A 144179-nucleotide genomic window follows, 5' to 3' on the forward strand; every position below is an offset into this window, starting at 1 on the left:
CCAATCCAAGGACTAATTATACATCTTTGCATGTCAATAAGAAACGTATTTATATTTTAAAAACTAGTATGCATATGAACTGGCTGACACACTCACAGATAAACCACTTTCTGTTGACACATAGTCAAAAACACAATTTACTTAGACAGACTACTACATTTGAAAACCTCTGCCTACGAGACACGCCGACAGATCATGCAATATCTATTTTATACAAGTTACTGATATTAGAAGACACACAAACGCTGCCCACATATGCCAAAGCATGGGAAAAGGAATTACAACTTGACATTGAACTACAGGAATGGCTGACAACATTCCAGATCACAAAACAATCCTCAATCTCTACCAGAGTACAAGAATCAAGCTATAAGTTTTTATCAAGATGGTACCTTACCCCTGTTAGGCTAAAACAAATTTATAAAACTACTACAGGGAAGTGCTGGAGGGAATGTGGAGTTCAGGGCACATTGACACACATCTGGTGGGATTGCCCAGTTCTAGATCGATTTTGGACAGAAATACTTAAATACATTAGAATAGCAACGGGGAAAGCCTTGCAGAATGGTCCTAAGACTCTGCTATTCCTTTCACTACCCAGCCTTGAGAATAAAGCCGCTAACGCCCTTAGATTAGTCATGTTAAATGGGGCAAAGATGCTGATACCGAAACAATGGAAAAACAAAAATGGGCCGTCAGTTGAGGAATGGAAAAAACAGGTAGACACCTTATTGCATCTGGAAAGATACCACCACATGCAGAACAATACAATAGACACACACGAGAATATGCTAATGCAGTGGAGGGAATGTCAAAGACTTGACAGACCAAGGGTTTGACAACACCAAAATCTAATTCTATAGAGATTAGTAATCAAGATATACTGACGAGAGGGAAGTAACAAGGGGAAAAGCACATTGGTTACATTCAGTTAATATTGGAGTCTATCAGTAGAAAATAATCACACTAATTTGGCATGAACTAATGACAGTTTTGGTTGTTTATTAATGGTTTAAAGCATTGGATACTGTGCTGTTGGATATATTATATACTAACTGGGCGCAGACAGTCCTGCACAGGTTTATGGACATTGAAAAAAAAAAAAAAGTACAATATGGATGGACATTAGTAGTTAGATTTATAATAATCAAGGGGAAAAAAAAAAAAAGGTAAAAATGATGATGCTGACTTGTAAAGCAAACTGTGATGTTGATTTGTATGATATTTTTACAAGGGAGGGGTGAGAGGTATTGTCTTTCTCCCACCTTGGAAAACACGCTGTATCTTTGATTGATTTTCAATCTGAAAATTTAAAAAAAACAAAAAAAAACTAGTATGTGCTATATTGTTATCTATGAATGTCACGCTAGATAACATAATACTGTGATATATGAAATAGAATCCATTGTTGGTAATAAGGATATATTTCATTACAATCGGAGGATTATTAACTATTTAGCAAGCATTTTAAGTTACACGATTATGTACGACATTGCAATTTGAACTTCATTTTCAAATTTAATTTTAATCTTTTGATTTGTTTAGAGGTAATCTCAAGAGCAGAAAAATACGATGTGGTAACTGTTGATTGTTGACTACATATATATATATATATATATATATATATATATATATATATACCGATTGTCATTGGTTCACCTATGTGTTCATTTAGAAACCAGTAGTGCCCTGCTGCTCCTTAAACAAATGATACAAAGAGACTGAAGCAAATTCTAGAATTTATGGAAAGAAAATTAATTAAAAATCGTATGTTAGACATAAATGAGAAAATAGATTGTGTTTCATGTCCCTTTAAGGATTAACCACCTAAAATATAGATTTTAATAAATGACATGAATAAAGAGGACAAATAATATATTAATGACATTTATTTTATTATTATGTCATAAAACATAAAGAAATAAGATAATGTTACAAAAAGTCATATTGATAAATCAGCCCCATTGGAGCCATCTGACAAGGTGAAAGAGTGCATCACAGTCCTTGGAGGGAGTTGAAAAGGGCCAACACAGCCCCATTGGAGCCATCTGACAAGGTGCCATAGTGTATCACAGTCCTTGGAGGGAGTTGACAAGGGCCAACACAGCCCCATTGGAGCCATCTGACAAGGTGCCATAGTGTTTGACAGTCCTTGGAGGGAGTTAACAAGGGCCAAAACAGCCCCATTGGAGCCATCTGACAAGGTGCCAAAGTGAATCACAGTCCTTGGAAGGAGTAGACAAGGGTCAACACAGCCCCATTGGAGTCATCTGACAAGGTGCCATAGTGTATCACGGTCCTTGGAGGGAGTTAACAAGGGCCAACACAGCCCCATTGGAGCCACCTGACAAGGTGCCATAGTGTATCACAGTCCTTGGAGGGAGTTGACAAGGGCCAACACAGCCCCATTGGAGCCATCTGACAAAGTGCCATAGTGTATCACAGTTCTTGGAGGGAGTTGACAAGGGCCAACACAGCCCCATTGGAGCCATCTGACAAGGTGCCATAGTGTATCACAGTTCTTGGAGGGAGTTGACAAGGGCCAACACAGACCCATTGGAGCCATCTGAAAAGGTGCCATAGTGTATCACAGTCCTTGGAGGGAGTTGACAAGGGCCAAAACAGACCCATTGGAGCCATCTGACAAGGTGCCATAGTGTATCACAGTCCTTGGAGGGAGTTGACAAGGGCCAACACAGACCCATTGGAGCCATTTGACAAGGTGAAAAAGTGCAACAGGCACAACAAAAAAAAACAAAAAGGCCAAATGGCAACAATAAAAACAAAAAAACAAACAAAGTAACCTGTGGACGGAAGATTCGTATCTGCGCCCTCGGAGCATCTCCGGATCCTCCACTTATTGGGCATCAGCATCACCCTCATCGTCCTGTGCATTACCAGCTGCGGATTCATGCATTGACTCTAGACACAGAACGCGCTCTAGAGTCAAGCGCTGCACCCGCAGCTGGGTATGCATGGTGTCGTGCATCCTTCCCAGCAACACACTGTTCCTCAGCATGGTCTGCTCTATACGTGCTAGAGCCACTAGCATTAACCATGCTGAGTCACAACCTAAACAAAAATAAAGTATGAAAATTATTGTTCATTCAAGCACATAATAAAAAGAGAGCAAAGATACATTATAATAATAAAAAGACAAATCATTATTATAATTAAATATTCACTATATAATATTTACACATTACATATTTTCTTCATAGATAAACCATTAAAGGGACAGTTTACTCAAAAATGTTCTTCCCTTTAATTGTTTCACAATGATCCACTTTACCTGCTGGAGTATATTAAATTCTTTATAAGTATTTCCATTGTCCTTACATTGGCATCTGAAATAGTTTATTTAGCCTGTGGTATCCACACCTATCCTTAAATATTTTGGCCTCGAGGCCAAGCTGTGTAAACACAGCAAGCAGAAGAAATTACACTCCCAGTGGGTTATAGAAGAGATAAGGTAAGAAAAAGTTAATTTTCAATTGTTCTATCCAAGTATTGGTGATTGGTATATGGAGTGATATGAGATAAAGAAGCACTAATTGTAAACACATTAAGGGAAAAAACTATTTTATAGTATACTGTCCCTTTAAGATCTTAACACAAATCAAAACCCTCTCAATCTTGAAAAAAAAAGGGCAGTGATGACAAATTCAAAATATTACAATAATATGAGAATGGTACTGGCACTAGGACCCAGTGACCCTGGAAAAAAGACTGAGTTAAATGTAACAGTCCGGTGCTACCCCTAAAAAAAGGTTTAAACAATAAAAGTTAAGAGTAAAGGTTTAGGGTTTATTAAGCACTCTTTCCTAGTCTAAGTAGTAAGGAATTAAAAAATATCTTTTAATAATTAAAGGTAAAAATGAGGAAACAACCTCTATACAATAAATTAAACCCCACCAACCAAAATAACCAAGTGAGATAAAAAAGTGCATGTATTCACCCCCTGTTTCCTAGCTGATAGCTGCAGTTGTCGGCATCAGGTGCCAGAAGTGAAAAAACATGCAATAACACTAATAAAGTGCACAAACTATTTCGGCCCAAGTACTCGCCTTTTTCAATGTGAATAGTAACAAGCAGAAGCCCCAAATGCCACCCTTTTAAATACAGGCTTGCTGCCTGCTATTCACCAATCATGGTGCAGCATCCAGAGCCGCCGGCGCCGCTCATACGCTGTGTGTGGCTGTGGTGTGGGCGTGTGCTGAATTTGTGCATCACAATTGGAGGACACATCACATCACAGAAAACTAACGCATAGATTACGAGTTTTTGTCGGTAAGGCTGTGCGGTGCTAACGCTCCTTTTTTTCTTACCGCTCACTTAAGACAACGCTGGTATTACGAGTCTTCTGCAAGCCGGCGTTAGCCTCAGAAAAGTGAGCGTTGAGCAAAATTTAGCTCCACATCTCACCTCAATACCAGCGTTGCTTACGGTAGCGGTAAGCTGGCAAAACGTGCTTGTGCATGATTTCCCCATAGGAAACAATGGGGCTGAGCTGGCTGAAAAAAAACCTAACACCTGCAAAAAAGCAGTGTTCAGCTCCTAACGCAGCCCCATTGTTTCCTATGGGGAAATAAAAGTTATGTCTGCACCTAACACCCTAACATGAACCCCGAGTCTAAACACCCCTAATCTTACACTTATTAACCCCTAATCTGCCAACCCCGCAATCGCTGACACCTACATTATATTATTAACCCCTAATCTGCCGCTCCGGACACTGCCGCCACCTACATTATACTTATGAACTCCTAATCTACTGCCCCCAACATTGCCGACACCTACATTATATTTATTAACCCCTAATCTGCCCCCCCAACGTCGCCGCAACTATATTAAATTTATTAACCCCTAATCTTCCGACCCCAAAGTCGCCGCTACTATATTAAATTTATTAACCCCTAAACCTAAGTCTAACCCTAAGTCTAACCCCCCTAACTTAAATATAATTTTAATTAAACTAAATAAATTTAACATAATTAAATAAATTAATCCTATTTAAAACTAAATACTTACCGATAAAATAAAACCTAAGATAGCTACAATATAACTAATAGTTACATTGTAGCTAGTTTAAGATTTATTTTTATTTTACGGGCAACTTTGTATTTATTTTAACTAGGTACAATAGTTATTAAATAGTTATTAACTATTTAATAACTACCTAGCTAAAATAAGTACAAAATTACCTGTAAAATAAACCATAACTTAAGTTACAATTACACCTATTACTACACTATAATTAAACTAATTACCTAAACTACCTACAATTCATTACAATTAAATTAAATAAACTAAATTACGAAGAAAAAAAAGAATGACAAGAATTTGAAACTAATTACACCTAATCTAATCCCCCTAATAAAATAAAAAAGCCCCCCAAAATAATAAAATTCCCTACCCTATACTAAATTACAAATAGCCCTTAAAAGGGCCTTTTGCGGGGCATTGCCCCAAAGTAATCAGCTCTTTCACCTGTAAAAAAAAATACAATACCCCCCCAACATTAAAACCCACCACCCACACACCCAACCCTACTCTAAAACCCACCCAATCCCCCCTTAAAAAACCTAACACTACCCCCTTGAAGATCACCCTACCTTGAGCCGTCTTCACCCAGCCGGGCACAAGTGGTCCTCCAGAGGGTCCGAAGTCTTCATCCTATCCGGCCAGAAGAGGACATCCAGACCGGCAGAAGGCTTCATCCAGGCGGCATCTTCTATCTTCATCCTTCCAGAACGGAGCGGGTCCATCTTCAAGACATCCAACACGGAGCATCCTCTTCATCCAACGGCCGACGACTGAATGACTGGTCCTTTAAATGACGTCATCCAAGATGGCATCCCTTGAATTCCGATTGGCTGATAGAATCCTATCAGCCAATCGGAATTAAGGTTGGAAAAATCCTATTGGCTGATGCAATCAGCCAATAGCAATAGGATTGAGCTTGCATTCTATTGGCTGTTCCAATCAGTATCAGCCAATAGGATTTTTCATACCTTAATTCCAATTGGCGGAGGGACGCCATCTTGGATGACGTCATTTAAAGGACCAGTCATTCAGTCGTCGGCCGTCGGATGAAGAGGATGCTCCGCGTCGGATGTCTTGAAGATGGACCCACTCCGGAAGGATGAAGATAGAAGATGTCGCCTGGATGAAGCCTGGATGTCCTCTTCTGGCCGGATAGGATGAAGATTTCGGACCCTCTGGAGGACCACTTGTGCCCGGCTGGGTGAAGACGGCTCAGGGTAGGGTGATCTTCAAGGGGGTAGTGTTAGGTTTTTTTAAGGGGGGATTGGGTGGGTTTTAGAGTAGGGTTGGGTGTGTGGGTGGTGAGTTTTAATGTTGGGGGTATTGGGGTTTTTTTTACAGGTGAAAGAGCTGATTACTTTGGGGCAATGCCCCGCAAAAGGCCCTTTTTATTTGTAATTTAGTATAGGGTAGGGAATTTTATTATTTTGGGGGGCTTTTTTTATTTTATTAGGGGGATTAGATTAGGTGTAATTAGTTTAAAATTCTTGTAATTCTTTTTTTCTCTCTGTAATTTAGTGGGGGGGTTTTCCGTAATTTAGTTTATTTAATTTAATTGTAATTAATTGTAGGTAGTTTAGGTAATTAGTTTAATTATAGTGTAGTGTTAGGTGTAATTGTAACTTAGGTTAGGGTTTATTTTACAGGTAATTTTGTACTTATTTTAGCTAGGTAGTTATTAAATAGTTAATAACTATTTAATAACTATTGTACCTAGTTAAAATAAATACAAAGTTGCCTGTAAAATAAAAATAAATCCTAAGCTAGCTACAATGTAACTATTAGTTATATTGTAGCTATCTTAGGGTTTATTTTATCTGTAATTATTTAGTTTTAAATAGGATTAATTTATTTAATTATGTTACATTTATTTCATTTAATTTAAATTATATTTAAGTTAGGGGGGTTAGACTTAGGGTTAGACTTAGGTTTAGGGGTTAAAGGACCAGTCAACACATTAGATTTGCATAATCAACAAATGCAAGATAACAAGACAATGCAATAGCACTTAGTCTGAACTTCAAATGAGTAGTAGATTTTGTTATAACAAATTTCAAAGTTATGTATATTTCCACTCCCCTTGTACCATGTGATAGCAATCAGCCAATCACAAATGCATATACGTATAGTCTGTGAATTCTTGCACATGCTCAGTAGGATCTGGTGACTCAAAAATTGTAAATATAAAAGACTGTGCACATTTTTTTTAATGGAAGTAAATTGGAAAGTTGTTTATAATTACATGCTGAATCATGAAAATTTAATTTAACCTGAGTGTCCCTTTAATAAATTTAATATAGTAGCGGCGACGTTGGGGTCGGAAGATTAGAGGTTAATAAATATAGGTAGGTGTCGGCGATGTTAGGGACGGCAGATTAGGGGTTAATAAAATTTAACTAGTGTTTGCGAGGCGGGAGTGCAGCGGTTTAAGGGTTAATATATTTATTAAAGTGGCGACGATGTCCAGTCGGCAGATTAGGGGTTAAACATTTTAGTTAAGTGTTTCCGATGTGGGTGGGGGGGCTCGGTTTAGGGGTTAATAGGTAGTTTATGGGTGTTAGTGTACTTTTAGCACTTTAGTTAAGAGCTTTATGTTCCGGCGTTAGCCCATAAAACTCTTAACTACTGACTGTTAAATGCGGTAGGAGTCTGGACAGGAGAGGGTCTACCGCTCACTTTTTCAGGCGATCGTAATACCGGCGTTACGAAAATATCATTAAAAAGATAGGATACGCAATTGACGTAAGGGGATTTGCGGTAAGCTAAAATCGCGGAAAACAAGTGAGTGGTAGACCCTTTCCTGCCTGACTCATAATACCAGCGAGCGTTAAAAAGCAGTGTTGGGACCCCTCAACGCTGCTTTTTAAGGCTAACGCAAGACTCGTAATCTCGCCGATAGTGTGTAAACAGACTCTGACAAGATTAGTGTATAACAATACAGGGAAATCCTGGTTAGTAGTACTGTATATGTTCCTGAGTATTACACATATTTGTGCATTTGTTGCAATTGGAGGAAATGAATTACAGGGCACACAGTGATACTTCAGTATAAAACATACTGTTACTGACAGTGAACCCTCATATCATACATTTAGCTTGTCCTTGTCATTACACAGTGCACACAGTGATTGGCCACACCAACCCTCGCTGCACATAGAGATACTGCAGTATAGAACATTCTAGTATTAACAGAGAACCCTCATATCACACATGTAACTTATTATCATTACACAGTGTACACAGTGATTGTCTACACTAACTCTCACTGCACACAGTGATACTGCAGTATAGATCATTCTGTTAATGACAGAGAACCCTCTTATCACAAGATTAATGTATAACAATGCAGTAAAATCCTGGTTAGTAGTACTGTATGTATTCCTGAGTATTACACATATTTGTGCATTTGTTGCAATAGGAGGAAATGGGTTATAGTGCACACAGTGATACTGCAGTATAGAACATTCTGTTACTGACAGTGAACCCTCATATAACACATGTAACTTATTGTCATTACACAGTGTACACAGAGATTGTCTACACCAGAGCTTTCCAAACTTTTCATGTTGGTGACACACTTTTTAGACCTACATAATTTCGCGACACAGTAATTCAGTTGTACTAGCAAACAGGAGGTTAAACTAACCCTCGCTGCACACAGCGACACTGCAGTATAGATCATTCTGTCACTGACAGAGAACCCTCTTATCACACATGTAACTTGTAATTGTCGTTCCACACTGTACACAGTGATTGTTTACACTATCCCTTACTGCACACAGAAATACTGCAGTATGTAACATTTTATCACTGACAGAGAACCCTCATATCACACATGTGACCTGTTATTGTCAATAGACATTGTACACAGTGATTGTTTACACTAACCCTCGCTGCACACAGTGATACTTCAGTATAGAACATTCTGTAACCTGTTATTGTCAAAACACACTGTACAAAGTGTGCCATACTAAGTTCATATATACACTAGCCTCAATTATGATGTCAATAGGGGGTGGTATTGGGAGTGGATGATTATATAGCGATCATGATAATAACAGTGTAATCAATGCACACCCTCATCTTAAAATGTCAACCACACTACTCATAAATCAAAATTATTAGATGTGCAAATTGAATAATAAATCAGTATAGAAATTTATCTAGAATAGAATTCAGATATCAGGAATGGTAGTATCCCCCCACTGTACCGCAGTGGAAGGTTTATTCCGTAAAGATAAAATTAACCGATTATCTGATACTTAACATGGTATAGCTACCAACCATCCACTCAAGATAGAGCAAATATTTGTTAACCAGGATGGTGTACAAATAATTACAGAAAAACCCAAAAATAATTAGCTTCATTCATTCCATGAGGCATGATTGAATTTAATCTAAATATCCAATTGGTCTCCTTTTGGAACAGTATTTGTTTGCACCCACCGCCTCTAATACCGGGTTTCACTTGCTCCAAACCCCAACATGTAAAGGTTCCTGTGCCTCCTCCATGATTGGAGAGGAAATGTCTAGCCACACTAGTGATTTGTTTGCCTTTCTCCAAATCTCTACGGCATTACGGATATTACTTAGGTGTTCCGTCATGCGTTTACCCAATTTTCGAGTGGTCATCCCAACATAGAGATGTTCACATGAGCATGAGATGCAATAAATCACATTAGTGCTTTGGCAGTTAATATGTGTATTAATCCTCCATTTCTTGTGGAATCGATCAATCATAAATTTCTTAATCATGTGTTGACACACCTTACAGTTTCCACAAGGGACAGAACCCCTATATAGTGGTGTTTTTTTGCATTTCTATTGAAGTGGCTTGTAGTGAGATGGTCATTAAGGTTAGGTGCTCTTCTAAAGGTGAATGAGGGTTTTTCTGGTAACAAGGATGCTAGTTGTTCATCTCCCAGTAAAATATGCCAGTGTTTTCTTACAATATCTGACAATATATTACTTTGCTGATTATAGGTGGAGATAAACCTAAGTGTGTTAGTGGAACTACGTTGTTTAAGTCTCAATTAATCATCCCTGTCCTTCGCAAGGGCCTTGTTGTATGCCCTAGCCAATGATTTTTTTAGAGTACCCACGTAGTAAAAGTCTTTGTTTTAAATCAAATGCTGCCTTTTTAAATGACTCTAGTGTGGTACTGTTCCTTCTAATTCTTAGATATTCCCCATATGGGAGACCTCTAACAGTTGAGGGGTGATGAAAACTGGATGCGTGTAGGATGTTAGTGGCCGTTGATTTCCTATAAACATCAGTTTCAAGCTTATTGTCAACCTTTTAAATGGTTAAATCCAAGAATTGCACATTGCTTTCACTGGATGTGAATGTCAAAAAAAGGCCAAAAAGGTTATCATTGAGTGTTTGAATAAATTCCCCCGGTCCAGACCATATAAACACAATATCGTCTATATATCTGGACCAATGGGAGATGTATTGGGTGAAATTAGTAAGGGATTCATGAAATACTACCATTTCCTCCCACCAGTCCAGATATATATTTGTGTAGGTGGGGGCACATAAAGTGCCCATGGCAGTGCCACATATCTGTAAAAAGAATTTGTCATCAAATACAAAATAATTATGGGTTAAAACAAATTTAAGCAGTCTAGTAAGAAAATCCTTCGTTTCTACGTTTATCTCTGAGTTTTTCTCAAGAAAATAAGCAACTGCTTTACAACCCCATACTGTTTTTATACTCGTATAAAGCGACTCAACGTCGCAAGTTACCAACAACAAGTTAGGTGTAACAGATATATTCTGTATTTTGTTTAATATGTGCATGATATCCCTTGTATTTGAGGGGAGAGCTTCCACCATATACCTGAGTCTCGCATCCAAATAAATCAGTCTAGAAATTTATCTAGAATAGAATTCAGATATCAGGAATGGTAGTATCCCCCCACTGTACCGCAGTGGAAGGTTTATTCCGTAAAGATAAAATTAACCGATTATCTGATACTTAACATGGTATAGCTACCAACCATCCACTCAAGATAGAGCAAATATTTGTTAACCAGGATGGTGTACAAATAATTACAGAAAAACTAAAAATTATTAGCTTCATTCATTCCATGAGGCATGATTGAATTTAATCTAAATATCCAATTGGTCTCCTTTTGGAACAGTATTTGTTTGCACCCACCGCCTCTAATACCGGGTTTCACTTGCTCCAAACCCCAACATGTAAAGGTTCCTGTGCCTCCTCCATGATTGGAGAGGAAATGTCTAGCCACACTAGTGATTTGTTTGCCTTTCTCCAAATCTCTACGGCATTACGGATATTACTTAGGTGTTCCGTCATGCGTTTACCCAATTTTCGAGTGGTCATCCCAACATAGAGATGTTCACATGAGCATGAGATGCAATAAATCACATTAGTGCTTTGGCAGTTAATATGTGTATTAATCCTCCATTTCTTGTGGAATCGATCAATCATAAATTTCTTAATCATGTGTTGACACACCTTACAGTTTCCACAAGGGACAGAACCCCTATATAGTGGTGTTTTTTTGCATTTCTATTGAAGTGGCTTGTAGTGAGATGGTCATTAAGGTTAGGTGCTCTTCTAAAGGTGAATGAGGGTTTTTCTGGTAACAAGGATGCTAGTTGTTCATCTCCCAGTAAAATATGCCAGTGTTTTCTTACAATATCTGACAATATATTACTTTGCTGATTATAGGTGGAGATAAACCTAAGTGTGTTAGTGGAACTACGTTGTTTAAGTCTCAATTAATCATCCCTGTCCTTCGCAAGGGCCTTGTTGTATGCCCTAGCCAATGATTTTTTTAGAGTACCCACGTAGTAAAAGTCTTTGTTTTAAATCAAATGCTGCCTTTTTAAATGACTCTAGTGTGGTACTGTTCCTTCTAATTCTTAGATATTCCCCATATGGGAGACCTCTAACAGTTGAGGGGTGATGAAAACTGGATGCATGTAGGATGTTAGTGGCCGTTGATTTCCTATAAACATCAGTTTCAAGCTTATTGTCAACCTTTTAAATGGTTAAATCCAAGAATTGCACATTGCTTTCACTGGATGTGAATGTCAAAAAAAGGCCAAAAGGGTTATCATTGAGTGTTTGAATAAATTCCCCCGGTCCAGACCATATAAACACAATATCGTCTATATATCTGGACCAATGGGAGATGTATTGGGTGAAATTAGTAAGGGATTCATGAAATACTACCATTTCCTCCCACCAGTCCAGATATATATTTGTGTAGGTGGGGGCACATAAAGTGCCCATGGCAGTGCCACATATCTGTAAAAAGAATTTGTCATCAAATACAAAATAATTATGGGTTAAAACAAATTTAAGCAGTCTAGTAAGAAAATCCTTCGTTTCTACGTTTATCTCTGAGTTTTTCTCAAGAAAATAAGCAACTGCTTTACAACCCCATACTGTTTTTATACTCGTATAAAGCAACTCAACGTCGCAAGTTACCAACAACAAGTTAGGTGTAACAGATATATTCTGTATTTTGTTTAATATGTGCATGATATCCCTTGTATGTGAGGGGAGAGCTTCCACCATATACCTGAGTCTCGCATCCAAATAAATCAGTATAGAAATTTATCTAGAATAGAATTCAGATATCAGGAATGGTAGTATCCCCCCACTGTACCGCAGTGGAAGGTTCATTCCGTAAAGATAAAATTAACCGATTATCTGATACTTAACATGGTATAGCTACCAACCATCCACTCAAGATAGAGCAAATATTTGTTAACCAGGATGGTGTACAAATAATTACAGAAAAACCCAAAAATTATTAGCTTCATTCATTCCATGAGGCATGATTGAATTTAATCTAAATATCCAATTGGTCTCCTTTTGGAACAGTATTTGTTTGCACCCACCGCCTCTAATACCGGGTTTCACTTGCTCCAAACCCCAACATGTAAAGGTTCCTGTGCCTCCTCCATGATTGGAGAGGAAATGTCTAGCCACACTAGTGATTTGTTTGCCTTTCTCCAAATCTCTACGGCATTACGGATATTACTTAGGTGTTCCGTCATGCGTTTACCCAATTTTCGAGTGGTCATCCCAACATAGAGATGTTCACATGAGCATGAGATGCAATAAATCACATTAGTGCTTTGGCAGTTAATATGTGTATTAATCCTCCATTTCTTGTGGAATCGATCAATCATAAATTTCTTAATCATGTGTTGACACACCTTACAGTTTCCACAAGGGACAGAACCCCTATATAGTGGTGTTTTTTTGCATTTCTATTGAAGTGGCTTGTAGTGAGATGGTCATTAAGGTTAGGTGCTCTTCTAAAGGTGAATGAGGGTTTTTCTGGTAACAAGGATGCTAGTTGTTCATCTCCCAGTAAAATATGCCAATGTTTTCTTACAATATCTGACAATATATTACTTTGCTGATTATAGGTGGAGATAAACCTAAGTGTGTTAGTGGAACTACGTTGTTTAAGTCTCAATTAATCATCCCTGTCCTTCGCAAGGGCCTTGTTGTATGCCCTAGCCAATGATTTTTTTAGAGTACCCACGTAGTAAAAGTCTTTGTTTTAAATCAAATGCTGCCTTTTTAAATGACTCTAGTGTGGTACTGTTCCTTCTAATTCTTAGATATTCCCCATATGGGAGACCTCTAACAGTTGAGGGGTGATGAAAACTGGATGCGTGTAGGATGTTAGTGGCCGTTGATTTCCTATAAACATCAGTTTCAAGCTTATTGTCAACCTTTTAAATGGTTAAATCCAAGAATTGCACATTGCTTTCACTGGATGTGAATGTCAAAAAAAGGCCAAAAGGGTTATCATTGAGTGTTTGAATAAATTCCCCCGGTCCAGACCATATAAACACAATATCGTCTATATATCTGGACCAATGGGAGATGTATTGGGTGAAATTAGTAAGGGATTCATGAAATACTACCATTTCCTCCCACCAGCCCAGATATATATTTGCGTAGGTGGGGGCACATAAAGTGCCCATGGCAGTGCCACATATCTGTAAAAAGAATTTGTCATCAAATACAAAATAATTATGGGTTAAAACAAATTTAAGCAGTCTAGTAAGAAAATCCTTCGTTTCTACGTTTATCTCTGAGTTTTTCTCAAGAAAATAAGCAACTGCTTTACAACCCCATACTGTTTTTATACTCGTATAAAGAGACTCAACGTCGCAAGTTACCAACAACAAGTTAGGTGTAACAGATATATTCTGTATTTTGTTTAATATGTGCATGGTATCCCTTGTATGTGAGGGGAGAGCTTCCACCATATACCTGAGTCTCGCATCCAAATATCTGCTAGCCGTTTCCGTAAGAGACCCAATCCCAGACACGACTGGTCTCCCCGGTGGACATTGAATGTCCTTATGGATTTTGGGTAACAGATATAGGGTGGCAACCTTGGGATTTTTGACTTCGAGGAATTTATGTTCTTTTTTGTCAATGCAACCTTCTTTAAAAGCATATTTGATTAACTTATTATATTGTTCCAGAAACAGCTCAGTTGGATTCCCCAGTAGGCGTTTATAATTCTTAGTATTACTTAATTGTTTATTGGCTTCTGCAATATACATCGGTGTTGGCCATATCACAATGTTCCCTTGTCACTATTCTTAATTTGGACATCTGTCCACTCAGACATTTCCTTGAGAGCATCCACTTCCAATTTAGATAAATTGGTGGTTGGAATATTTTTGCAGTGTCTAATAGATAACATGTCATTGCAGACCAAATTTAAAAATGTGACAGTGTGGTGAAATATTATTGGGAGGAACAAAATGTGATTGTGTGTGCAGGATATCTTGCCAATTATCATCATTAGTCAAAGTTTCCCCTACTGGTTTAGAATCCCCCAGCAGAGTAATAAGGTCCTCTAATGCTATCAGGTCAGCTTGATTGAGTGAACCTATATCTGCACTATTTGAAAAATATTGTTTAAGTAACAATTTTCTGGCAAATAAATTAGTATCTTTAACGGCTTCAAATTTGTTGATTTGGTTGGTGGGTACAAATGACAATCCCTTATGGAGCACTGAGATGTGTGTATGAGTGAGTGTTTTATCTGATAGATTAATAATATTTAAGCCAGACTCTAGTGTTTCTTCCTGTTGTACTGGGCTCTCTGGCTGAATTGAACTTGACGCCTTGTGCAAGGTTTGCTTGCCTCTTCCCCTTCGAGTTCTACTCCTAAAGGGATACTTTCTTTGGTGATATGTGGTTTAATTTTATTTTTATTGCTTAATATAGATATAGGTGTTCTTTCTGTGCTTTCACTTTATAATACAGAATAGATATACAACATCTAAGCAATATCATTTCTATATTTGAAAATGTGGATGTTGATTTCACAAAACTGAAGATCGGAAACATTTAGATTAATCAAATAAAGAAAAGGTTTTTCCAAACTTTTTTGATTTAAAATATCAATTTATGTCTAATTATATCACTATAATGTCCCTTTAAGAAAGTATGTTATAATGTGGATTTGTAATGATACTTACATCTGTGGCTGGTAAGGACAATCCGACACCCAGGACAATGAAGGTGGGGACTGGGGTAAAAGTCTGGAGCGGGAGGGGAGGGGGGGGATGGGATTGGGCTGCCGCTCTGGGATAGCCCATACAGCTGGGTAGTCAGGGGCCTGGTGGGGGAGCTGTACGGGCGGCAATATGGGGAGAGCTGCGAGGGGGGGCAAAGGGACGTTTTTTGGGAGGGACAGGAGGAATGGGAAGGGCCGGGAGTGGTTTGGGGCTAGGAAGGGGCTTCTGACTGGGGAGGGGCTTCTGACATGGGAGGGGCTTCTGACTGGGGAGGGGCAGGAGGCTGATGCCCAGAAGTGGAAGGTCCATCTGAAATATATAAAAAAATAGACAGATATGATATCAATAAATATTATTATCTTGAAAGAAATAAAGATTCTACATTAGTTAAAGTCTGGATTCTTGTTCTCATAAAATATTGATACAAAGTCACAATGATGACTATGTTTTAAGTTATTGATTGATTGGAATCAAATATAATTACTTAGAAGATTTAATAGATCCTTTAAACTCAGAATGTTCACTGTTATTTTTCATGTAACATTTCATAAATAGATTACAAATCATATTTATCAAAGGCAACATTATGTGCTAATATTTATGATTTGATAATATATTTATCTTTTTTGAATTTTTCATGTATGCATTTGAGATTTAAATTTAATAGAGTTCTTTTTGACACATGCCTGTGGATTGATCTTAGAATATTCAACAATTGAATAATAAGGGAGTGTGTAATATTATGAAATGGAAATGGCCACTCCACCTAGCGTTTTAAACCATGTAAACACTGATTTACATATATATTTTGGTGATTGCCTTTGTAATCTTTAATGGTCTCATTTTAAGCTTGATGCTTCAATCAATTACTCTTCAGAATATATACACAGTAGATACTACCATTCATATTATTGATTAATAATATAATCTTCTCTATCTGATTCAAATTTCAGATTAATGTTGTGAATCTCTCTTTTACATTAGGATTAAATGTATGTCATCCCAATATTAATAGACACATTCATCAATGCATGCTTTAATTTTGTGGAATATTAATGTTTAATGGATTGAAATGGACAGTCTACAGATAAATATATTTTAAATATATTTACATCTTATACATCATGAAATTAAAACAAGGATTTTAAACATGATTATGTTTTATGTATACTTAGAAGTGGTTTACAATTTATAAACAATGATGACATAAGGATATGGTCTGCATCTAGCCACTCAGATGAATAGCAATGACTGGACAATCAGAAGATGATTATTGTGGTTTTGCATGGAATATGCATATGACATCATGATGCCATTAATGACAAATCATACATAAATTTAAGTAAAATACAAACATATGTTCATGCTGCATGATATAGAAAGGGGGGCAGTAGTGTATTGAAAAAATAATGGAATAATATATTTTAAAGTGCCAAAGCTGTAGACTTTCTTTTTCTTCAAGAGAATGATTTTTAAACAATAATACATGTTCGATACATGTTAGATATATTTGACATACCATCCGACTCCAAGGGAGCCACTTCCTCCTCCATCTCACATGTTAGATCAATCTCTGTAAAACATAACATGTTGTGTACACGTTAAAATCCGATATTCTGGGGGGTGGAGTTAGCCAGGCGTCTGAGCGGTCGCAAGAGAGCTCTGCTCATACAATATCTTTAATCTTTAATCAGACCTCTCAGTATCGTCCTAGATTTTCAAAAACGGTAGCTAATGACCCATAGATTGGTATGGAGGGGCTCAGTAAGAGAGAGAGGATTTGAAGAGCCTGACCGGAGCAGCTCCCTGTCACCAGCAGTACACACACGGTGTGTTTGCAGGGCGGCCATATTACAGTCCACGTGGAACTTGGTGCGAGTGTTAACTCAGACATACTGATAGTTCTGAGCTGACTGAGATCATGAGCCCAACTACTTTATCCACATTTAGCACCTTGGGGCTTGAGAAGCCAGCTTACGAACCGGAGTCCGATATTGGACATTGCCCCACAGCGAGAGACCCCATAGAGAGCTGGGAACATGACATGTTGCTCTCACTGGACCTCCACTACTGGGATCTTCGGCAACATTTTGATCGGCTTTTGTCAACTCTACAAGTGGCACTGATGAAACCAGAGGAGGCTCCCCTTATGCCATCCGACATGTTATGTGTCCCTGATATCCACGCTGCTGCAGTACAAGATGTACAGTGTGTTATGGGCGACAGCCTTACTCAAGATACCGCTGAAGCTGCCGTAACTCTTGAAAGTACCACTCATCCAGCTATGGAGCTATCTCAGACTTTGAGCATTACGATCCGGAATCAGTATGCATTGCGCTCTCATGAAGAAGAAGCATCGGATTTCCCAGACCGCATAACTACTGCTCCGTGTTCTATCCAGAAAACAGCACACTCCATCCCTCTGTGCAGAGAAGCAAGACCTACACAGCCTTCCTCAATAGCACAACGGAGCAGATCTCGACTCAGTGGACTTTCATCAAAGGAAACACCGCAAGCCCATGCAGATATCCAACTGAACTATTCCACATTTAACACCCAAAGAAGTGAATCAGCCCTACCAGCATTGACATACTGCAATTGTCGATTGGGTATAGGGTAAAGTGGAATGTACATCATTGTTAGTCGCTTGTCTTGTCTGGGGTTAAATCTTATGCAGAGACATGGTAGAGACTATACAAGCTAATTTGAAAAGTTATAACCTGAGTTATGGTTTCCTATTATTGTTAATATTACAATGTTAATCTGTTTATTCAGTGTATATCAACGCCCCTATCCTTCTAGTGTCAGTACATGGCTAGGAATTTAGTTGCAGCCTGCTAACTCTTGTTGTTCTCTTTAAGTCTGCATTGATAATTATATAACTCTTCTCTCCTTTATAGCACTGAGGCTGATGTCCTAATAAGTCAGTAATGTGATCTGTTTTAATACTCCATCCACTGGTAAATACGATGATATGCCTCCCCACCCAATACAAGCAAAGGTAGTGCTGTGAGTAGTCTGTGGTTTGGGGTTCATTCTCAAAATACATGTATTGTGTAACTGGGGCGTAGACTGCTGCTGTTCCTGGTTGCTGCTTATGCAAGGTTTAATGACTCAGAAGCTCATTTATAACGAAATAGGGCTCCCTATGTGTATTTACTAACCCTCATGTATATTTTGTGATATTTAATTATACACCATAGAACTGCTTAGTTAGCTGTGGCCTGTCTCCCTTCCAATGCTATTCACATACTCAAGCTAGGACTAACTTATACAACCCTTTGCTTTGTTCTTATGTATTTACGCTGTGTAGATTAGAATTATGGGTGCACTTGAAGACAGTCAAGGCTTACTCTAGTATTTTATTATAATGACTATGTCTGTTTCATCCGCTTCAGGCTCTGGGTTAAATGAGCTGTTCACATGTCTCACCTGATATATGTTTTAGGCTCTACACTTAGTGTGACTCTTTCAGATACCCACAAAGTTCACCCAGCTAATACAGTTGTTATTGTCGCTAGTTCTACACACCCTTATGATCATTGTCATTATTGTGTGTTAGTGTGTTGCTATATCTTTCTTAGGCCTAGATTTGGAGTTTTGTCGGTAACGACCCGCGTAGCTAACGCCGGCTTTTTTCTGGCCGCACCATAAAAATAACTCTGATATTGAGAGTCCACATAAAGGCTGTGTTAGGCTCCAAAAAAGGAGCGTAGAGCATTTTTAACGCAGCTTCAACTCTCGATACCAGAGTTGCTTACGCAAGCGGCCAGCCTCAAAAACGTGCTCGTGCACGATTCCCCCATAGAAAACAATGGGGCTGTTTGAGCTGAAAAAAAACCTAACACCTGCAAAAAAGCCGCGTTCAGCTCCTAACGCAGCCCCATTGTTTGCTATGCGGAAACACTTCCTACGTCTGCACCTAACACTCTAACATGTACCCCGAGTCTAAACACCCCTAACCTTACACTTATTAACCCCTAATCTGCCGCCCCCGCTATCGCTGACCCCTGCATATTATTATTAACCCCTAATCTGCCGCTCCGTAAACCGCCGCTACTTACATTATCCCTATGTACCCCTAATCTGCTGCCCTAACATCGCCGACCCCTATATTATATTTATTAACCCCTAATCTGCCCCCCTCAACGTCGCCTCCACCTGCCTACACTTATTAACCCCTAATCTGCCGACCGGACCGCACCGCTATTATTATAAAGTTATTAACCCCTAATCCGCCTCACTAACCCTATAATAAATAGTATTAAACCCTAATCTGCCCTCCCTAACATCGCCGACACCTAACTTCAAACATTAACCCCTAATCTGCCGAGCGGACCGCACCGCTATTCTAATAAATGTATTAACCCCTAAAGCTAAGTCTAACCCTAACACTAACAGCCCCCTAAATTAAATATAATTTAAATCTAACGAAATAAATTAACTCTTATTAAATAAATTATTCCTATTTAAAGCTAAATACTTACCTGTAAAATAAATCCTAATATAGCTACAATATAAATTATAATTATATTATAGCTATTTTAGGATTAATATTTATTTTACAGGTAACTTTGTATTTATTTTAACCAGGTACAATAGCTATTAAATAGTTAAGAACTATTTAATAGCTAAAATAGTTAAAATAATTACAAAATTACCTGTAAAATAAATCCTAACCTAAGTTACAATTAAACCTAACACTACACTAGCAATAAATTAATTAAATAAACTACCTACAATTACCTACAATTAACCTAACACTACACTATCAATAAATTAATTAAATACAATTACTACAAATAAATACAATTAAATAAACTTGCTAAAGTACAAAAAATAAAAAAGAACTAAGTTACAAAAAATAAAAAAATATTTACAAACATAAGAAAAATATTACAACAATTTTAAACAAATTACACCTACTCTAAGCCCCCTAATAAAATAAAGCCTCCCAAAATAAAAAAAATGCCCTACCCTATTCTAAATTACTAAAGTTCAAAGCTCTTTTACCTTACCAGCCCTGAACAGGGCCCTTTGCGGGGCATGCCCCAAGAAATACAGCTCTTTTGCCTGTAAAAAAAAACATACAATACCCAAGCCCCCCAACATTACAACCCACCACCCACATACCCCTAATCTAACCCAAACCCCCCTTAAATAAACCTAACACTAAGCCCCTGAAGATCTTCCTACCTTGTCTTCACCTCACCGGGTTCACCGATCTGTCCAGAAGAGCTCCTCCGATGTCCTGATCCAAGCCCAAGCGGGGGGCTGAAGAGGTCCATGATCCGGCTGAAGTCTTCATCCAAGCGGGGCAGAAGAGGTCTTCCATCCGATTGAAGTCTTCATCCAAGCGGGATCTTCTATGGTCATCCATCCGGAGTGGAGCGGCAGGATCCTGAAGACCTCCGACGCGGAACATCCATCCTGGCCGACGACTGAACGACGAATGACGGTTCCTTTAAATGACGTCATCCAAGATGGCGTCCCTCGAATTCCGATTGGCTGTTCCGATCAGCCAATAGAATGCGAGCTCAATCTGATTGGCTGATTGGATCAGCCAATCGGATTGAACTTGATTCTGATTGGCTGATTCCATCAGCCAATCAGAATATTCCTACCTTAATTCCGATTGGCTGATAGAATCCTATCAGACAATCGGAATTCGAGGGACGCCATCTTGGATGACGTCCCTTAAAGGAACCGTCATTCTTCAGTTGGACGTCGCCGGAAGAAGATGGGTCCGCGGTGGAGGTCTTCAGGATGGAGCCGGTCGTCATCGGATGAAGATCGAAGATGCCGCTTGGATCAAGATGGTTGCCGGTCCGGATCGCCTCTTCTTCCCGGATAGGATGAAGACTTTGGAGCCTCTTCTGGACCTCTTCAGCCACCGGATGATGGATCGCCAGCCCCCGCTTGGGTTGGATGAAGATTTTGGAGCCAGGACGGATCGGTGACACCTGGTGAGGTGAAGACAAGGTAGGATGATCTTCAGGGGCTTAGTCTTAGGTTTATTTAAGGGGGGTTTGGGTTAGATTAGGGGTATGTGGATGGTGGGTTGTAATGTTGGGGGGGGGTATTGTATGTTTTTTTTTACAGGCAAAAGAGCTGAACTTCTTGGGGCATGCCCCGCAAAGGGCCCTGTTCAGGGCTGGTAAGGTAAAAGAGCTTTGAACTTTAGTAATTTAGAATAGGGTAGGGCATTTTTTATTTTGGGGGTCTTTGTTATTTTATTAGGGGGCTTAGAGTAGGTGTAATTAGTTTAAAATTGTTGTAATATTTTTCTAATGTTTGTAAATATTTTTTTATTTTTTGTAACTTAGTTCTTTTTTCTTTTTTGTACTTTAGTTAGTTTATTTCATTGTAGTTATTTGTAGGAATTGTATTTAATTTATTTATTGATAGTGTAGTGTTAGGTTTAATTGTAGGTAATTGTAGGTATTTTATTTAATTAATTTAATGATAGTATAGTGTTTGGTTTAATTGTAACTTAGGTTAGGATTTATTTTACAGGTAATTTTGTAATTATTTTAACTAGGTAACTATTAAATAGTTCTTAACTATTTAATAGCTATTGTACATGGTTAACATAATTACAAAGTTGCCTGTAAAATAAATATTAATCCTAAAATAGCTATAATATAATTATAATTTATATTGTAGCTATATTAGGATTTATTTTACAGGTAAGTATTTAGCTTTAAATAGGAATAATTTATTTAATAAGAGATAATTAATTTCGTTAGATGTAAATTATATTTAACTTAGGGGGGTGTTAGTGTTAGGGTTAGACTTAGCTTTAGGGGTTAATACATTTATTAGAATAGCGGGGAGCTCCAGTCGGCAGATTAGGGGTTAATAATTGAAGTTAGGTGTCGGCGATGTTAGGGAGGGCAGATTAGGGGTTAATACTATTTATTATAGGGTTAGTGAGGCGGATTAGGGGTTAATAACTTTATTATAGTAGCGGTGCGGTCCGCTCGGCAGATTAGGGGTTAATAAGTGTAGGCAGGTGGAGGCGACATTGAGGGGGGCAGATTAGGGGTTAATAAATATAATATAGGGGTCGGCGGTGTTAGGGGCAGCAGATTAGGGGTACATAAGTATAACGTAGGTGGCGGTCGGCAGATTAGGGGTTAAAAAAAATTAATCGAGTGTCGGCGATGTGGGGGGACCTCGGTTTAGGGGTACATAGGTAGTTTATGGGTGTTAGTGTACTTTAGAGCACAGTAGTTAAGAGTTTTATAAACCGGCGTTAGCCCAGAAAGCTCTTAACTACTGACTTTTTTCCTGCGGCTGGAGTTTTGTCGTTAGATGTCTAACGCTCACTTCAGACCCGACTCTAAATACCGGAGTTAGAAAAATCCCATTGAAAAGATAGGATACGCAATTTACGTAAGGGGATCTGCGGTATGGAAAAGTCGCGGCTGAAAAGTGAGCGTTAGACCCTATTTTGAGTGACTCCAAATACCGGAGGTAGCCTAAAACCAGCGTTAGGAGCCTCTAACGCTGGTTTTCACGGCTAACGCCAAACTCCAAATCTAGGCCTTAGATTTTAAGGCACATCTCATAGATATGCATCTCTTTCCGCTGGGGGACGGGAATGTAGAGCAAGTTTCCATCAAGTGGACATGGAACCTGAAAGTATGATCACAGTGGTCCTTGACTTACATTTAAGATTAGATAGTTTACTTTTACAGCGCAAAAGTGGAGCATATTAATTACCTTTAGGGCAGATAGACCCAGGTTAATGCGTTTAACTGCATCCTACTAGTGAGATCCAAATGTTCTCTAGGTTACAGGCACATACTGCATGGTCAATATATATGTTAGTCTATCTATCTGCTATTAAATTATCAATACCCCCATTCTATGTCCTACACCATAACTTCACTTAGGAGGTACATAGACTGTTCTGCTTCCCCCCCCCCCGGCTTCCAAGGATATATTTACCCCCGCCCCATAGACACACATAGCACATAAGATGCCTCACATAGTTCCCTATCTTAGTCATCGCTCTGTACATATATGGCATACATAGATCTATAGACAAATCCATACTGCAGCCATACCAAAGTAGGCTCCGCTCCCCCCTGCTTTCTCCTTCCCCCCCCTCCCCCCCCCCCATAATTCGAGTGGCTCTTGCCCACTGTAATCCCTCTTCCTTCCAGTTCTCTACGACCTACTTATGGTCATCCTAAAAAGCTAACTCCCCACAATATCGCAGAAATTCTCATGTTATTCATTCTAGAGATGTGGAGACCAGATTACAATCATTAAAATGTAAAATGAAGTCTCATTTCAGTTCGCCCAAGCATATACCTGACACCCCTCTGGACACAACATAGATTTCTGCATGTTCAGGCTGGCCTCTCTGCATTATTATTGTTATGTTTATTCCTGTGAGCCCTAAAAATGTATGTCTTACCTTGATATGTGGAACAGTTTCTATTTTACTAGCCATACAGATAAAAAAAAGTGTCATAATATTGTGTGTTGTACTCTAATGTTATGCTTGTGATTGGGCAAATATTGTATTTTGTATTCTTTGTGCTTTTTGAAACTTCAATAAAAAATCTTTAATTAAAAAAAAAAAAAAATCCGATATTCTAACATATGTTACTGTTGCTCAAAGACACACATCAATGTTGCATTAAAGAGATACTGATCCAAAGTTGGAAATTACATCATTTTGATGGAGCATACAAATGAAATTAGATTTGTAATTATCAATGAGTAATAATTATATTTTAGTGTCTGTATTTTTAAAATATTCTTAAAAGCTGAGTACATGGAACATTTAAGAGTTCTCGTGTGTGTATCACTTGATGATTGTTGTCTAAATTTATACTAAAAAGAAACATATGCTAGCACAAAGGTGTAGACTAAGAAGCTCTGAGATCTTAATCTTAACAAATAAAAAAATAAAAATATATATATATAATCAGAGGAGTAAATTATATGTTTTATTCAAATGGAATGCTTCATCAGAATCATGATCATAATATTTATTAAAAATATACCATTATCCTGCAAAGGCAGGTCATCATTGCTGCTGGATCCCTCTATACTCGCCACAACAACTACATCTATTAATGATATTAAAATATATTAGTGAACACAGTTTGGACATCACTAAATCACATTGGTCGAGAATCTAACAAATAATATACTTAGAAATGTGAAGAATAGAGCACTAATATGAACCATAAATGTATGAGTTAATCAAGGTGATTGTAAAGAAAATGTCTTTCACATATGTTTGATTTCTTACTATATTAGACAGCCAATTCTTCACATATGATTCTATGGCATATATAAATATAAGTATTGATCCATGTTTTTAAAATAATACACACACCCAACACTTGGAATAACAACTGGTGACAAATCGAGCCTAAGCCATGTGGCACATAGATCCATTTGTGCAATGTACAGTAATCTGTTTTAGGACACAACACATATTTATCACAATGCAAAACAGAAGATATTTGTAAAAATATGTCTTCATGGTGCTGTTAGAGTATGCTTATATATATAAAGGAAGTCCAAGAGGGAATATGTGATATAGATATCAATATTGTTTCTTCCAAACAGTGTAAGGATAAATGAAGATATTTATTATTAAAGGGACACTGAACCCAAATCTTTAATTTTGTGATTCAGATAGAGCATGAATTTTTAAGCATATTTCTAATTTGCTCCTATTATCAATTTGTCCGCGTTCTCTTGCTTTCTTTCTTTTAAAAATAAGGCAGCTAATCAATATTTTGTTTGAGAACCATAAAAAGCACTTGTTTATTGGTCGGTGAATGTATCCACCAATCAGCAAGAACAACCCAGGTTGTTCCCCAAAAATGGTCCGGCATCTAAACTTACATTCTTGCATTTCAAATAAAGATACCACGAGAATGAATAAAATTTGATTATAGGAGTAAATGAGAAACTTTATTAATATTGAATGCTCTATCTGAATCACAAAAGAGAAATTTAGTGTTCAGTGTCCCTTTAATATTAAATATTAAAATATCTTAATTTGACAATGTCGCTGTTAATGAATTGTCTAGTCCATATGTTGATGTAATGAATGGGATGGAGCATGCAATTACAATCAAATATGTAATTTAAGGATATCATCAGGATTCTTTAATTATCCTTTGCTCTTAAAGGGACATGAAACTCCAAATGTGTAATTGTATTAATTTGCATGATTCAAATCCAGCCTATGAATTTTAAAAAAATTCAAATATACTTTTTGTTTTCTAGTTTGTCTTTGAAAGTTTTATTAAGTAGCAACTATGCACTAGTGTTATCTGAAGACATGTGTTGAACAAATGAAAATAGGCAATTTTGTGCATCAAACAATCAGCAGGTTACTCCCAGTAATGTATTGCTGATCCTGAGCCTACCTAGATATGATTTGCAACTAAGGATAACAATAGACTGAAGCAAGGTAGATAATAGAAGAAAATTATAATGTTTTTGAAAATCACATGTTGTGTCTAAATCATAAAAGTTAAATGTTGGTTTTCATGTCCCTTTAATGCTAAGAATAAATTATCAAAGCATACGAGAAGTATATTTCTCTAATCTGCACATATGTAAAAATGTGTTGATGCTGTCTAAATGTAGACAAAAAAATTAAAACACTACCCAGGGGCAGAATATAAAATGGGCATGAGCCTAAGATTACATTAAAATGAAGATATCAAGAATCGAAGGAATATCTTCAAATACTCATAAATTGAAATTTGGATTACAATGGAATCCCAACTCTGATTTGTGATTCTTCTTTGAAAATAACAAGAAAAGAGAATTAGAGTATCCTTATAAATATAGATCAATGTGAATGGATTATGTAATGTTATGTCCAAGTTTGTAAGAGAAAGGTAAATTAAAATGAGACATACCATGCTGTGACGAACACGGGCTCGAGGTTCCAGCAACAACATCCATATCTGTAAAATATTCAATCAGGATTGGATATCATTAATACAAATCAGGCCATGGACACGAACAATCAGATTTTTATATTCTAATTGACAAACTAAAATGATATTTGTATTCACATGAGTTCATTGTTTACTAAATTAATGTATAAATAAAGAGATCATGTATTCTTAATTTCTATCTTTTATGTTGTCGACTGTAGCTTTAAGTCATTTTGTGTCTTCTTGCATTGTCATCAATTGATAGAGATTGTTCAATTTTTATTTTGATCTTGCTAGTATAGCTTTCACAATGTAGAATATTGTAAATAAGGATACTGTATTCTTCACATATATACTAATTAACGTATACATTTTAACAACAAGTCTAAAGTTATGCCAATGTTACAGCAAACACATGTTCACGTGTATGCGCAATTCTATCTTTCGTGATTATTGTGCAATGATTCAAAGTGGAATTGCGCATCCGTGATTTGACCAACATGTCTCAAGCAATGCCACTGTTACAGCAAACACATGTTCACTTGTGTGCGCAATTCTATCTTTCGTGATCATTGCGCAGTGATTCAAAGCGGAAATGCGCATCCGTGATTCTGAATTGATTTGGATATAGTAGTGTAATGAGTATCATTTCTAAAGACTTCAAATATATTTCCAATTGGGTGTATTACGAGATTCCAATTGTATATTAGCAGAGAGCATACTTGTTCACTCTGTATTTTGGCTAGACTTTACTAGCGTGTTGTTGCACATATTTGTATATAGAACACATTTAATAGGCGCATCCAATTTATTTTATATTATCTGTGAGACCATACTGACTCAAGTTATGTTTGTGTGATGAACTCTGATTGGCCGTTCCTTAATGTTTCATATCTTAGTACCTTCCATACACATACCTCCTGAGGGTGCTGTTACTACATTTTTCATGTAGACTTATTTGTAACTCATTGGACTGTTATGCGGATATGTGTGACACATATTTAATATACGTGATCCGTTAAATATTAATTTTACATTTGATCTCTATTTGATTTTAATTAAATATAATCCAGTCACATTAGTAAATGTTTTACACATTTCGATGTTTAATATTGATCAGGTTATTTAATACAAATAATTATTATTAATAAAAAGTAAACATTGTATGTATTTATTGTTTATTAAATACATTTTTGGACTTATTGTAAAGTATTGACATTGCTCTATTAAATGTATTTATAATGCACATCAATTGTGTGCTAGTGCGTGGCATTAGACTAGAATTATTAAAGATGCGAATCTCATGTTGCAAGATATGTTTCGCACGCTATATTTCAGAAATGTGTAATTTCTAGTTATAATGGACGGAACTTGGATAATATGTTTAGAAATTTTAAAATACAATTTTTTTCATTATTAGTAAATAAACCTCTAGCTTGTATTTGTCTGAACTGCTCACATATGTTATTGTGCAATGGCGTCTTTATTTGTAAAGGGACATTACATCCAAATATTTTCTTAAAATGATCCGGAGAGAGAATACATTTTTATAGTTTAAAATATAACTCAATCTATTTAGATTATTCTTTAGATATCCTTTACAGAAGAAATAGCAATGCACATGGTTGAGCCAATCACACAAGGCATCTCTGTGCATCCACCAATCTTCAGCTACTGAGCATATCTAGATATGGTTGTAAAGGAAATAATATCAAAAGAATAAATTAAAATTGATTATATAATTACATTTTAATGTTTAAAATTGTATTTTATTTAGGAATCCTGAAAGAAACGCTTTTGAATTACCGTCCCTTTAATGAGCTAATATGCAATCTTGAACTTGATCTAAATACATCTGTCTAAACATTGTAAATATGCATTGTTGGCCACCCACAAATAAGTTGATATTTCACAGTCATGCTTTGCTGATCATAAACCTATTCATCTCCATTTCTCAAACTTAGGATAACATGAGAACCCCAAGGCAGAACATAGAGTGATCTGAGATGTCATCGCAGAAAATGCAGTATGTCTGCAGAAAGAACAGGAACTGTTAGCACATTAACTTTTCAGTGCTGCTCCACATTAGGCTGTTTTTTTTAAACATTGCTGTTCTCTGGCTGCATTGTATAAGTTTTCCTTAACAGTGCATCCAGAGCAAAGTGCTGTTTGAAGACAACAATCAAATATGTAGTAGTGCTGCAAAGCAGCAGTGCATTGATTGTTATCTGGCTCTGAGATTTTTGCAAGCTCGTTCCCTAGCTTTTCAATGTCTGCAAAGCTGTTTTTTTCTGAATGTAAGATGTTCGTATGAACAATGCACCTTTTTATTACTACATTTCTATGTTAGACTAAGAGAAAAGGAAACCAATTAATTCAAGAGACATTTTAAAATTACTTTTTTGTCTGCAGCTAATTTGCAATGCAATTTTCAACTACTGCACTAGATTATACAACTTTAAATATTGCTTTATTCTCCAGTTAACCAACACATTGCAGTTGATCTGGTGCTTTAGTGCAACTGACAAATTTACAATTTTATTTAAAAATTACCTGCAGAAAAACTTTCACTAAAAAAATCTCATCGCAGAAAGTGAAAAAAAGTTCTGTCTCTGGGCATGAGAATACAGCATATTTGTATTACCTTCTGTATTGTTTGCCCCACTGTGAATGAAATATCTTCAAATGGCTGTATTTATACAGCTTTACCTTAAAGGGACATTAAGCTATATGTTCTTTCCTAATTTAGATGGATAATACAATGTTAAAACAACGTCAAATTTAGTTCGATTATCTCATTAGCTTTTATAGCTTGATATTCTTTCCTGAAAATCATATCTAGATAGGCTCTGTTGCTGCTGATTGGTGGCTGCACATAGATACCTTGTGTCATTGTCTAACCCATGTGCATTGCTATTTCTTTAACAAAGGATATCTAAATACTGAATCTAATTAGATAATAGAAGTAAATTTAAATGTTGTTTTAAAAGATTTGTATTATCTCTCTGAATCACTAAATAAAATTTTTGTTTGAATGTCCCTTTAAGGACAAAACCATTAGGAATATGTGGAGTTAACATTGTAGAAATAAACTAAACTTAAGGGGAATGGAAATACCTATAGATATGTGATATCTATCCAACAGGCAAAGAGTATAATTTCTAGAAATTATCTTTTGATATATCTATAGTTAACTGACCCTTCAAATAACTCCACTAGAGCTAAAAAGTAATCAATATGGCATACAATAACTAGCTTGGTATAAATGTGAAATTAACTTATGTTTTATTTAAAGATAATTTCTAACATATTACCTTAAAAATAATTAAAGCCGAATAACCTATATTTAGAGTAAGAATGTTTTTGGATACCTAAGAAAGATTATAGAGATTAGAATGTAAATCTAACATTCAACTACACTGTCACTTTAATGTAAGTTAAACACTTTCATTTCTTAAAAGTGAAATTAACAAAGTTGTTCTGTATAATTTAGACTACATATCCTCGTCATAAACATTTTATGTTTTTAACATCTATGAATCACACAATAAAAGCATAGATAGATGTATTTAACTCCAACTTAAATTTTGTAAGATACTTGACTTTAACATTATCTGAATAAGCTGTGTTGATATTTTTCATTCAAAACATTAAACAAAATTAGTATATTTTATATAAGGCATGTGCTTGTAAAATAGATGACTTTAACAGTCATGGGACTAATATTTGGTTTACATGTCAGAATAATAGATGGATACATTTCTTCTTATCTTACTGTGATAGAGATATGTCTCAAAGAATATGTATTTAAAGAAAAATAACTAGAAAAATATATAGTATAAAAAAAAGGAAATTCATCACAGATGAAGCTCTGAAAAAGAAAGACAAGAAATATAAAAAACATTAGTCATTTAGGTTATTTAATGAACACATGTCTTAACATATTCATGAAATCTAATAATTGTTAAATCATCTTGTGTCTATGCTCTAACATGTATTTGTTGTCTTGATATTAAAAACAGGTTCATACTTGAAATCTATATCTATCCATAATTTGAAATTAATCCCATTATATTGTCTAATCAATAGTTGAATTACACATTAGCATTTAAAATTAGACAAAATAATGCATATGAATTTTTAGAAATATTTTTATATTGGCTTGTATGAGGAACATAGTTGAATGTAATATTTCATGTCCCTTCAAATAATATACCTCTATATCAGCTATAAAATATATCCCTTTGTCTGATTGGTCAGAATCTGAGTCCTCTCTAGCACAAAGTAGGGGTAATGTATCTAAAATAAACATATTCTAATAAAGGACAGGTATATATTCCTAATTCTTTGAACATTCTTCCTCCTATGATTCTTAAATAGCATGCATTGTGCAAACTAACCTGGATGTATGGTCTTTGAAAGGCAATTATCTTCAAAATGACAGTTTATCTTCATTAGGTCTCTTATTCATCATTTTCAAAATAGAGGATTGTGAAATACCATCTATAAAAAAAAAAAAATCTAAGGCCTAGATTTAGAGTTTGGCGTTAGCCGTGAAAATCAGCGTTAGAGGCTCCTAACGCTGGTTTTAGGCTACCTCCGGTATTTGGAGTCATTAAAAAAAGGGTCTAACGCTCACTTTTCAGCCGCGACTTTTCCATACCGCAGATCCCCTTACGTAAATTGCGTATCCTATCTTTTCAATGGGATCTTTCTAACTCCGGTATTTAGAGTTGTGTCTGAAGTGAGCGTTAGACATCTAACGACAAAACTCCAGCCGCAGGAAAAAAGTCAGTAGTTAAGAGCTTTCTGGGCTAACGCCGGTTTATAAAACTCTTAACTACTTTGCTCTAAAGTACACTAAAACCCATAAACTACTTATGTACCCCTAAACCGAGGTCCCCCCACATCGCCGCCACTCGATTAAATTTTTTTAACCCCTAATCTGCCGACCGCCACCTACGTTATACTTATGTACCCCTAATCTCCTGCCCCTAACACCGCCGACCCCTATATTATATTTATTAACCCCTAACCTGCCCCCCACAACGTCGCAGCCAGCTACCTACAATAATTAACCCCTAATCTGCCGACCGCAAAGCGCCGCCACCTACGTTATACTTATGTACCCCTAATCTGCTGCCCTAACATCGCCGACCCCTATATTATATTTATTAACCCCTAACCTGCCCCCCACAACGTCGCCGCCACCTACCTACAATAATTAACCCCTAATCTGCCGACCGCAAAGAGCCGCCAGCTACATTATAGCTATGTACCCCTAATCTGCTGCCCCTAACACCGCTGACCCCTATATTATATTTATTAACCCCTAACCTGCCCTCCCTAACATCGCCAACACCTAACTTCAATTATTAACCCCTAATCTGCCGACCGAATCTCGCCGCTATTCTAATAAATGTATTAACCCCTAAAGCTAAGTCTAACCCTAACACTAACACCCCCCCTAAGTTAAATATAATTTACATCTAACGAAATTAATTAACTCTTATTAAATAAATTATTCCTATTTAAAGCTAAATACTTACCTGTAAAATAAACCCTAATATAGCTACAACATAAATTATAATTATATTATAGCTATTTTAGGATTAATATTTATTTTACAGGCAACTTTGTATTTATTTTAACCAGGTACAATAGCTATTAAATAGTTAAGAACTATTTAATAGCTAAAATAGTTAAAATAATTACAAATTTACCTGTAAAATAAATCCTAACCTAAGTTACAATTAAACCTAACACTACACTATCAATAAATTAATTAAATAAAATACCTACAATTACCTACAATTAAACCTAACACTACACTATCAATAAATTAATTAAATACAATAGCTACAAATAACTACAATGAAATAAACTAACTAAAGTACAAAAAAATAAAAAGAACTAAGTTACAAAAATAAAAAAATATTTACAAACATAAGAAAAATATTACAACAATTTTAAACTAATTACACCTACTCTAAGCCCCCTAATAAAATAACAAAGCCCCCCAAAATAAAAAAAATGCCCTACCCTATTCTAGATTACTAAAGTTCAAAGCTCTTTTACCTTACCAGCCCTGAACAGAGCCCTTTGCGGGGCATGCCCCAAGAAGTTCAGCTCTTTTGCCTGTAAAAAAAAAACATACAATACCCCCCCCCCAACATTACAACCCACCACCCACATACCCCTAATCTAACCCAAACCCCCATAAATAAACCTAACACTAAGCCCCTGAAGATCTCCCTACCTTGTCTTCACCTCACCGGGTTCAGCGATCGGTCCAGAAGAGGGTCCAAAGTCTTGATCCAAGCGGAGCAAGAAGAGGTCCTCCATCCGGTAGAAGTCTTGATCCAAGCGAGGCAGAAGAGGTCTTCCATCCGATTGAAGTCTTCATCCAAGCGGGATCTTCTATCGTCATCCATCCGGAGCGGAGCGGCAGGATCCTGAAGACCTCCGACGTGGAACATCCATCCTGGCCGACGACTGAACGACGAATGACGGTTCCTTTAAATGACGTCATCCAAGATGGCGTCCCTCGAATTCCGATTGGCTGATAGGATTCTATCAGCCAATCGGAATTAAGGTAGGAATATTCTGATTGGCTGATGGAATCAGCCAATCAGAATCAAGTTCAATTCGATTGGCTGATCCAATCAGCCAATCGGATTGAACTTGATTCTGATTGGCTGATTCCTGGATGGAGGACCTCTTCTTGCTCCGCTTGGATCAAGACTTCGGACCCTCTTCTGGACCGATCGCTGAACCTGGTGAGGTGAAGACAAGGTAGGGAGATCTTCAGGGGCTTAGTGTTAGGTTTATTTAAGGGGGGTTTGGGTTAGATTAGGGGTGGTGGGTTGTAATGTTGGGGGGGGGGGGTATTGTAGGTTTTTTTTTACAGGCAAAAGAGCTGAACTTCTTGGGGCATGCCCCGCAAAGGGCCCTGTTCAGGGCTGGTAAGGTAAAAGAGCTTTGAACTTTAGTAATCTAGAATAGGGTAGGGCATTTTTTTATTTTGGGGGGCTTTGTTATTTTATTAGGGGGCTTAGAGTAGGTGTAATTAGTTTAAAATTGTTATAATATTTTTCTTATGTTTGTAAATATTTTTTTATTTTTTGTAACTTAGTTCTTTTTTATTTTTTGTACTTTAGTTAGTTTATTTCATTGTAGTTATTTGTAGGTATTGTATTTAATTAATGTATTGATAGTGTAGTGTTAGGTTTAATTGTAGGTAATTGTAGGTATTTTATTTAATTAATTTATTGATAGTGTAGTGTTAGGTTTAATTGTAACTTAGGTTAGGATTTATTTTACAGGTAAATTTGTAATTATTTTAACTATTTTAGCTATTAAATAGTTCTTAACTATTTAATAGCTATTGTACCTGGTTAAAATAAATACAAAGTTACCTGTAAAATAAATATTAATCCTAAAATAGCTATAATATAATTATAATTTATATTGTAGCTATATTAGGATTTATTTTACAGGTAAGTATTTAGCTTTAAATAGGAATAATTTATTTAATAAGAGTTAATTAATTTCGTTAGATTAAAATTATATTTAATTTAGGGGGGGTGTTAGTGTTAGGGTTAGACTTAGCTTTAGGGGTTAATACATTTATTAGAATAGCGGTGAGCTCCAGTCGGCAGATTAGGGGTTAATAATTGAAGTTAGGTGTCGGCGATGTTAGGGAGGGCAGATTAGGGGTTAATACTATTTATTATAGGGTTAGTGAGACGGATTAGGGGTTAATAACTTTATAATAATAGTGGTGCGGTGCGGTCGGCAGATTAGGGGTTAATAAGTGTAGGCAGGTGGAGGCGACGTTGTGGGGGGCAGATTAGGGGTTGATAAATATAATATAGGGGTCGGCGGTGTTAGGGGCAGCAGATTAGGGGTACATAAGGATAATGTAAGTAGCGGCGGTTCACGGAGCGGCAGATTAGGGGTTAATAATAATATGCAGGGGTCAGCGATAGCGGGGGCGGCAGATTAGGGGTTAATAAGTGTAAGGCTAGGGGTGTTTAGACTCGGGGTACATGTTAGGGTGTTAGGTGCAGACGTAGGAAGTGTTTCCCCATAGCAAACAATGGGGCTGCGTTAGGAGCTGAACGCGGCTTTTTTGCAGGTGTTAGGTTTTTTTTTCAGCTCAAACAGCCCCATTGTTTTCTATGGGGGAATCGTGCACGAGCACGTTTTTGAGGCTGGCCGCGTCCGTAAGCAACTCTGGTATCGAGAGTTGAAGCTACGTTAAATATGCTCTACGCTCCTTTTTTGGAGCCTAACGCAGCCTTTATGTGGACTCTCAATACCAGAGTTATTTTTATGGTGCGGCCAGAAAGAAGCCGGTGTTAGCTTTTCGGGTCGTTACCGACAAAACTCTAAATCTAGCCGCAAGTGTCTCCAATAGGATGCATCCACAGTCTTGTTCCATAGAATTGTTGCCACTTACCATGTGAACGTGTCTTTGTATGGTTTTCAAGGTCAGCACATTTGAAAGACAATGCCACAGATGATCACATTGGTATTCATTGGTATTCTTCACTTTCATTCTGGGATTCTTCACTTTCAGTCTTGAATTCTTCACTTTCAGCCTTGAATTCTTCACATTCAGTCTTTAGATGAAGTCATCTCCCTAATGGCAGAAAAAGTGTAAATCAAATAATTAATAGAAGTGTGTGACTTAGTTCTGCATCCCCCCCCCATTTCTGAAACTATTTATATCACTAGCTTACTAAGCGTGTGTAGCATCTTGTGTTATGTTCTATCAATCAAGTGTGAAGATGAGTCATACATTGTGCAGACCTAACCTGTGATGTATGATTTTGTATATGACTTGGAAGCATATAGTATTGCTAGAGGATCCCTTTCTGAGTATCCAAAAATCTAGTAATGTGTAAACTAAATACTACATTTTAAAATGTATGCCATATGATGGCTGTGCAAAATTCCCCCCACCCACAGTCCATACATTGTTTATACTTACCATTTGATGTTGTCTTTGAAAACCAAGTGGCAAAGTCATTACAGGACCCAATGCCAGAATCATCTGATGTATAAATTACCTACAATAATAATAATAATAATAATAATAATAATAAATTACCTTTTTTTTAAATCATTTGATGAACAATCCTAACATGTTTGCACAATTCTCTACTTCTCATTTCCCTAAAATTCACACATATTCGCAATGCTCCTATATAGCTTCTAATATTTACCGTCTGAAGTAGCGGTTGATGATGTTTGCTCTGACATTGAGCCCCTCGTCCCGGAATGGCTCCTCTAGAACAGGGTTGTCCTCATCTTGGAGGAGGTCTCGGGGCGCCTGGACGGCCTGCGGCATCCCAGCCTGCTGAGCAATGTTATGCAGGACGCTGCAGGCTATAATGATCTTCGCCACCTTACTAGGGCTGTATTGGAGGGCTCCTCCAGTCCTGTCCAGGCATCTTAGTCTCATTTTGAGGAGCCCAAACATCCTCTCCACTACAGCCCTAGTGTGCTTGTGCGCCCAATTGTAGCGCTCCTGGACCTCGTCCGTGGGGTTATGTAATGGCGTAATGAGCCAAGGCTGGCTCATGTAACCCGAATCACCTATAAATAATGAACACAACAAAATGACAAATATTAAAAATATCATTAAAATTATTATATTAAAATACAATTCATTTGTGTACACGAAAATCCCCTAAAATAAACATTTTCCGAAAAACAATTATATGGTTAAATCGCATTCTCTATCTGCCCATTTAAGCGAGGACATGCTACATATGCGTATTTCGCATAAACCAGACATTTGCTAAAAGATAAAGAAATGGTTAAATTGCATCCTAGAGCTGCCCATTTAAGCTAAGACATGCTACATATCTGGAGCTAAAACTAGACATTTGCGGAAAGAGACAATTACATGGTTAAATCGCATTCTCTAAATGCCCATTTAAGCTAAAACATGCTACATATGCGTATTTCGCATAAACCAGACATTTGATAAAAGAGAATTAAATGATTAAATTGCATCCTAGAGCTGCTTATTTAAGCTAAGACATGCTACATATCTGGAGCTAAAACTAGACATTTGCGGAAAGAGACAATTACATGGTTAAATCGCATTCTCTAAATGCCCATTTAAGCTAAAACATGCTACATATGCGTATTTCGCATAAACCAGACATTTGATAAAAGAGAATTAAATGGTTAAATTGCATCCTAGAGCTGCCCATTTAAGCTAAGACATGCTACATATCTGTTTGGAGCTAAAACTAGACATTTGCGGAAAGAGACAATTACATGGTTAAATCGCATTCTCTAAATGCCCATTTAAGCTAAGACATGCTACATATGCGTATTTCCCATAAACCGGACATTTGCTATCTTCATTGTGTTGTATTTTAAAACATTCTTCTTGTGTGCTGATTAAAAATATAAATGTGTGCTTTGCTGTTGTGTGATGCGTGTTATGTACATATATGTATGTATGGTGATTCTCTCCCACATATGCTGACTTATATAAAGCAGTATAGCATTGTTGTTCCTTCCCAAAAAAGTGACAGCTGTAATATTTTCTAATGATCGGTTCTTCTTATACGTAATTCCTAATGGCATATTATGAGTGAATTATGAGTGAATCGTGATGTTAGAGAGAATCTATTGTTAGATGTTAGAGAGAATCTATTGTTAAGCAACCATCCAAAGTTGTTGTATGATGTAAATGTGTTCATTGTTTATATGTGTTTTTTGGCCATAATATCAATGCACATGTATGAATAAATTACAAAAGTCATGTATGTGCATCCATTAATGATCATGTGTTGAGCCTATGTAGATATGCTGTTCATGCAAGCATATGAATTGAATAAATGAAATGTTATAATAGAGGTAAATGAGACGTGTTTCCAATTGTCTACTGTTGGTGAATAATGAAATGTAAAAACAGTTTTTCTGTCCGTTTAAATCTGATTTAATTTTTCAAACCGATTTCGTATTGGTGATGGTGATTTGTAGTTGATGTAATGTAAATTTATATAACAATTTGATGTTGTAGTGAATTTCACACAAGTAAAAGCCATAAGTCCATAGGGAAATAGTAATTTCTTGATCTATTTGTCATAGCGGGACTAATGCAAGAAAGAATGAGTTAGTTTCACAATTGTAACGCTGGTATTACGAGTTTTCTTGTCTACGCATTTTACGTGCGTTAGGTAAATCTGCCTGTTGTGTGCACGAGCACGTCTTCCCCATATAAGTCAATGGAGGAGAAATATTTGTTGAGAAATAAAATCCAACACTTGTTTTGAGCGTAAAGTGAGTAACGTCATGTTCTTGTGCGAAAAAGTAGCTAAATCGTGTTTATTTCCTACTAAAAATCGCAAAAATAAATATTGTGTAGTGTTTGTATGAGTGTAAGTGTACTTTGTGTAATGTTTTTGAATTGATTTGTGGATGTTTTTGTTAGCGGTATATGATTAACTACTGGGTCTGGGTTTACGTTAATGATTTGAGTGGAAATGAATATTTTTGTGGCGTTACGGAAACTCGTAATACCAGTAGTAGCGAAAAAGCAGCGTTATGAGGCTTTTTCACGCATAACGCACAACTCGTAATCTAGCCGATAGCCTCTTACTCAAAATTAAATATGTTTAACCCATACTCCATGTTTAAAATAGAAAACCTTCTTTACATATATAAAATGGTCACTTAAGTAATGCAGTACATATAAGATTACAAGTGAGGTGAAATGGATTTTGCACTAGCGCAATTGCGATTTTGCAATCCATTTTTCTCCCGCTGATATTACAAGTCAGGAGAAATCGGGATTGCGAAATAGCCTTTTCCACTTCAATACATACGGTGATCTAAGAGCTCTGGTAAACTGTTATCCTAAACTAAAAAGTTGCACAGTGACAAAACACAACAAAAATACCTCACAAAGTACTTACACCCGTAAACTACACTATTAACCCATAAATTGCCATCCCCCCACATCGCAAATACTAAATAAAAGTATTGACCCGTAAATCCCCATCCCCCCCACATCACAAACTAACAAAATAAACTGTTAACCCCTAAACCACCATCCCCCCCCACAACGCAAAATATATAAACTAATAACCCCTAAAACACCATCTCCCCATAACGCAAAGTAATAAACTCATAGCTAAACCCCCTAACTTACCCCCAATTAAAATACCCATAAATTAAATAAAAACTATATTAACTACCTTAAAATAAATTTCAAAACTTACCTGTAAAAACATAAAAAACCCTAACATTTACCAAAAAATAAAAAACCTAACATTTACAAAAAAAAACAAAACCTACCATTACAAGAAATAGCAAAACCTACCCATTTCCCCAGAAAAGGGCTTTTGTATGGGCATTGCCCTTAAAACGGCATTCAGCTAGTTTTCTACCCAAATAAAATGAAAAATCCCTAATCTTAAAAAAAAAAAAAAATTGGTACTCATCAATGATGATGGGCGGGGCACCATCTTCATCCCGGCGCCGCTCCATCTTCATCTTCTTCCATCGCCGGTCCATTTTATATCTTCATCCCGGTGTATTTTATTTGGGCAGAAAAAGAGATGAATGCCCCTTTAAAGGCAATGCCCATCCAAAAGCCTTTTCGGGCAATGGGTAGTTCAGTTTTTTTTTAGTTAGGAATTTTTTATTTTGGGGGGGTTGTAATAATAGGGGGGTATTTTTTTTTTTTATGCAAAAGAGCTGTTTGCTTAAGGGCAATGCCCTAAATGTTAGGTTTCTATTTTTGGTAAATGTTAGATTTTTTTTAATTTGATTGCATTTGGCGGTAAAATGGTGGCATGAAATATACCAAAATGGGCCTTGATCAATACTTTCGGTTGTCTACTAAAAAAATATGTATAGTTTTGATAGGTAAATATAAAAAAGGCTCTATTTCTGTTTAAATGTAGTGATGGAAAAAATGCTAAAAATGTTCTGGTATTTTGGGGAAGTTTTTGTCTGAAATGCCTGGTCCTTAAAGGGACATTATACACTAGATTTTTCTTTGCATAAATGTTTTTTAGATTATCCATTTATATAGCCCATACAGTTTTTTTTTTTTTTTTTTTTTTAAATGTATAGTTTTGCTTATCTTTAAATAACATTGCTCTGATTTTCAGACTCCTAACCAAGCCCTAAAGTTTTAGGAGAATACCGATGTATACCTATTCCAGCTTGCTTCTGTTTGTGTAAAGAGTCTTTTCATATGCAAAGGAAGGGGTAGGGTCTGATATTTCCCACTTGCAGTGGGCGTTCCAACTACCTTTTTAACAGAGCTAAACTGGGAGCTTCTAAGTACGTTTTTAAACGGTTTTATACTGGATTTTTAGATCAGCATCTGCAGGGCCGGTGCTACGATTTTTGGCCACACAGGCGAGGATACATTTTGCCGCCCCCCCCCCCCATTACATACTATCCCATTGCTAGTTAAAGGGATATGAAGCCCAAATTTTTATATCATGATTCAGATAGAGCATGACATTTTAAGCAACTTTCTAATCAACTCCTATTATGAATTTTCTTTGTTATTTTGGTAACTGTATTTGAAAAGCAGGAATGTAAGCTTAGGAGACGGACCATTTTTGGTTCAGTTTCTGGGTAGCACTTGCTGATTGGTGGCTAAATCAAAACTGTAGCAGTGTTGCATAGCAAATCAAACAGTGGTAGTGCTGCATAGCACATCACTAACACACAGTCAAAGACAACACATATACACACACACAAACATACACTAACAGACACTAATACACATATACACACACTAAAAACACAGTCAGACACTAATACACATACACTAAAACACAGTCAGACACTAATACACATACACACGCACTAAAACACAGTCAGAGACTAATACACATACATACGCACTAAAACACAGTCAGACACTAATACACTTATACACACACTAACACAGTCACAGACACTAATACACATAAACACACACACTGACAGTCACATACACTAACACAGTCACAGACACTAATACACATAAACACACACACTAACACAGTCACAGACACTAACAGTCAAAGACACACTAACACAGTCACAGACACTAATACACATAAACACACACACTAATACACACACTAACACAGTCACATACACTAATACACAAACACACTAACACAGACACTAATACACATAAACACACACACTAACAGTCACATACACTAATACACAAACACACTAACACAGACACTAATACACATAAACACACGCACTAACACAGTCACAGACACTAATGCACATATACACAGTCAAAGACAGATACACATATACACACACTAACACACTAATACAGTCACAGACACTAATACGCACTAATACAAATATGTACACACATATACACTAATACAGACATACACACACACACAGTCAGATACACTAACACACAGTCACTAATACATATATACACACACACACACTAACACAAAAAAAGTGATGATGCACTGCAAATATTTAAATGGAAACATAAAGAGTATGTAGTAAGATAGCAAACAGAGCCAGGCCAGTCCACAACACATTGTAAATGTCCCTAAATATTTAATGCATTTGGGCAATACCCTCTAAACATACAAGGAGTAGGAACTCTTTTAAAAGTTGCCTAGAGTACATAGGGCTCAGCAAAAGCAATTTTTTAGACCCCCCCCCCCCCAGTCCTCAAAGATAAGACGACAAGTGTTATAGGGGGAAGGTTATAGAAGGGAGCAATTCTTTGATATCTGAAAGTCAGTAAACGTCTGGAAAAAAAGCTGTAAAATAACAATTTCCCTTCAGCTGCCATATAGTAATACCTGAAAGTAACATTAGTATGTAGCTTGCATGGTGGGACAGTGAGCCCATTCCAAACATACACACACAAGCACTCCTGGACACTATTTCTTCCTGTTAGGAGACCTGGAGATACTATTACATCTGGAAACGAATATCCTGCTTGTACAACAGTACAGTTCAGCACTAACCTTCGTGGCTCCTGTGACCTGTCTGCCTGCCCTGTCACATCTCAGTGAGTTCTTCCCGCGCTGCAGTTCAACTTCAAGCTGTCTGGGGTGAGACGCCCCTCCCCCTCCACAGGCTCATGTGTAAAATACACTGACTTTACAGCATCAGCCTGCCTTTCCACCTCTGCTCAGCTGCTAGCTAAGCATAAGATCGGATGTGAATGTGTTTCTAAATATACAGCATTTACCGGTATATATTCAGCAGTTAGCAAATACCTCAGCACTCAGCCCAAACAGACAGAGTAACCCCCATTGCTTGCACTTGTTCATAAGATAATGAATTACAGTTCACTAACTTCACTAGCTTCTTTAACTATTTATACTGGAGGTACCGGGTGAGTTATGGCATCCAGTGGTGACCTAAGCCCCAAGCTTGTCCGCTCCTAGCCCATTATCCAGCCTCCTGTCAAGCCTCCGTAACAGAGTGTGTGTTGTTAGGGGAGGCAAAGGAGAAATCCATGATCCTCCATCCAACACTGTATGAGTTCAGAGTCCTCCTCATAAGTGCACTTTCAAACCGCTACGTGCCTCTACTCTGAAGTTAAATGCTCCACACATTACAATTATACGGACTGCCATTATGTTTAAAAAAAACCAATTATAGAGTTAACTTACAGCTGCAGGTTGTGCGACCCCATACTAGCTGCAAGCACCGGCCCTGGATAAATATATATGTGCAGCCTCTTGAAACCCTGCTGCGGTGCAGGAACCAACCTGGTGGTTAACACTGCTGGAGCCTGGAGGCCTGTGGCTGCGTGCGTGGGGGTGGGTGTACTGGAGGGGGCAGTGTTGGTTGGTCGAGATGGGACAGTGGGGGGTGTGCCATAAGATGCGCTGCGCTGTGTGCACGCCGGGCTTAGCCAAAAGTAAAATAAACAGGATTCAGGGTCAGGGAGGGACATAACGTTAAGGGAACACCACGGAACATAAAGTAAAAATAAATAAATCAGGCTGCTCTAAATTGCGCCCTCCTGCTGAGGCGCCCTAAGGCAATTGCCTAAGTCGCCTTATACATTCCGCCGGCCCTGAGCATCTGTGCATATTATTCTTTATAGAAGTGTCTATTACATGCAGCTAAATGAAAATTGGTGTATACTGTCCCTTTAAGGGGTTAATAAATCTACCTCATAGTATGTGGCTTAAAAATTCATCTTTCCTTTTCCTGAAGGAGAGGTGGTCAAGTATACAATAACTGATCACATTTTTTAAACAACTCGCCATATATACATAATGTGAAAATAGTATACAAAAACAAAAGTATTTGTTGGTGTGGACAGGATCATAATTTAATACTGTTTTTATTTTTGCTTTTATTTTGGCTTTGCTTATAATCTATGGAATTTTTAATTTTCAGTTGTTTGCAGTTCTATATTTGTATTTTGCTGAGACCAATCTACAAAGAAGCAACCTAACAGCCAAGGGGAAACAGTTTAAAATCACGCTGACTTGGTGTGAGATGACCTTTCCGATGAACAAGGTTTTGGAACATTACATATCATTTTTAACCCTGTCATGTACAGTGTGAAATAGCAAGTTCATTCTTTGAAGTAGACAGCAAGTATGGCTTATATTTTTTATATATATATTGCATATAGTGGCATAAGACGACAGTCTAAATAAACTTAACAATGATGGTGAGATTACTATTACCCTGACAGTATAATTTGTATAACTAACTATTTTATGTGGGTCCCATGTACAAGTAATGTTACAGCACATGCGGTTTTAAACCGCGATTAATCGCAGCGGTTTAAAAAACGCGAGAATACGCGGTTTTCTTGAAAAATTTTTTATTTAATCTTCATGAAAACGGAGGCGGAGAGGGAGGATGAGAGGCGGACCAGGGTGCGGCCATGGGCGGACCTGAGAATGCCTGCGAAACGGCCATTTTTGCAGAGAATTATGAGTGTGTGGCAGCAACTGGCTTTCATCCTGACCTGCAGTCATCGGGGAGTAGTGTGGCGGTGGTGTGGCGGTGGGACAGCTCAAAGTTGTGAGCAATAAAATGAATATTTAAAAAAAAAAAAAAACACTTTTTTTCTGTGATGCATGTGAAATTGTGAATGTAAACATTGGGATTTAGATAACAAGTTTGTTCATTAAGGGTTGCACTTGCTACTATACTACTTGCTTGTAGGATGTATTGCTTTGTGAAATTTGTGAATTTATATTATTTATGTTACAGTTAAAATAATATTATAAATATAATAATAATATATTTTACTACTACAGAACAATCTCTAGCTCTACTCCATCATCAGAATATATAGAGGTCAGAGGATGATAATATTAATAAAAAAGATAATAATGAGATAGTTACTTTTTAATAGAAACTGATTTAGATTCCCAGACGATAGATCATCAATCTCCTAAACAGTACACAGTGGTGCAGTCAGTGCACATATTTTTGTTTTGCATAATATTTTTCCTCTAAATTTAAATAGTTAATTTTTTATTTACATTACCATTACCATTTTGCAGTCCAGTAATGTACCATAACACAAATCATTTTTAAGAAATAATAAAAAAAGATCTCTTATTATATTAGTTTATGTTCCACTTCCCAAATAAGTTATATTGGTTTAATAATATGTTTATTTTTTATTCATGGATGGATGCATTGCTGCAGCAAGTGCAAATAAAGTAATATTTTTTTTTATTTAAAAAAATAAAATAAAATTCTAATAATTGTTTATTGTAGCTCAGCCTCTGCAATTAATGCAAGTCAGTCAGATTGTTTTTTTTAACATTGATGCTAGGCTAGTGCTGCAACAATAAAAAAATCATTAATGGTTAATGCATTTTGATGAGCAAAATGATCAAAATTAGCATGATGCTTAAATGTGCAAGCAATGCATTCATTGTGTCAAGTCTGCAATGCCCTATTAACTGTCCATGTGCATTGTGCAGCCACAAAATAGCAGCCCTAAGTACGCCTAAACAATTGTGTTTAAGAAAAAAATAAATAGCTAAGCTAATAAAATACAAGTCAATTTAATTTCAAATGTTGCTTAGGATGCCATGCCATGCTCTATTGCTCTTGAACACAAACCAAATTAATTAAATGTAGAAAAAATGTGTTTTTTTACTTTTATGTCCCTCCCAGTCCATTACTGTTTCTGACTGTGTTGTTGACAACAATGAACAAACACAACACAGTCAGAAACAGTAATGGACTGGGAGGGACATCAAAGTTAAAAAAAAAACCCCACTTTTTTTATACATTTCAAATTTTTATTAATTTATTTTGGCTTTCCAAAAAGTAGAACTTGTCTCCCTACCACCACCACCTTATTCTAAAAATATTTTATGTTCATTGTTCAACCAACAGCAAATACTGCCTGACAGTGCCTGTGTCATCTACACAAGTTCACCAAAGTCAGCCAACAGCTGTGGTTCCAGATTGCATCCTGTTTCTTCTTCTACAACAGCAAGTTCATCCACACATCCTGCAGCCTGTTTCTTCTTCTACAACAGCAAGGTCATCCACACATCCTGCTGCCTGTTTCTTCTTCTACAACAGCAAGGTCATCCACATCCTAGTGCAGCCTGTTTCTTCTTCTACAACAGCAAGGTCATCCACACATCCTGTAGCCTGTTTCTTCTTCTAGAACAGCAAGGTCATCCACACATCCTGCAGCCTGTTTCTTCTTCTACATCAGCAAGGTCATCCACATCTTAGTGCAGCCTGTCTCTTCTACAACAGCAAGGTCATCCACACATCCTGCAGCCTGTTTCTTCTTCTACAACAGCAAAGTCATCCACATCTTAGTGCAGCCTGTTTCTTCTTCTACAACAGCAAAGTCATCCTGCAGGTGCACTGCAACTCTGAAAGCCTCTGTCTTCTACAACAGCTAGGTCAGCCATTCAGACAGTGTCTTCTACAACAGAAAGGTCAGTCATCCAAAGCCAGTGTTTTCTACAACAGCAAGGTCAGTCCTCCAGAGCCAGTGTATTCTACAACTGCAAGGTCAGTCTCCTCCAGTGAAAGCCAGTGTTGCCTCAGTCTAAATAAACATGAATATGAGCAACCCCATTGTTGTTGTCTTTAAAGTTTATATTTAAATAATTTCAAGTGTATAAGCCTGTGGTCTCTTGTCTCTTCTCAATCAAGGTGACTGCATCATCATTAAGTTAAGCAAGCCCATTGTTGTCTTCTTTATATTTTAGATCTAGAGTCTAGACCAAGTACAAGCCTGTGTTCTCTCTTCAATCAAGGTGACAGCTTAATCAAGCCCATCGTTATCTTCTTTATATTCGAGTGCAGCTAGCCTGTGTTCTCTCTTCAATCAAGGTGACTGCTTTATCAAGCGAGTCCATTGTTGTCGTCTTTATATTCAAGTGCAGAAAGCCAGTGTTCTCTACTTCTCTTCAATCAAGGTGACTGCATCATAGCACTAAGCCTATTTTTTCTTCTTTAAAGTGCAGCAAGGCTGTGTTCTCTCTTCAATCAAGGTGCACTGACTGCTTAATCAAGCCCATCGTTGCCTTCTTTATTACAAGTGCAGCTAGCCTGTTTTCTCTTCAATCAAGGTGACTGCATCATCAATCCCATTGTTGTCTTTCTATTCAAGTGCAGCAAGCCACTGTGTTCTCTACTTCTCTTCAATCAAGGTGCCTGCATCATAGCACTATCAGCCTCTTTTTTTCTTCTTTAAAGTGCAGCAAGCCTTTGTTCTCTCTACAGTTCAAGGTGACAGCTTAATCAAGCCCATCGTTGTTCTTTATATTCAAGTGCAGCTAGCCTGTTTTCTCTCTTCAATCAAGGTGACTGCATCATATAGCACATTGTTGTCCTCTTTATATTCAAGACTTTCAAGTGCCTATGGTCTCTCTCTTGTCTTAATTGCAACAGAAGCATATCATCCATTCTTTAATTATTAATCAAAATAAATTGTGTGATTCTAATCAAAAAACTTTAAGGTTTTTTAAGACTGCTTCCGCTGCGTCATCTCTGCAACTTGAAGAAGCTATACTAGCATCATTAGAGCTAAGCTAACTGCATTATCAAGGCCATTCAATAGTTCTTTGTCTTTGTATTCAAGTGCCAGACTGTGGTCTAGTCTATTTGTGCCACGGTTGCCAGTGACACCTGACCCTACTGATATTGGCAATGTGTGCGGTAGTATAATCTCCTGATTCTCCTTATATTTTTTGTGCAAGCTGGTATTGTGTGCGTGGTACATAAAATTTAAGATTAGTTCTGAAGAGCTGTCCGTGTCCAACAATAACGACAATGATGATGAAAATGATGTTGATGTTGCTACAGAATTGTTGGTGCCAAAGAAAAATTCAACATCAGTTGCTTGGGAATATTTTGGATTCAGAAAAGAGGATGAGAAACAGAACCAAGTAATCTGCAAAACTTGTGGAACAAGTGTTGCAGCAAAACGAAGTAACACATCAAACCTGTTCCAGCACCTTAAACAGCGGCATAATGAAATCTTTGAACGATGTATGGCAAAAAAAACCCTGGTAGAGAAAAGACAAAACAAACAAGCTGTAAATCTAAAGTTGAGCAGCAGCAATCAATCATAAAGGCATTTGCAAACACAGCACCATATGGGAAGACCTCAAAAAGGCATAGAAAAATAACCAACGCTATCGCATATTATATATGCAAAGACATGGTGCCTGCATACATGGTTAGTAAAGAAGGCTTCAAAAGAATGATACACACACTAGACAAGAGATACCAAATGCCATCTCGCAATTACTTCTCAGTAGTTGCAATCCCAGAAAGGTATGCAAAATGCAAAGCTATAGTTGAATCTGAGATAAATCAATTGAAATACTATGCAACAACAACAGATATGTGGTCAAGCCGAACAATGGAGTCATATATGAGTTTAACCGTGCACTTCATCAATGATGATTTTGAGATCAAAAGTCTATGTTTGCAAACATCATACTTTCCTTCTGTGTATATATAGCCTTACAGCAAAGTAAGGGGGCGCTAGTGATAATATAGATAATGATAGTAATCTATATACTCTTTAAAAAATGCAAATTGGTAATTGTGTATACAATACAGATAAAAAAATAAAACAAAATAAGAGAAAACTGAAATAAAATCCTCTCAAATGAGGGAAGTCCAAATATAATTACAAAATCAAGGCAAAAAATTTCAAAACCAAGTGGAAAAGCCCTGTGGTGGCTGCCTCCTCCTCGCCGACTGGTCCGGGTATAACTATGAGGAATAGAAGAAAATAACATAATTTATGCTTACCTGATAAATTCCTTTCTTCTGTTGTGTGATCAGTCCACGGGTCATCATTACTTCTGGGATATAACTCCTCCCCAACAGGAAATGCAAGAGGATTCACCCAGCAGAGCTGCATATAGCTCCTCCCCTCTACGTCAGTCCCAGTCATTCGACCAAGAATCAACGAGAAAGGAGTAACCAAGGGTGAAGTGGTGACTGGAGTATAATTTAAAAAATATTTACCTGCCTTAAAACAGGGCGGGCCGTGGACTGATCACACAACAGAAGAAAGGAATTTATCAGGTAAGCATAAATTATGTTTTCTTCTGTTATGTGTGATCAGTCCACGGGTCATCATTACTTCTGGGATACCAATACCAAAGCAAAAGTACACGGATGACGGGAGGGATAGGCAGGCTCATTATACAGAAGGAACCACTGCCTGAAGAACCTTTCTCCCAAAAATAGCCTCCGAAGAAGCAAAAGTGTCAAATTTGTAAAATTTGGAAAAAGTATGAAGCGAAGACCAAGTTGCAGCCTTGCAAATCTGTTCAACAGAGGCCTCATTCTTAAAGGCCCAAGTGGAAGCCACAGCTCTAGTGGAGTGGGCTGTAATTCTTTCAGGAGGCTGCTGTCCAGCAGTCTCATAGGCTAAACGTATTATGCTACGAAGCCAAAAAGAGAGAGAGGTAGCAGAAGCTTTTTGACCTCTCCTCTGTCCAGAATAAACGACAAACAGGGAAGAAGTTTGGCGAAAATCTTTAGTTGCCTGCAAGTAGAACTTGAGGGCACGAACTACATCCAGATTGTGTAGAAGACGTTCCTTCTTTGAAGAAGGATTTGGACACAAGGACGGAACAACAATCTCTTGATTGATATTCCTGTTAGTGACTACCTTGGGTAAGAACCCAGGTTTAGTACGCAGAACTACCTTGTCTGAGTGAAAAATCAGATAAGGAGAATCACAATGTAAGGCTGATAACTCAGAGACTCTTCGAGCCGAGGAAATAGCCATTAAGAACAGAACTTTCCAAGATAACAATTTTATATCAATGGAATGAAGGGGTTCAAACGGAACACCTTGTAAAACGTTAAGAACTAAGTTTAAACTCCATGGCGGAGCAACAGCTTTAAACACAGGCTTGATCCTAGCTAAAGCCTGACAAAAAGCCTGGACGTCTGGATTTTCTGACAGACGCCTGTGTAACAAGATGGACAGAGCTGAAATCTGTCCCTTTAATGAACTAGCTGATAAACCCTTTTCTAAACCTTCTTGTAGAAAAGACAATATCCTAGCGATCCTAACCTTACTCCAGGAGTAACCTTTGGATTCGCACCAGTATAGGTATTTACGCCATATTTTATGGTAAATCCTTCTGGTAACAGGCTTCCTAGCCTGTATCAGGGTATCAATAACCGACTCAGAAAAACCACGTTTTGATAAAATCAAGCGTTCAATTTCCAAGCAGTCAGCTTCAGAGAAGTTAGATTTTGATGTTTGAATGGACCCTGTATCAGAAGGTCCTGTCTTAGAGGTAGAGACCAAGGCGGACAGGATGACATGTCCACTAGATCTGCATACCAAGTCCTGCGTGGCCATGCAGGCGCTATTAGAATCACTGATGCTCTCTCCTGTTTGATTTTGGCAATCAATCGAGGAAGCAGCGGGAAGGGTGGAAACACATAAGCCATCCCGAAGTTCCAAGGTGCTGTCAAAGCATCTATCAGAACCGCTCCCGGATCCCTGGATCTGGACCCGTAGCGAGGAAGTTTGGCGTTCTGGCGAGACGCCATGAGATCTATCTCTGGTTTGCCCCAACGTCGAAGTATTTGGGCAAAGACCTCCGGATGAAGTTCCCACTCCCCCGGATGAAAAGTCTGGCGACTCAAGAAATCCGCCTCCCAGTTCTCCACTCCCGGGATGTGGATTGCTGACAGGTGGCAAGAGTGAGACTCTGCCCAGCGAATTATCTTTGATACTTCCATCATTGCTAGGGAGCTTCTTGTCCCCTCCCTGATGGTTGATGTAAGCTACAGTCGTGATGTTGTCCGACTGAAACCTGATGAACCCCCGAGTTGTTAATTGGGGCCAAGCCAGAAGGGCATTGAGAACTGCTCTCAATTCCAGAATGTTTATTGGAAGGAGACTCTCCTCCTGATTACATAGTCCCTGAGCCTTCAGAGAATTCCAGACAGCGCCCCAACCTAGTAGGCTGGCGTCTGTTGTTACAATTGTCCAGTCTGGCCTGCTGAATGGCATCCCCCTGGACAGGTGTGGCCGATAAAGCCACCATAGAAGAGAATTTCTGGTCTCTTGATTCAGATTCAGAGTAGGGGACAAATCTGAGTAATCCCCATTCCACTGACTTAGCATGCACAATTGCAGCGGTCTGAGGTGTAGGCGTGCAAAAGGTACTATGTCCATTGCCGCTACCATTAAGCCGATCACCTCCATGCATTGAGCTACTGACGGGTGTTGAATGGAATGAAGGACACGGCATGCATTTTGAAGCTTTGTCAACCTGTCTTCTGTCAGGTAAATCTTCATTTCTACAGAATCTATAAGAGTCCCCAAGAATGGAACTCTTGTGAGAGGAAAAAGAGAACTCTTCTTTTCGTTCACTTTCCATCCATGCGACCTTAGAAATGCCAGAACTAACTCTGTATGAGACTTGGCAGTCTGAAAGCTTGAAGCTTGTATTAGAATGTCGTCTAGGTACGGAGCTACCGAAATCCCTCGCGGTCTTAGTACCGCCAGAAGGGCACCCAGAACCTTTGTGAAGATTCTTGGAGCCGTAGCCAATCCGAATGGAAGAGCTACAAACTGGTAGTGCCTGTCTAAGAAGGCAAACCTTAGATACCGGTGATGATCTTTGTGGATCGGTATGTGAAGGTAAGCATCTTTTAAATCCACTGTGGTCATGTACTGACCCTTTTGGATCATGGGTAAGATTGTCCGAATAGTTTCCATTTTGAAGGATGGAACTCTTAGGAATTTGTTTAGAATCTTTAAATCTAAGATTGGCCTGAAAGTTCCCTCTTTTTTGGGAACCACAAACAGGTTTGAGTAGAACCCTTGTCCTTGTTCCGACCGCGGAACCGGATGGATCACTCCCATTAATAACAGGTCTTGTACACAGCGTAGAAACGCCTCTTTCTTTATCTGGTTTGTTGACAACCTTGACAGATGAAATCTCCCTCTTGGGGGAGATAATTTGAAGTCTAGAAGGTATCCCTGAGATATGATCTCTAGTGCCCAGGGATCCTGAACATCTCTTGCCCAGGCCTGGGCGAAGAGAGAAAGTCTGCCCCCCACTAGATCCGGTCCCGGATCGGGGGCTCTCGATTCATGCTGTCTTTGGGGCAGCAGCAGGTTTCCTGGCCTGCTTGCTCTTGTTCCAGGACTGGTTAGGCTTCCAGCCTTGCCTGTAACGAGCAACAGCTCCCTCCTGTTTTGCAGTGGAGGTTGACGCTGCTCCTGTTTTGAAATTCCGAAAGGGACGAAAACTAGGCTGTCTAGCCTTAGCTTTGGCTTTGTCTTGAGGTAGGGCGTGGCCCTTACCTCCTGTAATGTCAGCGATAATTTCTTTCAAACCGGGCCCAAATAAAGACTGCCCCTTGAAAGGTATATTAAGTAATTTGGACTTAGAAGTAACATCGGCTGACCAGGATTTTAGCCACAGCGCCCTACGTGCCTGTATGGCGAATCCTGAGTTCTTAGCCGTAAGTTTGGTTAAATGAACTACGGCCTCCGAAATGAAAGAATTAGCTAGTTTAAGGACTCTAAGCCTGTCCGTAATGTCGTCTAGCGTAGATGAACTAAGGTTCTCTTCCAGAGACTCAATCCAAAATGCTGCCGCAGCCGTAATCGGCGCGATACATGCAAGGGGTTGCAATATAAAACCTTGTTGAACAAACATTTTCTTAAGGTAACCCTCTAATTTTTTATCCATTGGATCTGAAAAAGCACAGCTATCCTCCACCGGGATAGTGGTACGCTTAGCTAAAGTAGAAACTGCTCCCTCCACCTTAGGGACCGTTTGCCATAAGTCCCGAGTAGTGGCGTCTATTGGAAACATCTTTCTAAATATTGGAGGGGGTGAGAACGGCACACCGGGTCTATCCCACTCCTTAGTAACAATTTCAGTTAGTCTCTTAGGTATAGGAAAAACGTCAGTACTCGCCGGGTACCGCAAAGTATTTATCCAACCTACACAGTTTCTCTGGTATTGCAACGGTGTTACAATCATTAAGAGCTGCTAAGACCTCCCCTAGTAATACACGGAGGTTTTCCAATTTAAATTTAAAATTTGAAATATCTGAATCCAATCTGTTTGGATCAGAACCGTCACCCACAGAATGAAGCTCTCCGTCCTCATGCTCTGCGAGCTGTGACGCAGTATCAGACATGGCCCTAGTATTGTCAGCGCACTCTGTTCTCACCCCAGAGTGATCACGCTTGCCTCTTAGTTCTGGTAATTTAGACAAAACTTCAGTCATAACAGTAGCCATATCTTGTAATGTTATCTGTAATGGCCGCCCAGATGTACTAGGCGCCATAATATCACGCACCTCCCGGGCGGGAGATGCAGGTACTGCCGCGTGAGGCGAGTTAGTCGGCATAACTCTCCCCTCGCTGTTTGGTGAAATTTGTTCACATTGTACAGATTGACTTTTATTTAAAGTAGCATCAATACAGTTAGTACATAAATTTCTATTGGGCTCCACCTTGGCATTGGAACAAATGACACAGATATCTTCCTCTGAGTCAGACATGTTTAACACACTAGCAAAAAAACTTACAACTTGGTTATAATCTTTTTTAGCAAAAACGTACTGTGCCTCAAAGAGGTACTAAACGATTAAATGACAGTTGAAATAATGAACTGAAAAACAGTTATAGCATCAAACTTTAAAACAACACAACTTTTAGCAAAGGTTTGTTCCCATCAGTAAAATAACAATAATTAAATTTGACATAAAAAATACAAAGCAACGTTTTTATTCACAGTCACTATAAGAATTCTCACAGCTCTGCTGAGAGAATTTACCTCCCTTCAAAGAAGTTTGAAGACCCCTGAGATCTGTCAGAGATGAACCGGATCATGCAGGAAATATAAAAGTAACTGACTGGAATTTTTTGATGCGTAGCAAAGAGCGCCAAAAACGGCCCCTCCCTCTCCCACACAGCAGTGAAGAGAAACGAAACTGTCACAAATAAAAGCAAAAAAAGGCTGCCAAGTGGAAAATAATGCCCATTAATATTTATTCACACAGTACCTCAGCAATGTAAAACGATTCTACATTCCAGCAAAAACGTTTAACATGATAAATAGTTATTAAAAGGATTAGTGACCTTTAACAGAGTAGTTCCGGTGAAATACCATCCCCAGAATACTGAAGTGTATACATACATGTCATTTTAACGGTATGGCAGGATTTTCTCATCAATTCCATTCAGAAAATAAAAACTGCTACATACCTCAATGCAGATTCATCTGCCCGCTGTCCCCTGATCTGAAGCCTTTACCTCCCTCAGATGGCCGAGAACAGCAATATGATCTTAACAACTCCGGTTAAAATCATAGTAAAAAACTCTGGCAGATTCTTCCTCAAACTCTGCCAGAGAAGTAATAACACGCTCCGGTGCTATTGTAAAATAACAAACTTTTGATTGAAGTCATAAAAACTAAGTATAATCACCATAGTCCTCTCACACATCCTATCTAGTCGTTGGGTGCAAGAGAATGACTGGGACTGACGTAGAGGGGAGGAGCTATATGCAGCTCTGCTGGGTGAATCCTCTTGCATTTCCTGTTGGGGAGGAGTTATATCCCAGAAGTAATGATGACCCGTGGACTGATCACACATAACAGAAGAAAGAGGGGCGCCTCATGTGTAGGATCAACAGATATAAAAATCAGTAATAACAGTAGTAGAGCCAAATGGGTACTCACACACTTCACAAGCACACCAATGTGCTGGTAGTAGCAGGCTGCAGATTCAAATAGGTGTGGCAGCTCACCTCTCAGGTAGTACTGTGATGCTGGAGATGGAAAAGGAGACACAGAAAAAAAGCACTACATGTGCAGACTGTTAAAAATATAACAAACAATATTTTCAGTGGTACAGATGGTTACTCACATACTCCATGAGCACACTTATGTGCTGGTAGAAACAAGCTGCAAATTTTAGGCAGGTGTAGCAGCTCACCCCAGATCAGATTTCTTAATGCTGTAATCAAATGGCTCCAATAGGTAACACAAAGTCCCAAAAAGGTAGAGAGACTCTTATGTATCAGCAGGGCAGTAGGTAGGTAAAGATATCCACTCAAAGGCGTATTTCCAGTAAAATACACATATTTATTAAAAACAAAAGTTAAAAAACACAACAGAACAATTGCTGTGTTAGGTGGATAAAAAAGGGGTTAACAGTGACCCCAATAATGCAACGCGTTTCTCGGTTTAGCACCGTTTCATCAGGCATAAAATTGTTCTTATTCCTACCTCTCCTGCCTCTGCTTTATATAGCCAGCTAACAAACATTATCCTCCTTTCAGAGGGGTGTGCTTAACAATTAATCACTGACACCTGTCTAAGGTGGCTAGTCTCCTAATTACAAGATGTTAAGGAAATCCAATGTACTTATATATGCAAGAAAACTGTCTATTTGTTGTTTATAATATACGTGTATATGTACAAAAGACTAGCTTTCTATCTGATATACGTATGTGTATAAGTGTAAGGGGGATTTTCTTTCTATTCCATCTATTTTATATATCTCCCAACAGTGATAGTCTATTCCTATACTATATATGTTATATGGCTCATCTATCAGTAATATTTCCCTATATTAATTCCCTATATTAATTGGCCGGGGTGCATATGAATTTTAACCTCTGTGGGGGGTTTTTCCCCTTATATCTAGAAATATTCATAGCCGTAAACTTTTTACAAAATAATCTGTCCTCTTAATAATATGTCCTAACGTTGTACTTTATAGGTAATAATGGGGGTTTCTATACTACGGTAATTTTACCAATGCTGCACTCCACAGGCAGCATATATGAAATTTACAGCGAAACATTAACCCAATATTGACTTGGCTCAACTAAATGGTATGCACTGTATTATAAATTTCTTCCGATTTCTTTAGATAAATTTGTAATTTTTATAATTACATAGTATATTCGATCCCAAAATGTGATAAAAATCACACATAATAAATATCAAAATAAACCACGATTGTGGAGCAAAACGGTCTAAAATCTAGTATTTAAATACAAAAAATCAAATTTATGTTGATAAATCTTGGAGTAATGCATAAAGTAGCATATGGTGAATATTAATATGGTGTATAATATAACATAATATGTCTCAAAATGTGATGTTGCAACTAAAAGTGACAGTAATATAAAGGTGATTAACACAAATCATCTATACAGAACCAATTGAACTTACAAATAATTTGTTCGAACAGATTGTACACACCAATTTAGCACCATCTTCAACATTTAATCCCCCCCCCCAGAGAGGAGGGGTCTTATATTGATCTCTTCCAACAGCTAGTTTTAGAAGATCTGAACAAATTATGCCAGAAACAAAGTAAGATGAAAACCAGAAATCATAAACAACAGAAGCAAATTTGGCCAAATGAACAAAAAGCCTTACAACAACTAATTGCCAATAAAACCCTGGTAATACGACAAGCGGACAAGGGCAGGGGGATTGTCCTACAGGACTACCCCGATTATATTTCTGAAGCTAAACGCATAATATTGGATCTCGAATATTATAAGAAATTAGACAGTGATCCCACAACAACATATAGTAAAATTCTTAAAAATCTAATACTGGATGGCCTCAATAAGGGGGTCCTAAACAAGAAGGAAAAACAATATCTTTTACCAGACCACCCAAGCATTCCATTCTATTATCACCTACCAAAAATCCATAAAAACCAGACTTCACCCCCAGGTAGACCCATTATCTCAGGGATTAACAGTTTAACAGACCATCTATCGGAGTATATTGATCTTTTACTTCAAAAATATGTCAATAAATTACCGTCTTACATTCGAGACACTACAGATCTATTAAACAAGCTTCAGAATGTCAAGAGAGGAGAACAGTATTTTTGGTTGAGTTGTGATGTGGGGGCCCTTTACTCTAATATAGATCACATTCTAGGGGTTGATGCAATAAGGGAATATCTCAATAATGACATTTATCTTCCCTTAGTACAACAAGATTTTATCATCACTAGTATAGAATACATATTATCACATAACTATTTTCAATTTCTGGATGATTACTATCTTCAAATCAAGGGGACGGCCATGGGTACCAGGTTTGCCCCCAGTTTTGCCAACCTTTTTATGGGTGTCTTTGAAGACCGATACATTTACAATTCCAACTGGGCGGCAAACCTGGTATTCTATGGCCGTTACATTGATGACCTCATCTTTATATGGAAGGGAACCACAGATGAAGCTATACTATTCACTAGTCACCTCAACTCTAACAATATGGGCTTGTCATTTACACATAATCTACAGGCCGAACAAATTGAATTTCTAGATGTCTGTCTCGGATGGAATGACGTGGGGGATGTTGTGTCTTCCACTTACTTCAAGGAGGTGGATAGTAATAACTTCCTCCATTTCTCCAGCAACCATCTCAATGGTTGGAAGACCAACATCCCCTACAGTCAGTTTAGACGAATCAGAAGGAACTGTAGCACATTGACACTGTATGACAAACAATCAGAGGTCTTAATTACCAGATTTAGGGAAAAGGGATACCCCAATGAGCTCATTAAAGACAGTTTTCTTAAGGCAAGGGGAGAAGATAGAAATACCATCTTAGCTCCCCGTTCAGATAGTCCCAATGAATTAGGAATGGCCCATTTGAAAGACCCTCTTTTCATAACCCAGTATAACTCTGAACATTCCCATATTAAAAAAATCTTAAAGAGACATTGGCCGATAATATTAAAAGATCCAATTCTTAAAAATATTATTGGCAAGACCCCACGGACGGTGTTTCGGAGAGCGCCAACTTTAAAGCAAAAATTGGCCCCAAGCAAAATAGTACTATCAAAAAGAAATGGTTTACATACTGCCAAATCTCCCATAACTAGAAGAGAAAAATTAGGCACATTTAGATGTAATAAATCAAGATGTCTCATGTGTAGTTACATCACACATGGTTGTACATCTATAAAAAGTCATACCACAGGAGAAATATTCCACATCAAGAAAAGAATAGATTGTAGTATGGATAATATTATTTACGTTCTGACCTGCAGATGTGGCCTACAATACTTGGGCTGCACCTGCAGGAAGATACGTACAAGGTGGAGTGAACACTTGAGAAATATCAAAAAGAGATCACTTAAACATAGTATTTCCCGACACAGCACAATCCAACACCATGGACACCACCACACCTTTGTCATCACTCCCCTTGAACATATTCCCAATCAAATAGGGTTCAATAGATACACTCGCCTGCGCCAGAGGGAAACATACTGGATATTCAAATTCCAGTCTTTGTTTCCCTCTGGCCTGAACGAGGTATTAGATCTGGCGGCCTTTTAACCCCTTAACGACCGAGGACGTGCAGGGTACGTCCTCAAAAAAAAGGCAGTTAATGCCTGAGAACGTACCCTGCGCGTCCTCGGTGTGGAAAGCAGCTGGAAGCGATCCTGTTTGCTTCCAGCTGCTTTCCGGTTATTGCAGTGATGCCTCGATATGGAGGCATCCTGCAATAACCTTTTGAAGCCATCCGATGCAGAGAGAGCCACTCTGTGGCCCTCTCTGCACCGGAGATCGGTGGCTTCCTTCGTTGGTGGGTGGGAGCAGTACCGGGAGGCGGGTGGCGGCCATCGATGGCCCTGGAGATGTGGAGGGGGGGCGGGATCGTGGGCGGGGATGCCCGGGGGCGCGCACGGACGCGCGCGCGTGCACGGGAGGGTGGGGGCGGGCGCGTGCACTGGGAGGGAGCGGGTGGGAACCGCTACACTACAGAAAAAGGCAATCAGTTAAAAAAATGTAAAACAAAAATACGATCAATGAGGTGGTGGGGGTTTGTGGTGGTGGGGGGGGTGTTTGGGGAAGCTACACTACAGAAAAAAAAACACTAAGAAGAGAAAAAAAAAGCCCTTTTTTGTGCAAGCTGGGTACTGGCAGACAGCTGCCAGTACCCAAGATGGCCCCCAATAAGGCAGATAGGGAAGGGTTACAGAGCTGTTTTGGGGGGGATCAGGGAGGTTGGAGGCTAAGTGGGGTCCTACACAGCAGAAGAATTATTTTTTTATTTTTTTAAAAAACCTAAACCCCCCAAAAAGCTTTTATTTTAGTACTGGCAGACTTTCTGCCAGTACTTAAGATGGCGGGGACAATTGTGGGGTGGGGGAGGGAAGGGAGCTGTTTGGGAGGGATCAGGGGGTCTGATGTGTCAGGTGGGAGGCTGATCTCTACACTAAAGCTAAAATTAACCCTGCAAGCTCCCTACAAACTTCCTAATTAACCCCTTCACTGCTAGCCATAATACACGTGTGATGCGCAGCAGCATTTTGCGGCCTTCTAATTACCAGAAAGCAACGCCAAAGTCATATATATCTGCTATTTCTGAACAAAGGGGATCCCAGAGAAGCATTTACAACCATTTGTGCCATAATTGCACAAGCTGTTTGTAAATGATTTCAGTGAGAAACCTAAAATTGTGAAAAATTTAACGTTTTTTTTTTTATTTGATCGCATTTGGCGGTGAAATGGTGGCATGAAATATACCAAAATGGGCCTAGATCAATACTTTGGGTTGTCTACTACACTACACTAAAGCTAAAATTAACCATACAAGCTCCCTACAAGCTCCCTAATTAACCCCTGCACTGCTGGGCATAATACACGTGTGGTGCGCAGCGGCATTTAGCGGCCTTCTAATTACCAAAAAGCAATGCCAAAGCCATATATGTCTGCTATTTCTGAACAAAGGGGATCCCAGAGAAGCATTTACAACCATTTGTGCCATAATTGCACAAGCTGTTTGTAAATAATTTCAGTGAGAAACCGAAAGTTTGTGAAAAAATTTGTGAAAAAGTGAACGAGTTTTTGTATTTGATCGCATTTGGCGGTGAAATGGTGGCATGAAATATACCAAAATTGGCCTAGATCAATACTTTGGGATGTCTTCTAAAAAAAATATATATACATGTCCATTGATATTCAGGGATTCCTGAAAGATATTAGTGTTCCAATGTAACTAGCGCTAATTTTGAAAAAAAGTAGTTTGGAAATAGCAAAATGCTACTTGTATTTATGGCCCTATAGCTTTCAAAAAAAGCAAAGAACATGTAAATATTAGGTATTTCTAAACTCAGGACAAAATTTAGAAACTATTTAGCATGTTTTCTTTTTGGTGGTTGTAGATGTGTAACAGATTTTGGGGGTCAAAGTTAAAAAAAGTGTGTTTTTTTCCATTTTTTCCTCATATTTTATAAAAATTTTTATAGTAAATTATAAGATATGATGAAAATAATGGTATTTTTAGAAAGTTAATTTAATGGCGAGAAAAACGGTATATAATATGTGTGGGTACAGTAAATGAGTAAGAGGGAAATTACAGCTAAACACAAACACCGCAAAAATGTAAAAATAGCCTTGGTCCCAAACGGACAGAAAATGGAAAAGTGCTGTGGTCATTAAGGGGTTAAACAATAGTTTCCTAAACTAGTTTTAATTTTTTCCACACCCGAATTACAGGTGTGGTTGTTTCATTATTATTAATACATATTTACACAACACTCAGTTTTATTTTTATTATTTATTTATTTTTTTTCACATATAGAGGACACTTAGAGTTAGGAATCACTTTAGTATTAATACTTTTTAGTTACAGTTTTAATCTTTAGTGAATAAGTATTTTCTTTGAATTTATAAATAGATTATCTTGACACATTTTTATCACATTAGATGGTCTAATCACCTTTATATTACTGTCACATTTAGTTGCAACATCACACTTTGAGAAATATTATGTTATATTATACACCATATTAATATTCACCATATGCTACTTTATGCATTACTCCAAGATTTATCAACATAAATTAGATTTTTTGTATTTAAATACTAGATTTTAGACTGTTTTGCTCCACAATCGTGGTTTATTTTGATATTTATTATGTGTGATTTTTATCACATTTTGGGATCGAATATACTATGTAATTATAAAAATTACAAATTTATCTAAAGAAATCGGAACACTAGGGCACTATTTATAATACAGTGCATACCATTTAGTTGAGCCAAGTCAATATTGGGTTAATGTTTCGCTGTAAATTTCATACATGCTGCTTTTTTTTCACATATAGAGGACACTTAGAGTTAGCAATCACTTTAGTATTAATACTTTTTAGTTACAGTTTTAATCTTTAGTGAATAAGTATTTTCTTTGAATTTATAAATAGATTATCTTGACACATTTTTATCACATTAGATGGTCTAATCACCTTTATATTACTGTCACATTTAGTTGCAACATCACATTTTGAGACATATTATGTTATATTATACACCATATTAATATTCACCATATGCTACTTTATGCATTACTCCAAGATTTATCAACATAAATTTGATTTTTTGTATTTAAATACTAGATTTTAGACTGTTTTGCTCCACAATCGTGGTTTATTTTGATATTTATTATGTGTGATTTTTATCACATTTTGGGATCGAATATACTATGTAATTATAAAAATTACAAATTTATCTAAAGAAATCGGAAGAAATTTATAATACAGTGCATACCATTTAGTTGAGCCAAGTCAATATTGGGTTAATGTTTCGCTGTAAATTTCATATATGCTGCCTGTGGAGTGCAACATTGGTAAAATTACCGTAGTATAGAAACCCCCATTATTACCTATAAAGTACAACGTTAGGACATATTATTAAGAGGACAGATTATTTTGTAAAAAGTTTACGGCTATGAATATTTCTAGATATAGGGGAAAAAACCCCCACAGAGGTTAAAATTCATATGCACCCCGGCCAATTAATATAGGGAATTAATATAGGGAAATATTACTGATAGATGAGCCATATAACATATATAGTATAGGAATAGACTATCACTGTTGGGAGATATATAAAATAGATGGAATAGAAAGAAAATCCCCCTTACACTTATACACATACGTATATCAGATAGAAAGCTAGTCTTTTGTACATATACACGTATATTATAAACAACAAATAGACAGTTTTCTTGCATATATAAGTACATTGGATTTCCTTAACATCTTGTAATTAGGAGACTAGCCACCTTAGACAGGTGTCAGTGATTAATTGTTAAACACACCCCTCTGAAAGGAGGATAATGTTTGTTAGCTGGCTATATAAAGCAGAGGCAGGAGAGGTAGGAATAAGAACAATTTTATGCCTGATGAAACGGTGCTAAACCGAGAAACGCGTTGCATTATTGGGATCACTGTTAACCCCTTTTTTATCCACCTAACACAGCAATTGTTCTGTTGTGTTTTTTAACTTTTGTTTTTAATAAATATGTGTATTTTACTGGAAATACGCCTTTGAGTGGATATCTTTACCTACCTACTGCCCTGCTGATACATAAGAGTCTCTCTACCTTTTTGGGACTTTGTGTTACCTATTGGAGCCATTTGATTACAGCATTAAGAAATCTGATCTGGGGTGAGCTGCTACACCTGCCTAAAATTTGCAGCTTGTTTCTACCAGCACATAAGTGTGCTCATGGAGTATGTGAGTAACCATCTGTACCACTGAAAATATTGTTTGTTATATTTTTAACAGTCTGCACATGTAGTGCTTTTTTTCTGTGTCTCCTTTTCCATCTCCAGCATCACAGTACTACCTGAGAGGTGAGCTGCCACACCTATTTGAATCTGCAGCCTGCTACTACCAGCACATTGGTGTGCTTGTGAAGTGTGTGAGTACCCATTTGGCTCTACTACTGTTATTACTGATTTTTATATCTGTTGATCCTACACATGAGGCGCCCCTCTATTTTCTTCTATTCCTCATACTTTCCTTCTGACCACACTGGAGAGAATGTAGCACAAGGTTTGAGAGAAGCTTTGGACTCATGGGGGCTCTGTGAGGATCAACAAGTATCAATCACCACAGACAATGGCACAAACATCGTCAAGGCTGTTGCTCTGAATAAATGGAGAAGACTACAGTGTTTTGGGCACAGGTTGCATCTTGCAATTGAAAATGCATTGAAAGATGAGCCTCGCATTCACTTATAACAGAGTGCCCAACAAGACAAAAGATGATAGAGAGAGTTTTAGAGCAATAGAGAGCATTGACTCAGGTTCTCTCTGCAGACAGAAAAACCAGACATCTGGTTCCACAATGGCAGGACACTGATGTTCTTGAATCTGTGAGTATGGCACTGGGGCAAGTTCAAGATTTTACTGATGCCCTTTCTGGAGAAAACTACGTCAGTGTACCATATGTTAAACCAGTTCTGCATCTATTAAACACAAATATACTGGCTCTGGAGGAAGATGATTCTGACCTTACCAGGACACTGAAATCCAAATTTCTTGAATATATGAAAAGAAATTATGAAGATACTCAAGATCTGCTAGATATGGCATCATTCATTGATCCACGATTCAAGACAACCTACAAAAATGTGAATAAAATTACAAACATCAAGGCCAGGGTGATGTCTGATATGGCCATTGTGTGCACAAGCAGCAAGTTGTGCAGAAGGCAAGTCAAGCAATCAGCAGTCCACCATGCAAAGTTATAGATGTAGAAGAAGAAACAGTGCAAGCACCTGCAGCAGATGGTCCTCCTCCTGCAAAGAAATCAAGAAAGTCTTTAGGAAGTTTTTTCAAGACTGAGTCCACTGCACCATCTCTGCAACTTGAAGAAGCCATAGCATCAGAGCTTAACAGTTATCTGCTTTCTCCCTCCATTGATAGTGAGAAAAATCCTCTGCAATGGTGGAAACTACATCAGATTAACTTTCCAAAATTGAGCAAGCTAGCACAAAAATATCTTTGTGTTCCTGCAACTAGTTCACCATCAGAGAGGGTGTTTAGCACAGGAGGAAATGTGGTGACCTGTCAACGTTCATGCTTGAAGCCAGAAATGGTACATATGTTGTTTTTTCAGCCAAAAACCTAACCCACTAAAAACACTAGTAATGCTTAAAATAAAACATGGTACTACAGTACTACTGTAGCTGTACTGTCCTAGTAAGATGTTGGTTTTTGTATCCAAAAACCACCTAACCAATCTAAAGTCTAAAAACCATGCAATTTTTAAATGTTATAATATATTTTATTTATGTTATTCTCTTGTTATTACATATATTACTAAATTATTTACAATTACAAAAAAACATTACTATTCCTTCATGGGCCCTGCTTTTACAAGTTCTATGCTATAGTTGTAATTAACGTGTCACTCACTATGACAAAAAAAAAAAATTATGATGTTATGAGCTCAAATACTTAGCTATTCACATTTCTCTCCTGTGTGAAAATGCACATGCACTTTGTGCACTGACTCTATTCTGGCTGTATCGATGGCCAATGCCATAACCAGGGCAGGCCAGCTTCCAAATTCCAATGTTTTGCTATTGTATTCTCTGTTTTAATCTGTACTATGCTGCAGTGCTGCTGCTATTAGTTGATGCATGGATGTTAAAAACAGGTTGCAGGATTTGCCTTGTTAAAGCCACATCCCTCATGTTTTCCTGGATAGTATTCACTCAGCTAAATGACTAACACATGAAGCAGTGTGCGTTGTACTAAGTACTACCTTATTGTGCAATTAGAAACACAAATCAGTGCTGCACAGTACGCACTTTGCAAGTTTCTCCATCCATGTAGTTGTACACTTCTTCATATGTTACTCATACCACAGATAGACTGACTGGCCAAGAAAAAATGGACAATGTGTTGTGGTAATAACTGTCTAGCTAATTTAATTTCAATTTGCTGTTGTGTGTGTTGACTGAGTTTACTTATTTGTAATGTATTATGTATTGTAGTTGTACTCTAACTACCAATGTTCTAAGTGTTCTGTACTACAGCTAGAGCTGTAAAAATGTATGTAATGACAGGCTGCAGGATGTAAGGATTGCCCTTGTCAATGCCACATCCCCCATGTTTTCCTGGACAGTGGACAGTCACTCAGCTAAATAACTAACACATGCATCAGTGTGCATTGTAATAGCTTTACTGTACTTAGAATTTAGAAGCAGAACACACATCATACTGCTGCACACTTAGCAGTTTTCAGGTTTCTCCATGCATGCAATGCATACACTGTTTCATATGTTACTCATACCACAGCTAGACTGACTGCCCAGTGCCCAAGAAAACAAAGGACAATGTGGTAAGAACTGGACAGCTATTTTCATTTCAATTAGCTGTGTGTGTGTGTGTTGAGTTGAGTTGTTTTTATTATGTATTGTAGTAGTTACTCTAACTATAACTGGTGTTGTACTTCTTACTGTGTTCTGTACTACAGCTATAGCTGTAAAAATTAATGTAATATGACAGGCTGCAGGAAGTCAGGATTGACTTTGTCAATGCCACATTCCCCATGTTTTCATGGACAGTCACTCAGCTAAATGACTAACACATGCAGCAGTGTGCTGCATTGTACTACCGTTACTTAGAAACACAAATCATGCAGCTGGAGCTGGATAGTCCTCAGTCAGCACTTTTCAGGTTTCTTTCTACATGCTGCACACACTGCTTCATATGCTACTCTCACCACAGGTAGACTGACTGCCCAAGAAAACATGGGCAATGTGGTAAGAACTGGCCAGCTAATTTAATTTAAATTAGGTTTGTTTGTATGTTTTGAGTTAAGTGTTAGCTGTGTTTATGTGTTCTACTTCTTAGTGGTCTTTTATATAGATCTACTACTACAGAATAGCTGTGACTAGTGTGTGATTGTATATGACAGGCTGCAGGATGTCAGGATTGACCTTGTCAATGCAATATCCCTCATGTGTCCCCGGACAGTAACTCCTAAAATGAATAACACATGCAGCAGTGTGTGCATTCATTGTACTTACTTTACTGCTAACTGCACTTATATTTATTTATATATACAGAACTTTACAAGTCATACTGCTGTAAAGAGCAATTTTCAGGTTCCTCCATGCTTACACTGCTTCATATGTTAATCATACCCCTGTGTCCATACTGTTAGAATGACTGTCCAATAAAACATGACAATGTTGTGTGAACTTGTGTGTCATAAGACCTACTAACTGGCTAGTGGCTACTATTTTATCACATCACAGGCAGCAAATTTTATTGTAACTATTTTTTGTTTTGTATTTTTATGCTCAAATAGTGTATTGGACATTGATAAACATGTACATTAAGATTCTGTAGTGTTAAATAAATTGTTTAATGATAAATAAAGGTGTTAGTCATTTTTTTTTTTTTTTTTTCAAAAGAGCTTTATTCTTATCCAAATTATACAAACAAGCATAGTGAATATGACAAGGGATATTTCAATATAACAGAAGTGGAAATAGTAATTTATCTCCCAGCGTGGCGGTGTGGATGATATCCATGTTTAAGTTCACAGTTCTGCTGCAACACGTGAAGTTGTATTGTTGACATCAAAACATATAAATCTCAACTAAGACAAGGGACCCACCAGTCCCTCAGGAAGAGGAGAGGAATAAGAAAGAAAAAGGGAAAAAGAGGCGAGTAATAGGGAAAGAAAGAAAGGGGGGGGAGATCCGTTAAGTTTCGGTCAGAGGCGGTAAAGTCTGTTGTGGAGGTTATAGTCATTTTTAATAAAATCGCAATTAAATCGCAATTTTTTTTTTTTGGTCATATCGCCCAGCCCTAATATATACATATATATATAGATCTGAGGAAGGGGAAAAGACCCTGAAACGTCACATATTTGCTATGAAATAAACACTTATAAGAAAATACATTGAGTGCAAGCCGATTTGCTGAATAGATTATTGACATTGCTAGCACCTTGGTGGATGTGGATCAAGTGAGAGTGCGCCTCTACCTTATGTTATATAAAAAAAATAATTATATACTAAGTGGTAAGCCTGCCCGGAGGGCAGTCTATTGTTGTAGAGTGAGGTTTGCAGAAGCGTTCGTAGGAAATTAAAATCCACCCAGGGCAGGGGATGTGAATCCCCTTCTGCGTTCTGGCCCATTTTTTTTTTAATTGTGGTATTGTGATTCTGTCTACTTTGAATAGATTTCTTTGCACAACACCCCTTTTGTTGAATATTTATACTAATATTTATATTTAATTACTATTATAATATATAGATAGCCCACATAAAGCACATAATTGAAGAAAAACTATGGTGGAAGTTGCTGCTTAACACGTAGAATGGAGGTTAATTGATTGTTTAACACGTTGAATGTTTATATTAATATTCATATTTAATTATTATTATAATATATAGATAGCCCACATAAAGCATATAACTGAAGAAAAAATATTTTGGAAGTTGCTGCTTAGAATGGAGGTTAATTGGCTTATAGATGATATATAATAATAAACTACCAACTAGATTACGAGTTGTACATTAAGGTAAAAAAGCAGCGTTAACAGGTCCTAACGCTGCTTTTTTACGCCCGCTGCTATTACGAGTCTTGCAGGTATAGGTGTACCGCACACTTGTTTGGCCTTATCGCAAATTGACTTATGTAAAGTTCGTAAACCCTTTTTTCTATGGGACTTCCATAGCGCCGGTATTACAAGTTTGTCCTGGGAGGCCAAAAAGTGCGCGGTACACCCTATACCGACAAGATCCGTAACGCATTCTAAAGTCAGTAGTTATGAGTTTTACACTACAACGCTGTAGCATAAAACTCATAACTAAAGTGCTAAAAAGTACACTAACACCCATAAACTACCTATTAACCCCTAAACCGAGGCCCTCCCGCATCGCAAACACTATAATAAATTGTTTTACATTATAGCTAGCTTAGGGTTTATTTTTATTTTACAGGCAAGTTTTTATTTTAACTAGGTAGAATAGTTACTAAATAGTTATTCACTATTTAATAACTACCTAGCTAAAATAAATACAAATTTACCTGTAAAATAAAACCTAACCTATGTTACAATAATACCTAACACTACACTACAATTAAATAAATTACCTACATTAAATACAATTAAATACATTTAATTAAATTAGCTAAATCACAAAAAAAAACAACACTAAATTACAGAAAATAAAAAACAAATTACAGATCTTTAAACTAATTACACCTAATCTAAGAGCCCTATCAAAATAAAAAGCCCCCCTATTGGCTGTTCCAATCAGCCAATAGAATGCAAGTTCAATCCTATTGGCTGATTGCATCAGCCAATAGGATTTTTTCTACCTTAATTCCGATTGGAATCTAAGGGACGCCATCTTGGATGACGTCACTTAAAGTGATATTCATTCCGAAGAAGACGTCGTTTGAAGAGGATGCTCCGCGCCGGATGTCTTGAAGATGGAGCTGCTCCGTGTCGGAAGGATGAAGATAGAAAATGCCGTCTGGATGAAGACTTCTGCCCGTCTGGAGGACCACTTCTGCCCATCTGGAGGACCACTTCTGCCAGCTTCGTTGAGGACATTTTGCCGCTTGGATGAAAACTTCTCCCGGTAAGTGAATCTTTAGGGGTTAGTGTTAGGATTTTTTTAAGGGTGTATTGGGTGGGTTTATTTTTTAGGTTAGGGCTTTGAGCAGCAATAGAGCTAAATGCCCTTTTAAGGGCAATGCCCATCCAAATGCCCTTTTCAGGGCAATGGGGAGCTTAGGTTTTTTTAATAAGGGTTTTATTTGGGGGGTTGGTTGGGTGAGTGGTGGGTTTTACTGTTGGGGGGGTTGTTTGTATTTTTCTTTACAGGTAAAAGAGCTGATTTCTTTGGGGCAATGCCCCGCAAAAGGCCCTTTAAAGGGCTATTGGTAGTTTAGTTTAGGCTATGTTTTTTTTTTTGGGGGGGACGACTTTTTTAATTTTGATAGGGCTCTTAGATTAGGTGTAATTAGTTTAAAGATCTGTAATTTGTTTTTTATTTTCTGTAATTTAGTGGGGGGGTTTGTGTGATTTAGCTAATTTAATTTAATTTATTTAATTGTATTTAATGTAGGTAATTTATTTAATTGTTGTGTAGTGTTAGGTGTTATTGTAACTTAGGTTAGGTTTTATTTTACAGGTAAATTTTAGCTAGGTAGTTATTAAATAGTTAATAACTATTTAGCAACTATTCTACCTAGTTAAAATAAATACAAACTTGCCTGTAAAATAAAAATAACCCCTAAGCTAGCTACAATGTAACTATTAGCTATATTGTAGCTAGCTTAGGGTTTATTTTATAGGTAAGTATTTAGTTTTAAATATGAATAATTTAGGTAATGATAGGAATTTTATTTAGATTTATTTAAATTATATTTAAGTTAGGGGGTGTTAGGGTTAGGGTTAGACTTAGATTTAGGGGTTAATACATTTAATATAGTGGCGGTGACGTTGGGGGTGGCAGATTAGGGGTTAATAAGTGTAGGTAGGTTGCGGCGACATTGGGGGCGGGAGATTAGTAGTTAATAAATATAATGTAGGTGTCGGCGATGTTGGGGGCAGCAGATTAGGGGTTAATAAGTATAATGTAGGTGGCGGCGGTGTCCGGAGCAGCAGATTAGGGGTTAATATGAATAATGTAGGTGTTGGCAATGTCAGGGGTGGCAGATTAGGGGTTAATAAATGTAAAATTAGGGGTGTTTAGACTCGGGGTTCATGTTAGGGTGTTAGGTGTAAACATAAAATGTGTTCCCCATAGGAATCAATGGTGCTGCGTTACTGAGCTTTACACTGCTTTTTTGCAGGTGTTAGACTTTTTCTCAGCCGGCTCTCCCTATTGATGTCTATGGGGAAATCTTGCACAAGCACGATTGCACAAGCACTATTGGGGGGGGCGAGGGATCTCACCACCCTGACATTTTCGGAATCCACCTTGTGGGCTTCTCCAATAGTGGCAGCTATTTGGAGCGGGCATGTCTAAGGTGGCCGCCCACCGCAGCCTGCTCCAATCACGCTTGGTGGTGACTGACCTGATGGGACGTGGTGGGTGATGGAACGGGAAGTGACTGACCTGATGGGACGGAGGTGAGTGATGGAACGGGGAGTGACTGGTCTGATGGGACGGAGGTGGGTGATGGAATGGGGAGTGACTGATCTGATGGGACTGAGGTGTGTGATGAGATGGGGAGTGACTGACCTGATGGAGAGCAGGTGGGTAATGGGATGGGGAATCACTGACCTGACAAAGAGTAGATGGGTCCCCTCTTGTGGGGGGGGTGAATCTGACCACCCTGCCATTTTCGGAATCCACCTGGATGCAGCTTAGGTGAATTTGTTGGGCTGCGTGTGCAGCCGACATTCTTTTGGCTGCACACGTAACTGACAATGGTGACGGACGTGTTACAAACGCAATTATAGTAGAAGATATATATATATATATATATATATATATTAGTAAACTTGTTCCAAATAAATCCTACTGTTAAGATAAGGGTAACAGTCACTGTTTTGCAATACTCAAAGCATTTTGCATAGACCTAGACACACCATGAACATCTTAAAGGTAAAGTATACTGTAAAGCTGATTTCCTTTTAAAGGGATACAAAACCTAAAAAATGGATATGAAATCTGAAAAATGTATTTTGTGATTCAGATAGAGAAACACATTTAAAACAAAAAAAAACAGTTGACTTTGTTCCCATGGTATTCTTTGTTGAAGAGATACCTAAGTAAGTGTCTGGAGCACTACATGACAGGAAATAGTGCTGTCCTCTATTGCTCTTGCAAATGGATAACATTCTTGCAAAACTGCTGCAATATAGTGCTAGACACATGCACGCCCCTGATCTTATGAACAAAAGATACAAAAAAGGAGTAAAGTAGAAAGGTGTTTAAAATTGTATGCTCTATCTGAATCATGAAAGAAACATTTGGGGTTTCATGTCCCTTTAATGTATTTCCAATGACTTGTGCATATAAAATAGCTGTTTTTGCTAACACAAATAAATCAAATAGGCAGAGCCTGTCTGGAGAGTAGACCTCATTATCTTATCTAGTATCTGTAATATGCATATCTGTAAAAGTAAAAGAAAAAGGAAACCAATGTGGTTTTTTAAAGAAGTCAAACACAGTCAGATGATGATATGCAAATATCAAAAAACGAAAAGACTAAGGGGCGGAATTATCTAAAGAACGCTGTTTCATAACTTGTCTGCTTGCTCTGAAGTGGAGGACAGAAATCAACCTGATCGAATACGATCAGGTTGATTGACACCACCTGCTAGCGGCCGATTGGCCGCAAATCTGCAGGGGCAGTATTGCAGAAGCAGTTCTGGTGAAGCTGTCGGCATTTATCGATGTGCAGCGGACATGATACACTACTTTTTTAGATATGTCAGCGAAAGAAGGTTGGAATAGTAAAAGTGAAAACAGTTGACAGTAGATTAGTGGAAGGATACCTGCAAATTGCAGACTGTCTCAATGGTTAGTTATGTTTTCACAAAAGATGTTGAAAATAGAATTATTACATTAACTGGTGCTACCAATAATGGAAATGGATTTAGCACTAATCTTTTTACAGAGGCTGAGGTTTTATTGGCATTATCAAAAATAAATAAAAAATGAAGTGGGTCCTGAATATTCTTTCAATGGTTTTAAAGGAACATCAATCTGTGCTAGCTGCTATTTTGTTTTTCCAGATGATTGGAGAATAGCAAATGAAGTACCTCTCCATAAAAAGGTCAGTCAGGGGGCATGTGCCTGGGCAGCCACTTTGAATGGTTGCAATATTGGTTGCGAAGTGTAGCCTGCTGATAAAAACACTGTTTATCAGTAGATTATGGAACCATCCAGCCTCATATTTAGGACACCCAAATCTGGCAGATTATTCAGAATAGATAGATTTCAATATTTTTGAGAACCTACACCTATAAACCAATCCGGAGCATTGAGGCCTACGGCAGCCCTCATGTGGAGAGGATCTTAACACCCCCTCCCAATAACTGATAGACAGGGTACACAGTGTATAGACACTGGACTTTGTTACAGTGGAATCAGAAGTTCAGAATCTATTAGTGCCTTGCTTTTCTAAGAGGGCGATGAAAGTAGATCTGATATTTGAGGACCTATGCTTGAGTCTTGATGCACACTTTTTGAGGCCCTATTTATTCCTATACTTCCTAGTCCTGTTGCGAATGGCATCATTGCTTCTCAAGTAGCGGTAATTCTGGTACCCAAGTACACTCTGTATTATCTGTCTCCACAGCTCCCTGCCTCTATATTGGATCCCAACATAATGATCTACAGCTGGTGAGTGAGTCTGTGCTGTGGAAGGAGAGCCCATATCAGCCAGCCCCACACTAGAGATTAGTGCAGAAATTACATTTCATACTTAGCTGAACATCACGCTGGTTACCTCTTTGTTGCCGGAGACACTCAATGTTCTGCCAGAGGTTGATTTAGAGGAGTGTAGTGCTCAGGCAATCCAGCGATGTCTGGATGTTGAGACATATCCAGCTCCAGGGCAAAGATTGTTGTGTTTATGGGGAATGAAGAACAATGAACATTCACATCTCAAAGCATACTATTGCCCTGTGACCGGGTCTGATGTGCTGGATGTAAACAATGAATGTAAGAAGAAATTGATGTTTGTTGCAGCCTGCTACAACTATGTCAGAGTCAGCAACCTTACATCTGTAAGTGTCTACTGAAAAGCTTAATTTTGCACCGGCCTCTGAGGGACTCCTAGCCCTATTAACACTTGTGGAGATTAACCCCAGTCAATCAGCTCTGTATGTTAGTGAGGCCTGTTTTGTTGCGCTATTACTGGTGTTTTGTGATATGCAAGTTACTTTCCTATGTTGTGAATACTGTGTTATGGACCATATGCGGATGGCCTTTATGACGCCTTTTGGTTGATTTATATCTGGTACTTGCAGGGTACAATCATACCTCGTAACTAGGTGCACACATACAGCAAGTGTTATCTCTCTCTCAAGGAAATTCAGAGCTGTTATACCTTCACCTTTTATTTTAATATTAACATAATGTAATTTACTAATGCCCTGCCTGATATTTTACTTCATATAACAGATGCATTACTAAAAGGGCTTTAAAGGGACAGTAAACACCAAAAATGTTATTGTTTAAAAAGATAGAGAATCCCTTTATTTACCATTCCCCAGTTTTGCATAACCAACACTGTTATATTGATATACTTTTATCTCTGTGATTACTTACGCCTAGATTTAGAGTTCTGCGTTAGCTGTCAAAACCAGCGTTAAGGGGTCCTAACGCTGGTTTTGGCCGCCCGCTGGTATTTAGAGTCAGTCAGGAGAGGGTCTAACACTCACTTTCCAGCCGCAACTTTTCCATACCGCAGATCCCCTTACGCCAATTGCGTATCCTATCTTTTCAATGGGATCTTCCTAACGCCGGTATTTAGAGTCTTGGCTGAAGTGAGCGTTAGAACTCTAACGACAAAACTCCAGCCGCAGAAAAAGTCAGGAGTTAAGAGCTTTATGGGCTAACGCCGGTTTATAAAGCTCTTAACTACTGTTCTCTAAAGTACACTAACACCCATAAACTACCTATGTACCCCTAAACCGAGGTCCCCCACATTGCCGCCACTCTAATACATTTTTTAACCCCTAACCTGCCGACCGCACACCGCCGCCACCTACATTATTCCTATGTACCCCTATTCTGCTGCCCCTAATATCGTTGACACCTACATAATATTTATTAACCCCTAATCTTGCCCCTCCCAATGTCGCCGCTACCTACCTACACTTATTAACTCCTAATCTGCCGACCGGAACTCGCCGCTACTCTAATAAATGTATTAACCCCTAAAGTTAAATATAATTTTTATCTAACTAAATAAATTAACTCTTATTAAATAAATTATTCCTATTTAAAGCTAAATACTTATCTGTAAAATAAACCCTAATATAGCTACAATATACGAATAATTATATTGTAGCTATTTTAGGATTTATATTTATTTTACAGGCAACTTTGTATTTATTTTAACTAGGTACAATAGCTATTAAATAGTTAATAACTATTTAATAGCTACCTAGTTAAAATAATTACAAAATTACCTGTAAAATAAATCCACTACTACACTATCAATAAATAAATTAACCAAACTACCTACAATTACCTACAATTAAATCAACTAAACTAAATTACAAAAAAACCCCACTAAATTACAAAAAATAAAAAAATATTACAAGAATTTTAAACTAATTACACCTACTCTAAGCCCCCTAAAAAAATAACAAAGCCCCCCAAAATAAAAAAATGCCCTACCCTATTCTAAAATAAATCTATTACCTTACCAGCCCTTAAAAGCGCCTTTTGCGGGGCATGCCCCAAAGAAAACAACTCTTTTGCCTGTAAATAAACATACAATACCCTCCCCCAACATTACAACCTACCACCCACATACCCCTAATCTAACCCACCCAAACCCTCATTAAAAAAACCTAACACTAAGCCCCTGAAGATCTTCCTACCTTATCTTCACCCAGCCGGGTATCACCGATCCGTCCAGAAGAAGGTCCGAAGTCTTCATCCTATCCGGGCAGATGAGCTCCTCCAGAGGGTCCGAAGTCTTCATCCTATCCGGGCAGAAGAGGACATCCGGACCGGCAGACATCTTCATCCAGGTGGCATCTTCTATCTTCTTCCATCCGGCGCGGAGCGGGACCATCTTGAAGCAGCCGACGCGGAGCCATCCTTCTTCACCGACGGACTAACAACGAATGAAGGTTCCTTTAAATGACGTCATCTAAGATGGATGGTAGGAAAAATCTGATTGGCTGATTGAATCAGCCAATCAGATTCAAGTTCAATCCGATTGGCTGATCGGATCAGCAAATCAGATTGAGCTTGCATTCTATAGGCTGTACCGATCAGCCAATAGAATGCAAGCTCAATCTGATTGGCTGATTGGATCAGCCAATCGGATTGAACTTGAATCTGATTGGCTGATTCCATTAGCCAATCAGAATTTTCCTACCTTAATTCCGATTGGCTGATAGAATCCTATCAGCCAATCGGAATTCGAGGGACGCCATCTTGGATGACGTCCCTTAAAGGAACCGTCATTCGTCGGGAAGTCGTCGGCCAGGATGAATGTTCCGCGTCGGCGGGATGAAGATGGATCCGGAAGAATAAGATTGAAGATGCCGCTTGATAGAAGACTTCAGCCGGATGATGGATCTCTTCAGCCCCCGCTTGGATTTAGACTTCAGCCGGATGATGGATCTCTTCAGCCCCCACTTGGATCAAGACTTCAGCCGGATGATGGACCTCTTCAGCCCCCGCTTGGGCTTGGATGAAGATTTTGGAGCCTCTTCTGGATGGATCGGTGATACCCGGCGTGGTGAAGACAAGGTAGGGAGATCTTCAGAGGCTTAGTGTTAGGTTTATTTAAGGGGGGTTTGGGTTAGATTAGGGGTATGTGGGTGGTGGGTTGTAATGTTGGAGGGGGTATTGTATGTTTTTTTTTACAGGCAAAAGAGCAGAATTCTTTGGGGCATGCCCCGCAAAAGGCCCTTTTAAGGGCTGGTAAGGTAAAAGAGCTTTTCTATTTTTATTTTAGAATAGGGTAGGGCATTTTTTTTATTTTGGGGGGGCTTTGTTATTTTATTAGGGGGCTTAGAGTAATTTTTATAATGTTTGTAAATTATTTTTTATTTTTTGTAACTTAGTTCTTTTTTTATTTTTTGTACTTTAGTTAGTTTATTTAATTGTATTTATTTGTAGGTATTTGTATGTAATTAATTTATTGATAGTGTAGTGTTAGGTTTAATTGTAGGTATTTTATTTAATTAATTTATTGATAGTGTAGTGTTAGGTTTAATTGTAAATTAGGTTAGGATTTATTTTACAGGTAATTTTGTAATTATTTTAACTAGGTAGCTATTAAATAGTTATTAACTATTTAATAGCTATTGTACCTGGTTAAAATAAATACAAAGTTACCTGTAAAATAAATATTAATCCTAAAATAGCTACAATATAATAATAATTTATATTGTAGCTATATTAGGGTTTATTTTACAGGTAAGTATTTAGCTTTAAATAGGAATAATTTATTTAATAAGAAATAATTTATTTCGTTAGATAAAAATTATATTTAACATAGGGGGGTTAGTGTTAGACTTAGCTTTAGGGGTTAATAAATTTATTAGAGTAGCGGTGAGGTCCGGTCGGCAGATTAGGGGTTAATACTTGAAGTTAGGTGTCGGTGATGTTAGGGAGGGCAGATTAGGGGTTAATACTATTTATTATAGGGTTATTGAGGCAGGAGTGAGGCGGATTAGGGGTTAATAACTTTATTATAGTAGATAACTGTAGATAATTGTAGGTATTTTATTTAATTAATTTATTGATAGTGTAGTGTTAGGTTTAATTGTAACTTAGGTTAGGATTTATTTTACAGATAATTTTGTAATTATTTTAACTAGGTAGCTATTAAATAGTTATTAACTATTTAATAGCTATTATACCTGGTTAAAATAAATACAAAGTTACCTGTAAAATAAATATTAATCCTAAAATAGCTACAATATAATTATTATTTATATTGTAGCTATATTAGGGTTTATTTTACAGGTAAGTATTTAGCTTTAAATAGGATTTATTTATTTAATAAGATTTATTTTATTTCGTTAGAATAAAATTATATTTAACTTAGGGGGTGTTAGTGTTAGGGTTAGACTTAGCTTTAGGGGTTAATACATTTATTAGAGTAGCGGTGAGGTCCGGTCGGCAGATTAGGGGTTAATAATTGTAGGTAGGTGGCGGAGACGTTGGGGTCGGCAGATTAGGGGTTAATAAATATAATATAGGGGTCGGTGGTGTTAGGGGCAGCAGATTAGGGGTACATAGGGATAACGTAGGTTGGAAAAAAACATGCATAGCTAACGCACCCCTTTGGCCGCAGAACTCTAAATCTAGCGGTAAATTTAAATTAATCTAAAATTACAAAAAATAAAAAAGTCTAACATTATAGAAAATAATAAACCAAATTAACAAAAATAAAAAAATTAAACCTAATTCTTATGAAAATAAAAAATCCCCCCAAAATAAAAACACCCCCTAAACTAATTTAAACTACCAATAGCCCTTAAAAGGGCCTTTTGTAGGGCAGTGCCCTAAGTTAAACAGCTCACTAAAAAAAACTAAACTACCCATTGCCCCTAAAGGGGCATTTGTATGGGCATTGCCCTTAAAAGGGCATTCAGCTCTTTTACAAGTGCCCATTAAATCCCTAATCTAAAAAAAAAAACATAATTTATGCTTACCAGATAAATTCCTTTCCTTCCGTATAGGGAGTGTCCACAGATTCATTCCTTACTGTTGGAAAATACAACACCTGGCCACCAAGAGGAGGCAAAGACACCCCAGCCAAAGGCTTAAATATCCCTCCTAAGGAAAAGTAGGAGAAACATTAGGGTATAAATGGTGCCAGAAGAATAAAATAGGGGATTGCCCATAGACAAGATAAAAAAACGGGGGGTGCCGTGGACTCTACCTATCTGGAAGGAAAGGAATTTATCTGGTAAGTATAAATTATGTTTTCCTTCCTAAGATAGGGAGAGTCCACGGCTTCATTCCTTACTGTTGGGAAAACTATACCCAAGCTCCAGAGGACACTGAATGAATAACGGGAGGGAACAAAAAGGAAGAGGCAGACCCTATTCTGGGGCACCACAGCCTGCAAAAACGTTTCTCCTGAAAGCAGCTTCAGATGAAACAAAAACAACAAACTTGTAAAATTTTGAAAAAGTATGTAAGGAGGACCAGGTAGCCGCCTTACAAATCTGATCTATGGAGGCCTCAATTCTTAAAGGCCCAAGAGGAAGCCACTGCTCTAGTGGAATGAGCCGTTATCCTCTCAGGAGGACCATGTCCTGCTGTGTCATAAGCTAAGCGGATGAAAGTAGCCTTCTGCCCCTTACGCTTCACTGAATAGACAACAAACAAAGAGGAAGAATGTATAAACTCTTTAGTAACCTGAAGATAGAACTTCAAGGTGCAAACCACATCCAAATTGTGAAGTGAGCATTCCTTCGATGAAGAAGGATTAGGACACAAGGACGGAACCACAATCTCCTGATTGATGTTGCGATCTGACACAACCTTAGGAAGAAAACCTATTTTAGTACGTAAAACTGCCTTATCTGCATGAAAAAAAATCATATAAGGGGGCTCACATTGCAAAGCAGGGATCTCAGAAACTCTCCGCGCAGAGGCAATAGCCAATAAAAAGAGAACCTTCCAAGATAACAATTTAATGTCAACAGAATGCAGAGGCTCAAACGGAACCTGTTGCAAAACCCGAAGAACAAGATTTAGACTCCAAGGAGGAGCCCCAGATCTAAACACAGGTCTGATCCTAATCCAAATGTGCAGTGCGAGTCAGCAGGGTTTGCAGGGCTAGTGCAAATTGATCCAAGCGGTGATCTTGTTCATCAATCCTGGAAATTATGGCAGGTAAAGGTGGATTATTAGCACCATCAGGATTCATGGCCCTTGCATAATGTCAGGGTGCCAGGAATCAGACTGAGACAAGAAGTGCAAAAATAATCACACCTTTATTAATATCAAAAAATAATAAAAAGTCCACAAAACAAATAACAAGCCAGGAATCAAAATCAGAGCTGGTAGTCAGACAAGCCGAGTCAGGAGCCAAAGCGAATAGTCAGACGAGCCGAGTCAGGAGTCAAAGCGAGTAGTCAGACGAGCCAGAATCAGGAACAAGGAGAACTGCAGAGTCAGGAACAAGCCAGGGATCAGGAACCAGGAGGGATGTCAGACAGCCAGGTAATACACAGAAGCTCTCACACACAGGTCTGAGACAACGCAAGGGCAAAGCATACTGAACAGAGGCCCTTTAAAAAATAAGTGATGACATCACAATTCTGAGACTGCATCCTGTCTCACACTGATGATGTACACCAGTCTGACCATAAAAGGAAGTGCAGGAAATGAGCAGCATCACACAGTATGTACCAGAGTCAGCAAGAGAGGTGAGTAAAATGGCTGCCAGCAGCACATGGCAAACAAAGCAGGGATAAAACCCTGACAATAATGCCAGGAACTAATAAAAGTATTCAGAAAATTGGGCAGACTTGATGGGCCGAATGGTTCCTATCTGCTGACACATTCAATGCTTCTATACGTCAGGACTCAGGAGAGCGGCACTTTGCTTCTTTGGAGGAGCCATTCTGAGCTTTAGTCCAGGCATCAAGGTTAGCCACTGTCATAAAGTTAGTATAGAATTCACAGTTTTGAAGTTGTTATAAGTTGACGCCAATTAGGAAAAATATGTAACAGAGTTAGCCTTAAGAAATCATCAGGGGGCATTTCAAGTTCTGAGAATTATAAATTGTTTAGTTTTCAGAGCAAAAATTACATTAAAAGGGGGCAAATTAAATAATAAAAATATACTGTTGGCGCTCTACAAATAACCGATAATAATAATAATATACTGCAAAGTAGTTTAATTTTGTATAACTAAACACTTTAGATAACAACTTTCAAGGTGTTACTGTGTGGCAGTGGTGTACCTTTACATTTTTTTATTTTAAAGTTAAAATATTTCTTAGATATATGTTTGTTTGTTTTTGCTCAATGTCCTTTAACCATTTTATTTTTTATTTTAAAAAATATAGAAGAAACAAACATGCTGGGGTGTGGAATATTTATTTTTATTCTACTATAGTATTATTGCTTCATTTATAAATAAAATAATTAATTAGAGTGGAATTATTTTAATATATATTGATATATTGATCGGAGTAGCAGGGTTAGTCCAGAGATTTAGATATTAAAAATAACAAGAGTATTGCATTGAGCAATGATTCCTTTTCATTTGACTAACTATACATTTATACAGTGACAAGCTTTCTGAAGAGTGTCTTCCTTTTTCACCCGCATATATATTTATATAAATGTTATATATATAAGTATCAACAAGTAGGGACTGCACTCGCTGGATTCAGTTCAAATAATACCTTATTTATTCAATGGTGACGTTTCGGGGTTCCCCAAAATGTAACTATTGAATAAATAAGGTATTATTTGAACTGAATCCAGCGAGTGCAGTCCCTACTTGTTGATATTTATTGAAATTTTGACTGAGCACCCTGGTTGCTGACTATCTTTGAATTGCGAGTGCAGATACACAGTGGAAATATATATATATATATATATATATATATATACACTGTATGTCTTTATGAATCATATCTAATCTGATTAGTATTATCCATCTTTGCTAATAGTGTCAGTATACATTTGTTGAAGTTAACAACATTTGTTGAAACTTAACATAACAACATCATGCTTTAATTGGCAGGGCCGCTATCAGGGGGTGAATAGGGTGACTCCATGAGGCAAGCACAACTATTATTTAAAAAAAACAACATTTTGGCAGTTACCAAAGGGCGCTACAGCAGAGTGCTATTGAGCATGGGAAATGTCATTACAAGGAGTAAAGCATTAGCATTTGAGAGGATTTCTGAGTGTGCACTAAAACACTATGCACAGTGTGAGACAGACTTGGCACTTCAGTTTGCACCGTGTGTGACAGTTTCAGATGGCAGATCACTTTCATTTGCAGAGTAGGTAGGACTTAATTAGTAAATGTTTTTTATTTATTTGTGCAATTTCAGATTGTAACTTCAGTGTGGTAGTTGTGTGGTGGGTCCATAAAAACACATTTCTTTTAGCACTATGCAGCAGTGTATTTATGAATATTTGACAATGCTGTAGAAATTCTATATTTAAAACCATGCATAAAAATGTCCTCCTCAATACACAAATGGTAGGTGCCCGTTTGGCAGACATGATTTTTTTTAAATTTATATATATTTTTTTAATTACATTCCAGTTAGGGCTGCACGATTAATCGCATATGCGATTTAAAACCGCGAGAGTCGCAATTTTTTCCTAAATAAAAAAATCCTCAGAAGTAGCTGTAATATTGATTTGTTTGTGATTTCTTGCAAACCAGCTCCATCTAGTGGTTGCTTTTAGCACACATTTGTTAAAATGCTGTTTTACTTTCACTTCTTGTTCTCATAAGCAGCAGATCAATCTAGAAATCTAAAAGCAGAGCCCATGCCGGAATGAACAGGAGAGAAAGCCACTTACTTATATTTCCCCCTAGGGACATCTGTAGTCTGAAACTTAGGATATGTAAACATTATGGAACCTCTCACACAATCTCCTGCTCCTCTGGCTCAAATACATAGCAGATGCAGTTAACCCCACGGCTCCCAAAAAGGCTAAAACTGCAGTCCCCTCTGCTGCTGGGTTAACTTAACTGCATCTACAATGTTTTTTTATTTATATATATATATATATATATATATATATATGTGTGTGCAACTGTGTATGCGATTGTATATTATATATGTGTGTGTGTGTATATGTATGTATATATATATATATATATATATATATACAGTATATAAATTGTGTGTTTTTTTATTATATATATATATATATATATATATATATATAATTGTGTGTGTATGTGGCTTATACTGCTTCTGTGATATTCACAAACAATATAATAGAGTGATACTTTTAATATGAAAAAATAAAGGTTTTGTTGCTCTTTTCTTATAATAAGCAAGAAAAAATTATTTATTAAGCTTGCTTATATAAGGTGAGACATTAATTTTGTAATTGAGTAATTTTAAATAGGACTTCACAGAAATAGAAATATATATATATATATATATATATATATATATATGCAACAGGAAAGAATGAAAACAAAAACTGTGAATGTAGTTCTGAGCAACTCTGATGAGATAATGTTTAAATGAAACAGTTAATGATGATTAAAGCAGTTCCAGTAAATCCAAGGAATATGCTGCTTAGTTTTAGTAGAGGTAATTTCTTCACGCACTCACACATTCACGCAATAAAATATATACACAGTCCAGACATACTAGCTTGTAACCCAAACTGCTGTAGACAGAGTAAGATGCACAACTAATATCAATATATAATTCGTTATATAACAAACAATGGGGTTTCAGGATAAACCGTTATATAAGAATCTTATTGTAGCGTGGAGAGCGGTACTTATCTTAAACTGTAGCGTGGGTTGAAGCGTGGAGAGCGGAAAGGCCTTTGAGAAGGCTAACAGTGAGGAAGAAGGCAGCTCTTAGATCCGGTGTCTGTTTGGTGTGAGCGCGACTTCGGCGTGGGGAAAGAAGATCCGGTAGGCGTAAGAATCCGGATGATGGATCCCGGTCTGGATAGGAGAAACAGCAGATACCCAGCGGGTATTGTAAGGAACAGCAAATGACCTGAAAGTTTAGACGAAATGTCTAAAGGGAAAGTAGCTTCACAGAGGAGCAAGGTAATCTGTGAGATTCAGCTTTAATTTTCAGGCGCTGATTGAGGGGTAAGCACTTCCTTAAATAGGAAGGAAGTGATTATGAGGTTCAGATTTAAAGGAATATCACATGCCCCCCTCCTCAGGGAATCACCCCTGGGGATTCTGTGTGAGGCTTGAGTGGATATTTCTTATGGAAAGACCTGATCAATCAGGGTGAATGGACTTCAGAATGGATGAGCCAAGAGTTTTCCTCGGGGCCGTAACCCTTCCATTTAATGAGATATTCCAGTTTATTCCTGTGTATCCTAGAATCCAGTATGGATTCTACCTCAAATTCTTCTTGATGATCCACCATAACAGGAGGTGGTGGAATGGAAGAAGTATGGTCTTTGAGTGGGAATGGTTTCAACAACGAGATATGGAAAGAAGGATGTATTTTATAGTCTTTAGGTAATTTAAGCCTAACCACATTGGAATTGATCACTTGTTCTACTGGAAAAGGACCCAAGAACTGGTTCGCAAGTTTCTTGCTAGATACTTTGAGCTTAAGATTCTTTGTTGATAGAAGTACTAAGTCCCCAATCTTATAATCAGGACCCTTTCTATGTTTTAAGTCATAATAAGTCTTTTGATATTGTTTAGCTTCTTGTAGATGTCTTTTTAGGACTTGTAACCTTTCTTGGATGTTGAATGTAAATTCAGTTGCTGTGGGAGAGTTTACTGATTTATTAGAAAGAGATATAGTGTTAGGGTGATAACCATATGTTGCATAAAAGGGGGAAGTTTTGATAGAGGCACTTATTGAGTTATTATATGTGAATTCGGCCATGGGGAGAAAAACTGTCCAATCATCTTGGAGATGTGAGATGTAACAACGTAAGAATTGCTCTATGGTCTGATTAAGTCTCTCTGTTAGTCCATTTGTCTGGGGATGGAAAGCAGTGGTATAAAGGTTGTCAATCTTTAACAGTTTACAAAGAGATCTCCAGAAAGAGGATGTAAATTGTGTTCCCCTGTCAGTAATTATGTTGGAAGGTAAACCATGTAGTCTGACTATCTGGTCAATAAATACTTTAGCCGTAGTCATAGCTGAGGGTAATCCCTTAAGGGGGATGAAATGAGCTAGTCTGGTTAAATGGTCAACTATTACCATGATAGTGTTATATTGTTGAGCAAGTGGAAGTTCAACAATGAAATCCATGGCCAAAAAAAATTCTTCCAGGGAATCCAGAATTGGATGGTTATTTTCAAAATATCTATTAGCCCATGAGCGGGGCTCCCCCTGGAGGAAGGAGATAGTAGTACAAACCTTGATTCTCTCAGAGTGATAAGTCTTAGGCCTAAGTGAGAAAAGTAAATTGCAAGCATTTTTAAAGTCTCTATATTCACTTCGTTTACCAGAAAAGGGTTGTGGGTAATTAATGTGAGGTTCAGGGACTTCTGAGCTCTTCACATGTAAACATTCTTTTACTAAAGTTTTAAGGGCTTTATTTTCTGTTTGTACCTCTGTTAAGGCCCTGGCTAGATGTTCCAATTTTTGATGAATATTAGTGAATTCATTCTTTATTTCATTAGGATCCATCTTTAATTTTATACAGGTTATAACCTTATAGGCCTGAAAATTCTGTGATATTCACAAACAATATAATAGAGTGATACTTTTAATATGAAAAAATAAAGGTTTTGTTGCTCTTTTCTTATAATAAGCAAGAAAAAATTATTTATTAAGCTTGCTTATATAAGGTGAGACATTAATTTTGAAATTGATTAATTTTAAATAGGACTTCACAGAAATAGAAATATATATATATGCAACAGGAAAGAATGAAAACAAAAACTGTGAATGTAGTTCTGAGCAACTCTGATGAGATAATGTTTAAATGAAACAGTTAATGATGATTAAAGCAGTTCCAGTAAATCCAAGGAATATGCTGCTTAGTTTTAGTAGAGGTAATTTCTTCACGCACTCACACATTCACGCAATAAAATATATACACAGTCCAGACATACTAGCTTGTAACCCAAACTGCTGTAGACAGAGTAAGATGCACAACTAATATCAATATATAATTCGTTATATAACAAACAATGGGGTTTCAGGATAAACCGTTATATAAGAATCTTATTGTAGCGTGGAGAGCGGTACTTATCTTAAACTGTAGCGTGGGTTGAAGCGTGGAGAGCGGAAACGCCTTTGAGAAGGCTAACAGTGAGGAAGAAGGCAGCTCTTAGATCCGGTGTCTGTTTGGTGTGAGCGCGACTTCGGCGTGGGGAAAGAAGATCCGGTAGGCGTAAGAATCCGGATGATGGATCCCGGTCTGGATAGGAGAAACAGCAGATACCCAGCGGGTATTGTAAGGAACAGCAAATGACCTGAAAGTTTAGACGAAATGTCTAAAGGGAAAGTAGCTTCACAGAGGAGCAAGGTAATCTGTGAGATTCAGCTTTAATTTTCAGGCGCTGATTGAGGGGTAAGCACTTCCTTAAATAGGAAGGAAGTGATTATGAGGTTCAGATTTAAAGGAATATCACAGCTTCATTTGTGAATCATACCACTGTCCACAGTTAGAATGACTGTCCAAGAAAACATGACAACGTTGTGTGTCATAAGACCTAATAACTGGCTAGTGGCTACTATTTAATCACATCACAGGCAGCAAATTTTATTTCAACTATTTTGTGGTTTGTATTTTTATGCTCCAAGAGTGTATTGGACATTGAGAAACATGTACATTAAGATTCTGTAGTGTTAAATAAAGTTTAGAATGCAAAATGAAGGTGTTTTAGTCATTTATAAGAAAATCACGATTAAATCGCAATCGCAGGTTTTTTGTTAAAAAAAAAACGCGTTTTTTTTTGCCCATATCGCCCAGCCCTAATTCCAGTGTTCTACCCCTTTATGCAAGGACTTTCCAGATGCCAGGAGGCATTTTATCTAAGATTTTTACATCTGCATAAAATGTTATACTCTCATGCTAAGATTGTTCAGTTTTTGAAATTAGACAGGTTAACTTAACACTGTTCAGTTTACACTACAGTTGACTTAATTTTGAAATACATAAAAACAAGCCTAAATCCTGCATTAAACCAGATTTAATGGTATGAGACCTAGTGCCACAGCTTATGGTTCCACCAAGACCATATAGAGTACAGCATTTTCAAAATCCATAAGTACAGCTGACAGATGGGGACATTTGTACACCAGATTTGAAGTGGTGCTCTTGGTTGGAGAAAATGCAGGGGGGGGGGGGACACCCAAACATATGTCAACTCATTCTGACAGATCAATAATGTACAATTTTGAATTCACAGAAGTATTTTTGTTTGCACATTTATGCATGTCACACACTGTTTATTTAGGGGATGGCAATGTGCAGAAATTTTACCTCCTGTGAGTGTTTCTGTGGGTGTCTGTGTTTATGTCTTTGTGCTTTTGTTGGTGTCTCTATGAGTGTGTATGATTTTTTTTCAGCAGATCTCTCTGTGAGGGTTTGTGTGTCTGGCTTTGTGCATTTTCTGTAGATGTCTCTGTGAGGGTGTATGTGTATGTATGTCTTTGTGTGTTTTCTGCAGGTGTCTCTCTGTGTGTGTTTTATGTGGGTGTCTGTGAGTGTGTATGTCTTTGTGTGTTTTCTCAGTCTGTCTCTGTGTGTATTTCCTTGGGTGTATGTGCAAGTTTATGTTTGAGTTTGTGTGTCCATTGTCTGTTCCTTTTTAGGACATTTTGACCTTACTACTGATTATTCACATCTTTCTACAGACTTTGAGACTAATTAGACCTTTCTGGAAGTCACCAATCCACCACTTAACCTTTAAATTATTATTTAGGCAGTTCAGGGCCCTTCCTTTCAGCCACTGCATGCTGTTGTCATCATATAGTTGGCATCTTCCTTGACAAAAAGATCATCAGAATTCCATATTTTGTCTTGTAAATCTCCTTTTTTGACAAAACTGTAGTCTACCTCATTACTTGTCAGGTCAATGTAAACAAGTGAAATACAAAAGGAACAAGAGCGCACAACCCAATCTGAGAGTAAAAGTCTTTACTAAAAGATAAAAGCGCATAAACAATAATAAACGTACAGGATAAAAAACAATTAGATGCAGTGTGTGATTATATCACCGTAAAGAGACTCCCCCACAGTTGAGGTGTATGCAAAGCTGCCGGAAACACTGGGATCTTTAGTCAGTCAGTCCGCTGTTCCTCAAGCCAAATGTATGGAATCCATTAGTGTTGTAGCCGGTCAGCTGTTCTGAAGTCTTAACGGGGGTGAGTACAGATGCCTCAACGCGTTTCCTCTGGTCTCCACCAGACTTTTTCAAGAGGTTATTTTTTAGATTAGGGATTTCATGGGCACTTGAAAAAGAGCTGAATGCCCTTTTAAGGGCAATGCCCATACAAATGCCTCTTTAGGGGCAATCGGTAGGTTAGGTTTTTTTAGTGTTAGGTTTTTTTAGTTTTAGTTTTTTTTATTTTGGGGGGTTTTACTGTTAGTGGGGGGACTTAGTATTTTTTAGATGTAAAAGAGCTGTTTAAATTAGGGCAATGCCCTACAAAAGGCCCTTTTAAGGGCTATTGGTAGTTTAGATAAGATTAGGGGGTGTTTTTATTTGGGGGGGGGCTTTTTTAGTTTCATAGGGATTAGGTTTAATTTTTTTATTTTTGATAATTTGGTTTATTATTTTCTGTAATGTTAGACTTTTTATTTTTTGTAATTTTAGATTAATTTAATTTAATCTGAGTATTTTTTATTTTTAAAGCAATGTTAGTTTTTTTTATTTTAATTGTAAATTAGTATTTTTTAATTTAATGTAATTGGGGTTAATTTAGGGGGTGTTAGGTTAGGGGCTTAGTAATTAAATTAGTTATTTGCATTGTGGAGGGTTGGCAGATTAGGAGTTAATAGGTTAATTAGGTCTAATGCTTTGTGGGGGGTTGGCGGATTAGGGGTTAATAAATTAACTACGTTTATTTCATTGGTGGGGGATGGCAGTTTAGGGGTTAATAGTTTTAATAGTTATTTTGTGATGTGGGTGAATGGCGGATTAGGGGTTAATAGTTTATTAAGGTATATTGCGTTGTGGGGGGTTGGCGGATTAGGGGTTTATAGGTTAATTAGATGTTTTGGGATATGGGGGTTGGTGGATTAGGGGTTAATATACTTTATTAGTTATTGCGGTGGGGTTGGCGGTTGACAGGTAGATAGATATTGTGCATGCATTAGCTGTTAGTTATTATTTTCAGGTAGTTACGGTGCTCACATTTTCAGCGCAAGGCCTGCTGCACCTGTAGGGTGAGGTTAAAATGGAGTCAAATTTCTCCATTTTCGCCATGTAAGCCTTTGCACTGAATATGTGATACCGAATTGCGATGGGGTTCTATGTTAGCTTATAGGAGTAAAAATAGCGGGCGATGGGTGAAATATATGCACCGCCGTATATGTGATAGTAAAACCGGACTAAAAACCGGCGTCCCTGTTATGTCTTTCAACCATGGTAATTATAGCCTTCTGCAAGCCCTTTTAATTTGTTTCAAAACTTTAGCATTTACATTTAAATGTGGTTCTTTACAGATTCAGATCTCAGCTATTTAAATCTTGTTCATCAAGACATGTAAAATTGATGTTAACGGTTTTGCAGGGATTAACCCATTAATTAATTCATTATTAATAGCAAATCTAGTCTTTCTTACAAGTATAACAATGTTTTTCAGGTAGATAACTGCATCTCTTAAAGGGATAGTAAAGTGACAATTATTATGATCACGATTCAAATATTGCATGCTATTTTAAACAACTTTCCAATTTACTGCTATTATCAAGTTTGCTGTGTTGTCTTGGTATTCTTTGATATAAAGCATACCTAGGTAGGCTCAGGAGCAACAAATGCACTACTGGTAGATAATTTCTAATTGGTGGATACAAATATATGCCTCTTGTTGTTGGCTTACCCAATATGTTCAGTTAGCTGCCAATAGAGAATAGCTGCTCCATCAACAAAAAATACCAAGACAATGAACTAAATCTGATACTAGAAGTAAATAAAAAAAGGTTGATTAAATTGAATCATGAACCAAAAATGTTAGCTTTTATGACCCATAACAAGGGTGATATTTCTGTATTTCCAACACTGGTCCTTGCTTTTTCATTTTCCACGTAAGAATATATCAGTAAATAAAACATAGATACAGTATAATAATAATAAGCAGATTGATTCAGTGAGTATATAAAATGTGGTGACTATAGACTGAGCATTTGGTTTCACTATTAATTACAAATGTATAATGTCACCTTCGCTTTGTATTCAGATAAGCAGCACAAGTTAATTTTTTACACTACTCAATTGATTACATTAATAGTAAATTGTTACCATGCAAGCTAATGACCCCATTGGCGTATGTTAGTCAATAATTTATAGTGACAGCAATGTGTGGTCATTAGCTACTCTATTGGTGATAGTTTATAGTGGTAGTGAGTACTTAGAGCAACAGCATGAGTGACTGCACAAGGTCTAGTATTAAGACAAACCATGTATCCTTGTATGCACATTAAACAGCTGGTACTTATTAGTGTTATAGGTGTGCAAGTGGATTAAGGATGTCTTGTTTAGTAAAATTGTTATCTGTAGCAGAAAGCCCTTGCCTTTTAACCAATAATTGGCAGTTGATAGATAATAGCTTTTGTTACCCAATTTAGGGTTCGTTTCCATTGAGCCGTAATTATGTTTGCGTATGCTCGCAAAACGATAAATATGCTGTCGGAAGCAATATCGTTCACCGACTGCTTCTAATAGCACGTTATACCTTAATTTTGGCAACCAGACTCCGGCTGCCGAAAACATTTTCGTGTCCCATAGAAAGTATCAGAAGCCGCTAATCTATAAATAATACCAGGTTTCCAATGTCCGAGAAAATTGAGAAAAATTACACTCAGCTCAACTAGGTGTAAAATATGAAAAAGGAGCTTATTGAGACTTATTTCCCACTGAAATCTAACCCGCCTCCCAAAAATAAACATGACACGTCAAAACCCCTCTATCCACCATCCCTTACATTGCAACTAATAATAAATATATTAACCACTAAACCGCCGTCCCCCCACATCGCAATTCATAATAAATGTATTAACCACTAAACCGCTATCCCCCACATCACAACTAATAATTATTATATTAACCACTAAACCGCCATCCCCCCCACATCGCAATTAATAATAGATGTATTAACCACTAAACCCCCATCCCCCACATCGCAACTAACAATAAAATGTATTAACCTCTAAACCGCCATCCCCCCACATCGCAAAGTATCTATTAAAGTTATTAACCCTAAACCGCCATCCCCCCACATCGCAACAAACAATAAAATGTATTAACCTCTAAACTGCCATCCCCCCACAATGTAAAGTACCTATTTAAACTATTAACCCCTAATCCACCATCCCCCCACAACGCAATCTATCTATAAACTATTAAGCCCTAATCCGCCATTCCCCCACAACGCAATCTACCTATTTAAACCATTAACCCCTAATCCGCCATCACCCCACAACACAATCTACCTATTTAACCTATTAACCCCTAAACTGCCATCCCCCCACAATGCAAAGTATTAATCTAATCACTAAGCCCCCTAACCTTACACCCCCTAAGTTAACCCCCATTACATAAAATAAAAAAAAGACTATTAAACTAATAAATTAATTAAAATACCAAAATTAAAAATCCTAATCTAAAATTAAAATAAAAAATCCTAACATTACATAAAAAATAAAACCTAAAATTTAAATTAAATACAAAATCTAAGATTCCATAAAATAAAAAAAATCTAAGATCATAAAAATAAAAAATCTGAGATTACATAAAAAATAAACGAAATTATCCAAAATATTTTTTAAACCTAATCTAATACCCCTATAAAAACAAAAAAGTCACCCCAAAATAAAAACACCCCCCTTATTTAAGACTAAACTACCAATACCCCTTAAAAGTGCCTTTTGTAGGGCATTGCCCTGAAGCAATCAGCTCTTTTACCTAAAAAGAAATACAAATTAACCCCTAACAGTTAAACCCCCCAACCATGCAACCCTTCAAAATAAAAAAGACCTAACTATAAAAATCTAATCTACCAATTTCCCCTAAAGGGGCATTTGTATGGTCATTGCCCTTAAAAGGGCAATCAGCTCTTTTGCTGTCTATTAAAAAAATCACTAATCTAAAAAAAAACACCACTAACCCCCCAAAAATGTACTAATCGTTCCTGAAGTCCGGACATCCATCTTCATCCAGGCGGTGACAAGTCTTTATTCAGGTGGCAACATCTTCATCCAGCACGGGACAACATCTATCTTCTTCCCAAAGGTGTGGAGCAGTCTTCCGATGTGCGGAGCGGTCTTCTGCAGCGCAGTCCATATTTAATGGCTCAATGGAAAGGAGCCCTTAGTGCTAGATTACAAGTTTTGTGCAAAGTGTAGCACGCGAGCGATAAGGGGTATTTTCCGGTTCTTTGTGCAAGATGGAAATAGCACCTGAATGACAAGTTGAAAGTAAACGTGTTCGGGTGCAATCAAATTTAACGCACGTCAGGTTAGCGCTACTTCAGAGCTCTGGTTAACTGTTACGAGACACAAAAAAGTTGCACAAAACACTTAAAAAAATACAGTTACACTCAAGAGGGGCGGAGCTAGCCGCAAACCAGAGCAGACGCACAGAGATAGAGCTTTGTAGCCAGAATTGCATAAAACCGCAAAAAAAAGGCAAAAGAGGAGATCTATAGAAGTCTTATTTTGCAAGCCTACAGCCCAGCAACACCCAGGAGAAATCAGTCTGAAAAAAGTGAGCCATTTATCATAATCTCCAGATCGGGACACAGAAGCCATTAGAGGGCAGCCATTTTTCTTCCTGTGTGGCGCATCACAGCTCTCAAAACCTAAACTCCTCCATATATCACCTACTTGGATCGTTGGGATAAGTCAGAGGAGCAGCTACTTTCTCCTTCTTACCCCTTCTTGCTGCAAGGGATCTTACCTCCTCTTTACTTACCGCCATGGAGGAGTTTTGTAATATAGTGGATGCAACACTACGGGACATTAAGAGAGAGCTTTTTCTCTTAGTGACAGAGCGTATCTCCCCTCAACTTCCCTGCAATAAGGAACGAGTGAGCCACGGGACTGACCATACCTCTGCTGCTGGAGGATACAATATAATGAGGCAAATGAGACCCCATACATGTCTTTTTGCTATTCCCAGACACTTATATTTGTAGACCTACTTCATCTTAACTACTGTTGTGTTGCGTTATTATTCCGTATTTTACAAGTTTCCTTGCAGAGAGATTCACTAAGGATATTAGCCCTTTAAGGTCTTGTTATTATACATGTTTGAGATGATGTGTGATTCCTTAAATATTTTATATTCTTAGAAATCCTATTTTCCAGCATTTATCATATTGTTTATTATATCCAGGGTATGCAGATAAAATACAACATATTAACCTTGAGTGCATAAATATAAACTCTAACGTATATGTTAAGACTCCACTCTTAAGTTTGCATGGTCAGATTATACAGTCTGATTTTTAAAAGCATCCAAGATATCTCTATCTTTGCTTCTCATGTCACTGATAGTATTTCATTGCTGCATATGTAACTTTACTCTCTAAATGTGTAAGGGTATAAATCTATGTTTCAATTGTAGAACCTTCTGGAATGTTGAACAACTTCTACATCTGCACTTACTTAAACCTACCACCTGTAATACTTGAATATATGATATTTAACAAAGATCTTTTAAGTATCTAGGTATCCTCCGTCAGGGTTGCCATATTCCCTATAATATCTAAGATGGCTGGTTATATGAGGGCTGTGCTGTCAGCGGCCGAGATGGCACAGCCCTGATTTCAGGGAATTTTTTTTTTTTATTTTAAAAATGCTAAACCTTACCCTACCCCTGACTATACTCATATGTGGCAATCACTAATATCACTCAAATAGCATTTCCATAGAACAACCATAACTTCAACCCCAAATAGCTCCTCATCCCATATGCACAATGCCTTTTGTTGAAATATAGGTGGCAAAGATATATCTCTCTTTAAGATATTTCAGAACTATATATAGCAAGTTACTAATTTTTACAAGATTGTTGGCTCCGTTTACCCCCCATAGTTTACTGGTTAAACTGAGGGAAAATATATCCAATTTTCATACCCCCCAAAATCCTCAAGGAGCATTTCCAGGATAGAGGATATGATATGGTTGCTATCAATAAGACCATTGAAGAAGTGAATCAAATAGATAGAAACACCCTTCTTGCTTACAAAACTAAAGATAAAAACATAAATAAAGATATTTTGGATGTTCCCTTTATCACAGAATACAGCCAAAATAAGTACAAAATAGAAAGGGTGATTAGAAAACACTGGCGTATTCTAAAAGAAGACAATATCATTAGTGAAAACCTAAGTGCCACACCGCATTTTATTTACAGAAAGACCAGAAACCTTAAAACTATACTGGCCATGAGTGCCACGAAAAAGACACATATGGGTAGAGTAAAAAGTGTACAGGGAGATATACTCAAAGGCTTATTTCCATGTTACAAATGCAAAGCTTGTAAACATGGTCTTAAAAACACCTTTGAGTCCTACATTTCAAAAGAAAAATTCAAAGTCAACCAGATGATACGCTGTACAGATAAAGGCATAGTCTATCTACTAGAATGTGAGTGTGGACTACAATATGTGGGCCAAACTACCAGACCACTTAGGGACCGCATAAGGGAACATCTCCTACAAATGGAAGGGAACAAAGACGATGTTCCCTTATACAAACGTTTCAAAGAGAAACATAACAGGGACACCAAGGCTCTAAAATATATGGGATTATGCAAGGTTCATAAAAACTGGAGAGGTGGCAACTTTGAGAAAAGGCTAATCCTCACAGAATGTAGGTGGATATTTGAATTAGACTGCATTTACCCAAAGGGGTTAAATGCAGACTTCGAAGTGATACATCATCTGTAATCCATTCTAGACTAGCACCTTACCACCATAATACTCTTAGTGCTATTGGCTTGTATCATATTCCCTTTCTTTATAAGCTTACACCATTGAGAACCTGTCACCCATCACATCTATCCTTATTATAACATATGACCACTCTAATTAGCTATCGATATGTGTCTTCATAATAAATACCTGTACACTTACATAGATACGTTTTTTCCTTCTATTGCCAATAGTGATGTTCAACAGAATGCTTATATATTCATACATGTAAGAAATACATATACATTTACATAGATAAGCATTATCCTTCTATTGTCATTTCATAGTATGTCCTATGTTGGACACCTAGATATTCTATTTTTAGATTTGAAGACTCATAACCTATATGAGATATCATTTGAGGGTTTAGTCATTTTATGCTCACCCTTCCCCTCCTTCTGGCTTTTATTCTCTATGCCAGTCTCTCTCCATTATAGTATAATTTCACTATTATTTTTTAAATGAATTCCATTCAGGAAACTCGGGCTATGTTTTATTCACTATTTTTTATCTATTTTTTATTTGTTTATTCTATTCTTATATAATGTTAGTATTTTTAACAAATGTATTCTTATATATGTTTTTAGATTTGATGTGGAATGTTAATGCAAATTATAAATTATATGTTGTTTTATTCATGTTCTATAATATGATACTAGCATCTATACCTCTCCATTTTTACAATTGTCAACTGTTTAAATATTAATTTATACATACAATACTGCTCTCTACTAAATATCCCCATTTTGTGTCATCGATGGGATAACAAGTTTAAACCATTGTTAACGTAATAGTTCACATTTTATGTCAAACTGTACTATACCCCATAAAATAAAGCCGTTTGCCCATATCTAAGATGGAAGCTTAAATATGCCGATTTGTATGCCAGTAGTGACGTCATTTAGTCATGCGGCTGCCTAATCCAATATGTCTTTCTGATACGCAAATTCCAGAAGTGCGTTGACACGCAAAAAAATGGAAGTCCCCAAACCGGAAGCAATGTGTGCTGCAGTGACCGCAAATAATTTGCAATCAAATTTGGCGCATTTTTTCATCTCAAACTCCCTACACCGGATAGGCCTAAGTAGCCTTTAAATACTTTTGCACTAACACAAGCTGGTATTGTCTTGAAAAAGGCCTCATTTAAGGCCAAAACACGTCAACCCTTTGACATAACAGCGCAAGTTTCCTTGAATTTGGTGAGCACATTACCTTTCCAGGGCCTATATCTTTATAGATTGTGTGCACCTTGTTTTTCTTGTTCTTTTGACAGGTACCTGATGGACATCTTCTAGAAGCACCCAGCCACTATTCTACACTTTCACTATTGGGATTACATCTCCCCCATCTTTTTTATATTTGTTTTTTCTGGACTTTCTTTTTATTAAGGACCGCTGTGTCCTTTATCTGGACTTCCATTATACATGTATATTTTTTTGACATGTTAATTTTCAATTTTCCTTTTTCTCAGATGATTTTGGGACACTGAGCCCACTTTTAGTGTACACTAATCATACTGTTTTTTGTGTCTCATAACCATCATTATACATTGTATGCTTTGTATCTCTAGTGCCACATACTGTTGTGCACTATTGTTTCTTAGATTGTGTGTGGTTTCCTTTTTTTTTGTATTAAATCTGTTTAAGCATTTACACCATGTAAATAATTTCCCTATTTCTATATCCTTTCGCAGACTTTAGTCTTTTCTGGCGCTCCTATTACCCCTTTCACAATAAACAGAGTTACACTCATAATAACATTGCCTGATAGAAAAAAATAAAAAAATAAAAAAGTTATAAGGGTTTAAAAATACGAGGTCTCAGGTGTCTAAATATGTATATACAGGGAGTGCAGAATTATTAGGCAAGTTGTATTTTTGAGGATTAATTTTATTATTGAACAACAACCATGTTCTCAATGAACCCAAAAAACTCATTAATATCAAAGCTGAATAGTTTTGGAAGTAGTTTTTAGTTTGTTTTTAGTTATAGCTATTTTAGGGGGATATCTGTGTGTGCAGGTGACTATTACTGTGCATAATTATTAGGCAACTTAACAAAAAACAAATATATACCCATTTCAATTATTTATTTTTACCAGTGAAACCAATATAACATCTCAACATTCACAAATATACATTTCTGACATTCAAAAACAAAACAAAAACAAATCAGTGACCAATATAGCCACCTTTCTTTGCAAGGACACTCAAAAGCCTGCCATCCATGGATTCTGTCAGTGTTTTGATCTGTTCACCATCAACATTGCGTGCAGCAACAACCACAGCCTCCCAGACACTGTTCAGAGAGGTGTACTGTTTTCCCTCCTTGTAAATCTCACATTTGATGATGGACCACAGGTTCTCAATGGGGTTCAGATCAGGTGAACAAGGAGGCCATGTCATTAGATTTTCTTCTTTTATACCCTTTCTTGCCAGCCACGCTGTGGAGTACTTGGACGCGTGTGATGGAGCATTGTCCTGCATGAAAATCATGTTTTTCTTGAAGGATGCAGACTTCTTCCTGTACCACTGCTTGAAGAAGGTGTCTTCCAGAAACTGGCAGTAGGACTGGGAGTTGAGCTTGACTCCATCCTCAACCCGAAAAGGCCCCACAAGCTCATCTTTGATGATACCAGCCCAAACCAGTACTCCACCTCCACCTTGCTGGCGTCTGAGTCGGACCGGAGCTCTCTGCCCTTTACCAATCCAGCCACGGGCCCATCCATCTGGCCCATCAAGACTCACTCTCATTTCATCAGTCCAGAAAACCTTAGAAAAATCAGTCTTGAGATATTTCTTGGCCCAGTCTTGACGTTTCAGCTTGTGTGTCTTGTTCAGTGGTGGTCGTGTTTCAGCCTTTCTTACCTTGGCCATGTCTCTGAGTATTGCACACCTTGTGCTTTTGGGCACTCCAGTGATGTTGCAGCTCTGAAATATGGCCAAACTGGTGGCAAGTGGCATCTTGGCAGCTGCACGCTTGACTTTTCTCAGTTCATGGGCAGTTATTTTGCGCCTTGGTTTTTCCACACGCTTCTTGCGACCCTGTTGACTATTTTGAATGAAACGCTTGATTGTTCGATGATCACGCTTCAGAAGCTTTGCAATTTTAAGAGTGCTGCATCCTTCTGCAAGATATCTCACTATTTTTTACTTTTCTGAGCCTGCCAAGTCCTTCTTTTGACCCATTTTGCCAAAGGAAAGGAAGTTGCCTAATAATTATGCACACCTGATATAGGGTGTTGATGTCATTAGACCACACCCCTTCTCATTACAGAGATGCACATCACCTAATATGCTTAATTGGTAGTAGGCTTTCGAGCCTATACAGCTTGGAGTAAGACAACATGCATAAAGAGGATGATGTGGTCAAAATACTCATTTGCCTAATAATTCTGCACTCCTTGTATATGATTCAAATGTTGTTCACTTACGGAAAATTTCCTTTTTATTGTAAATAAAATACATATTTCTTGCCTTCCAATCTTTCTTTATTTTGAAAAATACATGACATAACACCCTCACGACACCCCTTCAATAAAAGAAGGGGGGGAAATGTATCATTAATTGTTCATACCTACTGTCCCAGCCACTAATCTCCTCATGTTTGTTAAACAAGCCCATAGGGATTTATATATTTATAACTACAGTAACCTTCAGGAGCTATAAGCACTGATTTTAGTATGCATTAGCATATCTTTATTAACTATAGTTAGGGCTAAGATACCTTGACCCAGCACTGGTCATCTCACTCTTCGGAAGTTGCCTTTTTTGGAACTAGAAAGACATGCCCCCCCTCCTTCCTTATTACATAAGCGTCTCTTGCCCGCTGTACCCTTTCCCCTAATACTTTATACAATATAAACATCTGTATATAACAAATCACACTTCAGACACAATAATTATTAGACTTTTCATGAGCACAGTGTGTTTATGTTGTAGCTTCTGGCCTCATTATTAGGCTCAGGATGGTTGTCAGGGTATCAGGAACCAGACAGAGATGTAAAATGCTAAATTAACCACACCTTTATTAAAAAATAACTTAAAATAATAACAAATCCAAAAGCCAAATGACAAGCCAGGAGTCAAAGCCAGAGCAGATAGAGAGACAAGCCTGGTCTGTAACCAAAGCGAGTAGTCAGACAAGCCGGGGTCAGGAATACAAAGATCAGCAAAGTCAGGAACTAGCCATGGATCAGGAACCAGAAGGGGCTTCAAACAAGCCAGGTTATAGGAACTCACAGAGAGATCAGAGACAACGCAAAGGCAATGGCAAACAGGGCTGAGGCAGTTGAATAGTGAGTGATGACATCATCATCATTCTGGGACTTGAACCTGTCTCTCTCTGATGATGTTCTCAAGTTTGGCCATAAGAGGGAGCCTGGAACCATTGAGCAGAGTAACACACTCTGCTTACAGGCAAGGAGAACAGGTAAGTCAAAATGGCAGCCAAGATAAAAGAGCAGCAGATAACATTGAAATCAGGGTGAAACCCTGACAATGGTAGGAAAACGCTTTAATCAGCCAATAGGAATACAAGGATAACCCTACATAAAAGGTGTATCTTGCATTCACTATTCAGTGTGTGGCTGGAGACCACATGAAGAGGACCTTCGTGTTGAAGGTCTGAAGAAGACCACCGACATCACCACTGCCGCCATCTCCACCCACCTCGCCGCTGCCACTGGGATGAAGTTAGAAGATGGACCTCCGGCGGGATGAAGATGGAGTGCTTCCCATCATCATCGGTGAGTAACAACTTTACCCTGCCTGTAAGCAGAGTGTGTAACGCTGCTCACTACTCCCAGGCTCCCTCTTATGACCAAACTCGAGAACATCATCAGAGAGATACAGGTTGCAGTCCCAGGATGATGATGTTATCACTCCCTATTTAACTGCCTAAAGTCTTGTTTGCCATTGTTCTTGCGTTCCTATAACCTGAATTGTTTGACGTCCCTTCTGGTTCCTGATCCCTGGCTAGTTCCTGACTTTGCTGATCTTCGTATTCCTGACCCTGGCTCGTCTGACTACTTGCTTATTTTTTTTCATGGAATTTGTTTAAAATGTTGGCAACTATGTATGTGTGTGTATCTATCTATCAATCTATCTATCTATCTATATGTATCAGCTGTGGTAATTTTTCCTGTCAGGCACAAATCAGTAAGCCACATATATAAATTTCCTACAACTTTCAATGAATAGTTATGCAGTTTTCACTCATTTTGTATGCATTGATTACTAATTTATTTATTTATTTTGATGTTATATAAATAGAAATTATTTATATAGAACAATGACCTTTATATAAAACAATATTTCTAAGTTTGTTTTCCACACAGTCTAAGATACAAAAACAAAATCAAATTCCAATTTCAGCAACTAAGTCTATGCTCAAATCATTTTCAGCTAAATGTTCATAAAAATAATAATGGCAGGAGAAAAATCCTTTTAAAATAATACTCCGCAAATCCAAAGCAGGATTTTCCCTCAGACACTGCAAAATAAATCCTTAGGGATTGCAGCTAAGAATTGTCGGAGAACAGAACACAAAGGCACCTCTGCTACTGCATATTTCTTGCAGGAGATGACGTCTGATTTAGATATAATGTAAAGGATCAGAGGTTACTAGGAGCCAGATACTGCATACGCACAAGTAATCCAGCTTCAAAAGAATCTGTAAATACCATAGTGTGGTTGAAAATGATATGTATGACAATATAAGAATCCTTCATCCATATTTCTGCATCTTTGTGTTATATAATCTGGTTTATAAGTATTTTTATTTGGTGTTCCCAATACATTTTTTTTGCATTTTCCATCTCTTCCTATAATGTCATACAAGGCAGAGAGATGTAGCTGCGTAATTCATTTAGACTGTTAGTTATACCGCTGACCTGGTTTTCATCTTCTGTTAAGTGTGATAACATAGAAACGTATATTTGACAGCAGTTAAGGATCAATTCTGTACATTCTCTTATCAATCTAAAAAGAGCTTTGACTTAATTAACCCTAAGGGTATATTATTGAATTCCTTTACTGTATATGTCTCTATCACTGGAAATTGACTCCAGCTTTATTACCCTTCAGCTTTAGGTCATGTTTTTTTATTTTATTTTTTAGAGTTGCAGAGTTGTAGAGATTGTTATAGGTTTTAGGGCACTGTGCCACCCTTAGTTAGGTCATAATTCTAATATCACTAATCTTGCTTGTAAATGCCACTTAATAGAGGCAGTATAAAAATCCATTGTAACTGGTGTCACATCTTCTATTATTGTATTATAACTGTATAATTGACAGTTATTATATATGGTGTTATTGTTAGATTTGGTGCTACCGTTATGCAAATAAACTGCTAGATTACGATTTTTGCGTTAGAGGCTCACCGCTCACTTACAGACAGCGCTGGTATTACGGGTTTTTACAAACCCGGCGTTAACCGCAAAAAAAAGTGATCGTAGAGCAAAATTTTTCTCCACATCTCACCTCAATACCAGCCCTGCTTACGTTAGCGGTGAGCTAGCTGAACGTGCTTGTGCACGATTTCCCCATAGGAATCAATGGGGGAGAGCCGGCTGAAAAAAAACCTAACACCTGCAAAAAAGCTCCTAACGCAGCCCCATTGATTCCTATGGGGAAACAAAAGTTATGTCTACACCTAACACCCTAACATGAACCCCGAGTCTAAACACCCTTAATCTTACACTTATTAACCCCAATCTGCCGCCCCCTACATCGCCGACACCTACATTATATTATTAACCCCTAATCTGCCACTCCGAACACCGCCAACTACATTATACTTATGGGACCCCATCCAATATGCAGCGTCGCCCGCAGAAGCCGGCAACGCCAGATTTTGCGCGAGTTTGGTATCACATATACGGCGTAACATAGAAATTACGCTCGTATATTTCTGCCTTCGCCCGTAGTTTTTTGCCCCATAGACTGATATACAAAACACGCGCAATTTGGTATCCAATATACAGCGTAAGGACTTACGTGGCAAAAATGGAGAAATCTTACTCCATTTTCACCTCACCACAAAATGCAGGCGTAGCAAGCCTTACGCTGAGTATTGGAGCACCGTAACTCCCTAACCTGCCTGCAAAATAAAACCTAACACCTAACGCATGCTCAATGTCTATCTACCTGTCAACCGCAAACCCCGACCGCAATACCTAATAAAGTGTTTAATTCCTAAACCGCCACCTACATTAAATGTATTAATCTGATCCCCCTACACCGCCGCCACCTATATTAAATTTATTAACCCCTAATCTGATCCCCCTACACCGCCGCCACCTACATAAAATATATTACCCCCTAAACCTAAGTCTAACCCTAACACCCCCTAACTTAATTATTATTTAAATAAATCTAAATAATATTAATATTATTAACTAAATTATTCCTATTTAAAACTAAATACTTACCTATAAAATAAACCCTAATGGCTAGATTTAGAGTTTTGCGGCCAAAGGGCTGCGTTAGCTACACGTGTTTTTTCCCCCCGCACCTTTTAAATAACGCTGGTATTTAGAGTTCTCTGAAGGGCTGCGTTAGGCTCCAAAAAGGGAGCGTAGAGGCATATTTACCGCCACTTCAACTCTAAATACCAGCGTTGCTTACGGTAGCAGCCAGCTGGAAAAGCGTGCTCGTGCACGATTCCCCCATAGGGAACAATGGGGCAGTTTGAGCTGCAAAAAAACCTAACACCTGCAAAAAAGCAGCGTTCAGCTCCTAACGCAGCCCCATTGTTTCCTTTGGGGAAACACTTCCTAAATCTGCACCTAACAACCTAACATGAACCCCGAATCTAAACACCCCTAACCTTACACTTATTAACCCCTAATCTTCCGCCCCCGCTATCGCTGACCCCTGCATATTATTATTAACCTCTAATCTGCCGCTCCGTACACCGCCGCCACCTACATTATACCTATGTAACCCTAATCTGCTGCCCCTAACACCGCCGACCCCTATATTATATTTATTAACCCCTAATCTGCCCCCCAATGTCGCCGCTACCTTACCTACACTTTTTAACCCCTAATCTGCCGACCGGACCTCGCAGCCACTATAATAAATGTATTAACCCCTAAACCGCCTCACTCCAAACCCTATAATAAGTTTTATTAACCCCTAATCTGCCCTCCCTAACATCGCCGACACCTAATTTCAAGTATTAACCCCTAATCTGCCGACCGGACCTCGCCACTACTCTAATAAATGTATTAACCCCTAAAGCTAAGTCTAACCCTAACCCTAACACCCCCCTAAATTAAATATAATTTTAATCTAACGAAATAAATTATTTATTATTAAATAAATTAATCCTATTTAAAGCTAAATACTTACCTGTAAAATAAACCCTAATATAGCTACAATATAAATATTAATTATATTGTAGCTATTTTAGGATTTATATTTATTTTACAGGCAACTTTGTATTTATTCTAACTAGGTACAATAGCTATTAAATAGTTATTAACTATTTAATAGCTACCTAGTTAAAATAATTACAAAATTACCTGTAAAATAAATCCTAACCTAAGTTACAATTAAACCTAACACTACACTAGCAATAAATAAATTAAATAAATTAACTACAATTACCTACAATTAAATCAACTAAACTAAATTACAAACAACCCCCACTAAATTACAAAAAATAAAAAAAGATTACAAGAATTTTAAACTAATTACACCTACTCTAAGCCCCCTAAAAAAATAACAAAGCCCCCCAAAATAAAAAAAATGCCCTACCCTATTCTAAAATAAAAAGTTAACAGCTCTATTACCTTACCAGCCCTTAAAATGGCTTTTTGTGGGGCATGCCCCAAAGAAATCAGCTCTTTTGCCTGTAAATAAAACATACAATACCCCCCCCAACATTACAACCCACCACCCACATACCCCTAATCTAACCCACCCAAACCCCCCTTAAAAAACCTAACACTAAGCCCCTGAAGATCTCCCTACCTTGTATTCACCCAGCCGGGTATCACCGATCCGTCCAGAAGAGGGTCCGAAGTCTTCATCATATCCGTCCAGAAGAGGTCCTCCAGAGGGTCTGAAGTCTTCATCCTATCCGGCCAGAAGAGGTCCTCCAGAGGGTCCGAAGTCTTCATCCAGAGGGCATCTTCTATCTTCTTCCATCCGGAGCGGAGCAGGTCCATCTTGAAGCAGCCGGCGCGGATCCATCCTCTTCTAACGACGTCCTAAATCCGAATGAAGGTTCCTTTAAATGACGTCATCCAAGATGGCGTCCCTCAAATTCCGATTGGCTGATAGGATTATATCAGCCAATCGGAATTAAGGTAGGAAAAATCTGATTGGCTGATTGAATCAGCCAATCAGATTCAAGTTCAATCGGATTGGCTGATCCAATCAGCCAATCAGATTGAGCTTGCATTCTATTGGCTGATCGGAACAGCCAATAGAATGCAAGCTCAATCTGATTAGATTAGATTAGGGGTATGTGGGTGGTGGGTTGTAATGTTGGGGGGGTATTGTATGTTTTTTTTTACAGGCAAAAGAACTGATTTCTTTGGGGCATGCCCAGCAAAAAGCCCTTTTAAGGGCTGGTAAGGTAATAGAGCTGTTAACTTTTTATTTTAGAATAGGGTAGGGCATTTTTTTATTTTGGGGGGCTTTGTTATTTTTTTAGGGGGCTTAGAGTAGGTGTAATTAGTTTAAAATTCTTGTAATCTTTTTTTATTTTTTGTAATTTAGTGTTTGTTTTTTTTTGTAATTTAGTTTAGTTGATTTAATTGTAGGTAATTGTAGTTCATTTATTTAATTTATTTATTGCTAGTGTAGTGTTAGGTTTAATTGTAACTTAGGTTAGGATTTATTTTACAGGTAATTTTGTAATTATTTTAACTAGGTAGCTATTAAATTGTTAATAACTATTTAATAGCTATTGTACCTAGTTAAAATAAATACAAAGTTGCCTGTAAAATAAATATAAATCCTAAAATAGCTACAATATAATTATTATTTATATTGTAGCTATATTAGGGTTTATTTTACAGGTAAGTATTTAGCTTTAAATAGGATTAATTTATTTAATAAGAAATAATTTATTTCGTTAGATTAAAATTATATTTAACTTAGGGGGGTGTTAGGGTTAGGGTTAGACTTAGCTTTAGGGGTTAATACATTTATTAGAGTAGCGGCGAGGTCCGGTCGGCAGATTAGGGGTTAATACTTGAAGTTAGGTGTCGGCGATGTTAGGGAGGGCAGATTAGGGGTTAATACTATTTATTATAGGGTTTTTGAGGCGGGAGTGAGGCGGTTTAGGGGTTAATACATTTATTATAGTGGTGGCGAGGTCCGGTTGGCAGATTAGGGGTTAATAAGTGTAGGTAAGGTAGCGGCACCGTTGGGGGGTCAGATTAGGGGTTAATAAATATTATGTAGGTGTCGGCGATGTTAGGGGCAGCAGATTAGGGGTACATAGGGATAATGTATGTGGCGGCGGTGTGCGGTCGGCAGATTAGGGGTTCAAAATTTTTATTAGAGTGGCAGCGATGTGGGGGGACCTCGGTTTAGGGGTACATAGGTAGTTTATGGGTGTTAGTTTACTTTAGAGCACAGTAGTTAAGAGCTTTATAAACCGGCGTTAGCCCATAAAGCTGTCAACTCCTGATTTTTTTCTGCGGCTGGAGTTTTGTCGTTAGAGTTCTAACACTCACTTCAGCCAAGACTCTAAATACCGGCGTTAGTAAGATCCCATTGAAAAGACAGGATACGCAATTGGCGAAAGGGGATCTGCGGTATGGAAAAGTTGCGGCTGGAAAGTGAGCGTTAGACCCTTTCCTGACTGATTCTAAATACCAGCGGGCGGTAAAAAGCAGCGTTAGGACCCCTTAACGCTGCTTTTGACGGCTAACGCAGAACTCTAAATCTAGGCGTAAGATAGCTACAATATAATTAATAATTACATTGTGACTATTTTAGGGTTTATATTTATTTTACAGGTAACTTTGTATTTATTTTAACTAGGTACAATAGCTATTAAATAGTTAATAACTATTTAATAGCTTCCTAGTTAAAATAATTACAAAATTACCTGTAAAATAAATCCTAACCTAAGTTACAAATACACCTAACACTACACTATCAATAAATTAATTAAATAAACTACAATTATCTAAACTAAAATACAATTAAATAAATTAACTATATTACAAAAAAACCAAACACTAAATTACAAAAAATAAAAAAATATTTCAAGAATTTTAAGCTAATTACACCTAATCTAAGCCCCCTAATAAAATAAAAAAGCCCCCCAAAATAATAAAATGTCCCTACCCTAAACTAAATTACAAAAGTAATCAGCTCTATTACCATCCCTTAAAAGGGCCTTTTGCGGGGTACTGACCTAAAGTAATCAGCTCTTTTAACTGTAAAAAAAAGAACAACCACCCACATTACAACCCACCACCCACATATTCCTACTCTAAACCTACTCAATACCCCCTTAAAAAACCTAAGTCTAACCCCCAAGTGGTCCTTTCCTGTCCTGAAGACCGGCAGAGAAGGTCCTGTTCCAGGCGGTGAAGTCTTATTCCTAACGGCGACCTCTTCTTCTTCCAGGAACCAGCCGGCGAGGAGCGGAGGAGTTGAAGACCGATGACCGCGGAGCTTAAGACCATCGACTCTGGAACTGAAGACCGGCTACGCTGGAACTGAAGATCGGCGACGCTGGAACTGAAGACCGCGGAGCCATGGAGCGTGGAGGATCCTTTTCATACGATCTCCGCCGTACTTTGAATAGGAATTCAAGGTACGCGATTAAAAATGGTGTCCCTTGAATTCCTATTGGCTGATTTGAGCCTTCAAATTCAAATCAGCCATTCGGATGAGAGTTACTGTAATTCTATTGGCTGATTTGAATAGCCAATAGAATAAGAGCTACTGTAATTCTATTGGCTGATTTGAATAGCCAATAGAATGTCAGTAGCTCTTATTCTATTGGCTATTCAAATCAGCCAATAGAATTACAGTAGCTCTCATCCGATTGGCTGATTTGAATTTGAAGGCTCAAATCAGCCAATAGGAATTCAAGGGACGCCATTTTTAATCGCGTACCTTGAATTCCTATTCGGTGTACGGCAGAGATCGTATGAAGAGGATACTCCACGCTCCATGGCTCTGCGGTCTTCAGTTCCAGCGTAGCCGGTCTTCAGTTCCAGAGTCGACGGTCTTCAGCACCACGGTCATCGGTCTTCAACTCCTCCGCTATGCGCCGGCTGGTTCCTGGAAGAAGAAGAGGTCGCTGCTTGGAAGAAGACTTCAACACCTGGAACAGGACCTTCTCCGCCGGTCTTCAGGACAGGTAAGGACTACTTGGGGGTTAGACTTAGGCTTTTTAAGGGGGGATCGGGTGGGTTTTAGAGTAGGGGTATGTGGGTGGTGGGTTGTAATGTGGTGGCGGGGGATTGTTTTTTTTTACTGGTAAAAGAGCTGATTACTTTGGGGCAATGCCCCCGCAAAAGGCCCTTTTAAGGGTTGGTAATAGAGCTGATTACTTTTGTAATTTAGTTTAGGGTAGGGAAATTTTATTATTTTGGGGGGCTTTTTTATTTTATTAGGGGGCTTAGATTAGGTGTAATTATTTTAAACTTGTAATATTTTTTTATTTTTGTAATATAGTTTAGTTTATTTAATTGTATTTTAGTTTAGATAATTGAAGTTTATTTAATTAATTTATTGATAGTGTAGTGTTAGGTGTATTTGTAACTTAGGTTAGAATTTATTTTACAGGTAATTTAGTAATTATTTTAACTAGGTAGCTATTAAATAGTTATTAACTATTTAATAGCTATTGTACCTAGTTAAAATAAATACAAAGTTACCTGTAAAATAAATATAAACCCTAAAATAGCTACAATGTAATTATTAATTATATTATAGCTATCTTAGGGTTTATTTTATAGGTAAGTATTTAGTTTTAAATAGGAATAATTTAGTTAATAATATTAATATTATTTAGATTTATTTAAATAATAATTAAGTTAGGGGTGTTAGGGTTAGACTTAGGTTTAGGGGGTAATATATTTTATGCAAGTGGCGGCGGTGTAGGGGGATCAGATTAGGGGTTAATAAATTTAATAAAGGTGGCGGCAGTGTAGGGGGGTCAGATTAGGGGTTAATAAATTTAATATAGGTGGTGGCGGTGTAGAGGGATCAGATTAGGGGGTAATATATTTAATATAGGTGGCGGCGGTGTAGGGGTATCAGATTAGGGGTTAATAAATTGAATATAGGTGGCGGCGGTGTAGGGGGATCAGATTAGGGGGTAATATATTTAATGTAGGTGGCGGCGGTGTAGGGGGTCAGATTAGGGGGTAATACATATAATATAGGTGGCAGTGGGGTCCGGGAGCGGCGGTTTAGGGGTTAATACATTTATTGTTAGGAGTGAGAGGGGGGATTGCGGATAGAGGGGTATACGTGTCGGGCTATTTTTGGGAGGCGTGTTAGACAGTTACGGGAGATTTTATACTTTAGTTAGTTTTTTTAGGCGCAGGCAGTTTCTAAAGTGCCGTAAGTCACTGGCGACTCCAGAAATTTGTACTTACGCTTATTTCTGGACATCGCTAGTTTGTCCGACTTACGGCACTTTAGCAACTGCCGGCGGGGTATATTGGATACCCCGATGTGCGAGGTGAAACTACGGGTGGCGCAGGTTCCCTCACTTGCGCCGAAAAGTACGCTGTATATCGGATCGCGCCCCATGAACCCTTATCTGCTGCCCCCAACATCGCCGACACCTACATACTATTTATTAACCCCTAATCTGCCGCCCCCAATGTCACCGCAACCTACCTACACTTATTAACCCCTAATCTGCCACCCCCAACGTCGCCGCCGCTATATTAAAGTTATTAACCCCTAAACCTAAGTCTAACCCTAACCCCCCCTAACTGAAATATAATTTAAATAAATATAAATTAAAATAACTATCATTAACTAAATTATTCCTATTTAAAACTAAATACGTATCTATAAAATAAACCCTAAGCTAGCTACAATATAACTAATAGTTACATTGTATCTAGCTTAGGGTTTTTTTTATTTTACAGGCAAGATTGTATTAATTTTAACTAGGTACAATAGTTATTAACTATTTAATAACTACCTAGCTAAAATAAAGTCAAAAGTACCTGTAAAATAAAACCTAACCTAAGTTACAATTACACCTAACACTACGCTATAATTAAATAAATTAACTAAATTAAATAAAATTATCTAAAGTACAAAAACCCCCCACTAAATTACAGAAAATAATAATAAAAATTACAAGATTTTTAAACTAATTACACCTAATCTAACCCCCCTAACAAAATAAAAAAGCCCCCCCAAAATAAAAAATAGCCCTACCCTACACTAAATTACAAATAGCCCTTAAAAGGGCCTTTTGCGGGGCATTGCCCCAAAGTAATCAGCTCTTTTACCTTTAAAAAAAAATACTAATCCCCCCAATATTAAAACCCACCACCCACACAACCAACCCTACTCTAAAACCCACCCAATCCCCCCTTAAAAAAACCTAGCACTAACCCCCTGAAGATCCCCCTACCAGGAGACGTCTTCATCCAACCGGGCAGAAGTGGTCCTCCAGGCGGGCAGAAGTCTTCATCCAAGCTGGGAAGAAGTGGTCCTCAAGACGGGCAGAAGTCTTCATCCAGACGGCATCTTCTATCTTCATCCATCCGGCGCAGAGGGGGTCCATCTTCAAGACATCCGAATTCTATCAGCCAATCGGAATTGAAGGGACGCCATCTTGGATGTCATCACTTAAAAGTAACGTCATTTAGTAAGAAGACTCCGGATGAAGAGGATGCTCCGCGTCGGATGTCTTGAAGATGGACCTGCTCCGCGCCGGATGGATGAAGATAGAAGATGCCGTCTGGATGAAGACTTCTGCCCGTCTGGAGGACCACTTCTGCCCGGCTTGGATGAAGACTTCTGCCCGTCTGGAGGACCACTTCTGCCCGGCTGGATGAAGACGTCTCCCGGTAGGGTGATCTTCAGGGGGTTAGTGTTAGGTTTTTTTAAGGTTGAATTCGGTGGGCTTTAGAGTAGGGTTGGTTGTGTGGGTTGTGGGTTTTAATGTTGGGGGGGATTTGTATTTTTTTTTTACATGTAAAAGAGCTGATTACTTTGGGGCAATGCCCCGCAAAAGGTCCTTTTAAGGGTTATTTGTAATTTAGTGTAGGGAAGGGCTTTTTTTATTTTGGAGGGACTTTTTTATTTTGTTAGGGGGATTAGATTAGGTGTAATTAGTTTAAATATCTTGTAATTTTTTTATTATTTTCTGTAATTTAGTGTTTTGTTTTTTTTGTACTTTAGATAATTTTATTTAATTTAGTTAATTTATTTAATTATAGTGTAGTGTTAGGTGTAATTGTAACTTAGGTTAGGTTTTATTTTACAGGTACTTTTGTCTTTATTTTAGCTAGGTAGGTGGTTAATAACTATTTAGTAACTATTGTACCTAGTTAAAATAAATACAAACTTGCCTGTAAAATAAAAATAAACCCTAAGCTAGCTACAATGTAACTATTAGTTATATTGTAGCTAGCTTAGGGTTTATTTTATAGATAAGTATTTAATAATTTACTTTCGGCTAGATTTAGAGTTTTGTCGGTAACGACCCGAAAAGCTAACGCCGGCTTTTTTCTGGCCGCACCATAAAAATAACTCTGGTATTGAGAGTCCACATAAAGGCTGCGTTAGGCTCCAAAAAAAGGAGCGTAGAGCATATTTAACGCAGCTTCAACTCTCGATACCAGAGTTGCTTACGGACGCGGCCAGCCTCAAAAACGTGCTTGTGCACGATTCCCCCTTAGGAAACAATGGGGCTGTTTGAGCTGAAAAAAAACCTAACACCTGCAAAAAAGCCGCGTTCAGCTCCTAACGCAGCCCCATTGTTTGCTATGCGGAAACACTTCCTACGTCTGCACCTAACACTCTAACATGTACCCCGAGTCTAAACACCCCTAACCTTACACTTATTAACCCCTAATCTGCCGCCCCCGCTATCGCTGACCCCTACATATTATTATTAACCCCTAATCTGCCGCTCCGTAAACCGCCGCTACTTACATTATCCCTATGTACCCCTAATCTGCTGCCCTAACATCGCCGACCCCTATATTATATTTATTAACCCCTAATCTGCCCCCCACAACGTCGCCTCCACCTGCCTACACTTATTAACCCCTAATCTGCCGACCGGACCTGAGCGCTACTATAATAAAGTTATTAACCCCTAATCCGCCTCACTAACCCTATAATAAATAGTATTAGCCCCTAATCTGCCCTCCCTAACATCGCCGACACCTAACTTCAATTATTAACCCCTAATCTGCCGACTGGAGCTCACCGCTATTCTAATAAATGTATTAACCCCTAAAGCTAAGTCTAACCCTAACACTCTAACATGAACCCCGAGTCTAAACACCCCTAACCTTACACTTATTAACCCCTATTCTGCCGCCCCCGCTATCGCTGACCCCTGCATATTATTATTAACCCCTAATCTGCCGCTCCCTACACCACCGCCACCTACATTATAGCTATGTACCCCTAATCTGCTGCCCCTAACACCGCCGACCCCTATATTATATTTATTAACCCCTAATCTGCCCCCCACAACGTCGCCGCCAGCTACCTACACTTATTAACCCCTAATCTGCCGAGCGGACCGCACCGCTATTATAATAAAGTTATTAACCCCTAATCCGCCTCACTCCCACCTCAATAACCCTATAATAAATAGTATTAACCCCTAATCTGCCCTCCCTAACATCACCGACACCTAACTTCAATTATTAACCCCTAATCTGCCGACCGAATCTCGCCGCTACTGTAATAAATGGATTAACCCCTAAAGCTAAGTCTAACCCTAACACTAACACCCCCCTAAGTTAAATATAATTTTAATCTAACGAAATTAATTAACTCTTATTAAATAAATTATTCCTATTTAAGCTAAATACTTACCTGTAAAATAAATCCTAATATAGCTACAATATAAATTATAATTATATTATAGCTATTTTAGGATTAATATTTATTTTACAGGTAACTTTGTATTTATTTTAACCAGGTACAATAGCTATTAAATAGTTAAGAACTATTTAATAGCTAAAATAGTTAAAATAATTACAAAATTACCTGTAAAATAAATCCTAACCTAAGTTACAATTAAACCTAACACTACACTATCAATAAATTAATTAAATAAAATACCTATAATTATCTAACGCTGGTTTTCACGGCTACCGCCCAACTCTAAATCTAGGCCTTAATGATTTCTTATTTTATTTATATTTATTTAAATTATATTTAAGTTAGGGGGAGGTTAGGGTTAGGGTTAGACTTAGATTTAGGGGTTAATTACTTTAATATAGTGGCGGCGACGTTGGGGGCGGCAGATTAGGGGTTAATAAATGTAGGTAGGTGTCGGCGATGTTAGGGATGGCAGATTAAAGGTTAATAAAATGTAACTAGTGTTTGTGAGGCGGGAGTGCGGCGGTTTAGGGGTTAATATATTTATTATAGTGTCGGCGATGTCCGGTTCGGCAGATTAGGGGTTCATTTTTTTTTAAGTGTTTGCGATGTGGGGGGACCTTGGTTTAGGGGTTAATAGGTAGTTTATGGGTGTTAGTGTACTTTTTAGCACTTTAGTTAAGAGTTTTATGCTACGGCGTTGTAGTGTAAAACTCTTAACTACTGACTTTTAAATGCGGTACCAGTCTTGACAGGAGAGGGTGTACCGCTCACTTTTTGTCAGATTCGTAATACCGGCGCTATGCAAGTCCCATTGAAAAAATAGGATACGCAATTAACGTAAGTGGATTTGCGGTATTTCCGAGTCTGGTCAAAAAAGTGAGCGGTACACCTGTACTGCAATACCAGCAGGCGTTAAAAAGCAGCGTTGGGACCTGCCAACGCTGCTTTTTAAGCCTAACACAAGACTCGTGATCTAGCCGAAAGATTTTTGGATGTAATAGCAATGCTAAGAATAAAAGATTATGTTCTTAAAATAAATCAACTTTCCAATGTACTTCTATTATCTAATTTGATTCATTCTCTTGATATCCTTTGTTGAAAAGCATATCTAAATAGGCTCAGTAGCTGCTGATATGTGGCTGCACATAGATGCCTCTTGTGATTGGCTCACCCATGTGCATTGCTATTTCTTCAACCCAGAATATCTGAAGGGTGAAGCAAATTAAATAATAGAAGTAAATTGGAATGTTGTTTTAAATTGTATTCTGTATCTGAATCATGAAATAAATATTTTGGGTTTCATGTCTCTTTAAGCTTTTGGTTGGTAACTGCTTCTATATATGTGTGAAATACATGCTGTTCTTGTAATTCTGTTGAAATAGGCATGATAATATGCACATAGCTTGATTCGTATCATCAGAAGATATGAATCCATGAATGCGGCACACAATTTTTAATCTCAATGTTAGTGTTAGAGAGCAAGACTAGAGGTCAGTGTTTTTGGTAGGGTTGGGTGTAAGATTAACCCCCTGGCAACCAAAAGGTTAAAGAAATGTTCTCTTTAGGAGATATATCAGCGTCATAGAAAATGGCTTTGCGGTATTTCCAAGTCTGCAATACCAGCGGGCGTTAAAAAGCAGCATTGGGACCTGCCAACGCTGCTTTTTAAGCCTAACGCAAGACTCGTGATCTAGCCATGACAGAGACAATGGCCTAGATTTGTAGACGCTTGTGAGATTTCATAGGGACCATATTGTAACATATAGATAATGTTAGAAATGTATTGAGTATCTCTTCGCCTATCTTTTCCATAGTTTTGTCAGTGGGCTTTTTGTCATTAACATCAATAGCTGAGTCTTTCTCTCAATATGCAACAAATGTTCTCCATCTGCTTGTTGGAAACTGTATTGTGAGCAACAATCAAACAGAACAAAAACAGCTAAAGATCGATCAGTGTACTGACAACACTAAATTACTGACAACTGTACCTGACATAACTAAATTACTGCCAACTGTACCTGACAACACGAAATTACTTACAACTGTACCTGTCCCTGACAACACGAAATTACTGATAACTGTACCTGACAACACAAAATTACTGACAACTGTACCTGGCAACACTAAATTACTGACAACTGTACCTGGCAACACTAAATTACTGACAGCTGTACCTGACAACACAAAATTACTGACAACTGTACCTGACAAAACAAAATTACTGACAACTGTACCTGACAACACAAAATTACTGACAACTGTACCTGACAACACTAAATTACTGACAACTGTACCTGCCTGTCAGGGCTGCCACTAGAAATTTTGGGGCCCCTGACTTCATTGATCAGCCCCCCCCCCCCCCTTTGACATGTGCAAAGTTTAAACAAGTGACTAAGACGTATATGCACTTTATTCTTAAGTGTCTATTTAAACTTGGAAATGTTGTAAAGGTAGTAACATACAAACACACAGACACACTCATACCCTGAAACACACACACACTCACACATAAGGATTCACATATAGACACTCTAGCAGACACGCAAAGTAACACACAAACACATTGAGGCCTCTATTTATCAAAGTCTGGTGGACCTGATCTGAAAGTGCGGATCAGGTCTGCCAGACCTCGCTGAATACGGAGAGCAATACTCTCTATGTATTCAGCATTGCACCAGCAACTCACAAGAGCTTCTGGTGCAACGCCGCCCCCTGCAGAATCGCGGCCAATCGGCCACCAGCATGGGGGTGTCAATCAACCCGATCATACTCGATCGGGTTGAATTGCGGCGATGTCTGTCCGCCTGCTCAGAGCAGGCGGACAAGTTATGGAGCAGCGGTCTTTAGAAGTCAAAGTCTGTAGAAAGATGTGAATAATCAGTAGTAAGGTCAAAATGTCCTAAAAAGGAACAGACAATGGACACACACAAACTCAAACTTGCACATACACCCAAGGAAACACCGACAGAGACAGCCTCAGAAAACACATAATGACATACACACACACACAGAGACACCCTCAGAAAACACACAAAGAGATACACACAGAGAGAGACAACCACATAAACACAGAAAGACATACATGCACACACCCTCACTGAGACACCCACAGAAAACACACAAAGACATACACACACCCTCACTGAGACACCCACAGAAAACACAGACATACATACATATGCAGGATTTAGGCTTGTTGGTATGTATTTCAAAATTAAGTCAGCTTTAGTGTAAACTGAACAGTTTTAAGTTAACCTGTCTCATTTCAAACACTGAGCAATCTTGGTCTGCCAAAAGGGCACCTACCATTTGTGTATTGAGGAGGAAACATTTCTGCATGGTTTTAAATATAGAATTTCTACAGCATTGTCAAATAATCATAAATACACTGCTTCTTAAAAACATGTGTTTTTATGGACCCCTGGCCCCACCATACAACTACTGCCACACTGAAGTTACAATCCGAAATTGCACAAAGAAATAAAAAACATTTGCTAAGTAAGTCCTACCTCCTCTGCAAATGAAAGTGATCTGCCGTCTGACTCAGGCACACATTATACAAACAAAGTGCCAAGTCTGTCTCACACTGTGCATAGTGGTTTAGTGCACACTCAGAAATCCTCTCAAATACTAATACTTTACTCCTTGTAATAACATTTCCCATGCTCAATTAGCACTCTGTTGTAGTACCCACTGGTGGCTGCCAAAATTAAAAAAAAAAAAAAAAAAAATTTCAGTTCTTGCCTCATGGGGCCCCCCTGGCCCATTGGGCCCCTGACAGGAGTCACCCCTGTCACCCCCTGATGGCGGCCCTGCTGCCTGGCAACACTAAATTACTGACAACTGTACCTGACAACACTAAATTACTGACAACTGGACCTGACAACACTAATGTACTGACAACTGGACCTGACAACACTAATGTACTGATAACTGGACCTGATAACACTAAATTACTGACAACTGGACCTGACAACAATAAATTACTCACAACTATACCTGACAACACTAAATTACTGACAACTGTACCTGACAACACTAAATTACTGACAACTGGACCTGACAACACTAAATTACTCACAACTATACCTGACAACACTAAATTACTGACAACTGTACCAGACAACACTAAATTACTGACAACTGTACCTGACAATATTAAATTACTAACAACTGTACCTGACAACACTAAATTACTGATAATTGTACCTGACAACACTAAATTACTGACAACTGTACCTGACAACACAAAATTACTGACAACTGTACTTGACAACACTAAATATCTGACAACTGTACCTGACAACACTAACGTACTGACAACTGTATCTGACAACACTAAATTACTGACAACTGTACCTGACAACACTAAATTACTCACAACTGTACCTGACAACACAAAATTACTCACAACTATACCTGACAACACAAAATTACTGACAACTGTACCTGACAACACTAAATTACTGACAACTGTACTTGACAACACTAAACTACTGACAACTGTACCTGACAACACTAAATTACTGACAACTGTAGCTTAAAAGGGTGCAATTTTATATATTTGTCATACCTACTTAAAACATAATTTCCCAAAAAATATTTTAATTAGGCTTGGAATTTCATGTTACAAATCTTTCTTACCACAGTTTTTTGGTTGAAGATTACAAAAGTTTCAAATATCTTCTTACAAAATGGCATGCTTCTATATGGTTTTTCACGTGAAGTTACTTCTATATGCAATGATACAAAGTTTTATACTTTTATATTATTTTTTACATGAAACTTTAAAGGAACATAAAACGCACATTCTATCATGATTTAGAAAAAGCATGCAATTTAAAGAGACAGTCTAGTCAAAATTAAACTTTCATGATACAGATAGGGCACGAAAGTTTAAACAACTTTCCAATTTACTTTAATAATCAAATTTGCGTTGCTTTCTTGGTATTCTTTGTGGCACAGGTAGGCTCATATGCTATTTCTAAGCCGTTGAACTGCCTCTTATCTCAGTGCATTTTGACAGTTTTTCACAGTTAGACACCGTTAGTTCATGTGTGTCATATAGATAATATTGTGCTCACTCCCGTGGAGTTATTTAAGAGTCTGCACTGATTAGCTAAAATGCATGTCTTTCAAAAGAACTGAGATAAGGGGCAGTCTGCAGAGGCTTTGATACAAGGTAATCACAGAGGTAAAATGTGTATTAATATAATGTTGGTTATGAAAAACTGGGGAATGGGTAACAAAGGGATTATCTCCCTTTTTAAACAATAACAATTCTGGACAAGACTGTCCCTTTAAATCAACTTTCCAATGTACTTCTATTATCTAATTTGATTCATTCTCTTGATATCCTTTGTTGAAAAGCATAACTAAATAGGCTCAGTAGCTGCTGATATGTGGCTGCACATATATGCCTCTTGTGATTGGCCCTCTTGTGATTGGCTCACCCATGTGCATTGCTATTTCTTCAACACAGAATATCTGAAGGGTGAAGCAAATTAAATAATAGAAGTAAATTGGAATGTTGTTTTAAATTGTATTCTGTATCTGAATCATGAAATAAATATTTTGGGTTTCATGTCTCTTTAAGCTTTTGGTTGGTAACTGCTTCTATATATGTGTGAAATACATGCTGTTCTTGTAATTCTGTTGAAATAGGCATGATAATATGCACATAGCTTTATTCGTATCATCAGAAGATATGAATCCATGAATGCGGCACACAATTTTTAATCTCGATGTTAGTGTTAGAGAGCAAGACTAGAGGTCAGTGTTTTTGGTAGGGTTGGGTGTAGGATTAACCCCCTGGCAACCAAAAGGTTAAAGAAATGTTCTCTTTAGGAGATATATCAGCGTCATAGAAAATAAGCCATGATGATATGCCTAAAGGGCCATAATACCCAAATGTTTAAATACTTGAAAGTGATGCAGTACAGCTGTAAAAAGCTGACTAGAAAATATCACCTGAACATCTCTATGTAAAAAAGAAAGATATTTTATCTCAAAAGTTTCTCAGTAGCCACATCCCATTGTAAAGGACTTCTAAGCAACAAATCAATATGTCTGTCCCGGGACAGCAGAAGGAGCGAGCTTACGTGCACTCTCATCTTATTTCCCTATTCATCTTAAGGAAGTTTACAATGAAATCTCATGAGAGTTAAGTGAAATCTCATGAGATCACAGTTAGTTAAGAGTTCATGCACTGCTGATGCTGATTGGCTGCTGTTCATTTCTTCCTTTTTTTATTTTTTTTTTATCTGCAGCTGAGCAGCAGTTGAGTATAACTTTTTACACAGAACTTACTCTGTTGAGCTGAGGAAATTGTGAGTTAAAATATCTTCCTTTTTTACATAGAGATGATCAGGTGATATTTTTCTGTCAGCATTTTACAGTTATACTGCATCAGTTTCAAGTGATTTAGCATATGAGTATTATGTCCCTTTAAAGGGACACTGAACCCAAATTTTTTCTTTTGTGATTCAGATAGAGCATGAAATTTTAAGCAACTTTCTAATTTACTCCTATTATCAAGTTTTCTTCATTCTCTTGGTATCTTTATTTGAAATGCAAGAATGTAAGTTTAGATGCTGGCCCATTTTTGGTGAACAACCTGGGTTGTTCTTGCTGATTGGTGGATAAATTCATCCACCAATAAAAAATGCTGTCCAGAGTACTGAACAAAAAAAAAGCCTAGATGCCTTTTTTCAAATAAACATAGCAAGAGAACGAAGAAAAATTGATAATAGGAGTAAATTAGAAAGTTGCTTAAAATTGCATGCTCTATCTGAATCATGAAAGAAAAAATTTGGATTCAGTGTCCCTTTAAATGTGCTTGCCCTGGATTAAAAGTGTTTATTGTATTTTCTTTTTTAAACAGTGGCATTTAGTACTGCAATACAAAAGACACAATTTGTTGGTTTGGTTACATAGCTGTGGATGACAAGCTGTAAGAGTAAAAAGAAATGTCTGAACTGTAATATGACAATTAAATTCAAATGTGTGTGACTAGAGGTGAATGTACCTAACCGGGGAAATAAATTAATCAAATAATATCACAGTCTATAATAGTGATTGTTTTTACAATAAAGACTATTTAAACTTTTTGTTTGTTTGTTTTCTATATAATTTGACTAGTCCTAAAGCCTGTGTACATGGGCCATTTTTTGCAGTACAGCAGTCCCACCCCTTGCTCTCTCTCCACTCTCTTTTACTCTCTCTCCCCCCTCTCTTTTGCGCTCTCTCCCCCATCTCTTTTGCGCTCTCTCCCCCCCTCTCTTTTGCACTCTCTCCCCCCCTCTCTTTTGCGCTCTCTCCCCCCTCTCTTTTGCGCTCTCTCCCCCCTCTCTTTTGTGTGCTCTTCCCCTCTCCCCCCTCTCTTTTGCGCTCTCCCCCCTCTCTTTTGCGCTCTCTCCCCCCTCTCTTTTGCGCTCTCTCCCCCCTCTCTTTTGCACTCTTCCCTCCTCTCTTTTGCGCTCTCTCTCCCCCCTTTCTTTTGCGCTCTCTCCCCCCTCTCTTTTGCACACTCTCCCCCTCTCTTTTGCGCTCTCTCCCCCTCTGTTTTGCACTCTCTCCCCCCTCTCTTTTGCGCTCTCTCCCCCCTCTCTTTTGTGTGCTCTCCCCCTCTCTTTTGCACTCTCTCCCCCCTCTCTTTTGCTCTCCCCCTCTCTTTTGTGCTCTCTCCCCCCCCCTCTCCTTTGCGCTCTCTCCCCCCTCTCTTTTACGCTCTCTCCCCCTCTCTTTTGCTCTCCCCCCTCTCTTTTGCGCTCTCTCCCCCTCTCTTTTGCGTGCTCTCCCCCTCTCTTTTGCGCTCTCTCCCCCCTCTCTTTTGCGCTCCCCCTCTCTTTTGTGCTCTCTCCCCCCCTCTCCTTTGCGCTCTCTCCCCCCTCTCTTTTGCGCTCTCTCCCCCCTCTCTTTTGCTCTCCCCCTCTCTTTTGCGCTCTCTCCCCCCTCTCTTTTGCGCTCTCTCCCCCTCTCTTTTGTGCTCTCTCCCCCCCTCTCTTTTGCGCTCTCTCCCCCCTCTCTTTTGCGCTCTCTCCCCCCTCTCTTTTGCGCTCGCTCCCCCCTCTCTTTTGCTGTCTCTCTCCTCCCTCTCTTTTGCTGTCTCTCTCCCCCCTCTCTTTTGCGCTTTTCCCCCCTCTCTTTTGCGCTTTCCCCCCTCTCTTATGCGCTCTCTCCCCCTCTCTTTTGCGCTCTCTCCCCCTCTTTTTTGCGCTCTCTTCCCCCTCTCTTTTGCGCACTCTCCCCCTCTCTTTTGCGCACTCTCCCCCCTCTCTTTTGTGCACTCTCTCCCCCCTCTCTTTTGCGCTCTCTCCCCCCTCTCTTTTGTGCTGTCTCTCTCCCCCCTCTTTTGCTGTCTCTCTCCCCTCTCTTTTGCTCTCTCTCCCCCCTCTCTTTTGTGCTCTCTCCCCCCTCTCATTTGTGCTCTCTCCCCCCTCTCTTTTGCTGTCTCTCTCCCCCTCTCTTTTACTGTCTCTCTCCCCCCCTCTTTTTTGCTGTCTCTCTCCCCCCTCTCTTTTGCTGTCTCTCTCCCCCCTCTCTTTTGCTGTCTCTTTCCCCCCCTCTCTTTTGCTGTCTCTCTCCCCCTCTCTCTTTTGCTGTCTCTCTCCCCCCTCTCTTTTGCGCACCCTCTCCCCTCTCTTTTGCGATCTCTCCCCCCTCTCTTTTGCGCTCTCTCCCCCCTCTCTTTTGCACTCTCTCCCCCCCTCTCTTTTGCGCTCTCTCCCCCCCTCTCTTTTGCAGTCTCTCTCCCCCTCTCTTTTGCTGTCTCTCTCCCCCCTCTCTTTTGCTGTCTCTCTCCCCCCTCTCTTTTGCTGTCTCTCTCCCCCTCTCTTTTGTGCTGTCTCTCTCCCCCCCTCTCTTTTGCTGTCTCTCTCCCCCCCTCTCTTTTGTGCTGTCTCTCTCCCCCCTCTCTTTTGTGCTGTCTCTCTCCCCCCTCTCTTTTGCTGTCTCTCTCCCCCCTCTATTTTTCTGTCTCTCTCCCCCTCTCTTTTGCTGTCTCTCTCCCCCCTCTCTTTTGCTGTCTCTCTCCCCCCTCTCTTTTGCTGTCTCTCTCCCCCTCTCTTTTGTGCTGTCTCTCTCCCCCCCTCTCTTTTGCTGTCTCTCTCCCCCCTCTCTTTTGTGCTGTCTCTCTCCCCCCTCTCTTTTGTGCTGTCTCTCTCCCCCCTCTATTTTGCTGTCTCTCTCCCCCTCTCTTTTGCTGTCTCTCTCCCCCTCTCTCTTTTGCTGTCTCTCTCCCCCCCTCTCTTTTGCTGTCTCTCTCCCCCTCTCTCTTTTGCTGTCTCTCTCCCCCTCTCTCTTTTGCTGTCTCTCTCCCCCTCTCTTTTGCTGTCTCTATCCCCCTCTCTCTTTTGCTGTCTCTATCTCTCTATCCCCCCTCTTCTGCTCTCTCTATTCACCCTCTTTTGTTCTCTCTATTCCCTCTCTTTAGAGCTCTCTGTGGCTCGGCAGCCCGCCTGTGCCATGCCCGACCGCGCCCGCATCACGCCCGGCCCCGTCCACGTCACGCCCGGCCCGTCCACTCCGCACCCGCCTGGCCACGCCCACTCCTCCACCAAATGACGCCAGGTTAGTTGGAAGGCCAGGTGTGTTTGTCCTTGCGCGCAAGTCTCTACTGCGCATGACAGCTTCGGACAAACACACGGCCTTTTATTATATAGGATATGAAAATAAAAATATCTTTAAAAAATTAGCTATTTAAAGGGAAACTGTACTATAAAACTTGTTTCTCCTTAATGCGTTCCAAATGACTTGTTATACCTACTGCAGTACATACATACAAGAGAAGTGCACTCTCAGGAATGAGTACCAGATCATTAACTTGTTAGCTTGTTCTATGGTGATTTACCACCTGGGTACAGCTTCTTTTAGCCCAATGATACTTTTCACAGAGAACTTTCTATACCTAATCATAAAGAACAAGAGGGGCGCCTCATGTGTGCATCAATATATCCATATATGTGAAATCAAAGAAAAAAAAGCCAAATGGGTACTCACAATTGGCCCAAGTACACTTATGTACTAGTAGGAGCTGGCTGGTATCTTCAGGTGTACCAGCTAAACCTCTCCAGGTGCAGAGTAGATAGTGCAGGGGGATCTTTGTCACAATATGTGCTGATGGATAGTCAGAAGCAGTGTGTAAAACTGCTATAGAAGGTAATGAACCAAAGCTTGCATAAAACAAGTTCAGTTTATTAAAACAAATGTTAATAAGTTTAAAACAATAGCAAGCAAAATTTAAAACCATGCAACGCGTTTCTCAACCTAGCATGGGTTGTTTCATCAGGCACTATCTACTCTGCACCTGGAGAGGTTTAGCTGGTACACCTGAAGATACCAGCCAGCTCCTACTAGTACATAAGTCTACTTGGGCCAATTGTGAGTACCCATTTGGCACTTTTTCTTTGATTTCACATATATGGATATATTGATGCACACATGAGGCGCCCCTCTTGTTCTTTATTATTATCCATACAGCTCTGGCTTTGTCTATGAGGAGGAGAGTAGCTCAACTAATTGCTTCATTGTGAGATCATCTGGCTCTATTGAAAGGGTTAGCTGGTACACCCTAAGACTCCAGCCTGCACCTACCAGTACATAAATGTACTATAGTCGCATGTGAGTACCCACTTGGCTTACTCACTATATAGCATATTGATATGCACATGAGGCGCCCCTCTTGTTCTCTTTATCCTTTAACTTTCTATACCTACTGCAGAGTATAAAATGTTTGGGAAATAGTTTCTTCAAGTTTGTTTTGTGTTTTAAACAGCTGTTTTTACTCATTTAAACCATCACCTTGTGTTCTCCAGGACATGCCGATAACAATGTGCTGAGCATGCAAGTAAAGCCCACCTGATAATGTTATCTATGTAAGGTACTAAAATGCTAATTATGGGGGGATAATTGCGCACAATCAGATATTTCAGATACAAAATATCTCTCTACCTTCTACCCCCCAATGGTAAATTAATTAGAACTATTGTATCATGTTTACATAGCTTTTCTAAAAAGAAACCGTTTGTTACATTTTCTTTCATGATTCATACAGAGCCTGCAATTTTAAACAATATTCCATTTTACTTCTATTATCAAATGTGTTTAATTATCTTATTCTTTGTTGAAGGAACAACAATGCACTACAGGGAATAAGCTGAATACATAAGGTAAGCCAATGCGAAGAAGTATATATGTGCAGCCACCAATTAGCAGCTAGCTCCCTGTCATGCATTGCTACTCCTGAGCCTACCTAGGTATGTTTTTCAACAAAAGATAGCAAGAAAACAAAACAAATTAGATTATAGAAGTAAAATGGAAAACTGTTTAAAATTACATGTTCTATATGAATCATGGAAGTTTCATTTGGACTTTACTGTCCCTTTAAAGAGAGTACAATGTCCCTTTAAGCATGTGAAATTGTGTGCACTGCTTTTTGTGTGCAATGCACATAAGCACCATAGATAGCTGACCCTCTAATTTACTAACTTGTGTCCTGTTACTGAGTTTGTAGTCTTAATAAATTGCATATTATCACAACTATGCCCTTTAATAAGGACAGCTGTCACACACAATGGTTCTAGAATATTAAAAAAAAACTATACAAAAAGTTGACAACAAAGCTAAGTTTCAAGGTTAAAGGGGTTTGCTCTTTAAATAACATTTTATCTATTCCATGGACTGGAATGCAGTTGGTAAAAAACAAAACAAAAACAGCCTTCATGATATACAAAGTGGAAAAACAATGTGTTATCTTCACCTTGTAGTGATATATTCTACAAAACAACTAGCTTAACTAATTGTAAAAGAAATACAATTAAGTATATAGGAATTAGCTCCACAGTTTAAAGTATTTTTAAACTCAGCACAGATAACATAGGATAAAATGTAATCAGTAGGTTATATTTATAAGAATTTCATTTCATTCATACATTATAATCTTTATTACAAAAATGTTCAATCCACACTAGAAAAAATCAATCATACAATAGCAAAGGCTAGGATAAATTAAAAACACTTGAACCGAGTTATATTATATAGAAATATCACTATAAATTCCTAAAATAAGGTCTATCAGCCAGCAGTCAGATATAAGATAGAATATGTTAATGCTAAGCCCTTACAATCCGAGGGCTAAATTAAGTTTTAAGTATAAGTGCTAAGACTGAAGGCTGAGTTGTAAATATCGCTATATTAATAAGCCATAAATATAACCAAGGTAAGCAGTTAAAAATGTGAACAAGGAGAGACAAAGCAACTCCTGTCGGACCCCTGACGCACGTTTCACAAAGAACGCTTCCTCAGAGGGGGTGATATTCTACAAAAAACAAGAGTACAAAGTATAAAAAGTGCAACAATATATCACTGTGTATATAAGAGAAAGGATTCACTTGTATCCCATCCGGTTTATCCTCGGCTCCTTGGATCTTCACCAAATTAATGAAACCTATAATTACTTGGCTTTGTTTAAGAGGCGTTCGTCTTATCATCTATTTAGACGATATTTTGATTATGAATCAGAGTTCTGTCATTCTAAATTCTCAACTCCAGCTTACTATTTATATTCTGCAAAATTTGGGTTTCTTAGTCAACAAAGAGAAATCAGTTCTTTCTCCCACCAAATCATTAACATTTTTGGGTTTTCAAATAGACACATTGAATTCTACACTCAGTCTACCCAGAGAGAAAATTGTGAATATCAAGAAAGAAATTTCAAAAACTCTTTCTTTATCTTTGGTTCCCATCAGGACTATAGCCAGAATAGTTGGGTTACTCTCATCCTCTATTCAGGCTATTTTCCCGGCTCCTCTTCATTACAGGGAACTTCAACGTTTAAAAATCTTTCATCTTTAGAAAGGTCTTTCATATTCCCACTTGATCCCTCTATCTTCAGAAGCCAAAGAGGAACTTCGTGGTGGCTCTCCCATATAGAAGCTTGGAATGGGAGGGCCATTTTTGGAAAAGCTCCGGATTTAATTATAGAATCCGATGCCAGTCGTTCGGGCTGGGGAGCTCGTTGCGGTCCTTCAATCACAGACGGAAAATGGTCTTCAGAAGAAATTTTTTTTCATATCAACTGCTTAGAACTTTTGGCAGGCTCTTTTGCAGTCAAGAGTTTTGTCAAAGATTCTTTACCAGTGTCCATTTTACTCAGAATGGACAATATTTCTGCAGTACGTTATCTGAATCATCTTGGTGGTACAAAATCGAGAGATTTATCGATTATTATGAAAGATTTCATTCACTTTTGCTTGGACAGAAATATTTCTGTCACGGCAGAATATATTCCAGGTTTATCCAATGTCGCAGTGGATTGGGGTTCTCGTTATCTGACAGACTCGAGCGATTGGAAACTTCACCATCAAGTTTTTCATTCACTTCAGTCTCTCAGAGGACCCTTTTCGATGGATCTGTTCGCTTCGAGACTGAATTTTCAGATTCGTCCTTATTTCAGTTGGCGTCCAGATCCAGATGCCTTGGCGATCGATGCATTCCTCCACCCCTGGCCTCTTCAGACATCATATGCATTTCCCCCATTTTCCATGATTCAGAAAACCATATCAGTAGTCCGACGGGATCTCCTTTCGATTCTCCTAATCACTCCCCTCTGGCCATCCCAACCCTGGTACCCATCTCTTCTAGAGTTGTCTATCAACCATCCTGTTCTTCTTCCTGTGTTTCCTCTTCTTTTATCAGATCCAGAAGGTCTTCCTCACAATCTTATCGTTCACGGATCTCTTCGTCTCATAGCCTGGTCAATTTTGGGCAATCTTCACCTCTCCAAGGCTTATCACAACAAGCTAAAGAGCTCCTTCAGGACTCTCTGGCCCCTGGTACTATTTTTCTGCATGGTCCAGATGGTCTTGCTGGTGCTTGGAGAGAAGTTTGGATCCCCTTTCAGTTGATGTAACTTTTATTATTAATTTTCTTACTTTTCTTTTTGATTCAGGATTAGCATATAGGACTATTAATGTTTCTAGATCTGCTATTTCTGCTAAACACTCTTTTATTAATAATTTTCCTGCTGACCAACACCCTTTAATCTGTAAATTAATGAAAGCTATTAAGCTTAAAATACGTCCTGCTCCTAAATACTCTTCTTTTTGGGATGTTGACCTTGTTTTTTCTCTTTTTAAATCTTGGCCTTCTAATGAATTGTTATCCTTAAAGCAACTTTCTGCCAAATTAGCTACTCTTTTGTGTTTAATCTCATTTCGTAGAGTTTCTGATGTGAGAGCTTTGGATTTTAACTCTAAACATTTCACTCCTGAAGGTGTCACTTTCTTTATTTCTAAAAGAACTAAATCTTTTTCAACTTCTATATTCTATCCTTATTTACCCTCTGAACCTCTTCTCTGTGTGGTTGTATGTCTCAAGGAATATAAACGTAGAACGTCTTCCTTTCGTACTTCTTCTTCTAATCAACTTTTGTTATCTTTTGTACCTCCTTATCATCCTGTGTCTTCTACCTCTATTGCTAGGTGGGTTAAATGGGTTATGAGTGAAGCAGGTATTGATTTGTCTTTTTCCGCTCACTCTGTTAGAGAATCAGCCGCTTCTAAAGCATTTTTGAAAGCTGCTACCCTTCAACAAATTTTGGATGCAGCTCACTGGTCCTCAGATTCCATATTTAAACAATTTTATTTTAAACCCATTGAACATGCCTCTCTTAATTTATTTTGTTAGTTGCTTTAAACTAGCAAAATATGAGTCTCTGGTCTTGTAATAAAATTCGGATTATCCTAAATTATGAAGGTATAATCTATATTTTATTAAAGACACAGAGACGAGTATTTTCCCTCCTCTTTATTGATATGTATATTTCCCCTCCCTTTATATGTATTATTATATTACTAATCTTATTTATTGTACATTTATTTTAGTTACCAATCCATAACCAGGATATCGTTTTAAGTGGTTTTGTACCTTCTCATTTGAGTGACAAGTCATCACTTCAAGCAAGTTCATTCCAATTTCTGCAAAGTTCCAGTTCGTTGTCAAATTCTTCACATGGTTTGGATATTTCCTCGTGGATGGTCTTTTTCTTCAGGATTCTCCTCTTCAGTATTTTTTGTTGCCTTTTTGGTTGGAGTTATTTTTTTATCATGGACTTGGTTTTCATTCAACAGATGCCAAGAAAGAGGATTTGCTGTTTGATGTGGGACAGTTTATAGGCTATATTATCAAGCTGATTGGTCACTTTGTTCTAGTTTAACCAGTTCTCCATTTCTATTGGTCACTGGTGTGTACAATGTTTTTACTGTCTTTTTCAAATATTGACAGTTATTTGTATTTATTTCTGTATACTTTTAAGGACTGCATTTAAGTAGTAAAGGAAAGAAAGCTAAATACTCGTCTCTGTGTCTTTAATAAAATCTAGATTATACCTTCATATCTTAGGATAATCCAAATTTCAGACAATTCACTATCTTACAGAGTCACACTATATTTGCCTTTTCTCTTTGAGATTACATTGCACAGATTCTACGTGTCAAAATTTGCTACGATTTGGACTATGGGGCATATCTATCAAGCTCCGTATGGAGCTTGAAGCCCCATGTTTCTGGCGAGCCTTCAGACTCGCCAGAAACACAAGTTATAAAGCAACGGTCTGAAGACCGCTGCTCCATAACCTGTCCGCCTGCTCTGAGCAGGCAGACAGACATTGCCTCAAATCAACCCGATCGGGTTGATTGACACCCCCCTGCTGGTGGCCGATTGGCCGCGAATCTGCAGGGGGCGGCGTTGCACTAGCAGCTGACAAGAGCTGCTGGTGCAATGCTGAATACGGAGAGCGTATTGCTCTCCGCATTCAGCGAGGTCTGTCAGACATGATCCACTGATCGGATCATGTCGGACAGGCCTTTAATAAATATGCCCCTATATCCTTTCTCTTATATACACAGTGATATATTGTTGCACTTTTTATACTTTGTAGCCTTCATTATATAACAAACCCTACTGTGGCACTTCCTGTTTCTGATCATAATCATAGAAGAAAAACCTGCACTGCCACATCATGGAAGTTTCCATATCCAAGTTGGTAGTGGAAAATTGAAAAATTCACCAGAAATTTCTGCTCCATACCATATTCCAGGAGGTAGCAGTTTTACAAAATAAGCTGAAATGCTTTTCACCTCAATTACAGATTGAGGTCTAAAAACCAAACTACATTATCATACAGGGAATCACACTATCTAAGCTTCATCTGTTCAACCTCTACATATATATTTTCAGATACCCATTATCTCTGCACTCAAGCTTTTAACCTTGGTCTAGAAAAGTTATCACACTGGAGTGTATGTGCATTAGATACACTTGTCCTTAAGTAACAGCAACATTTACCTATTGAGGCTTTCACTTTACAAACATTTAATGAACAGTAGTGATTGTTATAATTTAATTTTACTTCAGTTTCTAAGATCCCTCAGTGTTTAAAGGGACAGTATACAATTTTCAAATAACTGTATGCAATAGACACTACTATAAAGACGAATATGCAAATATACTGATAAAAATCCAGTATAAAACCTTTTAAAAACGTCCTTAGAAGTTTAGCACTATTGATGATCTTAGGCTAGGACAGCCAGTGAAAGGGGCTTGGAAATCAGGAAGAGCAGACACTCCCTCCTCCCCCTTCCCTACATATGAAAAGACCCTTTACACAAACAGGAGCAAGCTTGAATCAGAATACATATTATACTTTGGTGCTTGGTTAGGAGTCTGAAAATAAGCAGAATGTTATTTAAAAATAAGCAAAACTATACATTGTTACAAAAAAAAAATCTAGTGTACAATGTCCCTTTTAATTGCTGGCATTTTTCAATAATGCATGGGATATCTAATTTTTAGTTTTAGCACAGGTACCACGCCTTTTGTAAAAGTAGGTTTCTATCTCTTTCCGAATATTCTTGCGTACCAATATACACTATACAGCCAAAGTATGTGGCCATCCCTACTAATAATTAAGTTCAGGCGATTCAGCCACACCCATCACTAACAGGTGCATAAAATCCAGCACATAGTCATGAATTCTCCATAGACAAACATTGCAGTACAATGGGTTGTACTGAAGAGCTCAGTAACTAACACACTTGTTGGATTCCACCTTTGCAACAAGTCAGCTTTTGGAATTTCTGCCATACTAGATCTGCTCTGGTCAGCTGTAAGTGCTATTATTGTGAAGTGGAAGCATCTGTGAGCAAGCCACGATGCAGTAGACCACACAAACTCCCAGTGGGGACCCCAAGTGCTAAATTGTGAAGCACATAAAAATCACCTATCTGTTGCTTCACTCACAGTAGAGCTCCACACAGTCTCTGGAGGCAACATCAGCACACAAACTGAGCATAGGGAGCTTAGTGAAATAGGTTTTGGTGGCCTAGCAGCTGTACACGTGCCAAATGTAAGCTGGAGTGGTAAAGTATGCCGCCACTGGACTCTGGAGCAGTGGAAACAAGTTCTCTGGAGTGATGAATCACATTTTACGTAAGATGGAAGAATATCGGTGTGGCAGATACCACGTGATTGCTACCTACCAGAATGAATATTGCCTACTGTAAAGTACGGCGGAAGAAGGATAATGGTCTGAGCTGTTTTCAGGGTTTAGACTAGACCAATTGAAGGGTCATCTTAAGGCTACATGATACAATGACATTTTAATCAAGTGGGTGCTTCCAACATTGTTACAAAATTCTGGAGAAGACCCTCTCCTGTTCCAGCATTACTGTGAACCTGTGCACAAAGCATGGTCCATGAAGATATGGTTTGTACGGAGGAATTTGAGAGGCCTGCACAAAGCCCTGACCTCAAACCCATGGAACATCTTTGGGATGAATTGGAACACAGCTTGCGAGACAGACTTTCTCATCTAACATCAAAGCCTAACCTCACAAATGCTTTTTTTTTTTTGCTAAATGAGCACAAATTCCCACAGACACACTCCAAAATCTTGTGGAATGCCTTTCCAGAAGAGTTTTGGCTCCATATTATAGGAGTGATTATGAAATAACAGCCAGACACAAGTACCTTGTGAGGATAAAAAATTGTAATTTAGACAGAGCATAACATTATTATGTTTGCTTCGTTCCTATGATATTCTATGTTGAAGAGCTACCTAGGTATGCATCTGGAACACAACATAGTGCTATCATCTAGTACTCTTGCAAATGGATAACATTCATGCAAAACCGCTGCCATATAGTGCTCCAGAAATGGTCGGGCTCCTAAGCATACCTCCCTGCTTTTCAACAAAAGATACCAAGAGAATAAAGAAAATTGATAATAAAAGTAAATTATGAAGTTGTTTAACCCCTTAATGACCGAGGACGTGCAGGGTACGTCCTCTTAAAAAAGTCACTTAACGACCAAGGACGTACCCTGCACGTCCTCGGTTTGGAAAGCAGCTGGAAGCGATCCTGATCACTTCCAGCTGATTTCCGGTTATTGCAGGATGCCTCGATATTGAGGCATCCTGCAATAACATTTTTTACCCCTCCGGTGCAGAGAGAGCCACTCTGTGGCCCTCTCTGCACCGGACATCGATGGCCGCATTCGTTGGTGGGTGGGAGCTGAAGTGGGAGGTGGGTGGGCGGCCATCGATGGCTTCTTAGTGAGAGAGGGGGGCGGGATCGGTTGCGGTATCGCCGGGGGCGCGCACGGGCGCGCGCGCGTGCACGGGGGGGGGGGGGGGGGGCGCGTGCACGGGGCGGGAGCGGGTGGGAACCGCTACACTACAGAAAAAAGGTACAAGTTGATTGTAAAAAAATATATAATAAACTTATTTTTTTGAAAGCATCTAAGGGATCAGGAAGGGGTGGGGGGTTGGTATTGGGGGGGGGAAGCTACACTACAGAAAAGGGAGATTTTTTTAATATATAACAGCATATTTTTCACTAAAATGGGTACTGGCAGACAGCTGCCAGTACCCAAGATGGCGCACATTAAGTCAGAGGGGGAGGGTTAGAGAGCTGTTTGGTGGGGGATCAGTGAGGTTGGGGGCTAATGGGGATCCTACACATAAGCATATGTAAATATGCTAAAAAAAATGCACAAAAAAGCCAAAATTCTCCTTTTATTTTAGTACTGGCAGAGTTTCTGCCAGTACTTAAGATGGCGGGGACATTTGTGGGGTAGGGGAGGGAAGAGAGATGTTTGGGAGGGATCAGGGGGTCTGATGTTTCAGGTGGGAGGCTGATCTCTACACTAAAGCTAAAATTAACCCTGCAAGCTCCCTACAAGCTACCTAATTAACCCCTTCACTGCTAGCCATAATACACGTGTGATGCGCAGCGCCATTTAGCAGCATTCTAATTACCAAAAAGCAACGCCAAAGTCATATATGTCTGCTATTTCTGAACAAAGGGGATCCCAGAGAAGCATTTACAACCATTTGTGCCATAATTGCACAAGCTGTTTGTAAATGATTTCAGTGAGAAACCTAAAATTGTGAAAAATGTAACATTTTTTTTAATTTGATCGCATTTGGCGGTGAAATGGTGGCATGAAATATACCAAAATGGGCCTAGATCAATACTTGGGGTTGTCTACTACACTACACTAAAGCTAAAAATACCCCAAAAAGCTCCTTACATGCTTCCTAATTAACCCCTTCACTGCTGGGCATAATACACGTGTGGTGGGCAGTGGCATTTAGCGGCCTTCTAATTACCAAAAAGCAAAGCCAAAGCCATATATGTCTGCTATTTCTGAACAAAGGGGATCCCAGAGAAGAATTTACAACCATTTATGCCATAATTGCACAAGCAGTTTGTAAATAATTTCAGTGAGAAACTGAAAGTTTGTGAAAAAATTTGTGAAAAAGTGAACGATTTTTTGTATTTGATCGCATTTGGCGGTGAAATGGTGGCATGAAATATACCAAAATGGGCCTAGATCAATACTTTGGGATGTCTTCTAAAAAAAAATATATACATGTCAATGGATATTCAGGGATTCCTGAAAGATATCAGTGTCCCAATGTAACTAGCGCTAATTTTGAAAAAAAATGGTTTGAAAATAGCAAAGTGCTACTTGTATTTATGGCCCTATAAGTTACAAAAAAAGCAAAGAACTTGTAAACATTGGGTATTTCTAAACTCAGGACAAAATTTAGAAACTATTTAGCATGGGTGTTTTTTGGTGGTTGTAGATATGTAACAGATTTTGGGGTTCAAAGTTAGAAAAAGTGTGTTTTTTTCCATTTTTCCTCATATTTTATAAATTATTTTATAGTAAATGATAAGATATGATGAAAATAATGGTATTTTTAGAAAGTCCATTTAATGGCGAGAAAAACGGTATATAATATGTGTGGGTACAGTAAATGAGTAAGAGGAAAATTTCAGCTAAACACAAACACCGCAGAAATGTAAAAATAGCCTTGGTCCCAAACGGACAGAAAATGGAAAAGTGCTCTGGTCACTAAGGGGTTAAAATCACATGCTCTATCTGAATCGTGAAAAAAATAATGTTGGGTTTTATATCCCTTTAAGACTGATATTTCCTACAGTGGGTGAAAATAAGCATTAAGCATTATCATGGCTCTAGAACAAATGTCCTAGAAAATAATAGGGCATGAAAGAGAAAATGGTTAAACGAAAGCATGTGGCATGAGATATGGAAAATTATGGTAAATTTGTGTTATCAGCATCTGAATAGCATTGGAATCCAAATCCATTTAATACATGAGCAGAGAGTACAAAACATATGTAAAAGGGCTAAAATACAATAATATCACATATGTAAAGACAGAACAGCAAACAAAGTGTGTATTTTGCAGGGGGCAAGTTATTAGATTCCTTTGGTCAAGCTATTTTATTGTAGTCTATGGGAGAGGAGTGTAGCCAGGTTATATAAAGTCAAGGAGGCAGGTGGAGTAGAGGAATCTAATCAAGCGTTTCTTCACAAAATGCCTGGGTAGCTTGGAGGCAAAGACAAGACGAGAGAAGGAGAAAGCAAGAACAAGAGAAGGTTTTCATAACCTGAGTGTAATTAATGCATGTCTTTAGGTAGTTTATATGTCACAGATGACTGGATAGTGAGTTAGAAGTGGATAATAAATATTGAGAAAATGTTGTCAATTCTTATTACTACAAACTCACAATTATGTACAATACAAAGGACATTTTAAGGCTTACACAATTGGGGACTAGCACAAAAAAATAAAAATATACACTTGGATAACTGATGAATAAAAAGTAGAAATAGAGAGCCTATAATAATTTTAATATACTACTAATGTTAAAAGAAAAAGAAAATTAAATTAAAAAAATGAAACAATACAGCAAGGAAACTCATTATAACAAGAGAAATGGAGGTGCCCGTATATCTGAAAATATTGGTTTTGATTGGTTTACTAATTTATTATTATTATTATTCTTTATTTATAAAGCGCCAACAGATTCAGCAGCGCTGTCCATGGGTAACAAAGATAAAACGACAGTACAATATGAGACACCAGACAAAATTTAACAAACAAATACAAGGGGAATTGGGAGCCCTGTTCCCGTGGGAGCTTACAATCTAAATGGGGAGGTGGGGACTGCAAAGGTGGGAATGATGTTAGTGTGGAGTTACATGAGGGCAACTATTAGGCAAGTGGAATTCATTAGTTGCTGATTTGGTGATAGGCTTCCCTGAACAAGAAGGTCTTAGGGAGCGTTTAAAGGAGGAGAGGTTGGGGGGAAAGTCTGACAGCTCGAGGAAGTGCGTTCCAGAGGGTTGGTGCCGCACGGAGGAGGTGATGGTAGAAGAGGCAAGGAGTAGATTGTTGTCAGATCTTAGGGGACGGGCTGGAGTATATTTGTTGATGAGTGAGGACAGGTAGGGGGCTGTATTGGTAAGGGCTTTGTAGGTCAGAGTGAGAATTTTGAATTTAATTCTGCTGTGAATGGGGAGCCAGTGAAGGAACTCACAGAGGGGTGCAGTGGATACAGAGCGTTGGGAGAGGTGGATTAGCCTAGCAGAGGCATTTAGGATGGATTGAAGGGGGGAGAGGCGGGAGAGAGGAAGGCCAGTTAGTAGATTGTTACAGCAGTCAATGAATTAAATGAATATCACTGTGAAAGAGCCACAGAAATATTGATACCAAAGATCAAAAGCGCCAATTAAAAGAAAATCCAAAACAGTCCCATATACAAAGGGTTACAACTATGGTCTTCTCTTATTTACACATAAAATCCAATATAGCTGTAATTTACAAAAAGGCTAAATATCTCTAAATGTAAAATTCTGGAAAAAAATACGTACAAGATAGTTTTTTTTAACATTAATTTTAAAATATCTACCCCATGATTGTTTTTCCTGGGCTGGGGTTCATAAGTTACCCATACTGGTACATTTTTGTTCCTGTCATTTGGGGTATCCCATGTGTGCTGATTGGACATTTGTATTTGAGGATTGATTCAGTGGACCCTTTGGAATACTCAGAGGGATCAGTTAGCTGGGTAGCTGCAAATAATCTTGGACTGCTCTATGTGCAGTTTTATTAGTGCCCCACATTTGTGAGTATCATTCCATGTGTGATTGTTTTTGGAATAGTAAGTCTATTGATAATACGTCATTGGATGGAAATGGATTACAATAGGTTGATATAAAAGTGGAGATTATGCAATACCCTTTTAAAACCCAGTTTTGAAAACGCTAGTACTGTTAGTGACAATAACGGCAATCAAATACTACAATAAAAAATAAACACATGCCATTTGTTGATGTTGAGATCCTGAAGTATGGTCATCATGCTAAAATACATATGGCTTCAATATGATTATTACATTTTGAGGATGGATTTAGATTAAAATAAGTTAATGTCAAACATGTAAATTAGTATTTCCCTTGCACAGTGAACGAAGGGGTTTATTGAGTAGAGCTTTACTGTAATCTTAAGAGGTGTGAATGGGCTATTGTATCAGTGAGTTTTGGGTGGCCTCACAGTTTCTATTTAAAAAACATTTACTTGGCACAAGCTAATTTTTTTTTTCCGGGAGCTTTTCTGTTAAAAAAGGTGTTTGCAGCTGTGGAGTTAACAAACTAAACATATTTGCTTTGTGATCACCTGAGAAACTTGACTGCCAATATGAGGCTAGATAACAAGTCTAACGCTATGTATCGCTCCTGCTCATGCTTTAACTCCGCTAGAAGCAAGTAATATTTTTGCATCTGTTGGGTTGCGTGAGTATTATTAGTTGAACGTAAAAAGATTTTGCTTGCGTGCTAACCACAGTTAGAATATATATATGATTATATATAGGTATAGCTATATATAGATATATAGGAATATATATTTATTTATAAATATTTAGAACATATTCCCTTATTTGAAGAACATAAGAATGTGAAATATTTACAGTAAATACACAACTAAACACTATTAAAAATTTATATTGCATAAATATGAACTTACATGTTTTCAGCTACTTGACTGCAAAGGGCCCCAATACACTTTTATATATATGTCTATATATGTATACATATGTATGTATGTGTTTATATATGTATATATATGTCTGTAAATACATATATACACATATAAATACATATGTACACACACACACATATTATATATATATATATATACAGGGAGTGCAGAATTATTAGGCAAATGAGTATTTTGACCACATCATCCTCTTTATGCATGTTGTCTTACTCCAAGCTGTATAGGCTCGAAAGCCTACTACCAATTAAGCATATTAGGTGATGTGCATCTCTGTAATGAGAAGGGGTGTGGTCTAATGACATCAACACCCTATATCAGGTGTGCATAATTATTAGGCAACTTCCTTTCCTTTGGCAAAATGGGTCAAAAGAAGGACTTGACAGGCTCAGAAAAGTCAAAAATAGTGAGATATCTTGCAGAGGGATGCAGCACTCTTAAAATTGCAAAGCTTCTGAAGCGTGATCATCGAACAATCAAGCGTTTCATTCAAAATAGTCAACAGGGTCGCAAGAAGCGTGTGGAAAAACCAAGGCGCAAAATAACTGCCCATGAACTGAGAAAAGTCAAACGTGCAGCTGCCAAGATGCCACTTGCCACCAGTTTGGCCATATTTCAGAGCTGCAACATCACTGGAGTGCCCAAAAGCACAAGGTGTGCAATACTCAGAGACATGGCCAAGGTAAGAAAGGCTGAAAGACGACCACCACTGAACAAGACACACAAGCTGAAACGTCAAGACTGGGCCAAGAAATATCTCAAGACTGATTTTTCTAAGGTTTTATGGACTGATGAAATGAGAGTGAGTCTTGATGGGCCAGATGGATGGGCCCGTGGCTGGATTGGTAAAGGGCAGAGAGCTCCAGTCCGACTCAGACGCCAGCAAGGTGGAGATGGAGTACTGGTTTGGGCTGGTATCATCAAAGATGAGCTTGTGGGGCCTTTTCGGGTTGAGGATGGAGTCAAGCTCAACTCCCAGTCCTACTGCCAGTTTCTGGAACACACCTTCTTCAAGCAGTGGTACAGGAAGAAGTCAGCATCCTTCAAGAAAAACATGATTTTCATGCAGGACAATGCTCCATCACACGTGTCCAAGTACTCCACAGCGTGGCTGGCAAGAAAGGGTATAAAAGAATAAAATCTAATGACATGGCCTCCTTGTTCACCTGATCTGAACCCCATTGAGAAACTGTGGTCCATCATCAAATGTGAGATTTACAAGGAGGGAAAACAGTACACCTCTCTGAACAGTGTCTGGGAGGCTGTGGTTGCTGCTGCACGCAATGTTGATGGTGAACAGATCAAAACACTGACAGAATCCATGGATGGCAGGCTTTTGAGTGTCCTTGCAAAGAAAGGTGGCTATATTGGTCACTGATTTGTTTTTGTTTTGTTTTTGAATGTCAGAAATGTATATTTGTGAATGTTGAGATGTTATATTGGTTTCACTGGTAAAAATAAATAATTGAAATGGGTATATATTTGTTTTTTGTTAAGTTGCCTAATAATTATGCACAGTAATAGTCACCTGCACACACAGATATCCCCCTAAAATAGCTATAACTAAAAACAAACTAAAAACTACTTCCAAAACTATTCAGCTTTGATATTAATGAGTTTTTTTGGGTTCATTGAGAACATGGTTGTTGTTCAATAATAAAATTAATCCTCAAAAATACAACTTGCCTAATAATTCTGCACTCCCTGTATATATATACACACATACATAAAATATATATAAATCCATTAAGCTTTTTAACATTTTCGGTTCGTCTGAGGAAGGGGTGAATGCCTCAAAATGTCACATTAAAGTTTTGAGTGATCTTTAAATCCAGCGAGTGCAATGCTTGTGGACTATATATATATATATATATATATATATATATATATATATATATATATATATATACACACACATACATATTTAAACATGTAGGTGTATTACATTTTTTTTTTAAATAATTATTATGGTGTTGTGTTTTATTCAAGGGCAACAGTTAACCAGAGTTCTGAAGTCGCAATATCCTGACGCCGGTTAAATTAAATTATGCTCAAGCAAACGCATTTACTTTCAACTTGTAATACATGCTCTATTTGCGATGCATGCAAACACCCGCAATAAACCCCTTTTCACTGGAGCGCAACATTTAGCACGGCACTCATAATCCAGCCCTTGGTTGAAAAGCTAAAAGCCATTTCGGGACCAAATTGCTGATATATAGGGATAGACCCCTATGTTTGCTACGGCACTATGGAAGGCATGTGCAGTATAAAGAATATTTTAAAGTATGTTTTACTTTGTGCCATCCAGTAATCACAAAAAATAAATAAACAAATATCTATAATATACTGTATATTTCCAGGGTATGTATTATCTTACTTTGTGCCATCCAGTAATCACAATAAATAACAAATATCTATAATATACTGTATATTTCCAGGGTATGTATTATCTTACTTTGTGCCATCCAGTAATCACAATAAATAACAAATATCTATAATATACTGTATATTTCCAGGGTATGTATTATCTTACTTTGTGCCATTCAGTAATCACAATAAATAACATATATCTATAATATACTGTATATTTCCAGGGTATGTATTATCTTACTTTGTGCCATCCAGTAATCACAATAAATAACAAATATCTATAATATACTGTATATTTCCAGGGTATGTATTATCTTACTTTGATAAGGGGAAGGTTAAATCCTAGGTTTAGGGGCAACTAAGTTGGTTTTGGCTCACAGACCTAAGTATCAGCATTAGCGATATCAAGTAAACATGTGAAGACTATGGAATACCAAGAGCCAGGACCCACAAACAAACTGCACAGATACATGTCATTCTTTATTCTTTTAACTTTTTTCTTTCATGATTTAGCTAGAACATATCATTTAAAACAACTTTCACATTTTCTTCTGTTCTATCATTTTCATTGTTCTCTTGATATCCCTTGCTGAAAAGCAGGAACGTAAGCTCAGGAGTGTGCACGTGTCTGCAACACTTTATGGCACCAGTGTTGCAAGAATGTTATACATTTTCAAGAGCACTACATGTAGTGCTCCAGACATGAGCATGCTACCTACCTAGGTATCTCTTCAACAAAGAATACATGAGAACAAAGCAAATGTGATAACAGAAGTAAAATGGAAGGTTTTTTTTTTTAAATTGTACGCTCTGTCTGAATCAAAATCAAAAAAATGGGGTTTCATGTCCCTTTAAACACATTCTCAGAATCGCTAGCCAGAAATTGGCGTATGTTCTAATATCCTTAAAGGGACACTGTACCCAAAAAATGTCTTTCTTGATTCAGATTGAGCATGCAATTTTAAGCAACTTTCTAATTTACTTCTATTATCAAATGTTCTTCATTCTCTTGGTATCTTTATTTGAAATGCAAGAATGTAAGTTTAGATGCCGGCCCATTTTTGGTGAACAACCTGGGTTGTCTTTGCTGATTGGTGGATAAATTCATCCAATAAAAAAGTTCTGTCCAGAGTACTGAAACTAAAAAAAAGCTTAGATGCCTTCTTTTTCAAATAATAATAGCAAGAGAACAAAGAAAAATTGATAATAGGAGTAAATTAGAAAATTTCTTAAAATTGCATGCTCTTTCTGAATTACAAAAGAAAAAATTTGGGTTCAGTGTCCCTTTAATCAAAATGCATAGCCACCATCAATCTCTCTTGTCATGTTTAAAACTGACAGTATTTTATAGGTTTGGGCATATACTATTCTATACATTTCTCTTTTATACAATATATGCAATTTCAGTATTCTATATGTTTTATTTTCCACACACCAAATCACTGTCTTTAGTATTCAGGGTAAAATGTGGATTATGTGGAGTGAATATGGCAGAAGTGTACAGGGAATGCTATAGTTTGTTTTCTGTGGAAGGTGATTCATAATCTAGTAAACAAGTGGATAACAACTTCAGAGCATAATGAAGCTCAACCAATAATGCACTCAACATTCAAGGAATCACTCAGTTATTGCTAAAATCCCATGCATCTACCATCTGTCTTTTACTAAATCCCTCTCGGCAATGGCTGATTGCTCACTTTTTTTCCTCTGAGGTAATAACTCGCATGCAACCATTTCATCCTGAAAGTACATAACTCACGTGTATTTTTTTTGGCAGCATTACTTTTTTTTTTTACTTTAATGCAGCAATGTGCTTTTTGTATTATAATATTTTGCAAGCAGTTTTTTTGGTCCCATTTATGACATATGCATTACAAAGTATTGTACACGACATTTATGCATTTTATGCACAGGACTTTAAATAATGTTGAAACATTTTTTTTAACTTAGATATATATATATCTATATCTATATATATATATATATATATATATATCTCAAAATACTATGGGCCAGACTACAAGTGGAGCGCTAAATATCGCTTTCATGAAATCTATATTTGCTCTCCACTGTGTAATACCAACCCACGGTAATGTTTACTCGTATTACAAGTTAACAGCAATGCAAACGTTTGCATTGCACTCATGAAAGCGCAATCCCATAGTCTTCAATAGGAGCCTCGTTCTGATGCCGTCAGAGATGGTATCAGAACCTCGTGCAGCAAAGGGAGTAGTAGCGCAGCGATGGCAGCAAATTTTTAAATATTTATGTATATGATTTTATACATATATATTTATGTGTTAATATGTATATATACACATATTAACACATAAATATATATGTATAGTTATATACATAAATATTTACTGGGAACACACAGCTTCCATAGACCGCAATGTAAATGCACTTTTCAGTGCCGTTTTTTTTTTTCTGACACTCCACTCCCACCAACTTTAGAACCCAAAAACTGCCTAGTGCAGTTATTTTTTATTTTAAAAAATGTTACTTTTTTTTAAATAAATACTATAATACCCTCTATTTTGAGGGCATTTGGGACAAGGAAATTATATAATGAGTTAGAGCATTTTATTATTGAACTATTGCTTAACTTGTAGTATCCCCTGCAAAAGGGGTTAACACATAGTGAAATTCTGATCCAGAGCAGCAATTCACGACCGAGCACATCTGGTGAGCCAATGTGTAGCCACTAATCACCAGCAAGCTCTTAGTAGTACATTGTTGCTCTTGAGCCTACCTAGTTATGCTTTTCAACAAAAGATACCAATAGAACAAGGTACATTTTAATAACATAAGTAAATTAAAAAGTCTCTTAACCCCTTTAGGACATAGTTTCAGTTTGCTCAATGGTTCCATGATAGATTAATTCCGTCATTGGTCATTAAGGGGTTAAAATGGCATGTTTTATATAAATTGTGGAAGTTTAATTTTGACTTTTCTGAGGATGATGATAAAAAGTGAATCTATGGTGATGGCATGTGCTAAGAAAGAGGAATCTTCTGGAATTAGGGTTGCCAGATGTCTTACACAAACATTCTAGGCAATCTGTCCATCACACAATACCCTTATAATTCCTCGAATGTCTCCTTTGGAATATCAATAACTTTGTAAATGCCTACGTTTAACGCCAGCACCAGAGAAAGCTTCTTCTGTTCTCATTAAAAATTAAAGTGGAAAGATGGAATTGTGTTCTGGGGGGTGCAGAATGCTGGCAGGAAAACATCCTCACTCTGCAAGGGGATCCCATACATTAATGTTTCATGTGTTTGTAATGAGGATACATTGAGAGGTCAGGAATCTGAAGACACAGTGGAAGCAACACAGAGAATTTGTATACTATTAATCTGCATCCAGCACTGTGTGGATTAACAGATGTGTCTATCATGGGTAGACGAGACCTATGAAACCAAACACTGTCACATAGATATTAAAAAAAAAAGCTTTAAAAGAATGAAGGTGACATTCAAAACAGAAAGAGGTACATCATGTGACATTCCGTCATTGCAGTGCACAGGTGTAGGCTGTGGATTTGGAGACAGGACTGACTGACACTACAATGAGCTGCTGAGTTTCCTTGTGCAAAGAGCTGGAGCTGCAGGAAAGAACACACAGTCTTGACATATTAAGTATTGCTATTTATAAACTAAACAAGCAGACATTTCAGATATCGGTGAGATGTAAACTGCTCTCTAATTCGACCAATGCAACACATAAATAAAATACACAAACTCCCATTAGCCTTTACTAGATATTTACCATCAGTTTATATCTGAGGCTTTAACATTGAGATACATAAATAAACTTGTCTAAAGATGAATATATATATATATATATATATATATATACAAAATAAGGAAAAACAGAATTTATGTTTACCTGATAAATTACTTTCTCCAACGGTGTGTCCGGTCCACGGCGTCATCCTTACTTGTGGGATATTCTCCTCCCCAACAGGAAATGGCAAAGAGCCCAGCAAAGCTGGTCACATGATCCCTCCTAGGCTCCGCCTTCCCCAGTCATTCGACCGACGTAAAGGAGGAATATTTGCATAGGAGAAATCATATGATACCGTGGTGACTGTAGTTAAAGAAAATAAATTATCAGACCTGATTAAAAAACCAGGGCGGGCCGTGGACCGGACACACCGTTGGAGAAAGTAATTTATCAGGTAAACATAAATTCTGTTTTCTCCAACATAGGTGTGTCCGGTCCACGGCGTCATCCTTACTTGTGGGAACCAATACCAAAGCTTTAGGACACGGATGAAGGGAGGGAGCAAATCAGGTCACCTAGATGGAAGGCACCACGGCTTGCAAAACTTTTCTCCCAAAAATAGCCTCAGAAGAAGCAAAAGTATCAAATTTGTAAAATTTAGTAAAAGTGTGCAGTGAAGACCAAGTCGCTGCCTTACATATCTGATCAACAGAAGCCTCGTTCTTGAAGGCCCATGTGGAAGCCACAGCCCTAGTGGAATGAGCTGTGATTCTTTCAGGAGGCTGCCGTCCGGCAGTCTCGTAAGCCAATCTGATGATGCTTTTAAGCCAAAAAGAGAGAGAGGTAGAAGTTGCTTTTTGACCTCTCCTTTTTCCAGAATAAACAACAAACAAGGAAGATGTTTGTCTAAAATCCTTTGTAGCATCTAAATAGAATTTTAGAGCACGAACTACATCCAAATTGTGCAACAAACGTTCCTTCTTTGAAACTGGATTCGGACACAAAGAAGGCACGACTATCTCCTGGTTAATGTTTTTGTTAGAAACAACTTTCGGAAGAAAACCAGGTTTAGTACGCAAAACCACCTTATCTGCATGGAACACCAGATAAGGAGGAGAACACTGCAGAGCAGATAATTCTGAAACTCTTCTAGCAGAAGAAATTGCAACCAAAAACAAAACTTTCCAAGATAATAACTTAATATCAACGGAATGTAAGGGTTCAAACGGAACCCCCTGAAGAACTGAAAGAACTAAATTGAGACTCCAAGGAGGAGTCAAAGGTTTGTAAACAGGCTTGATTCTAACCAGAGCCTGAACAAAGGCTTGAACATCTGGCACAGCTGCCAGCTTTTTGTGAAGTAACACAGACAAGGCAGAAATCTGTCCCTTCAAAGAACTTGCAGATAATCCTTTCTCCAAACCTTCTTGAAGAAAGGATAGAATTTTAGGAATTTTTATTTTGTCCCAAGGGAATCCTTTAGATTCACACCAACAGATATATTTTTTCCATATTTTGTGGTAGATTTTTCTAGTTACAGGCTTTCTGGCCTGAACAAGAGTATCAATGACAGAATCTGAGAACCCTCGCTTTGATAAGATCAAGCGTTCAATCTCCAAGCAGTCAGTTGGAGTGAGACCAGATTCGGATGTTCGAACGGACCTTGAACAAGAAGGTCCCGTCTCAAAGGTAGCCTCCATGGTGGAGCCGATGACATATTCACCAGGTCTGCATACCAAGTCCTGCGTGGCCACGCAGGAGCTATCAAGATCACCGATGCCCTCTCCTGATTGATCCTGGCTACCAGCCTGGGAATGAGAGGAAACGGCGGGAATACATAAGCTAGTTTGAAGGTCCAAGGTGCTACTAGTGCATCTACTAGAGTCGCCTTGGGATCCCTGGATCTGGACCCGTAGCAAGGAACCTTGAAGTTCTGACGAGAGGCCATCAGATCCATGTCTGGAATGCCCCACAACTGAGTAATTTGGGCAAAGATTTCCGGATGGAGTTCCCACTCCCCCGGATGAAATGTCTGACGACTCAGAAAATCCGCTTCCCAATTTTCCACTCCTGGGATGTGGATTGCAGACAAGTGGCAGGAGTGAGTCTCCGCCCATTGAATGATTTTGGTCACTTCTTCCATTGCCAGGGAACTCCTTGTTCCCCCCTGATGGTTGATGTACGCAACAGTCGTCATGTTGTCTGATTGAAACCGTATGAATTTGGCCTTTGCTAGCTGAGGCCAAGCCTTGAGAGCATTGAATATCGCTCTCAGTTCCAGAATATTTATGGGGAGAAGAAATTCTTCCCGAGACCAAAGACCCTGAGCTTTCAGGGGTCCCCAGACCGCGCCCCAGCCCACCAGACTGGCGTCGGTCGTGACAATGACCCACTCTGGTCTGCGGAAGCTCATCCCCTGTGACAGGTTGTCCAGGGACAGCCACCAACGGAGTGAATCTCTGGTCCTCTGATCTACTTGAATCGTCGGAGACAAGTCTGTATAATCCCCATTCCACTGACTGAGCATGCACAGTTGTAATGGTCTTAGATGAATTTGCGCAAAAGGAACTATGTCCATTGCCGCTACCATCAAACCTATTACTTCCATGCACTGCGCTATGGAAGGAAGAGGAACAGAATGAAGTATTTGACAAGAGTTTAGAAGTTTTGATTTTCTGGCCTCTGTCAGAAAAATCCTCATTTCTAAGGAGTCTATTATTGTTCCCAAGAAGGGAACCCTTGTTGACGGAGATAGAGAACTTTTTTCTACGTTCACTTTCCACCCGTGAGATCTGAGAAAGGCCAGGACAATGTCCGTGTGAGCCTTTGGTTGTGGAAGGGACGACGCTTGAATCAGAATGTCGTCCAAGTAAGGCACTACTGCAATGCCCCTTGGTCTTAGCACCGCTAGAAGGGACCCTAGTACCTTTGTGAAAATTCTTGGAGCAGTGGCTAATCCGAATGGAAGTGCCACAAACTGATAATGCTTGTCCAGAAATGCGAACCTTAGGAACCGATGATGTTCCTTGTGGATAGGAATATGTAGATACGCATCCTTTAAATCCACCGTGGTCATGAATTGACCTTCCTGGATGGAAGGAAGAATTGTTCGAATGGTTTCCATTTTGAACGATGGAACCTTGAGAAACTTGTTTAGGATCTTGAGATCTAAGATTGGTCTGAATGTTCCCTCTTTTTTGGGAACTACGAACAGATTGGAGTAGAACCCCATCCCTTGTTCTCCTAATGGAACAGGATGAATCACTCCCATTTTTAACAGGTCTTCTACACAATGTAAGAATGCCTGTTTTTTTATGTGGTCTGAAGACAATTGAGACCTGTGGAACCTCCCCCTTGGGGGAAGCCCCTTGAATTCCAGAAGATAACCTTGGGAGACTATTTCCAGCGCCCAAGGATCCAGAACATCTCTTGCCCAAGCCTGAGCGAAGAGAGAGAGTCTGCCCCCCACCAGATCCGGTCCCGGATCGGGGGCCAACATCTCATGCTGTCTTGGTAGCAGTGGCAGGTTTCTTGGCCTGCTTACCTTTGTTCCAGCCTTGCATTGGCCTCCAGGCTGGCTTGGCTTGAGAAGTATTACCCTCTTGCTTAGAGGACGTAGCACTTGGGGCTGGTCCGTTTCTGCGAAAGGGACGAAAATTAGGTTTATTTTTGGCCTTGAAAGACCTATCCTGAGGAAGGGCGTGGCCCTTGCCCCCAGTGATATCAGAAATAATCTCTTTCAAGTCAGGGCCAAACAGCGTTTTCCCCTTGAAAGGAATGTTAAGCAATTTGTTCTTGGAAGACGCATCCGCTGACCAAGATTTTAGCCAAAGCGCTCTGCGCGCCACAATAGCAAAACCTGAATTTTTCGCCGCTAATCTAGCCAATTGCAAAGTGGCGTCTAGGGTGAAAGAGTTAGCCAATTTGAGAGCATGAATTCTGTCCAAAATCTCCTCATAAGAAGAATCTTTATTGAGCGCCTTTTCTAGTTCATCGAACCAGAAACACGCTGCTGTAGTGACAGGAACAATGCATGAAATTGGTTGTAGAAGGTAACCTTGCTGAACAAACATCTTTTTAAGCAAACCCTCTAATTTTTTATCCATAGGATCTTTGAAAGCACAACTATCTTCTATGGGTATAGTGGTGCGTTTGTTTAGAGTAGAAACCGCCCCCTCGACCTTGGGGACTGTCTGCCATAAGTCCTTTCTGGGGTCGACCATAGGAAACAATTTCTTAAATATAGGGGGAGGGACGAAAGGTATGCCGGGCCTTTCCCATTCTTTGTTTACAATGTCCGCCACCCGCTTGGGTATAGGAAAAGCTTCGGGGGGCCCCGGGACCTCTAGGAACTTGTCCATTTTACATAATTTCTCTGGAATGACCAAATTCTCACAATCATCCAGAGTAGATAACACCTCCTTAAGCAGGGCGCGGAGATGTTCCAATTTAAATTTGAATGTAATCACATCAGGTTCAGCTTGTTGAGAAATTTTCCCTGAATCTGAAATTTCTCCCTCAGACAAAACCTCCCTGGCCCCCTCAGACTGGTGTAGGGGCACTTCAGAACCAATATCATCAGCGTCCTCATGCTCTTCAGTATTGTCTAAAACAGAGCAGTCGCGCTTTCGCTGATAAGTGGGCATTTTGGCTAAAATGTTTTTGATAGAATTATCCATTACAGCCGTTAATTGTTGCATAGTAAGGAGTATTGGCGCACTAGATGTACTAGGGGCCTCCTGTGTGGGCAAGACTGGTGTAGACGAAGGAGGGGATGATGCAGTACCATGCTTACTCCCCTCACTTGAGGAATCATCTTGGGCATCATTTTCTCTAAATTTTGTGTCACATAAATCACATCTATTTAAATGAGAAGGAACCTTGGCTTCCCCACATACAGAACACAGTCTATCTGGTAGTTCAGACATGTTAAACAGGCATAAACTTGATAACAAAGTACAAAAAACGTTTTAAAATAAAACCGTTACTGTCACTTTAAATTTTAAACTGAACACACTTTATTACTGCAAATGTGAAAAAGTATGAAGGAATTGTTCAAAATTCACCAAAATTTCACCACAGTGTCTTAAAGCCTTAAAAGTATTGCACACCAAATTTGAAAGCTTTAACTCTTAAAATAACGGAACCGGAGCCGTTTTTATATTTAACCCCTTTACAGTCCCTGGTATCTGCTTTGCTGAGACCCAACCAAGCCCAAAGGGGAATACGATACCAAATGACGCCTTCAGAAAGTCTTTTCTATGTATCAGAGCTCCTCACACATGCATCTGCATGTCATGCTTCCCAAAAACAAGTGCGCAATAGAGGCGC

This window comes from Bombina bombina, chromosome 2, assembly GCF_027579735.1.
Source record: "Bombina bombina isolate aBomBom1 chromosome 2, aBomBom1.pri, whole genome shotgun sequence".
Taxonomy (NCBI): Eukaryota; Metazoa; Chordata; class Amphibia; order Anura; family Bombinatoridae; genus Bombina; species Bombina bombina.